This window comes from Crocodylus siamensis, chromosome 2, assembly GCF_052110815.1.
Source record: "Crocodylus siamensis isolate JL-2025a chromosome 2, ASM5211081v1, whole genome shotgun sequence".
In the NCBI taxonomy this organism is placed as follows: domain Eukaryota; kingdom Metazoa; phylum Chordata; order Crocodylia; family Crocodylidae; genus Crocodylus; species Crocodylus siamensis.
Genome location: NC_143396.1, coordinates 233245692 through 233387735, shown reverse-complemented (window position 1 = coordinate 233387735; position 142044 = coordinate 233245692). Strand labels below are relative to the sequence as shown.

The following is a 142044-nucleotide window of genomic DNA, read 5'->3' as shown; positions in this document are numbered from 1 at the left end:
TTTAAGTAAACTAGTCTTCAGTCTATTTAGTATCCTATAGCATTCTTCAGCATCCTGAAACATACTAGAGTCAGATTTGCTTCTTATTTAGATGTCATTTGCATTTTATATTGTTCTACTCACAATATATCTATTACATTAATTTTCCCTTTCCTAGGTCTTTGTTGGGGTGCGATTCAAGTAGCTTAGATTGTAACATGTATAGCTCCTGGTGTTATATTTTCTTTCTCCTGTGTGGATTTTTTTGTACAATTGTGGGTTCTGAAATGACTTGCTGGGTGTTTTTGGAAATTTTTAAGTTTAAGCTCTGGTGGTTTTGTCAGTTTCACAAAAAATATTTTTAGCATGCATATGCAAGTGTGTATGGGATTCTTCTATTAATCCATAGTGTCTAGCTAAAAAACCCTCCAATTTGTGTGTATTACTGTATACATACATGTACATTTTAGGTGTAACACACACACATTTTTTTTTTTTATTATTTCAATTTTCCTTATTTTATATATCACTGGTATTTGGCTATCCAACTTTAAATTGTAATTTGTGAGGCAATCCCCTTTATTCTTGTTTGTTCTCAAGATAGTAAGTCAGCTCTGTCCATCAGCTACATACATCTCAATCAGGTTAAACCAAGCACTGGCAACCTGTAGCCTGCAGGCCAAAGCCAGTCCCTAAAGCCCCAATATCAGCAGCATTTTAGCAGCTGGGCAATTTGGCAAGGTTGGTGGGTAAGGGAATTCTGCAGTGCTCAGCAGCAAACAGATCACATACACTTTGGCAGCAATTTAGTGGTGGAAAGCAGTGGTGACAGGAAGCAGCGGCAACAGCTCACCTCCAACCTAGTTGTGTTATTTCAACCCACTGCTCCTAAAAGTTTCCTGACCCCTGAGTTGTACACAATAATAATCCTGAGCTAGAGGCATTGGATCTACACTTTCCCAAGTCTGTGTAGGCAGAGTGCAAGTCAGATTTCCAAGTAAGAGCAATTCTCTAGAGCTTAATTCTTAATAAATCTAAATCTCTGAACTTTTATGACATTTTGTAGGGGCTTTAGAGCCCACATACCTATTTGCCATCACTTCACAGTCATAATCCCTTCCTAACAATCATGAATAGGAGTTGAAGTTGTCCTACTTTTTGTCCAGTGTTACGTTTCAGCAAATGCATACAGCAGCCCTGCCTGCAAGCAGCTGAGTATCCAGAGGTGAACAAACCTGATCCTGTATACTTGGAAGCAAGTAAAACACTCTGATTGATGTTACTGGGTACAAATTTGTTGACAGAATTATTTACGTTTTATTAATATCCCCCAAGATTGCTAGCATTAGTGCTCTTCTCCCACTCCTTTAAATGGCATCTGTTAACCTTTTTGCTATTAATCCTATTTGATCCAAGTTTATTAAGGCAATCATTATTGTAAGGCCATAAGTTCAGTTATTCAGGGCACCAGTGCATATTCACCATTTGGCAACGAATTAGATCTCCAGTTGCAAGCTGGAAAAATGAGTGTTTTGCACTTGCAAAAGAATAGCAATTTTTAGCAACCCCTTCCATATTGATCAGATATTCTCAGCACAACAGGCTACAGAAAAAATGGCCAAGAAGACTGTCTACTACTTTGGATAAATCCAAGTACACGTCCCATTCCCTCTTCTAGTTCTTAAGTTAAAAATACAGATAGTGCTCACTAGGCAAAGGCACTATAGGTCCACAGTTTATTAGGAAGCAGAAATTCACTAAACAGCAGACAGTGCAGTCATGATGAATGGGAAAGTCACATTACTGATGTCAGGGCAATGTGAAGTACGGGGCTGCTCAAAGTTCTTGCCCCCTGGCCCTCTTTTTCACTGAAGTTCTATACAGTGCTTTCAACAGAAAAGTCAGAAAAAATTAAAGATTGATCTCTCCAAAAAAAAGTTAATTTATATTTTCATTTCCATTTTAGTTTATTACTCATAGATAAATATAACTCACCAAGACTAGTTTATTTCTGTTTGATATTATCCAATATATTATGTTTGTGGGCCCACATTTGACTGGGAGTTGCACAGTTGGTTTGAGATTCTACATGTGCATGATTCCCTTAACAGCAGCTTCAAAAGGGAAAAATACAGTACAACATGAAATATCTTACCACCATTTCCAATTAGGAAGAAATAGAAATTAGTAGCTTTTTTCTCCTTACACTTATCAAAGAGTAAGTCATTCTCATTAGTTTGGTAATGTCGTTTCAGTTGCAGAATACACACCTCATTATCCAGATGTGTAATAAGGCAGGACACTTTCAATTTAACTTAACATTCTATTATTTTTAAGTGTAGGGGAATTAAATTAGTGAAATTTTAAACAGAAACTAACAGAATTCAGTCTCTTGTCACTGGCATTGTTTCAAAGGATGCATTCCCCCAAAATCTCAAAACTAAGAGCTTGTCTAAATAGGGAAATTTACTGACTGATGTATACCATAACCCTTCATGTGACCACTTATTCTGGAGAAAAGTGTTGCCAGTATAATTATAGTAATATGGTTCTGCTAGTAGATTTCCCTGTGTAGACAAGCCATGAGTGATCAGAATAGAATTTCTGCTCGGCTAAAGCAATAAAACAGTAACTGTCTCTAAAAAGGATAATAGCACCAGTCACACTTATACATGTAACATGAGAACTGTGGCAGGTATTTCAAAAAACTGTTTCAAAAATGCAATTTCACACAGTTCTATCGTATTCCAAATGCAGATCCAGCTCTATAAAGCATAAGAAATAATTGCTACAGTTTTCCTTTAAGAACTGTCCTCAGCAGCAGGTGCAGGCTGCTATTCTCTGCTTGTTTTTAATGCCAAAATCACAGAAGAGAAATTGCAGCTACACAGTAAGAGTCAAGACTCATTCCAAGGTAAGAATTACAGGGACAATTCTGCATAGGCAACAAAGGATCAAAAGACAAAGTAAATTTATGTAAAAAGAACAGGCTTAAAAGGTAACCTCATATGGAACTATTTAACACAAAAGCAGTAAGCTGCTTACTCATAACCCCCAATGTTACATTTGCTTTCCTGATTTTGATCACGTCTGTCCCTTTCCGTGGTTACAAGAGTAGGAATGGAGGGACAGACACACAGAGCAGAGCATACAGTAATTCTTTCCAGATCAGATTGTCCGATAAACATGATAGTCCAGCATGTTACGTTACAAGAAGAGGGAATGTTAAATACATTTCTGTAACAATTGTTTGACAGTAGGGTCTCCTTCAGTCTGCCCCCAACCTGGGCATGACTTACATTTCTTACCTCTCCAGGACATAGTTCAGAGCCAACTCAGACACAAATTGTGCAGTTTTACATCACAGTGCAACTTGCTGAAAAGGATCAATGCCTGAATAAAGCCCATGAAGCTAGCAGCCAAAGGGTAATTCTGGGAAATATATAACTACAGAAAGAGGTCCAATAAAGGTAGAAATGACTGTTGTTAAGATTTCAATCTGCTCCATTGTATAGCATCAGATTTTCTGACACTTCCGAACAGCCATTTTAAGCTCTGTACTCCTCTTGGTAAATTACAAATAACTGCCTTTAAATCTGGAATGGCTAGATTGCTACAAGATGGGAGATAAAGATAAAAAGTAAGATCTAGGTCCAGCATGCACTGAGTTGCAGAGCACTTCGCCCCTGCCCATACCAACCACTAGTCACAAAGTTTGTTCTCCGAAGGCCAATAGCTTACTGACCAATAACTGGCACTTTTCCTCTCCCAATCTGTTGTTACTGCTACTGAATGAACTCTATTGGTCCTTGGACAGGAGGCACTGCTTGACATGTCTGGAGTGCATTTCACTGTTCTGCTGCTGGAGGTTCTTCCTCATTTTCTTGCTTGTCCGGATGAGATTCTGGAGGAATTAGGCACTGGACTTCTTCAGTGCTGATTGCCACTTTGTCAGGTTGGAGCCACCGCTTTAAATATTCCAGAGTGCTGAAGGAAAACAAGGGAGAGAACCTAAATATAAGGCAGCAGCAAAGCCAGTATTGAGTTAAAAGCGGGGTGGGGGATAGGGAAGGGGCAGAGTATCTCTCCATAGGGATTTCCTCTAGCCCAAGGCAGAGAAGACAAAATTTGGTCCCTACCATCCTAATAGTTTTAAGTCATGAATCAGGACACCAACCCCCCGGGACTACAGTTCAACATGCAGGGGGCAACATCTTGAAACAAAACTAGAAATCTGTACTACTTAAGACAACGTACAACTCAACCCAGAAAAAATTCTTTTCTCTTTACTTCATGTATCTGAGGACATTACCTAGCACAGAGGTGGGCAAGTATTTGGGAACATGGGCCACACAGGGAGCTTAGGTGACCTACTGCAGGCCAGGGCAGCAGGCCAGAGCAGCATCCCCCCGCTCCCTGACAGCTCACCAAATCTCCTTATGTGGGAGGGGCTGTGAATGGAGCTGAGGCAGCAGCTTCAGCCTGCCCTTCTACCCCAAGGAGGGACTTGGGCAGATACCCTGATCCCCATGGGGAAGCTAGTGCCTGCACTTGCAGCTGATATTGGTGCCCACCTGGCACTGCTTTCAGTACACAGGCCAGGAGCTGGTGCAAGCTGTGGGGCCAAGCTGTAGATGTCCATGTTTTGCCCCTCCCCAGCCATCCTACAAGGGGGAGATAAAGAGGTGGCCCTGCCTATGATGGGGGTCAACAGCCAGTACCGGGTGCTGGGCAAAAGCAGGACCCAGCAGCAGGCACACTCGCCACTTTCAGGGCCCTCCTGGGTATGGTTCCTCTCCACTGCTGCTACTGCAACACTGCAGGCCCAGGGTGCCCTGAAGGTGGCGCAGGACAACAGCAACAGGGAGGAGCCACAGGACAGTCCTGGCAGGGTCTCTGGGCAGCTGCAGTCAGAAGGGCCCCGGAAGCAGCAAGTGAGTCAACTGCCAGATCCTGCTTTTGCCTGGCATCCAATACTGGCTGCTGCGGCTCATCAAGGGCAGGGCTGCCTCTGTCTCTCCTTTTCACTCTTACCCCAACTGTCCTGCACCTAGAGCATGGCCCCACCGCTCACACCAATGCACCAGAAATGGCACCAGGCAGGCACTGGCATCAGCTGCAGATGCAGGCAGCAGCTTCCCCCTGGTGATGGGACATTCTCCTGGGTCCACAGGTGACACTGCTGCATCAGCTGCAGTCCCCAGCAGTTGCCCTGATCCCTGGCAGGAACCTGCAGGCAGCATCCACAGCTGCTGCCACGTGCAACTGGCACTCCTTCTGGTGCACAGGGCAGAAGCTGGTGTAAGCTATGGATGGGTCTGGGATGTACCTGCCTACCAAGCATAATGCAGCAGGCAGAACCACTGGCTCCCTATGGGCCAGATCCTATGACTTTGCACCCAACAACTTGCAGGCCACCAGGTATAATCAGTTGGCAGGCTGGATCCGGCCCATAGGCTGTATATTGCCCACCCCGATTTAGCACTATGGGAAATTTAACATTTCTGGGAGATACTTTACATACATTGTAAACAAACGTTACCGTTACGGAGGGGTGCACTGATAGGGGCTTTTACAGCTGATACCGATAACTGATTTTTAAGGAGGCATATCAGCTGATACCGATCTGATTTCCGATACCAGCCCAGCAGTGTGGAGAGCTGCCTCCAGATGGTAAATCTAGTGTGGTGGAAGGGAAGGGGTGTGTGGGGGAAGATCAAGGCCCATGTGGTGAGGGAAGAGAAGGGTGGCGCTGAGGCAAGCAGGGCCCAGCCCAGGGTGGGCGTTAGACAGTGCCATGGCTTGTCCGGGGTGCATGTGGCTCCCACCGCTTGCACACCACTCAGCCGGGAGCCACTGGTCCCACGCCCACCCTGACTGGGCGGGGGCCTTGATCTGCGCCCCCACACCAGCCTCAGCCCTCCCTCACCGCAGGGGCCTTGATCTGCCCCCCCCACATCCCTTCCACCACAACAGACATACCAGCTGGAAGCAGCTCTCCACGATGCCGGGCTATGCTCCTTTCCACCTGTGCTGTGTTGCGCTGTGCACATGCATGGGCCATTTATCAGCCAGATATGGCCGATTTCCAATATAGTCAATTTTCCTTATATCAGTGCACCTCTACTATTAGGTTTATTTGCTAGGTAAAAGCTGATCTCTGAAGAATTTGTGTAATTCTCCCCAACTAAGGAGATCTAGTAAGGAAATAACCCTAGGACAGTGTTTCCCAACCTTTTCCAGCCCAAGGCACACTTACATTAATAAAAAAATTCTGTGGCACACCTGCAAAGGCATTCCCCATCCTCATCCCTATTGTAGCTCATTGCCATGGCAAAATTCTGCAGCACATCTTTTCATTTCTGATGGCACACACCTGTGCCACAGCATACTGGTTGGGAAACACTGCTCTAGGAAACCCATATGAAGCTTTGTGACTTAGCCTCTCCAATTTAAGAGACCATCATGCTGTGCAAAAACCTGCTGGCACATCTAGCCCATCCCTTTGTCAGGTCAGGAGAAATTTATTTGGAGAAGGTTGCTTAAAATATTAACATGCTACTGCATCTATCCTTGAACATTTTATAGTGCTATTATGCTAACATAGCATATTAGGCAGATCTCTTCCCTTATTTACATGCGTACTTTAACTCTAATGTAGAATGCTACTATTCTAAAAAGATCCACGGTCCAGTTTCTGTTCAACTGTATGCTTAAATTCTCAGACGTTAATACCAGCAATATTGCCATACCCAATTTCAGTGGATCAAACACTGAAGTTTTCACAGTGCAATGCCTACTGAAGTCAACTGGGAGAAGAGATGGGACAATATTTTCTTAATGTTTTTTCAACCTTAAAAAAGTTTCCACAATGAGCAGTTGGGTCTTCATTACTTAGCTGTTTTTCACTTAAAATAAAGTTAACAGACTGAAGAAAAAGCAAGAAAATTATATGGGGTACAAATTATTTCTCACATTTATGCTCTAAAATGAGTTTTAATGGGTCTTCTTTCCAAAGGTCTCAAGGAAAAGCAATCTTCTTTGAAATGGAAGCAATCATGGTAAATTGCAGCTCAAAAAGGAGTGATTTTTCAGAAAAATATAATAAGTCACTAAAAATATGAAATTGCAGCAGAAAAGTCCTCTCATCTTTACTCATCATTTATGTGAGAAAGTGCGCAAACACTATAGGCTGAACACAGCACTGGAAACCACAGTTTTGGGACTTTGTATTTCAACTCTGGCAGCAACTTCCCCACTGGACCTAAACATGTAAGGAGCTCCATAGACAGGTGTGTCCCACACTTTCACCTGCTTGAAGCTACATGCACTTAGTAGAGTTATGCACAGATGCAAACACTGGCCTGCCTGGAGCTTCTGATGTTAGGCTTATGGCTAACTATTTGTAATCACCAAACTTGATAAATTTTCAGCCTCTGAGCATCCAAAATGTAGCAATGAAAGGTAATAAATGGCCTCAACTGTTTCATGTTGGATCCCTAAAATTTGAAGCACTCAAAAATTTAGCGACCACCTTTGAAAATTCAGGTCTTGTCCTCCTTTGCTTTTATATTTAAGATGGAGATATGGCTACTTACTTGTCACACAGCTGCTATGGTAATGTTAGCAAACTAGAAGATGCAAAACGATAAGTACTATTTTTACTACAATACTCATGCACATACCAACTGTTTCCCTTTTTAAAACAAATAAACAAAAGGGAAGGTTGGAACAAAGAAAGCTCTAGCCTAGCTGCTAACAAGGATGGTAGTTCTTGAACTGCTTTTCCTCATCAATGTGCTTATTACCTCTCATCAGATTCGTGTTCTTCGATATAAAATTCAGACTCAAATTTCTCTTGCAGAAACCTATTCCAGCATTCTTTCTTTGCTTGGGCAAGAGTATGCAGCATGTCCTTGGAGGTCACTTCCTGAGACAAACCCTTAATTCTCATCAGTCTTCTTTCTATGAGAGGGAAAACAATATAATTGTTGTTGCGGGGCAGTTTACAAGAAAAGAAAACGCAGGAGATTGTTTTATGGACTGAGGGTTTAAATCCAAACGGTTTTAACACTTCATGACCAAATCATACTACCATCTTGCTACTACCTGAAATCTGAATAGGTATATTCTTTTATATTTAAATGACACTGAAACGTACAATAAAATCTCTATTCAGCATATGTGAGGAATGACGGGTGCTGGTAATCTAAAAATACCGGAGCAGGGGGTGGGGCTGCTTGCACGTGGTAGTGGGTGTGGGGTGGTAGATGGCGGCGGCAGTGCAAGGTGGTTGCATATGGCAGCAGTGGTGCAGAGTGGTGGATGGTGGCGGTGGCGGCACCACGGCAGTGGTGGGGTGCCGGCTAATGTCGGCTAGTAGAATGCTGGAAAACAGGGATTTTACTGTATTTCTTTTTGAATTTGCATATGTAGTTTTGACAATGAGCAGTGTCATGCAAGGGAATCTAACTAGGCCAGCTTACTGTGGCACAGTAAGTAGGCATTTACTTTGGAAGCTGTCCTCTTATATTCCAGAATTTAAATAGTTATTTAAAAGCAAGTTAAGCCTCTAGCCCAGTGCTTCCCAAATTCTTCCTCAGCATGGCCCCTGACTCCCAACCCCTCACCCCCACAACCCCATCCACTGATGCTGCAACCCTATTTGGAGATATGACCCAGTTTGGGAACAGCTGCTCCAGCCTTCATGAAAGCAAAGGCTGTGCACCCTGCAGTGATGTCTGCCCGAGTGTGCAGGCAGTCTGAAGCAGTAATAACATGGGAGTTTCTATATTTTCAAATTCAGAGAGGAGCAAATTGATCCTATTGGTTGCAAAAGGGAATGGATTTTGAAACCTAGTGACAATAGCAACAAATTTTAACTAATTAACAACTGATCAAACAGGAAGGCAGACTGACTGCCAGCTGAAGTTACTACAGAGTGCGAGGGAAAGAGGATGGATTCTTATGATTTGCACACTCTTCTGTGACTGGCATCTTTGTTTAGATGTCTCTCGTGGACAGGGCTTGTGAAAGTATTGCTGCTGGGTTTTTCCCCAGGTCATGGAAAATGGAGGGCACCCCATGTTGGATTCAGGGCAGGCTTCAAAACAGGCCAGGCCTCAGCTTTCATAGGATCATAGAAAATGAGGGTGGAAAGGGGCCCCAGGAGGTCTCTAATTCAATCCCCTGCCCTCTCAAAACAGGACCATCCCCAACTACATCATCCCAGCCAAGGCTCTGTCTAGCTGGGTCCTAAAAGCCTCTGAGGATGGAGAGTCCACAACCTGTCTGAGTAACCCGTTCCAGTGTTTTACTACCTCCCTAGTGAGAAAGCTCTTCCTAATATCTAACCTAAAGTTCCCTTGCTGCAAGGTGAGGCGGTTGCTCCTTGTCTACCACCACTGAGAACAGTCTAGTTTCTTCTTCTTCTTTGGAGCTGCCCTTTAGGTAGCTGAAGGCTGCTATTAAATCCCCTGGGCCGCCTTTTCGGCAGATGAAGCCGCGAGAGCTGCCACTTGAGGGTCAGCGCCGAGCGGGGCAGGGGAAGCAGCGGGTGCAGGCAGGCACTTCGGGACGGGTGGAGACGCGCACTCACCCAGCGACGCCAGATACACGGCGGAGTCCTGCAGCGGCGCCCACGGCTTCGGCGGGGCTCGGGCGGGGCCGCCGGGCGCCTCCGCAGGGCTCCCGCTGCTGTCGTCCGCGCCCGCGAAGGAGTCGGCAAAGGCCTCGCGGGCGTCCTCCACCTGATCTGCGCCGGGCAGCGCCGCGCAGATATCAGCCCAGAGCTCGCGGCTGGAGCGGGCCACCACGCTCTCCACCGTCCTCATGGCGGCGCAGCACCCCCGAAGAGAAGCAGGCCTGGAAGCCACTGACGCCGAGCCCGCCCAATCGGCGCGCTGGCTGGGCGGACGTCCCGCCCCGCCAATCCGCTGGCGGGCCGCGGGGGAGGGGAAAAAGGCGCGACGACACCTGCACTAACTGCGGCTCGCCGCCATCTTGGAAGCGGGCAGAAGCGGCTTAAGAGGATTTCGCCCTGCGCCTGGGAAAGAAAGCAGCCGCCGTTGCCAACAGCCACTGGAGCCCGTCGGGGGGTGGGTTGCAGCGCAGCTGCGCAGGTGAGTTGGGGGCCGGGGCTCCGGGCTGCGATCGACCCTGTGCTCCCCACCCCAGGCGGGGCGGGGCCGGCTTGGCTGTGAGGCAGCTCCCTGCAGCACGGGAGGGAGGGGCTCCCCGTCCCTCCAGGTGTCTGGGCCGCGGGCCGGCCCCAGGCTGCGCAGGCGCACTGCAACCCTCAGCCCCTTCGCTGGTGGCGGCTGCCGTGGCTGCGGCGCACGCTGCATGTTACGCACATTGCGCAGTCAACTGTGCCACTCACGCAGCCCAGCTAGACGTGCAGTAATTATCACACCACAACAATGACCGTGCAGCTGTCAAATGAGCCAGCCAGCTACAGTTAGTGCTTGAATGCGTGTAACAACTCTTCAGTTGGTTTCCAGCCGCTTTCATTTGAGGGCATGGCAGGGCCCTCCAAGCCGGCAGTGCTGTCTCTGGGCTCAAAGGCGCTTGTTATGGGAGGGCTTCACCTGCGGGCTGAGGTCCCCGTGGCGAACATGTCTCCTTCTTCCCCAGCCATGCCCTCGTGGCCTTTAAAATGAGCACTTGTAGTTAGTCCTGAAGGTTTTTTCCTCCCCTCTGTAATGAGATTAAAGAAGATTTTACAGTATTAGATGGGCTAACCTCTCTGTCCCCATAGGAGACCCACTGCAGTCCCTTGCTTCTCAGCTCTACTCCCACAGCATTTGTAGGCTGGGAAGCTAAAATAAAGTGAAGGTAATTCAGTCATCTTCAATTCATAGAATCAGATCAGTCGGCCTGGAAAGGACCTGCAGAGCTCATTTAGTCAAACCCCCGCCCCAGACAGGATTGTCCCTACCCAACATAAGCCAATCCCCTGGTGGGATAAAGCGTATAGGAGAGTAGGGTTGGAAAGTACAGCCCTCTCAAGGCAGGATTGTCCCTGACTAAACCGTCTCAGCCAAGTGGCATCCTTTTCCCTGGAAGTGTTCAAGAGCAGATTTGGACAGACATGACGTCTCTAGGTGCCTGTTCTAGTGTGTGACAGCCACTAGAGTCAAGTTCCTCCTCATCCTCTCCAACCTAAATTTCTTCTACTGGAGCCCAAGGCCATTGTTTCTAGTCCTGTCACCTACGCCCACAGAGAAAAGCCCATCTCTTTATAATAGTCCTTTGGATACTTGCAGCCAGGTATCAAATCTTCTCTTCTCCAAATGAAATAATCCTAGTTCTTTCAGCGTTTCCTCATAAAATGCACTTCTTTCCCTGTTTCTAGCATTGCATAGCTGACTGAGTATATTTGGAGGTCTTTGGCTTGTTTTTAAGCAGTCGGTTTTAGCCACTAGTGGTGATACCAGACGAAGTCAAAAGAGTAGTCTGATTGTGTTTATATTTGGGGAGTCATTGCTCTTCAACATTGACTTTCAAGATAATTATATTTTATAAGAAGTGAGGTTTATTCTAATGTGCATTACTGCCCTAGATCTTCCTTCCAAACTTTACTGCATTTGATTTTCTTAAACCTCCTCTCTATAAGTTCATTAAAACCAATCAAGTGTGGTGAAAACTAAATAAATGCTAGGCAGCTTTCTGCAAGTGACATTCTGAAATGGAAAACAAACACCCTGCCTCATGCTCATAATATTAATTCTTTCTAGATCTCCATTCTGCCACCCAGAGATTTGTACTTGTATTGCTTGGCACTCATGTAATATTTCCTGATTAATTTCGACTATCCCTGCTCAGTGTTGAGTTGACCATTATGCAGTTTTTTAATAATTGTTAATGTAATTTCTGGTTCACATGCTTAAGCATCTATGACGAAAAAGTGAAAAACCTTTCAAACAAAAAGAATTTGCTTTAGCACAACCCTAAAAGCACGTTTTTGCTTTAGTGCAACCCTAAAAGAGTATGTTGGTACAGTAGGCTGTAAGTCAAACCTTTCCATAGTCAGTGTTTGGCATATAAAGATTATTCATCTTTGATAAATATGTGGGTAGTAAAGGGATCAGAGGCTTGAATGTCCACCCTTGCTAAAGATGCCACATCTACCTAGCAGTTGCATATAAAAAAATATGGCTGCACAAGGCTGCCATTTTCAAACCTGTCTTCTATGGCCTGGCTTCCAGCTTGCCTGTATGCTAATAGTAGTGTATTAACTCCATTTAAAAGCAGGGCATTTGCTATTTTGTAAACTGTTGCAGCATGTAAGAGTAATAAAACCTTTACCATTACAAGAAATTACAGTAACTTTGATTTAATTCCAGCATCCTGGACAAACTCCTGTTTAGCCTAAATTATAGAGTTTTTTTCTATGTAGGATTTCTTGTGTACATTCAGTTGGATTCATTTCCTGTGTCCTGTTCCAGTGTCTTGGATGGCATTACTCTGTACTGCTAAGCAGGGTGATAGGAGACTTGATGTGTAGCTCTGCTTTCAGAAGTTACTGAAATAGCATTATGAGTTTTGTGTTTGTTCCTCACTGGCTTTGCATCAAATGTATTTGATCACAAGTAATTGTTTCTTCCAACTCCCAGCTTTGCAGGTTCAGCCTGGCCTCTTAGAGGAAATATAGCACATTTTGCACATCATCACTAGTAATAATGATGCAGCAAGCCAGATTAAGATGTCTGACACCTATCTCGAAGGTAGCCACAGGCATTGCAAGATTGGAATCTAAAAACACTTGGGTTGCCTTGGGATCCCTGGATGACTAGAAGTTGAAGCACAATGTGGGACAAAACAAAGGCTGTGCTACTTCCTTGGGGCTAACGGAATTAAAACCTATTAAAACTTCTCAATATAGTCAGCAGTTCCGACCAAATGCACATAAGCAATAAGAGAATGACATTTTATTTTTCATGGCAGAACCATACTTCAGGTTGCTTCCTGGTAACCTGAGAAATGTCATAAGGCACTTAAATGATTGGGCTTTTCTTCCCTGCCTTGGCTTCTTAAATGAGGAGCAATTTTCTGTTTCTGGGAATAAAAGAAAAGAAAATCTTCATGTATGTGCCGTAATAACAGCCTATATAATTATGATTGATGTAGCAGTAAGCTTTGAGGCTATGTTGCCCACATTGCTTAAACTTGGTTAACTTGTCAATAATGGAAAAATAAACTGTGGAGCTTATTACAGTAGCTTGTCAGGTGTTACTGGGAACAGTTAAACATGCTAAAAACATGATTCACTAATGGTTGGGAAGTGCAGAAAATGAGTAGCTAGATATAGAACCTTTTACTTTTGAGTTGTTGGTTAAAATCCAGGCCAAGGCAATGGTGATAGAAAGCCACTGTGATGCATGTTTGGTCATGTCATTTCATTTCCCTAGGAAATGGTGTTTCCATCACAGCTAGCAGCATAAGGACTATAATTCCTCATAGTAGCTGTGGCTACTTCATGGTTAGAGGTCTAGATTCTTCAGGACTATAATAGGAGAGTACATGTCTAAACTTGTGTAATGGCTGCAAGAGTTGTATGTACAAGACTTACATGACAGTTAGGATTGGGAAGCGGGGGTGGTTTGTTTATTTGTGCTGGGTGTCCTAGCTCACTTGTATGTCTCTCTCTTTCACTGTGACTGTCAGACCAGGGCTGGGACACCACTGTAAGTTTCTCTGTAATGAGCTCTGTGCTGCAATTTGCTGTATTTACTGCGCTTATGGGACTGTTTCTGGCCAGAACCATGGCCTGGACTTCAAGTGGGAAAACACATGCTGAGCTTATCAACAATCTTTACAGTGAGTATCAACAGCAGCTCTGTTCAGTGCTCATATTTAAAGCTGCTGATTAAACTTGTTGGCACTTTATAATAGCGGCATATTTTATTAATTGTTCTAAAATTTCATGCTTGAGTTTTGGCAGCTTTATATGCCTAAACTTCAGAGTCTGACGAACTTAAACGTGCTCTGGTTAGTGTTAGAAGTGGGTCATGATGCTAGATGTACTGGGGAAAGCTTATGCATATCAGTGTCCACCTTGGTTATCTCTGATTTGAGTTTCTCTTGCACTTGCTAAAACAGTATGACCATCTCTTTAAGATGCTCTAGAAGATTATATCATTCTAACCACAGGGAAACTCTGTCTGATAAAAGCGAGCTCTTGCAGTCAGTTCTTCAGGCTGTTACCACTAAGGACTGGAAATTTTGGGCATTTCCCCTCCATTTTGGACAATGAGTCAGGCTGTAATTGTAACGGCTTGGAACTGTCTTACTAGAGCAGGGGTAGCGTATCCGTAGCACACATCGTGCACAGAATGGGCAGCCTCTATGTGTGGCACAATGGGTAGAGAACAGAAAGCAGAACAGCAGATAGGGAAAGGGATCGGAGTGGCATTGAAGGAACATGTGGGGCTTAGTTTGTGCTGTGCCTACCAAAAAAGGTTGGCCACCACTGCTAGTGTCACACTACTATTTGTCACAGGAGGGACTGCTACAGGAAAAGTAGGAATGAAGAAACTACATAATTCCATGTTTCTTATCCTGCCAGCGTGCCTTGAAACCAAGTCTGAAGGAACCACTGCCAGAAGGGAGAGTGTAATTCAATCTCTGCCTAATTAATCCTTGGCCTATTTACTGAGACTGCCAAATGTAGTGTTATGTAAACACCTTCCTGCTGGGAACTGGACTAAAACCATCAACCCTTTCCACACCAGGCATCCAACAACTACTGCAAGCAGAGACAATCCGAGCAGCGTGCAGGACCCAGGGCAAATCAGCCTGTGCAGGGCCCCGCCTCTGAATGCAAGAAAGCTGGTGGCAGATTCAGCAGTGGTGCTGAGTGGCTGGACATGAAGCTGGCAGCAGCATGACATTGCCACGCCACTCCACCCGACTCTGGGGGGGGCCCCCCCAAAGCACAGGGCCTGGGGCAGTTGCCCTGATTGCCACCCCCTCCTGGGACGGCCCTTTCTGCAGGATAGCTGCTTTTACCCTTTACTGGTTTGAATTAATTGCAGGTCAGTAATGTGGGCACAGGTAGCACTGTTATCAAGCCCTACCACCTTCCTCCCCAGGCCTAGCCATCCACCTGTCTTTCTTTAAACCTGTACACTTTGCATTACTAAATGTTTAATGTTCTCTCCATATCTTTTTGCAGAAAATGGTGTGATTAAATCTGAGAGAGTCTTTGACGTGCTACTGGCAACAGACAGAGCACACTACATCAAGTACTACCCATACATGGATTCACCGCAGTCAATAGGTAAGAAACTTGTGGCAGTTTTCTAGTGTTGTGGTGTACAGTAGAACCCAGATTTCTTTGTATCAGGGTGGGTCTAACCCACTTAATTTTCAGTGGTATGCCAAATTAAGAATGAACTGTTCTGCTGATTGCTATTGCTTTTAACTTCAAAGGGTGCCACTTTTCCACTTGGAAAATCATCAGCAGGTCCTGCACAGTTGAGTAGAGAAGCAGCACCCTTTATAATAAAAGCAACAGCAAACAGCTGTTGGAGCACCTCAGGGGTCGTGTACAGTTGTTTGCTGCGGCTGAATACACCCAGCTAATTCACCAACCCTCACCTTCCCAGTAGCCTAATGGACCTAACCCTACATAAAACCCTCGTTCTTGTGTTCAATGGTTACAATGATCTACAAGGGTGTGGACGAGTTGTCGGGTCCTGGTTCATTATGTTAGCAAGCCTTTCTTTCAAATAGTGGCTGAGTGCTAGAAAAGGGGATGAGGGCAATCTATCTGTGCTTACGCTACTTGATACATCAATAGTCAATCATCTTGAGCCACCTTGAGAATTACACTAAGAAAAACTGAGAATTTGCCCTTTGGAAGTTGAGAGTGCCAAGACATGACAAGAGGGACACTGACAAGAGGATACTGACTTTCTGAAAAGTAAACTGCTTATTACGTAGACTGGACTAGTGGTTTAAAGATCAGCCCAGAACATGGGCAGCTGATTCTTTATCGGTTTAAATTTTACAAATACTAGGAACCCACAAGTCCAGTTGACTTCAGTAGAAGCTGTGGATACTTGGTATCTCTGACAGTGAACCAGAAAAAGGTAAAACCAAGGCAATCATCCCCCTGTAGATTCACAAATTAATCAGATAAATTCAAACAGTAGAAACCCAGAGGAAAATGGCATTCCCATATGCCTTGTGTAAGGCACCGGGCACTCTCAGGACAACTTCCTTTAAATAACTTCCCTGCTCCTTGCAAATCAGAAAGCAAAGGGATCTTTTTTTAAAGGCAGTAAATACTGGAGAGAAAAAAAAATCTTTCTTCTTCACAATCACCCCATTCATCTGGCATGGCTGAGACAAGTTTGAACACTATGTGGGAGATCACTCAACATATTGACCTACTATTGTTTAAGTAGAAGCTGTAGGAACCCTTATGTTCAAGGAATGGAGCCATTTTGGCTTTTTCCCATTCACAGAGATTTGCATTTGCTCTAAATTTCATTGCAACTTATTTTATAAAATGCGCAGATAACAAGCATGACCACAACAGAGTAGCATTCACATTTCTTGGAATCAGATAAACCATTCTACAATACAGCATTTTCCTGAAGTTATAAGGTGTAATGACCTAACTGCATATGCATATTATATATTTTTCTGCTGCTACTGATACTTCTAAAGGAGGAAGCTTTCAGTTTCGTACCTCCAAGAAATGAGAAATAAAAATAAGCTTTCAATATTGGAAGGGGGAAAAATTGCTCTTCAGAAAATATCTCAGTAATTATTCCTCTCATCTTAATTTATTACAAATTGTTAACTTTGTCAATGTTTTCCTTTCAGGATACAAGGCTACAATCAGTGCACCCCACATGGTGAGACAAAATTTTCCAGTCTAGCAAAACTGGGAATAGCTTTTATCTTAAGTTGTAATATCAAGGTGATGTGGGTCCAATACTCATGACTCCTTATTGCTTTGGCTGCTGATGTGTGAAAAGCTTGTTAGGAGTTTTAAAGAAGGATGGGGCAAATTTGAAAAAACAAACCACTCCAAATAGCAAGCTCAAGCTAACAGTTGTTATCAAACTATTACAGGATTAAAGATTTGCTTTTGCATGAGATTCTCTTTCTCCACAAGCCTTCTTTTTCCTGCTCCACATTTCACAAGTGAAATCTATTTTCCTATTAACTTCCAAAGACACTGTTAACAAAAATTGTACCAAAAATTCAATACTGCAACTTTAATTCACCCCAAAAAACACAATCTTGCTTGCCCAATAATAACTTATTTTAAAAAAGGAAAGTATGGGAGAGTAATATGAGAAATTAATAAACCTGTGAAAGTGTGTAAGAGCATGTTGTTGATATCTCCACAGCATGCCCATGCTCTGGAATTACTGAAGGATCAGCTAGTGGAAGGAGCAAAGGCACTGGATGTGGGATCAGGAAGTGGATATCTTACAGCTTGCTTTGCAAGAATGGTGAGTAAAGTACAAAATTGCTTCCTTACTAGTGGCAGACGAGGTTCTTTGGGTGAATCTGCTATCTTTTATTAGACCAACTGAAATAATTGGAAAGCAATTATTAAGCAAGCTTTCAGGTTCAAAAACCCTTCGTCAGGCTAAGGAAGTTTCTGCAGCTGGTGTGTGCTCTTCCTGGATGGAATGAAAAGACTGGTCTAATAAGATATCAGATTCACCCAAAGAACCGTGTCTGCCTATGTCCTTAGACCAACACGGCTACAACCTACACCCCTGCTTCCTTACTAGTGACAGATATGGGAAGACGCAACCTGCTTCTTAAAAAGGACAAGTCCATTGTAGGTTTTTTTTCTTCCTCAGAACAGTTTAAAATGAGATAAATATGATTGTTTCAGCCAGTTCTGGAAGCTAAACTAGTGCTGTATCTGGCAAGAGTAGCATCATCGTAGTGGCCAAATCAACCAAAAAAACTGAAGGGAGTGAATTAATCTACTTCTGTGCATGCCATTCTGACACTTCTTAATTGCTTCCTAAATTGGAGAAAAAAGGCCCTTCCAAAAATAATTTCTCAGAGCTCTAGAAGCCCAGACAAGGTACACCCCTGCCACAGAGCTGGGTATCTCATTACGAACACATCCTGCCAAGAAAGCCTACTATTTATTTTTTACAACCTTACTATGGTAGATAAAGCTTTCCTAGGGAAGACTTACTAGGGATTTCCATGGGGGATAGTGCTTTTGCTAGTAACTAACATAGCTAGGTCTTCACATCACTCTCTAAGTACAACATTTACAACTAAATACAACCTCTTATTCAAAGGTTTATAAGAAACAATTTCTTTAATTCTCTATCATGTCTCTACTGGAATGGTAAGGCACTCTGTAAAATATAGTCAACCTATGCATGAGTTAGCGTATCCATGTTTGTCTTTCCAGGTGGGTCCCACAGGGAAGGCAGTGGGCATAGAGCACATTGAAAAGCTGATCCATGAATCCAGAAGAAATGTTGAAGAAGATGATGCAACCCTGCTCACCTCTGGCCGTATGAAACTTGTAGGTGAGTTGTGTAGCCTGTGACCTCAGTATTTCATTCCCTTACAAGAACATACTCTAAACTGGCAGCACTTGGCACTTGCTGCTTATTGAGATCTGTTTTTCTAAGTGGCTAATGTGATTTAGTAATTATACTGATGCATGCATCTGTCACAATGATATCTGAGTGCTGCTATGGGCCATTGTTGCTGGGTGTAAATTACTGTCTTTATTTTTCTGCCAAGGAACTTGGTTTCTCTATGCTAAGTATGAATTAAAGCTAGATGATGTATAGCATTGATTAGAACCATATGAAGCAGGCAAGTGCCAGTCAATCTATGCATTTCTGAAATTTTTTTTCACTACTCCGTGTAAGAGTGTAATAACACTTTTCTTTCAGTCCTGAGCCTCTTCAGTAAAGACCAGATAATCATACTGAAAAACTTGGTTTGTTTCTCTGAGCAGATCTCCAGCATAAACTACAAAACTTTATTTTTGTTGTGACCCAACTATACACACTAACCTGTGTCACCCAGGACCCCTCCCAATTCTGATTTTTTTTTTCTTTCTATACAGTGCAAGTAATGCCAGTTTACAGAATCTCTTCCCTTTCTCTTTTTTAAAAAGTAACTTTAAATAGTAGCCTCCCTTTCTAAGAGATTTGTGGTACAATTCAATTTTCTGTTGGCAGTCTGAAGTTCTTGAACATAACTTGTCCACAAAAGCTTTTCTCGTCTAGGTGTCACATGCAAGAAAAGATTGGGTTTCTCTTTATGTCGAGTTGCCCTCTGAACAAGTATCTTCACTCTCCATTTTTTCTCTCCACAGTTGGAGATGGTAGAAAGGGATACCCTGAAGAAGCCCCTTATGATGCCATCCATGTTGGAGCAGCAGCACCCACTGTACCAGAGGAGGTAAAAATGAACAGATATTGTTTCACATCAGTGGTTGTAATGGAATTCAAATAGCTAGAAGAAAGACACTTAATTGTCACTTCCATTCTATTTTTCCTGAAGCAGCAATCTTGTATTTCTGCAGAAAATAATCATGTAGCTCATCTAGCTTTTGTCTTTTCTTTATTCATCTGATTTTGGCCCTTACTAAAACTGATTCTTCTCTTTGCCAGTTGCTGAATGAATTGAAGCCAGGAGGTCGGTTGATCTTGCCAGTGGGTCCTGAAGGTGGAAGCCAGGTTCTAATGCAGTATGACAAAACTAATGATGGGCAAATTGTAGAAACAAAACTGATGGGTGTGATCTATGTTCCTCTGACAGATAAGGAGAAGCAGTGGCCTCGGTAAAAACTTTGTTCCCTCTGTAATGATTTTTCTCTTGCTTACCTATCTCGCTGGCCAGACATTGTGGGACAAGTTTACTCCTTCAGAGTCCCTTGACACTACTGGAGAAAGATTCCTTAGACTCCTAGCTGATGCTGCCTGCAAAAAGCAGAAGGAAGGGACTTAACATGCTCGCACACAGTAATAGGAGATGCACACTGCTATGTTACATAAAGATTAATGGAGCTTGCTAGCTTTCACAGCCTGTTCCTTCATGTAATAAATATTGTATTCATATTGATACTTGCATTGAACTGAAGGAAGATGCTGAATCTATACAAAGTAGTAACTTGGTTGCCTTTTCCCCTCCCTTTAGGGATGAAATCTGAGAGATTGATATCGCTTACAAAATAACCTTGGAAAACAGATGAACCAGTATCTGAGAAAAGAACTGTAGGTGTGTATGGCTTTGCTTTTTAAATGGAAGTTCTGCTTAGTGGACACATTGCAAAAGCAAGCGTTCCTTATAAGAATTCAGTTTGGAAGGATGAGGGAGGAAGGTTCCTCCAGATCAACTAGTGGCCAGATTACCAAGCACTGGAGCCCTTGTCTGATCTCTTACTGGATACCTATGTCAAACCAGAGAAGTACAGCTGTTTGTTTGCTCAGCCATGAATAAAATATCCATGTAAATTAAGAAGAGGTGAGTGTACAAATAGGTAGATATGAATTCTCAAATCTGTGTTAAACTTGATTATGGACTGTATTGCATTCTTGACTTCATCTAACGCTTGAAGAATTACAAAACTTTTTGATACTTCAGAGGTTATAAATGTACCCAGTGCAACAAGCAAGCTCTTATTTGTCATTTTAATCTCCTAGATTAAATGTGGTTTGCTTCTGAGGATACCACCAATTCATCTGCTATAGCAATGCCAGGTCTTTCCAAAACTAGGACTTGGTGTGAACAACCCTATATGTTTATTTAGAGTTGACAAGGCATCCTAAGCTTTGTGAATTAATTACTTTGCACCTCTGTTTTGTGCCTTGCTTTATTTCACAAAGGTTTTATGTTCCCAGGAACCACAATGTGTGATATGACAAGCAGGAGGCAGGGTTGTGATTTTCCTTTAACTTGCTGCTGTTTGAAGTTTCTTTGTAACACGGGGATATTTTTGGAATCGCTAATTTAATAAACCAGTATTAATTATGAATATGTGAGTTGATGGGGAATGGGTGGCACTTTTATTTTCTCCTGTTTTAAAGATCAGGCTCTTTAACCACCACAGCTGCAGCTGGATGTTGTGGTATGATGCAGTGCCTCCTGTCACGTGGTGCTCAGTGATGCTGCTGTCATGTAGAACTAGCCCCGGGGGCCTTTAGATGGGGGTGGGGACTGTCATATATGATTACCCTAAGCCAGCAGTGCTGCTGCAAGCAGAGGCAGAGTGGCATAGTGTACCAGGCAGGCTGGCAGCAGTGGTAAAAAATAAAATGTAACTAATTGCATTTTTTTTATTTTGAATTGAACTACTGGTACTGGCACAGCCATGCAAAGCCTAGCGCACACACTGGCAGCTCTGCATATGCTTGCCAAGCTGTGCACACTTGTGAGGGGACTCAAACCTGTGGCAGTGGGGAGCCAGCATCATTGCTGTACCGGCGGCATGGAGCTGATATCTCCCTTCCTGGGAAGAGCCCCAGAGAGCTGGCAGGGGGCAGCGTTGCCTCTGCCCACCCACCTGGCTGCCGGTGGCTGCAAGTAGTGCATGCCTGCTCAGGCTGAGAGGACCACGCTCCTCAGGGCAGCCCTCACCGCAGCCCAGTCCTCGCCCCGTGTACTGCCGGGGCAGAGCGGAGAGGTGCAACGCTCGGGGCTCCCCCCGGGGGCGGAGCTGCCCGCAGGTCATAAGGTGACTGAGCTGGGGGCCTGGGTAGGGATGGGGTGAGGCGCAGCACCAGCTCCCGCAGCGCCCTGCCTGAGGCCGAGCCGACCCGCGCTCCTGCCAGGGCAGAGGTCCGAGCCGCGTCCCCCGTGGGCTCCAGGCGGGGCGGCCGCTCCCTGCTCCGACACCCCTGAACTGCACGTGAGGCGGGCTCCAGCCCACTCGGGGCTTTGCGTCAACTTCCTCCAACGGCGGGGCCGGCATCACACTCGCCGCCGGGCCCAGGGGACCTGCGACCCTAGCGTCGCCGGGCGACGCACAATCCGAGCGCCGAGAGAGGCGACTGGTCCGCGTCACAGCTCGGCGTCGGGCGGGGCCACGTGGGCGCTTGCTACTGATGTTGCGGCTGGGGCGGCTGTGCCTGGTGTCGGTCCAGAGCAGCAGGGCAATGGCGGAGGCGACAGCGAGCGAGCTGGGCCGGGAGGGCGGCGAGCGTGAGGATGCGCCGCCCGCGGCCAAGAGGCGGCGGCTGCAGGCGAGCGGGGTGGAGCGCTTCGTGCCGCCGCCGCGGAAGCGGAACCCAGGCGTCAGCTTCAGCGAGGCGCACTTCGCCGAGACTAGCTACTACTTCGAGGGCGGCCTGCGCAAGGTGCGGCCCTACTACTTCGACTTCCAGACCTACTGCAAGGGCCGCTGGGTGGGCAAGAGCCTGCTGCACGTCTTCGCCTCCGAGTTCCGCTCCCACCCGCTCGCCTACTACCGCGTCGCCGCCCGCGCCGGCCGCCTCCGCCTCAACGAGGAGCCCGTGCGGGACCTCGACATCGTGCTCAAGGTGCGCCGCCTGCTGCACCCTGCCAGGCTTTCGGGCCGAGCGGCAACAGGTCCTTGAATCAAAGAAAAGCCGCCGGTCCGGGCCCCAGGGTCAGCAGAGGAGCTGGAAGAGCTCATGGGGGGTAGCTCATCTTGGCAGCGAGGGGAGGTGGGCATGGCAGCACTCTGAGGAGTGTGGCAGGGAGCTTGGGAGTCTGCATGTCAGTGCCCTTCTGCCCAGTGATAAGCTTCCCCAGCTGTTTGCCACACAAGAACAGGCGTGCTGTGTTTTCCACACTTGAAAAGCAAATGACAGCCGAGAGCTGCCATGTTCCAGTTTGCCCATGAACATTGCCAACGGCAGCCTTCAATCCAGCCTGGTGTGGAGGTGGGGCATCTGCCTTTCAGATTTTCAGCTAGGGCCAAACAGCCCAGAATAAGTCTTGAAATTAGCTGAATGTCAAGCGATAAAGTTGCTCGCTAGCTCCTGGCTATAGCTGCTGTAGTAGGCAGAGTGCATGTCCCAGAGAAACGGAGCTGATGTGTGATGTCAGCTCATCACCGTTCCTGTGCTGTTTTTTTTCAGTTGCATTCAGGAGCTGCTGAGGTGGTCTGTCTGTGTAGGGAAGACTTAACTTGTGATGATGACATCACGCAAGATGGGGTTTTGTTTCTTCCTGGCTTGATAAAATGGGACAGATCACACACAAGAGTACAAGGGTGCAAGTCTGGGCTGTGCAGAGAGAGCCCCACTAGATCTGTGCACTTGTTCTGGAAATGTTAGCCTGTGCCTATTACCATACTAATGCAGTTGCATAGCTTCCAAGCTATAATCTAATCATACTTGGGTACAGATGCTTATTCTGCTTGTTCTAGAGCTAACTTGAATATCTTATCATGGTGCAGGGTGTCTTGGGGTGCTGTGTGAAAATGCAGTAGCCTCTGTAAATGCCATAATTGGAAAGTAAGGAGTCTGTTGGTGTTAGGAGCAGATAAACTTAAGCAAGAAACCTGTCAGCAGAATTCACTGCTGCAGGAGTTTAAAAGTAACATTTTATCTTTTTAGAAAGTGCTGTGAAACTTCAAGTACAGCTTCAAAACTAAAGGTAAAAGGAAATAGTTTTCCAGAACCTACAGCATCAAACCTGCAGCAAATAAGATAAAATTTACTCTGAGGAGAAAAAAAGGGTAGTTTTGCATACCAGCAGTGGGTTGTGTTGAGTTTTCCCTTTTTCTAAGAAACATTAACCACAATATCATTGCTTGAAGCAGGTAATTGAATTGGATGGCCCAATATGCTGAGTCATTGCAGTATATCCTATTTTCCAGTATATTTTCGGTTTGTTTCTTAGCCACTATTGAATCCCCACTTGTGCTGGAATGGAGGATACATATGTTCCCTATTTCTAATGAAAAGGACACTTCGGAAGATTCTCTCTTCCAGTAACTTTTGTTTCGCTTGTAGAATAATGACTTCCTGAGGAACACCGCGCATCGCCATGAGCCTCCAGTCACCGCTCAGCCTATCCAGGTTTTGGCAGAGAATGATGAGATGGTTGTTGTGGACAAACCTTCTTCTTTGCCAGTACACCCATGTGGCCGATTTCGACACAACACCGTCATCTTCATCTTGGGCAAAGAGCATAACCTCAAAGAGTTGCACACTATTCACCGGCTTGACCGCATGACTTCTGGTGTGCTCATGTTTGCCAAGACTCTAGAAGTGTCCAAGAGGATTGATGAGCAAGTTCGACAGCGGCAGGTAAGGTTGAGGTCTTAAGCAGCATGTTTAGTTAAAGTAAAGCCTGTTGGCCAAAGTTTTGAGTACAGCCTGTGCCTAAGGGCATTTCAGTTTAGGGTCTGTTACTTCAAAAGGTCATGTGCTAGTATTAAAGGTGAAGGCATTTGTATGCATTGCATTTCCCACAAGCTGCAGTTGGGAGACCATTAGGCTCTGCCTAGGTGCCACAGTCATTGGTACAGTAGGATTAAGAGAAATTAAATTTTCTACATATGATCTCTTGGTCAGGATATGAGAGAGATTCTGTCTTGTCTCAGACCTGTTCTGCTTCATTTTATCAGCTCATATAATACTTTAACATTTATTCTAGTTTAATCTTGTCAAAAATCTCCCTTTCCAAACCTGGAGTTCCACATATTGGTGATTTGAATTCCCCAGAGAACAGAAGATTTATTGATATTTTTATTAATAACGTATTTCAGAGGTGCTCAACCTCTGGCTTGTTAGCAAATAAAAACCTAGGATTCCGGACCAGCCCAAGGATTGACATAACACCTCATTCAATATGTGACAGACAGACTTTATTTACTACAGGTATTCAAAATCAAGTCAAATGAACCCAAACCAAATCAAAGTCCCAGTAATTAGCTATAAGGTGGTGATTTGTCACCAAACAGGCAACAAAGAGGCAGTCTGTTTCTCTTCAACTTCTTGAATAAGTTGGGCACATCAGCAACTGGTGTTAGAGAGATTTCTCACTCTTGAAGCACACACGCTGTTTGCTGTTTTACTGCCTTTTTATACCCTTAGCTCGGCATCTTCAAAGTATTCTTTTAGTTGTGTAAATCAAGAGAGAGTCCCAAGTAGTAATTGATGGGGAAAATCCTGTTAATGAACCTGCTCATTACTGGTTATCAGAAATTTCTAATTTGAATGAGTTACCTTCTTCAGTAACAAGAGGTTATCCAGTTTGGAACATGTCAAGAAACTGATTAACAGCCAGGAAAAACATACGTGTCCTTGGACTAAATCAGGAGGAGATATCTATCACATATGGAGAATGTCTCTTCCTCCACATCAACATGAGTTAATTGCAAAATAAATATTTACCATGCTAATTAATCAAGGATAGACATTTTATTTGGTTACACACCAGACAACTAGGAACAGGAGCCTGCCTGAAATCACACAGGGAGAGGGGAGTTCAAGAAAAGTGGTTCCCCCTCAAGGGAGCGATCCTCAATGCACAAGCTAAGTCTATTCCATCTCAAAGGAAAGGCAGCAAGAGGACATAGCAGCCCCCCTGGCTCTCCAGGGACCTAGCAGACCTAAGACTAAAAAGAAAGGCCTACAAAGGATGGAGGATGGGATTCGCCTCCAAGGAGGATTATGCTGCACTGGTCTGGTCCTGCAGGGAGCAAACCAGGAAAGCCAAGGCTCCGACTCAACTCCAACTAGCTTTCAGCATCAAGGACAATAAAAAGTCCTTTTTCAGATATGTGGGGAGCCGGAGGAAAAGCAAGGGCAACATTGGACCCCTGCTGAACCAGATGGGGCAACTGACGCCCATGAAAAAGCCAACCTATTAAATGGGTACTTTGCATCAGTCTTTCATCAGTCCCATGGGACACCCATGCCCGCTACAGGACAGGGAGGTCCGGGTGATCCTCTGCCCTCCATTAATGCTGACCTTGTGAAGGAACACCTTGAAAAGCTGGATACCTTCAAGTCAGCTGGCCCCAACAATCTACACCCCAGGGTACTCAAGGAGCTGGCAAGCATCATAGCCTCTGGCACGGATCTTTGAAAATTCCTGGCTCTCTTGTATAGTGCCCGAAGACTGGAAGAAGGCCGATGTGGCGCCTATCTTCAAGAAAGGGAGGAAAGTGGATCCGGCTAACTATAGGCCCATCGCCCTGACTTCTATCCTGGGGAAGATCTTAGAAAAGTTTATTAAAGAGGTCATCCTTAATGGACTGGCCAACACCAACATCCTAAGGGATAGCCAGCACGGGTTTGTTGTGGGTAGGTCTTGCCTGACCAATCTCATTTCCTTCTATGACCAGGTGACCTATCACCTGGACAAGGGAGAAGAGATTGATGTCATATATCTTGACTTCAAAAAAGCTTTTGATTTGGTGTCCCATGATCACCTCTTGGTGAAACTGGCCAGTTGTGGCCTTGGGTCCACCATGATCCGCTGGCTAGAAAATTGGGTCTGTGGTCGGACCCAGAGGGTTGTAATTGATGAAAGTCACTCATCATGGTCTCCTGTGACCAGTGGGGTCCCCCAAGGCTCTGTCCTTGGACCCATATTGTTCAACATCTTCATTAATGATGTGGACATTGGAGTCAGAAGCAGACTGGCCAAGTTCACCGATGACACCAAACTTTGGGGCAAAGCATCCACACCAGAAGACAGGCAGGTGATCCAGGCTGACTTGGACAGGCTCACCAAATGGGCAGACGAGAACCTGATGGTGTTTAACACTGAAAAATGCAAGGTTCTCCACCTTGGGAAGAAAAACCTGCAGCATCCTTATAGGCTTGGCAGTGCTGCGCTGGCTAGCACTACAGAAGAAAGAGGCTTGGGGGTCATCATTAACCACAAGATGAACATGAGCCTGCAATATGATGCTGCGGCTACCAGAGCGACCAAAATGCTGGCTTGCATCCATAGATGTTTCTCAAGCAAATCCCAGGACATTATTCTCCCCTTGTACTCGGCCTTGGTGAGGCCGCAGCTGGAGTACTGCGTCCAGTTTTGGGCTCCACAATTCAAAAAGGATGTGGAGAAGCTTGAGAGAGTCCAGAGAAGAGCCACGCGCATGATCAGACATCAGGAAAACAGACCTTACGACGACAGGCTGAGAGCCATGGGGCTCTTTAGCCTGGAAAAGCGCAGGCTCAGGGGTGATCTGATGGCCACCTATAAGTTTATCAAGGGTGACCACCAGGATCTGGGGGCACAGTTGTTCACCAGAGCGCCCCCAAGGGATGACAAGGTCGAATGGTCATAAACTACAAGACCGTTTCAGGCTGGACATAAGGAAGAATTTCTTTACTGTCCGAGCCCCCAAGGTCTGGAACAGCCTGCCATCGGAGATGGTTCAAGCACCTACATTGAACACCTTCAAGAGTAAATTGGATGCTTACCTTGCTGGGATCCTATGACCCCAGCTGACTCCCTGCCCTTTGGGCAGGGGGCTGGACTTGATGATCTCCCGAGGTCCCTTCCAGCCCTAATGTCTATGAAATCTATGAAAATCCTGAATATAGCAAGATAAGCTGGAAGAGAGTCCTCATTTTTTATTTTTTTTTCTCAGATAGCCTAGCCATGAACTCGCATCCTCTTGCATTATGCAGCTAGCATCAGTATTCTGTAATTTAAATTTTGTGAGTAGGCCCGAGCTTAGCGTGAATTTTAGAGTCAGGGCTCACAGGCCAAATATGGGTTGTGGAGCCACTGCATCTGCCTGTTGGTCAGGAAAATTGGCAGCAAGGGAACACAGTGGCCATTAATACCACCAGCCTTCTCTGCCAAATTCCCCCTACCCTGCTGTGCAGCTGGATTCATAGATTGGGATTCATAGATTTATGAATTAGGGCAGGACTGACTGGGTACTGTCCATCCATCCCCCCCTTTCATTTTGAAAGGTATAAAATTTGCCTGTAAATGTTTTGTATGGTGGCTTTCAATCTAGCGTAGTGTAGATGCAGGACATCTGCATTTATGATTTTCACTTAGGGCAGGAAACCAAGATCACAATAAAAAGCTAAGAATGACTAAAAACCTCTAAAAAAATTGCTCACTATATCTGCAGACCAGGAGTCAACGTTTTAATTGTCAAAGAACTAATTAGTAGACAGAGCTGATCCAAGCAGGGTGTAGGGCTCAGGGCAAATCAGCCCACGCAGGGCCCTGTCGCGCCCTGATGACTGACGCACCTTTTGACCTGCGGGCCTGGGTCGGTACGACCGGCTTGGTGCGGGTGGAATCGGTGGTTGGACAGGTGAGTAGTAGAGGCGAGTAGGAGTCAGGAGATTTAAAGCATATTGGTTACACAGAAAGTTTATTTTACTTACGCTACAGGTGGTCGCAGCATAGGAAGGGAACTTGTGGTCGCGGCGTAGGAAAAGAACTTGTGGTCACGGTGTAGGAAGAGAAGTTGATTTATTCAGCACAGCGTGCAGATGTTTTGCTGCTCAGATTACAAACTGCTTGGTGCAGATTTTAAGCAAAGCATACAGGTCACTTTGGTCCGTAGACTTCCGAGAGCTCCTGACGAGAAGGACGAACGAGCCGGCAGAATGAATATGCCTAATTAAGGGTCCGAGGCGGGGAGATGTTAGCAAATGGCTGGTTCGCTAACTATGTCTCCTGGGCGTGTACAGAGGTCTCCGCCGAAGGTGGAAATCTTTCCAAAGTTATAGTCTGCAAGGTGGCCTATCACTGCACGCCAGGCATGAATAAATGAATAATTAAAGGATCGTCTATCCTTGTCTGCTCAGGTTTCATGCCAGTTCGGCTGTATAAGACTGCGCGTGTGTTTTACATTTAAGCTATGGGGGGGGTTGTAATGATGTGGAACTGTAATTACAAAGTACGTTGCGTTAGCCTTTGACCTTTTGCCATTGGCATCTGAGATCAAAGATTTTTCTTTGACAGGCCCCACCTCCACTCTGCTCCCCCATGCCCCGGACCCAAAGAAGCTGCCACCACCATCAGCAGTGGCAGCATTGGTGACGGAGGTAGCAAGTGGCTGGACACGAAGCCAGTGGTAGCACAGAGTCGCCGTGGCCGCAGCCGCTCCACCCAGCTCCATAGGGCCCCCCAAAGCATGGGCCCCAGGGCAGTTGCCCTGATTTGCGCACCCCTAGGGGACAGCTTTGTAAGTTGAAAAATAAATTTTAGTGGGGCAAAGGCCAGGTTTCCCATTCCAATGTATTTTTTGGTCTCTTGTATTTAACTGCAATTCTACAGCTGAATAGGCGTAGTTAGGGTGAAGCTTAAGCTAGTCGGAACAAAAAGAAGCTTTATGTTGAAAATATATTTCTGAAATTTGTTTTGTTTCTCTTGTAGTTGGAAAAGGAGTATGTCTGCCGTGTTCTTGGGGAATTTCCAGAAAATGAAGTGATCTGCGAGGAACCCATCCTGGTTGTTTCTTACAAGGTGGGAGTGTGTCGGGTAGACCCCAAAGGGAAATCCTGTAAAACCGTGTTCCAAAGGCTCAGTTATAATGGCAAGACCAGCGTGGTGAAATGTTTCCCACACACAGGCCGCACCCACCAAATTCGAGTCCATTTGCAGTTCTTGGGACATCCTATTGTCAATGACCCCATCTACAACATGGAAGCCTGGGGTCCTGCCAAGGGCAAGGGTGGTAAAATTGATAAAACGGATGAGGAGCTCCTCAAGGCTTTAGTGGAAGAACATAATGCAAAACTGAGCTTTGATATGTTGGATATTTCAGAGGAAGGCCTGAAGCTCAGCACAGGAAGTAAAGACCAAGATAGCTCAGGTAGCTCTACTCAGGCTGTGGAAGTTACTGCCGTTACTGAAAACTCTTGTGGAACTGAGGATTCAAAGAGTCAAGAAGATAGTTCCCAGAACTCTTACAGCAAGCCAGGAACTAGTGAAACTGGCTGTGAAGAAGCCAGTCCAAGCGGGACTCTTGATGGAGATATGGAAGAGAAAGACCCTTTGTGTGCAGAATGTAAAATAATTAGGCAAGACCCATCTCCTAAGGAACTGGTGATGTACCTACATGCCTTGCGCTACAAAGGAGCAGAGTTTGAATACTGCTCCAAGATGCCAGACTGGGCGCTGGAGGACTGGGAGGAATGCCAAGAATTAATGCTGTGAGAACTGCAACTTTTTTTTTTAGCTTGTCAGGAAGAAAGTGTCTGCAACGACCTGCATCTATGTGGCTAAAATTTCCCTGGAGTTGCTGCTTTTATTTATCGGTTTTTATTGGGAATTGCAAACAGGTTGTTTGTGAATTAAGAGGAAGTGGCAATGAATCTGTTGATAGCTATTGAAGGGAGAAGTGGTTATTTCCAAATAATTGTGTGTCTCTTTAGTTAGAATAAAACATTACCAAGATGTATGAAATGGGGATCATTCTTTTCCCTTCTACCTCCTCTTTATCACACTTCATTGTTGTTTGCAAATTGAGTGTGCTTGTTTACTAAATGCATACAACTTAGACAATCAGCATGTACATTTTTCTGTATATTAGTTATCTATTGTCCTTGTTTATCTGGATAAAACTTTGTGGAATGTTATTTTATGTACTGTACATGTGTCACACTGCAAATCCCATATTACATTTTAGGTGCTACTTTGCTTTTATTGCCAGATCAATTTTAGCTGTATCATATCTTCATCTTCATTTTTTTCCAAACCAAGTCACTGTGCAGGTTAGGTCTATTCCTGTCAGTTACTCTTCTTTGTTGTATTTGGAGTTGTGTTGCATTGTGCATTTCTTGTCTATAGAGGTTTCTGTTCTCTTGTTGGTGTACATTTTCCTTTCATAAGTTTATTCTTGCTAATGTAGGGACACAGTCTGCCCTTAAATCAGCCTTGAAAAATTCCTGGACAAACCATAGTCTAACCAAAAATTTGGTGCCCCCAGGGAAGTAACTTATTTTTCTGTCACCTGTGCCTACACGTATCAGTGTTCCTACCTGGAATAATCTCCATAACCCTCTAAACATTCCTGTTCTCTGCGTGATACCTCCCATATCGTCTCTGTCCTTACTTTACTGCAAATCTTTTTGACCTATTCCATTAAATTATTTTAGTCCATCTACCAATCCACAAAACTTGAAAAATTTACCAGACACACAGTAGCCAGAAAACTAGCCCTGTCAGCCATGACCTGATGTGAAAGACACATGGGCAACTTTACTCAATGCTGTTTTGGGTTCTGGCTGTAGTCAGAGGAGTTTCTATTACTTACACAAGCCCTTGTTTTCAGCTTCCTGCTGAAATGAAGAGAGACGCCCCATCATATCTATCTGCTGTTGTTGAAAGCTGCTTGATTTATGGCAGAATGATGCTTCTTTTCAGTATTGCTGCTTTTGGGATTTTGTTATATGGCAATGAAACAGGTTTAATTTTTGCTGTGCTGCAGTTTTTTTGTAGAAGATCTAGGCCACTTCAAAGATTTGAAATAGGAGAACAGCACTACCTCTGCATTTGAAAGACTTTCTTCAATGTAACCCTGCCTTCCACAGTTCAAAGGCGATGTGCTTGTGAGAGAAGTTTGTTTGCCATGGGGAAGGGGGTATTCCATCCCACCATTAGAAAGTGATGATACTTACACCAGTGGTGGATATGTGCCTGTTTCTTTGTATTTGCTGTGCATTGATCAGTAAATCCAAATATCCAAAGTCCACTAGGTTGCTGGCAAGTTTTCTGCCTGATTTTGCTTTGTTTTGTTTTGGGTTTTTTTGTTTCAAAGAAGTATAGGATGTCGTCAGCTTACTGTAAAATAGCAATACACAATAATGTACACAATAATGGAAACAACAGCTTTTCCCAGAAATAATTTAAAAACTTAACTGGTTGCTTTCTCTCATTTCCACCCCCAAAAACAGGGAGTAGCACTTCAAAGAGTACAGCATCTGTGTTCATTACTGATCTGTACACACTAACCAAAGTGGTGTGGTTTGGTTTTTCATTTCCTGATCTTTGGGATACAGTTAGCACGTCACACTGCATATTCTGCAGAATGAAATAACCTTATTGCGGCATCCATCACAGTAAGTGAGGAAGTTTTTCTTTAACTGATTTATCTCCAGCAATAAATTATTAACAAAGCCATTTTTCAAAATGTGAATCCTCCTGCTCCACACTACATATATCTGCTAGATAGAGCCTCTAGGAAGACTAGAATCACCACTGGAGGTTTTTCAGCAACAACAAAAATGAATTTCAGGGTAACTTTCTATCAGCTGGTTTCTATTCTGCAAGAAGACTAGTGTTTCACAGGGATTTCAGAACCCTGGAGAAGGGAAGGCTTGAAAGCCTTAGTTTTGAAATAGTATTGGGGAAAGTAGTGGGAATGAGTACCATTTATTTTTTGTCTTAATAATTACTATTAAGACCTTAATATACAGTGCTAGCTGTCTAATCCCATTGCTTTTAAGGAAGCAGACTGAATGCTGATAACTTGAACAAAAATTTTTTAAAAGGTATTATGTAAGTGTTCTGCCTGTGGCTGCATCATAATTCATCGTTTTATTCATGTTCAAAGCTCAGGTTTTTATCCAGTGGATCTATTCTAATTTGTGCAGGTGCTCATAAGACTTCTGCAGAGTCCAGTCTGTTTATAGAGGCACCACAGTATACCAAACGCAAATAAAAGTAGTTGTTCTTCACAAGATGCTGTAATTAAAGATGTTTTATTACAAAACCTACTCTGACTGCTTCAAACTAAAAAAAAAAAAAAGCTGAGTGTATAGCATGGAAGATTCTTACAAGGCAATTCTCTGTTTATTGCATATGAATATAATGTTTGGAGAAAGTGCAGAGTCTGGAAAATGAATTTGTCTTTAGTCACAAGAAGACAAGGTTCTCTGGGTAAATCTGAAATCTTTTATCAGAACAACTTAAATAGTTGGAAAAAATGATTTGCAAGCTTTCAGGTACAAATACCCTTTGTCAGGTTGAAGAAGCATCTGCAGTTGGTGTGTGCTCTTTTCAACTATATGAGTTGGTCTAATAAAGTATATCAGATTTACCCTAAGAACCTTGTCTGCCTGTGTCCTTAGACCAACATGGCTACAACCTATACATACCTCTTCAGTCACAGAACATACTTAGTTGTTGCCATTTTGGTACTGGCTTTTTTCACATTTTAACTAGCTCATCTTGACTGTAATCTGAAGGGGCCACCAGTAAGTCACTCTTGTGAGAAATAAGCAGTGCTATCCTGGGTCAGATCAGTGACCATCTAGCCTAATATCTTGTCTCTGACAGTAGATGCTTTAGAGGTAAATGCTGATCCATTCATCTGTTGGCCTTTCCACAAAGTTGATATGCATGCCCAACTGTGGCAATGTGAGTACTGCAGACTGATCATATTATGGATAAGGCACTCTGGCCATTTTTTATTTGTAGAAAACAGACTAAGTATGAGTTTGGTCAACATACTAACTTGAGCTCATGCAGTGTCAGGGAGAATTTTGTGCTTGGATGCTGCCAAAGGAAACCCCTTTGCTTTTGGAGACCAATAAGGAAAGACGTAACAGAGAGCACTTAGTGGTATGTGTAAGTTACATGTGTCCATGCCTTCAGCAATAATCCTTGCTTACAGTATGTTGAGGTCCACTGAGAGCTTTCTTTATTAGACATTGCTGAAGGAGTAAATCAGAGGCCTGGGGCATAGAAAGCTAATGAAGATTGAATCCCTGAAGCGCAATCAACGCACACTTATAAACTTCAGTAAAGTCAAATTTTGCTAGTGTTGCTCACATATCTGTTGTCCAGGGGCCTGCTTGAATGGAGAAAATACCTTGGTTTGGTTTATTATTCTGTATGTATACGTTTAAATCTGCAAATTTCCATAAGGATTTTAGTATAGCTAAATCTGCTATTACAATATGTGCCTGAAGGGCTCTGCAGAACTATTCTGGTAAACTACCTGTGCAAGGCTGCTTTAAATAGTTGTAATTATGTGTTTAACTTGTAAAGCAGAAACACCTCATGGGAGCCCTTCTATTCCATTAATTTCAGGTTTCATTTTTTAAAAAGCTTCTTAACGATGGATTAAATGGACAGAGATGTTCTGGTCTCCTGGACGCAATCATTTGTGTTACAATTTTTGCAATTTCAGGACAGGTTGGATGGGTTCCTATAAATATTTGGTTGGAAAAAAAAAGCCTGTATCATTTTCATTTAACTGGTTGGGATCTATCTTCCTGGAGCTTCCTGATCCTGACCCTGCAAAGTTGACTTACCTAAATAGTTCCGTTAAGGTCAGGGGACTTCTATATAGATTGATTCATAGATTGTTAGGGGCTGGAAGGGACCTTGCAGATCATCAGGTCCAGTCCCCCTGCACAAGGCAGAAAAAGACAACTGGGGTCAGGTGACCCAGCAAGGTGACTGTCCAGTCTCCTTTTGAACATTTCCAGGGTAAGTGACTGCACCACCATTGGAGGGAGTTTATTCCACAGTCTGGACACCCTAGAGCTGCTAGAAGTAGCAGACCCAGAAAGGACTTGCTCTAGGAAGTTGCAATAACTGTAACTTGAGAAAGGTCCCTAAGAGGCAGTTAGTTCCCTAACTTCATTTTTATAACTTGATTCCCCGGGTCTCTGACTGTTCCACTGTTTTTAGGGAACCTTCTGAACTTGAGTTAACCAAGATGCTCCAACAATGAATAAGTATTGCTTTTTGTTTTGACAATACAAATTCAGAACAAAAAGTGAACATCTTAAATTATATTAAGAATATCAACCCCAAGTTGTGAACTCTAGTGTTAAAGCTAGCAGAATAACACTGATTTTTTTTTTCTTCTTGTGATTGTATGTACTGCTTTTCTGCCCATGCATGTGTTGTTTTTGACACTTGGCTTAAAAGCCTCCCTGCAGCTAAGTGAGATAAAATCACTGAAAGTGTTAACTCCTAGCTATTTTTTTGGATTTCATTAAATGTTTTCACCTTGTCATAGCATCTGATAGAGAGGCCTCTTGCATACAAAAGGTTATGCATCTCTGATTCAGATAGTTTATAACTTGCACCTCTACTATGCCTTCTGCCTGATTTCAAATTAACATGGCTACCTACCTCTCTTTGCCTTTAACTAATCCCTGTGACTCCCCCTTGGGATGGGAGGACTAAGCAGCAAACAGCAGACTGAATCTGTACAATCCAGATCCTAATTACAGTGGAGTGATCCTTGCTGGTTCTTCACTTTCCATCCTTCAACTCAATATTGAGGGGTTTTCACCTGCAAAAATTACATAGCAATGAGAACCCTGTGGCTTGTCATAAAGTCTTCAAAGAACATGTAGTCTTCCTTGCCAATGGGCTTACAATCAGAAGCTACAACATTGTTAGTTATAACCTTAATGAAAAATATAACAGAGCTGCTCTGGGATTGATGAGGAAGCCCTACTAACTACCATTGTGTGCTTCCCTGTAGCATTACAAGCCAGTTAACATTTATAAACCTCCTTGAAGCCTGAGATGCCCCATGTTACTGATACAGCATCTGTCCAGTTAAATGGGGGATTGAACAGTCATTACCCCAAGGGGGTATAGGAAATCTTACAAAATGGCATTGGATTTCATAGACTGAAATGATATATTTCTTTTATGACCCTGAGCACCCAGTTACTTTTTTTCCCCTGTGCATAGCAGATGCACAGTTTTGACTTCAGCTAGGGAACCTCCACAGGGAGCCACTCATTATCAGCCTCTTACAAAGTTCTTGGAAACTTCCATGTTTCAGGGGTATACTTGGTAGCCATGTTGGTCTGAGACACGAAAACATACAAAAAACTAGAAGTCTTGGTTCCAAAATGATACCTTTTATTGGAGCAACTGGAAAATGGCAAGAAAATTGTCCTTTTCTGTAGGCTTTTGGGATCAAAGTCCCTTTGTCAGGCTCTGGGGAAAGTGTAGATGGTACAAGATAGTAAAAAAGTCTCCATAGGTAGGAAATAAACTTCATTTTTGCACACAGGGAGCTGAAGATAGAAGTCTGTCCCTCTGGGTCCTTGAGAGTGCAAAAATGAAGTTCTTGTTCTTGCCACTTACATAAAAGACCGTCCATTAGAAGAAGAGTTGTATTTCTTGACTGGATACCATGCTAGCCAAGATGATAAAGCTGCTACCTTGAAAGCTTGTTATAGTTATGAAAAGGATACTTTGAGACAGACACACGCAACTGATGCTAGATAATGGGTTGAGCACACTGTGGATCCAGAACAATGAATAGTACCATCATCTATTCTTATCCCAACATTTTTTTAATGTATTTTATAGGATTATAGGAAAGTGGTGCTGAAAGGGATCTTACCAGGTCACCTAGCCTGGCCCTCTGTTCAAGGGAGGATCATCCTTGATTAAACCATCCCACTCAAGTGTCTGTGTAACCTGCTGTTAAAAACTTCCCAGGATTTGAGAATGATTTGCCTCCAGCAATCAAGGCTATACAAATAACTTCTGCTTGGCTTCAAGAGACAGATTTCAAAATGAATGCTGCATCTCTGCCCAGGCAAGAAATGATAACTATTGGTGACTCTTGCAAGATGTGGAGACAGAAGCCCAGTGTGTCAAAGGTAGTGTTGTCATGCTCACATCTCAATCATGCCAAGTCTTCATGAGAACACAACCTTTTCTTAAATGGAGAATGTCTGGCATGTGCCCCAAAGCCAATATATGCAGGTATAACTCCAGATTGTGCAGCTACCACCAAGAACAACCTCACCAAGATAATTCAGAAGTTTACAAGGACTGGCTTTCTAAGTATCGTACATTTGGGGGCTCACCTTGAGGAGCTAAGGTGCACACTGTGATCAGATGGTGAACACGAATACCATCAGCAACAATGGGGAGGGAAGGAGCTCAGGCTGAGGAGGGAAGGAACATGTTAAGAAATGGCTTAGAAAAGTTTCTGTGAGCTGGATCTGATTAACTTGATGTTAGAGACCTGTTGGATGAAGTTGCTGGTGGGAATAACCACAAGGATGATGGGCCCAGCAAGCTCTGAGACTGGACACCTGCCTCTTGCCTCTTACTGTGATCCATCACAGTGCAGCAAAGGACTTCCCAGGTCACAGTCATGAGATGCAACAACTGGTTTTTTTTTCAAAGCTGCCTAGGAGGTGCCTCACCGCTAACTCCCCAGAAAAAGGCCAACCTGGCTTGTGTCGTTACCTGGCATAGGCAGAGCACTGAGGGTGCTATTTCACAACCTGTCCCAGTGGCTCAGGATGGGCTGTGGCCCACACTGGGCATGTTGGTGCCAGGGGGAGGAGGGCATCGGGCCTCTCTTTTATCTCCCTTGGTGCCTGAGGTTGCACAGGCCCTGAGGGGCAGCCAGGCGGAGACTGAGTTCAGGGAACCCGATATGATTTTTTTTCCTCTGTCACCACTGAATTAAGGCCCGGCTGGTACCTCATTGTTTCTCATTGTCTTTCCTGAGGACGGTCACAAATGGGGGAAAAAAAGCAGCACCGACGAGGATGGGATTCGAACCCACGCGTGCAGAGCACAATGGATTAGCAGTCCATCGCCTTAACCACTCGGCCACCTCGTCACAGAAGCCTTCCTCTTTTCCCCACCTATAAGAAGCTTAGCAGATGGCCCTTGTATCATCCTTTCTTGCCATTGTTTGTTTGGGGGGGCAGCAGCGAAGGCTCGCTCAGGACATCTTGAACATTTAAAGCTCCCGCAGGATGCCCTGACACCCTCCTTACAACCGCCTCTGACTCTCGAGCCTCTGCTCGCAGCCCGGCCTGGCACACATGGGGGCGGTCTCGTTTATGCGGGGGGAGGGGCGCGGCTGTGCACGGAGGCTGCCATGCTGTACGATCGCCGAAGGGCGTCGTGTTGTCTGGACCGCTGGCGGGCGCCATGCTGTACGGCGGAGAACTGGCGCCACTATAGCGTAGTTCCGGCGGCTGGGGCGCATGCGCAAGCGCTGGCGGTTAGATTTGAATAGCGAAGCGGCGGCCCCAGCCGAGCCTATGATCGCTCCGGGGTGAGGCGGCGGCGGGGGGAAGGAGTTGGAGCGGCTGCCCTTGCCTGGAGAGGGTCGCGGAGCGGCAGGTGAGCGGACTGGCGGGGCCGTGAGGCGAAGTGACGTGAGGTGAGGTGAGGCGAGGTGAGGAGGGGGCCGGGCCGGGCGGTTCTCCCCCCGCCGTTCTCAGCAGTGCGCATGCGCTGCCCCCCACCCCTCAGGGTGCGGCTTCTCGCGGGGGGAGCGCGGGGCCGGGGCGCTGGTGGCGCCGGCGGGGGGAGGAGGGTTGGGGAGTGGTGGAGCCCGGTCCATCTTCGCCCTCCTGTGGCGGCCCCTGGGCCTCGGCCCCTCCGTGGACGGGCCACTCGACCGCGCTGCCGGTGCGGGGGAGGGAGCCGCACGGCTCCTGGCGGCGGCAGGTGACAGACCGAACCAGGACCGCAAGTTGCAGCAGGAGAAGTTGAGGTTAGATATTAGGAAAAGCTCTGACGGGGCGGGCAGCGAAGCCCTGGGACGGGCTGCTCAGAGAGGTGGTGGTATCTCCATACTTGGAGGCTTTTAAGACCTGGCTTGACAAAGCCTTGCCCAGGATGATGTAGTCGGGGCTGGTCCTGCTTGGAGCCGGGGTTGGACTGGAGACCTCCCGCGGGCCCCTCCACCCTCGTGTCCCCCAAGTCTCTGGTTTACTGTGGTTGCTCAACTTCTTCCAATCCCAGACCAGGCGCTGCAGCCCCTCACCCCCTTTTGTATTTCTTGGGAAGATTTGTGGGCTGAGAGATCTTGAGGAAGCTCCTGTCTCAACCCTGCTGCTTCCAGCAGCTGAGAGGCTCCAGGCTGGCCCCTCTCTTGTCCTGATGTTGCTAGCCCAAGGGGAAAGGGAAATGGAAGCCATGCAGGAAGGAATGGAAAGGATTTGCTGTCCAGTTGGATTTTGAAGGTGGAAGCTTCATCTGTGCTCCCCAAATCTCCTTGGTACCATTTTTTGTCTTTGAAGTATGCCTCATAGTGCTGACACTGGGTAAAGAGCTGTGACTTGGCAAGCTTAATTGTATAGAAAACAGTCATGGAACACTGAGATGGCACAGGGAACTGAGAATGGTCATACCCTGTCCACAGCCCTGGCCAACAAACAGCTAAAACAAAGGTGGGGTAAGAAAACACAAACAATGATGAATGGGGCAGTTCACATTTCTGAGTTCTAGTTTCAGGCTGTATTCATCTCTCCAGGTGTTTTCAAATAATTAAGAACATATCACTGAGATTAAAGTTCTCTTACACTTCTGAGGCTCCTATTATTTAGAGCTTGTCTTGTTATGGACCTCCTACAGAACTCCCACTGGGGACCTAGCTCTTCTGGTAGAAAACAACTTTGGCCCTTCAGGAGAACTGGTGCAATACTGATGGCAAAAAATGTCTTCTGCTAGTAGAATTTCATTTCTGCTGGGGGGCTTCTGCTGCTGTAGTTCAGGAACCAGCAGCCTCATGCTGTTAGCTGACAGAAACCTCCTTCTGTCTTATAAATGTTTCGAGCCCAGGGACTTGCTAATGTAGCTATGCCAGCCAAACTTGGTAATATATACCAGACCTGAGAATCAGTTGCAACTGCGGACCCAGGGATATATTAGAAATGGAAGAGGAGAGGGCAGCCTAGAAATGACTGGGGTTGAGAAGAAATGTTACACATTAATCTCTTTGTATGCATTAAAACAGGGGTGTCAAACTCAGCCCAGGTTGGATCTAGACTGCGGGGGTTCCTCCTAGGCTAGATCTGTGGGGCCAACTGTGGTAAGAGTCTGTTGGGGTAAAAGGGACTGTCATATCCTTTGCTTGCCCCTCTATCATCAACAGCCATATCCAGCAAGGCAGCAAGCAAGGCCCCAATTTCCGATAGCCTGGTACGCTGGATGGAGTAGCTCTGCAGGTCAGATCCAGCCCATTAGCCATATGTTTGACACTGCTAATTTAACCTGATTGTCACCTGAGAATAAGGAATAAAACTATATCTCATGTCTGCATTTCTCTGTCCCTGCTCTGAATATCTCTGCACTGATGTTTCTATCATATGACTATTGTCACAGTTAGACCATAACAGCAAGTACAGATGGAGGAAGATCATTTATGAGCCACCTAATGTCCCTTGTATGTTCTAAGGAACCATCCCAGAAATCACATTTCTATTCTGCAGTAATTTCCAGACTCTTATTTTTGCCTTGTGAAGAATTTTCACAGAACTGAAATCTTGCAGTTTCATTTTGGAAACATCTACAATGAGTTCTTGAAAACATGGCTCCCAGGATTCCTGGTGGTTATTAAATGAAATTGGCTTTTTCCTTGTTAGTTTAATTTCTGCACACTATTGGGTCTATCACTTTTTGTCAATGGTGGGCAGTGTGAGACTGACAGGAATCATGCCAGTTCAACTTAATTGCTGCCAGAGTTTCTAGTCTCCAGAGCTCAGGAACAGACAGGGACTATGAGGATTGCTGGAGACCTTCACCACTGAGCAATCAATGTGGTGAAGTTTCATTACAGCCATAGACCCTGCTGTTCAAAGTGACTTGCCTTGTAGGTAGGAAGGCCAGAAGTCCTAAGAATTCCAGCTGGAGTCAGGATTCTCAGGATTTCCAGGCTGTCTGGTTGGGGAACTCTATCTAGCCTCAGGGTAGTTTGTATGACATTTTCCCCCTAGAGATGTCCCCCCTGAAAGCCAGAGCTCTTCAGCCAGTCAACTGATAGGAAACCAGGCAGGCAAAGGAAGCCTCCTTTTGCTTCATTAGAACATTTTGGTTTTAAGGTATTGGCATTTTCTAATAAGTTTTGTTGGGAACTGTCTGACCAACTCTAATAACTACACAGGCTTAACTCTCTCACGCTGTCTTCTACAATTAGTACCTTTTTCCATGAAAAAACAAAACCAAATTAAAAACACAACTCCCTCCCCACAATTCAGTAACAAAAATGGAACCAATACTGAGTGAAGGTTACCAGTGGTCCCTTGTTGCTCTTCTGGAACATTGTGCTAACCTGAATTTGTACCAGGAAACAAAATGAAGGAACAGTCCATCCCTCTGAGTCAATTCATACTCGGTCCTCTCTGAGCTATGCCCCATCTGCCAGTAACATGCTTTAGCTTTCTACTGTAACAAATGTTGTAGAGGACTCTGGGAACAGAACATGTGGATGCTGGACAGAATCTAACACCTTTTATTTGCTGGGGTAATATTTATATTTAGCTCAGGTGCAGGAAACAGAAATGCCTAATGCCTTGCTGATATGCAGACATAGAACCTACTTTGCACAGACCACCCTGACTTGCAATCTGTTTCACTCCCTTTCACCTTTGTAGATTCATAGACATTAGACATTAGGGCTGGAAGGGACCCTGCAGATCATCAAGTCCAGCCCCCAGGAAATCAACTAGGGTCAAAGGATCCCAGCAAGATAAGCATCCAAACATTTCTTGAATGAGTCCAGAGTAGGTGCCTGCACCACTTCTGGAAAGAGTCTATTCCAGGCCTTAGGCCCTCGGACAGTAAGGAAGTTTTTCCTTATGCCCCGCCTAAAACGGTCATGGAGGAGTTTATGACTGTTGGTCCTTGTTATCCCTTGGGGCACTCTGGTGAACAGACATTTCCCCAGATCCTCATCCACACCCCTTATGTACTTATAGGCAGCCACCAGGTCCCCCCCTGAGCCTGTGCTTTTCTAGGCTGAAGAGTCCCATGGCTCTCAGCCTCTAATCATAAAGCCTATTCTGTTGCCCTCTGATCATGCACATGGCTCTCCTCTGGACTCTGTCAAGTTTCTCAACAACCTTCTTGAATTGTGGAGCCCAGAGTTGAATGCAGTACTCCAGCTGTGGCCTCACCAAGGCTGAGAACAGTAGGAGGATGACATCCTGAGATTTACTTGAGAAGCATCTATGGATGCAAGCCAGAGTTTTATTTGCTTTACCAGCTGCAACATCCCATTGGTGGCTCATGTTCATCTTGTGGTCAATCAGGACCCCCCAAGTATCTTTCAGCCGTGGTGCACTGCTGAGCCTGTAAGCGTGCTGCAGGGTTTTTTCCCCCCCGAGGTGGAGTACCTTGCATTTTTTGGTATTGAACGTCATCAGGTTTATATCCGCCCACTTACTGAGCTTATCCAAGTCAGCCTGGATCACTAGCCTGTCCTCAGGTGTGGACACTATGCCAGAAAGTTTATCATCGGCAAACTTGGCCAGTCTGCTTCTGACACCAGTGTCCACACGGTTGATAAAGATGTTAAAGAGAACCATTCCAAGGACAGAGCCTTGGGGGACACCACTGGTCACAGAGCACCATAATGATTCACTTCCATTGACTACTACTCTCTGGATCTGACCTCGAAGCCAATTCCCCAGCCATCAGACTGTGGTGTAGCTGAGGCCACAGTTGTCCAATTTTTCCATGAGGAGATCATAGGACACCAGATCAAAGGCTTTTTTAAAGTCCAGATATATGAAGTCAATCTCTTCTCCCTGGTCCAGGTGATAAGTCACCTGGTCATAGAAGGAGGTGAGATTAGTCAGGCAAGACCTGCCTGTGACAAACCTGTGCTGGCTGTCCCTCAGGATGTTACCATCAACCAGCTTATCAAGAAGGGTCTCTTTGAAAATTTTCTCTAGAATCTTACTGGGGATTGAGGTCAAGATGATTGGCCTGTAATTCCAGGGATCTACTTTCCACCCTTTCTTGAAGATGGGTGCCACATTGGCCTTCTAGTCTTCAGGTACTTCACCTGAGCACCAAGAGTTTTCGAATATTTTTGCCAATGGTTGGGCTATGACACCTGCCAGCTCCTTGAGTAATCTAGGGTGTAATCTGTCGGGACCAGCTGACTTGAAGATGTCCAGCCTCTTAAGGTGTTCCTTTACAAGGTCTACACTGATGCTGGGTATAAATATGCCCTCACCCTGGCTTTCCCACACCATGCAAGGTAGGGTGGTCCCTTTGGGCTGATGAAAGACTGACATGAAGTACCCATTAAGCAGGTTGGCTTTTTCCTGGGTGTCAGTTATCAGTTGTCCCATTGGTTCAGCAGGGGTCCAACGTTACTCTTGCTTTTTTCCCGACTCCCTACGTATCTGAAAAAGGACTTTTTATTATCTTTGATATGTGAAGCCAGATGGAGTTTGGTTGCAGCCTTGGCTTTCCTGGTCTGCTCACAGCAGGCATGGACCAGTGAGCAGGGGTGGTGGCTAACCTGTGGTGTGGGCAGCCTTATGGCACAGCAGACTGGAGAGCGGGGACAAGCAGTACAATGGCTAATTATCCATTTGCTAGTGAGACTATCTAAATACAGAGGAACAATATCCATTGTGCACCTATCATAGTAGATCTCCAGAAATGCAATTCTGGTTTACAAACTAACTTTCAGGCTTTCTCAGTCTTTAAATCCTGAAAATTTACAACTGGTCAGTTGATGAGCCAAATAATGCTAGCCAGCAACCTATTATTTGATCAGGGTCTCAAATATTGGTCAACATTCCATGACACCAAGAATGCCCTGGTATAGGTGGCAACCTACCCCTATTGCAGGTGGCAGCTGGCTAGGAGTGACAGCTGCTTGCTCCCAATCCTGCAGGAGTCAGGATCCAAACAAACCCACATACACTGTCCTGCTCCAGTTATGAGCAAGTACTCCCTTCCCTGCTGCTTAGTTCTTCCAGGCTCCTTTCCCTTCCCAGCCCCCTGTTGAGCCACATGGGGCTGCAGGAGCTACTCTGTGCCACGAAAGGAACCAAAGCCAACAGCATAAAAGTCTAACATATCATTTATAGTTGCTATGTGTATTTTATTTGTGTTTTAATTTTATTTTGTAGCTAGTCAGGCTGACTTTGGCATTCTGGAATAAAAGCCAGGGAGAAGAGCTGTTCAGTTTTGAATATTATTTACATCTATGCTTACTTAACATTGTTATAGTAATTCATTACATTTTTTAGAATTTAATTTCATTGTTTTGCAATAATAGTTAACTTTTTTTTGTAATTAGAAAAACTATAACTTGTTGAAGATTAAAGTTCCTCTCTTTACTGTTCTAATATTTTAACAATTAAAATACTTGCTCAGCATTTGCCAATATCTTTCCTGTCAGCTGACCAGGGTTTTTTTTTTTGACAAGTCAAATATCCAACACTACTTGGAACTGGTGGATCAACCACCTAAGAATTTAACTGTTTAGTACAGAGAGAAAATGCAACTCTTTAAAACTCCGGCAGGTTTGCATCCTTTCCTGTGACTAAAAAAAAAAAAAAAATGCCTGTTATACTATAATAGTAGTGATTTGATTTCACAGCTCAATGTGATTTAACTATTGTTTTGACTCTTAGGTATTGTTGGGGTCTAATGCAGTATATTTTTTACAGGAAGAGTACATCTTTCAGAAATGGACAAGATTTTTTCAGAGCCAAATGAGGAAAAGTAAGTTGATGAGTCCACGAAGAATTTTAGTGGCAAAAGCTGCTTTCTTTAATAGTAAAGCTTCCTCGTGCACCAAATGTAGCATTTGGCTCCAAAGATGTTGAAGCCTGTCTCGATCCCAGAAGACACCGAGAGCTTTCCTACTATAAAGGAAGGTTCCCACAAATGTCACAGTAGTATGCTGTTTAATGTCTCAGTAAGAAAAAAGTGTAAGGTTTTCCAGAATTGTTCTGTTGACTAGTATTAAGAAAAACTCTGCCAAAAAGTCTTAGACTAAATTGTTTTAAATTAAAAGTAGGGGTGCAATGATAAAGAGTTTCTTCACCGATACCAGTAGCCAGTTATTCACTAGGCATATTGGTCAATACCAATCCAATAAGTGATTGAAATTTATTCTGGCACACATCCACAAGGGGCCAGCTGGGGACTGCATGCTTAGGGGCAACCAACACGGGTTCATTAGTGGCAGGTCCTGTCAGACCAACCTGGTGGCCTTTTACGATCAGATCACCAAATCATTAGATGCAGGGGTAGCAGTGGACATAGTCTTCCTGGACTTCTGGAAGGCTTTTGACACTGTCTCTCAACCTGTTCTCATCAAGAAACTGGGGGGCTGTGGTGTAGACACCCACACAGTCAAATGGGTCGCCAACTGGCTGGAGGGCTGCACCCAGAGGGTGGTAGTGGATGGGTCCTTCTCAGCCTGGAAGGACGTGGGCAGTGGGGTTCCGCAGGGCTCGGTCCTCGGGCTTGCACTGTTCAACATCTTCATCACTGATTTGGACGAGGGGGTGAAAAGCACCCTGTTCAAATTTGCTGATGACACTAAGATGTGGGGGGATATGGGCACGCTAGAAGGAAGCAACAGACTACAATCTGACTACAACAGACTACAATCTACAATCTAGACAGGTTACAAGGGTAGGCGGACGAGACTAGGATTCAACACAGACAAGTGCAAAGTGATGCACCTCAGGAGGAACAACCGGCACCATACCTACAGGTTGGGGAACTCCCCTCTCGTCAGCACAGAGGCGGAAAAGGATCTTGGAGTCATAATTGACTCCAAGATGAACATGGGCCGGCAGTGTGGGGAGACAGTCAGGAAGGCCAGCCATACCTTGTCATGCATCCACAGATGCGTCTCGAGCAGGTCCAAAGAAGTGATCCTCCCCCTCTATGCGGCACTGGTGAGGCCGCAGCTGGAGTACTGCGTTTGGTTCTGGGCGCCACACTTCAAGAGGGATGTGGACAGCATGGAGAGGGTCCAGAGGAAGGCCACTCGCATGATCAGGGGACAGCAGGGCAGGCCCTATGAGGAGAGGCTACGGGACCTGAACCTGTTCAGCCTCCAAAAGAGAAGGCTGAGGGGGGATCTAGTGGCCTGTTATAAACTAGTCAGGGGGGACCAGCGGGCACTGGGGGAGTCCCTGTTCCCCCAAGCACTGCCAGGAGCGACCAGGAATAATGGTCACAAGCTGGCGGAGGGTAGATTCAGGCTGGATATCGGGAGGTGCTACTTCACGGTCAGGGCGGCTAGGATCTGGAACCAACTTCCAAGAGAAGTGGTACAGGCTCCTACCCTGGGGGTTTTTAAGAGGAGGCTAGATGAACACCTTGCTGGGGTTGTTTGACCCCAGTACTCTTTCCTGCCATGGCAGGGGGTCGGACTAAATCTACTCAGGTCCCTTCCAACCCTAGAAACTATGAAACTATTTATAGGAGTGCAGCCAGGCAGTGTGGAGAGCAGCGCCTCGCAGGTAAATCTGTGGAGCAGAAGGGGCATGAGGGAGGGAAAGGGTATGGGGGGAGCAAATCAAGACCCCCCACAGTGAGGGAGGGAGTAGGCAGGGGTTGGGAGTGCTGCCCAGCTAGAGCGGTGAATGGGATCCTGGGGCCAGGGTGGGGAGCAGGATGAAGCCACAGGCAGCTCATCCAGGGTATCGGTGTCCTGGCACTTAAAAATGGCAGCAGGGTCACTTGAATAGTAAAGCTTGAGCTTTACTTCAAGCACAGGGATGCTTCTAACAGGAGCGGAGCTGAGCGCTGCAAAGGCGGATGCAGGCTGCCTGCTGTGAGCTTGGGGTTCTCTGCCTTGCTGCCTTTGCCCCAGGAGGCACGTGCTGGCTGCACATCCCCTGCCCACCCAGCAGCAGGAGGTACAACTCACCTCCTCCCACAGCTGTGGGGCAGGCAGGGGATGCACAGCCAGCACATAGCTCCCAAGGCAAAGGCAGCAGGGTGGAGAGCCCTGAGCCCACAGCAGGCAGCCCACCTCTGCCCTTACCTCATATATAAACCTGGGGGGAACATTCTCCCTATGCATCCCTCTGGGGGTGGTGCAGCAGCAGGAAGCCACCCCACTTCCTCCCTCCTTCCCCCCCCCCCATGCCCCTTGGGTGAGCTGCCTACAGCTCCATCCTGCTCCCTGCCCCTGCCCCTTCCCCTCCACAGACTTACTTGCAGGGTGCTGCTCTCCACGCTGCCCAGCTGCACTCCTGGCCACATGCATGCGTGTAGCTGTGCACATGCACACTGCTCTGCCCAGAAGGTGTATTATATTTATCAGCACATTACCAGTTACACCAGCCAAAAAAACCAATAGCTGCTAATGTTAATTTTCCTTTTATCAGTGCCAATCCGATATGGCACCAATATATCAGTGTACCTCTAATTAAAACAAAATTGTCCATTTTAGAAATTTGTTTTTGCAGATGGCAGTTATCTTGAATAGCTTAAATCTCTGATGTGGACTTATGCACTAATGTCTCTCTCTTCCCCCCTCCCCCCCAAGTGATTGTACAGAACATGTCAGAAAGAAAAGGCTTTCCTCGGTGAGTTTGACTTCAATTACATTTTCTAGGATAAAATATTTTATTACTAGAAGCTACTAAAAGTGTTCTTGCTTTTCTCATTAGCATAAAGAAAATCCACAGAATAAAAGAAAATGAGGTGCCAGTGCCCACCTATGTTTCTATTTCTAATTATAGTTCTTGTTGCTTTTATAATTCACTCAGGCTATTTAATTGTTTTTCTCCATATCCCATTGAAATAGCTATTTGCTAGATATACTGGTCAACTGACCAACTATTTTTTTAATTCTCTTAATGTTGCATCATGGAAAGAGGATGGAAATATGCAACAAAATCTGACATAATTTCCATAGAAAGATTTATAATTAAAAAGAATATACCTGGCCTCTCAGCAGGTAGCTCTTTGACAAAAAAGGGAATTATGTCTATTTAAAGGGGCAACTTATGTACTTTATTATCTACCAGAATTGGAAGTTTTTAAAACAGTAAAGGAGGCGATTCAGAAATGCAGAGTGACTTATAGACATGAATCTTGCTTTCTTATCCCTTTTCTAATATCTGAATCCTATACACTGCTGTTGCCAGATAGAATTCTGAATGGCCTTGCCATGCAGAAATCTACATATCAGGCTGTTGTGGTATTTGAAGTCCTAGTGGTTGGGAAGCAGCCATAAGGAAAGGGAGAACTGCTGCTTGTGACAGCACAATAACTGTTGCTCTATAGCTGTCATGTGTGCTTGATCCTGTAGGGACACAAGTGTGCTAAATCGCCACAGCTTTGAACCTGGTTGAAGCAAGGTTAACAGTTGCAGCGATTTTGTTACACTTGTATAGATTCACAGGCACCTAAGGGGTTACAGCTTAACAGCTGCTGTATAGGCCAACCCAAGAAGTGGCTGCTTCTCCCCTTCTGAAACCACTACAAATGTCCATCCTCTAAGGCATGTGCTTTGAGCACCCTGCTTATAACAGGAAATAGTGACTACATTGCACGTATTACTAACGCTACCTCCACTTTTTATGAAGTGGCCAGTTGTTGGACCCCAAGTTAGTATCTTCTCAGCTATTTTAAATATTTATTTTTAGATTTTAAAGGTTCCACGCAGTCCCCTTCAAGACCTTGGAAGTGGAAATGAATTCACTCAGGTAGACTGATATTTTATTTAAGTTAAAATATTTGCTCTGCTTAGTTCTTTACTTTTTGTATGGGCTACTTGACAAAACAAGTTTCCTTGTTTTGAGAGGTAGGAGAGACCTGATTAGCAATTATTTCAAGTATTTCAAGGAAAAGTTTTGCTGTGCTGCCACACAAGTCTTTTATAAACTACCCTAATTAAGCAATTCTAGTCTTGAATCAGAAGTCCTTGATCAATAAATGGGACCAAAGAGAGCCATATAGCTGTGAATCAATGTCTTAACATTCCATTATTCTGTTTACATTGATTTTTGCATCAACATGGCAATGTCATTATAGTGACACAATATAGTTACTGTAAAAGTAAGATCTTATGCCAATGGTTCTTGGCTAGGGAATCATAGCATGCAAGAGTGTTGCAAGAACCTTGGGGAGTTCCATGGTACGGTTCTGCTGCCACGACACCCAGCTGGAACTGCCCCATGCATCTTGTGCACAACCAGATTTGGTAAGGACTGTGGGAGGAGCATGGTGGACCTGACCAGGAAGTACTGTGGCAGGACTGCATACTCCTGCCTACTTTAGGTTTATCACGGCTCTAATGCAGGCGGAGTGTGCACTTGTGTTGCAACCCTTCCTGGTCTGGCTGCGCATGAGACATATGGGACAGTTCCACTTGGTGGTGGCGGTAGCAGCACCTCAGTGGAGAATCACTGAGGTAAGCTGAAGCCCTATAACTGTGGTTCTTGATCAGAATGCTGCCAAATTTTAAAAAAAGTTACGGAATGATGCCCTGAATCTAAAAAGTTTGAGAAACACTGTACTCTATTCTGATTTTGTAGTGGGGCTAGGAGGTTGCTTTTTACTTCCTTTTCTACTACATCCATACTGAAATTGATGCATCCTTTTTCATCCCATCCTTCCTGACTAGCTGCAGGGATTGAGAGAAATTCTGTGAAATCTTGCTGAGCATCATTTATATTTTTTTAATATGTCAAGTAATGAGAGAAACATATCATTAGTGTTTTGCTTGCTGTGCTGAATACAAGATTGATTCCTGAAAGAGCAGTTCCACAAGAGCTACTTGCTGCGAAGGTGGGATGTAGAAATCCAGAAAAGGGAAGAAAGGGAAAAAAATAGAGATTGCAGGCTATTTTGTTCTTGATAAATTAGATGTGGTTATAGCAAAATTTGCAGCAATTGTGGTTTAGAAAGCGCAAATGTCAGGCACATCTTAATATTAGTATCAGGTAGTGTTTCCCAACTTTTTCCAGCCAAAGGCACACTTAGTAAAAATTTTCCGTGGCACACCTGGTAAAGCAACCCCCATCCTCATACCTATTGTAGCTCATTGCCGTGGCAAAATTCCGTGGCGGACCTGTTCATTTCTGACAGCAGACTTTTGTGCCATGGCACACTGGTTGGGAAACGCTAGTATAAGGAACAGCCAGTGTAAAAAGAAATCCTTTAAGGGCTGCAGAATTACCATTTGCATATGATTTCCAGGCTTGTTGCTCTAATTAGCTGTTAAAATATGTCAACATATGTATAAGTGTGTCACATATATTGTATGCCCAAGCTTTCCCATGAAATGTTGTACTGATTGCATTTATATGGAATAAGAACTGCTACCTGTTTTCCAATCAAATGGTTATGCCCTTTACATTCTTAGGATTACCAGGCTGAGAAACGTCGGAAGAGCTCTCGCCGTGTCAGCTTTGCAGACACCATTAAGTAAGTTCAGCTGGGAGACTGATTGTATGTCACAGGCAATATGCTGGTAGCCACCAAAAACAAGACGTGTTCATAGGTTTGTAGGAAAGTAGGGCTGGACGGGATCTTACCAGGTCATCAGGTTCAATTCCTTGGTCAAAGTAGGATCATCCCTTACTAAATCAACCCAACTAAGTGTATGTCTGACCTGCTCTTGAAACCTTCCAAAGATAGACATTCTACAATTTATCTAGGTAGCTTGTTCCAGTGCTTTACCATGCTTACAGGCAAAAAGCTCTTCCTAAACTCCAGCCAAATTTCTCCTGCTGAAGCTTGAGGCTATGGCTTTTAATCCTTTCCCCTACTGCCATAGGTAAGCCCATCTCCATTCTCTCTGTACTAGCCTTTCAGGAATTTGAAGTCTTTTATCAAATCAACCCTGAGTCTTCTCTAAATTAAATAACCCTATTAGGGGTGCACCAATAAAGATTTTTTTTGGCCGATACTGATTAATAGTCTATATCAGCCGATACTGATCTGATTGGTGATATACAGCCCAGCAGCTTGGAGAGCAGCGTTTGGCTGGTAAGTCGGCTGGGGGGAAAAGGGGCATGGGGGGACTGATTGAGGCCCCTGCACTGAAAGAGTGTGCATGGGGTGGGGCACGGGCAGGCACTGGTCAGCCAGGGCGGGGCAGAGCACAGGACAGAGCCACATAGGTTGTCTAGGTGGAAGGAGGGCAGATCCCATTGCTATGTGCACCCCTAGGGGAGCCATGGAGGTCGTGCGCCCCCCAGATCCGTGCACAGGGCGAGGGCCAGGGGTGGTGCTTGGCTCTTCCCGGTGCGGGGTTGGGTTGGGGCTGCGCTTGGGGTGGGCAGCAGTAGCAGTGGGGGTGGGGGCTATGGGGTGGGCTACAGCCACCCCACAGTTTTTTGTAGCCACCCTGTAACCTCCCATCCCAGTGCTGCCACTGCCACCTGGCCCAAGCGCAGCCCTGGCACAGCACCCTCTGCCAGGAAGAGCCCGTCGCCACCCTCAGCCCATGCCCTGTGCACAGATCTGGGTGCGCATGTCCCCCATGACTCCCCTGGGGGTGCACATAGCAACAGGATCTGCCCTCCCCCCCCCCGATGATCTGTGTGGCTCCATCCTGGCTGACGAGTGCCTGCCCCACCTCAATCTCACCCTCACTGCAGGGGCCTTGATCTGCCCCCCCCCCCCCAACATACTTAGAAGCCAGATGCTGCTTTCTAAGCTGGTGAGCTGGCTGCAGGCATGCATATAGCATTTATCAGCAGCATTACTGGCTACATCAGCCAAAAAAAGCTGATTGCCAATAATGTCAATTTTCTGTTTGTTGGTGCCGATACAACATGGACCAGTGTATTGGTGTACCTCTGTTTTAGTCTTTCCTCATAATAACTCATGCCTCCCAGTCCTCTAATCATTTTTGTTGTTCTGTACCAGACGCTTTCCAAACTGCATATACTTCTTGGAGCGTGGGGCCCAAAACTAGACAGTACTCCACGTGAGGCTTCATTTATGACATTAAAGAATACTAGATCCAGGACAGAGCCCTGAGGAACCCCATTTGGTAGCTCTTCCCAAGCCATTGAGGACTACTCACTGGGCCCATCTACACATGTCCAGTTGCGCCTCTGTTACTGTACCATCTTTTAGTACTTCCTTTTGGAAGTACTAAACAACAGTGCAGTAACAGCCGTGCATGCTGCGCATGGTTGTTTTTAACTGCTATGTTGCTGTAGCAATGCACTATAAGGAGGGAGCGTGTTGCTATAGCAACGTAGCTGTAGAGTCAGTTTGTGACCTCCAACACTACATCTCTGTAGTGCACTGCTATGGTGACGTAGCGTCCTGTGTAGATGTGCCCACTGAGTATGATGATCCAACCAGTTGTATATCCTGACAGTTTTTTGCTGAGTCTGTATTTCTTTAGCTTGTTAATGACGATGTTGTGGGAGATGGTGTCCAAGGCCTCACCAAAGTTGCACTATATCACATCTACTCCCTCTGCCACCTCCCCCCCTACACACACACTAATCCACAGAACCTGTTACTTAATCATAGAAGGAAATCAGGTTAGTCAGGTATGACTTGCTCTTGGTGAATCCATTCTGGCTGTTCCTGATCATCTTCTTCTCTAGATACTTCACAATGGATTCCTAGTGCACCTGCTCCTGCTTTCTGGATATCGCAGTCAGGCTGACTGGTCCATAGTTCCCCAGATACTCCCTTCTGCCCTTTCTTAAAGATGGACATTATATTTACCCATGTCTAGTCGTCTGGGATGTCACCTGACCTCCATGAGTTCTCAAAGAGGATGACCAATGGCTCTGAAATTACCTCAGTCAGTATCTTTGGTACCCTAGGATGCATTCCATGTGGCACTGCTGACTTGACAAGCACCCAGCATCTCAGAGCAGTCCCTAATCTGTTCTGCTGTTACTCCAGGCTACCTGTTTCCTTCCTTTTTTGCTGCCAACTGCACTCGTCATCTGGAGTATCTGGGGAACTATGGACCAGTCAGCCTGACTGCGATATCCAGAAAGCTGCCTCTTTGTGAAGACTTACTTTGGCCTTCTCTGCATCATCCATAATTAGATTGCCTTCTGAATTCCATAAGTCAGCTGTGGTTTCTCTACTCTTCTGACATTGGACATAGTTGTAGAACCCCTTTTTATTGATTTTTGTGTGTGTGTGTGTGTGTGTCTGTCTCCCTTGCTAGCTGCACCTCAAATTGTGCCTTGTCTTTCCTAATCGTCTGCCTGTATCCCTATGTGATACTCTTATAGTCTTCCCAAATACTATGATCCAGTTTCCAGTATTTATAAGGTTCCTTTCTTGAGTTTCAGCTCACTGAAGAGATAGCTGTCTACCCAGGCTGGTCTTCTCTTGCATTTCCCATTCTTCTGTTGCAGTGGAATAGCTTGCTTCTGTTCCATTAATATGTTCTCCTTCAAGTATAACTAGCTCTCTTGTACTCCTTTTCCCCTCAGACTTTCCTTCTAGGTGATCCTGCCCACCAGTTCCCTGAGTCTATTAAAGTCTGCTTTTCTTAATCTGCTACTCTCCTTTCTTCCTCCCTTTATGGTCTTGAACTCTGTTCTTATATGGTCAGTCACCCAAATTACCTTCTTCTTTCACATTCCCAACCAAATCCTCCCTGCTTGTGAGCAGTAAGTTAAAAAGAGCTTCCCCCGGCTGGCTTCTCTACCTGCTGTACCAAAAAGTTATCCCCAACACACTCTAGGAATTTGCTGGAAGTTGCTGCTTATAAGTTTAAATGAGTGTGTAAGAATTCAATTGCAGAGATTAAATATTGGTATATTGAGATTCATATATTTCACAAATTTGAAAGAATTCTTAACCTCTTTTTATTTTGAAAAGAAGGCTGGAGGGGAAAGATTTTGCAACTTAAAAAATGATAGTTGTCATTAATTAACTTTTGCAGTTTTCACCTTAAATTCAGTCAAGGTAATTTCTTATTGGAAGTTATAGGGAAATTCAATATGTTCTCTTTCTTCCAAGTACTTTTTAGGTATTCTTTAGAGCGTACAAAAGGAAGAAGAGCTGAAATCAAAACTTTTTTTGTCTTGGTTCTAAATAGAATTTTCTTTGTTCCAGGGTAATAAGTATTCTATATTTAGTTTCAGGGTCTTCAAGACGGATGTGAAGGTTAATATGGCAGAGCCTGGAAATGCAGGTAAGAAATCCTTTCTTTTGTATGTAGCATTCACACAACTTTTAAGCCAGCAGCCTCCCAGCCTGCTTGCAGCTACACTGCCAGAATCTCAGTTGTCAGTCACTGATAGCTGACCACATCCTCTCCTATGAGGCACTGAAAGGCCTTGTAGACCTTGTAGCTAAATGAGAAGAAATTATTTGTAAGTCAAACTAAACTTGTCAGTTCTACTTTTTGGGCCATTTCTGTTCAATTTGCACAGACATAGCAGAATATCCTGCACCCAGCTACCAGAACTCTCTGAAGGAGGTAATGGAACTTCAGGTTATTCTGTTTCTGGCTTTTTGAGTGTACGAAGAAACATCATCGTCTAGGAAGGGTAGCACAGATTTTTTCCATGCAGTTTATTCCCATCTCCAAATAGCTGGATACAGTCTCTCAAATTGTTGCTTAACGTTTGTATTTTGCTTTTATTTTTAGAAACAGCAACAGATGTAAGGAATCAAGTCCTGCTTAACCAGTAAGTTTGGACAATCCTATTTGCATACATTTAAGAGTTATGGCTTGCTAGACATTTTCTTATGACACAACTATTAAAATGTTTCTGTAAACCAAGACTATAATAAAATGACAATACCAGCAACATGACCTTCTCATGTAGGCTGTTACCTATGCAAATTTCTGCCTCTTTGAATCAGTTATTTTTTAAGGTGCTATCCTGCCCTGCCTTCATATTAAAAGTAATTAAGTATTAGGTTTGATTAGAATGGTGGTAATGTTCTTCGAGAAGGTCTGTGTCCAAGTCAGCCAGTCATATTAACTTAAAACTAACCTGGGCTTGCATTCTTCTATGTTCTTGTACCTGAAGAGTCAGGAGTGACCTGGGATACATGTAAAACTTATGTATGTGCACACCTTTTCAAGCTGCCTGTTTTAATCCTTTACCATTCTGAACTTTGTTCTTACTTGTCCTTTTTAAGACAGTTATTGCTGATCAGAGCTGTCATGGGGAAGCGCCAAAAATGCAGGAGCCTGATCAGAAGGGAGCCTGGTTTTATCTGTTACCCCCCCCCAAATTCTCTGATTTAATGCCCCCCGTCCCAATTCTCTGATTTAAAAAAAACCAAACCCAAATTGCACTTTTCCACAATTCAAATAAAATGCCACAGTATATATAGGTTATCAGCTGAACATTTTTTTTTTGTTGATATATTTACAGTTTTAAAGCAATTTGGAAGCCTACCAGTGCTTCAGTCGTTATAATAAAACTAGCAAATTGCCTGTCAAGAATGGTGGATGAATTTTGAAAAACAAAAACAAAAAAAGGCTGCTGGCCTCGCCCCGCTGTCTCCTTCATGATGGTGCTCCACCGCACCATTGCCTCCAGCCTGTAACACTCTTGAAGTGCTCTGATTGATTGTTTCAGTAATCAATTAGAGTGCACCAAGTATATTATGGACAGACAGACAGGCAAACTAATCGCTTTATTATATTAGGCTAAATTCTAAATACCTGTATATTTTGATGTTTGATTTTTTGGGGGGTTTTTATCACGGAAAATCAGAGCTTCCCCTGCCCCCTTTGCTCACCAACTGCTCCAGCTGCAACTGTCCCCCTCTGCTGCTTTGTAGCTCTGAGCAGCTCTGTGCCAATGCCCTGCCCGTGCCATTGCCCTTTGCTCCTGACCCATAGCCCCTCACCCCAACTCCCCAGTGTGTGGGGCAGGGGGTGTGTGGGCATAGTTGATGCCATAGGCAATGCATTGAGGGGAGTGGTGGGGCACATGCCCCGCCAGATTTCTGTGCCCACAGTGGGGCACGGGGCTGCAGCCTGGCTGGACCAGCACTGCCATCAGCCAGTGGGCAGGACCTGATGTGGGAGAGCAGAGCAGGGCGGAGAGGCTGCCACTGCCACCAGGAACATTGTGCCATCATGGCTGCTAATGTGAGGCACCCCATGCCTGCCACCACAGCCGAGGGGCACAGCTCTGCAGCAGCAGGTCACCTTGGTAGCCATGCATGGCAGTGCAGTGCTCCTGGTGGCAATGACAGCATCAAGCCTCCCCACCCCACTCCATCCTCCCATGCCAGCTCCCGCCCCCTGGACTGCAGAAGCGGTTCCTGCTCCATGTCAGTCCAGCCAGGGCCCCATGCCCCCTTGATGTATCGCCTATGGGCCCAAATCTTCTGCGCGATTGCACTCAGTAGCAAGGAGCCCCCCTGCCCCCAGGACAAGCCACCCATGGCTCCATTCTGCTCCCTGCCCAGGCCCTGTGGCAACATGTTCCAGCCAGCCCCAGGCACCATGCACCATTCCAGCTGGGCTTCGCCCATGACCCCAGCTGCCAATCTCCAACCCTGCCTCCCTCACCATACAGGTTTGGCACAAGCCACCACCTTAGTCTCCCCACTAGTTGTGCCCCCTCTATGCATTGCCTGTCTCCCTCTGCCCCCACCCACATGTGCGCATGTTGCTGAACAAGACTCTTCCCTGCCCCCCAAGGAGACTTACCTGGAATGAGCAGCAGGAGTTGCTCTCCACCACTGCCTGGCTGTATTGCTGGCCACGTACATGTGTATGTGTGCACATGCACATAGCACCCCCTGCCTCTGATCACTCTCCTCCCACTCTCCCCAGCCCCAAGCAGCTCCCTAGCCTGCAAGGGGAAACCTGTGGTTTCCCAGGTTTTTTTCCTTTGAAAGAGAAAAGCTGTGTTTTACCACAGGAAACAGAAAACCTAGATCCCTGCTGATCTGGCTTGCTGAGTAAGCATCATTACCATATCAGGGTGAGGGAATATAATCTAATACCCCAGGTTTGAATAGAAGAATTGTGCCATTCTTTTTTTGGAGTTAGATGTTATAAGTGTGACATCTCAGAGCAAGAGAGGCACTCTAGTCCTGAGCTGTGGCATTCAGTTTATAGTGAAGGAAGTGACAGTATGCTCAACTAGGGGAGAATCATTTGTAGTCTCAGTTGCAGGTTTGAGGATGTGAATCTTCTTGTATTCAAGTAAGCAGTAATGCAGAAAATGTATTCCTTATAACAGATATTCTACTTGCTTTCCTAACTTAGCACAACCCAAAGAAGCATAAAGTGACTCTAGAATATGTGCGTATCATCTGCTGTTTCACTGATAGAATGTGTATATCTACCATAGTAGTGTCCAGAGACCTGGACAATCACCAGTGGGACAAAATGGTTACTTGGACTATGTGTACGTAAAATATATATTTTAATATGTTATGTTGAGGTAAACCCAAGGGCTTAAGTACTTAAAATGTAACTTTTTTTCTAATGAAGACAAGAATATTGAGTCTGAGCTCTAAGGCCCCCCTTATAGATGAGAGAGAATGTTAGTGATATTTTTATGAAGTGCTGTTTAAAAACATGTTGGGATCAGGTAGTGTAGAGAGACTCAGATGCCTTTAAAATACCTTAACAAGTGAAAGAGGATATTATAATTAGTTGTGATCAACTAATACTTTTAAATGTATCAGGCCTGGTTCTTTTATCTAGCTAAGAACTGACCGTATCAAAAGAAGCCAAGGATAGTGAAAGGAAAAGGCATCAGGAGTTGGGCTGAGAGCAGCCCAAGGCTTCACTTCAGATGGAACAATGAGGCATTTTATTTTACAGAATACTGAGTTTAAACTTCCTTAAAGATCATTGGAAACAGAAAGGATAACTAAAGGCAAGAGGCCTAGAATGAGAAGTTTATATTAATTTCTTTTCCCTCTCTTGAACTGGCAAACAAAAACCACTATGTAGAGTGCTATATAGGATAGCAGCTATCATCCTAACTTGTAAAGATGCCAGAATTTAATGGTTTCAAAGCTTTCTTCAACCGAGCAGATAGCAGATTTCATAAGAGTATCTTGCAGATCTGGGTCTCCTTACAGTCTTTGCTATCTGTTGCTCAGTACCTGAAGCCTGATTCATCTCTAATGCTTGCTGTTTGCTAAGCTGCTGAAATGAAAACCATCTATTTGGAAATCTTTTAGTAAATTGTTCATGTAAAACTGTTTTTTAGAAATGAAGGATCTGAAACTGCTCAGTGTGAGATAACCGGTAAGTTTAATAGATTTCATTATCAGATTAAATTTGTTTTATTTAAAATTATTTAGCGGGATTAAAATGTGTAACAATGTTGTATAAATGGGACCTTGTCTCATAAAGCTGTTTTGCAAGCTGTTAAACTTTAGATACTCATACTCATGCACATACTCCAAAGGATTATTGAAAACTTTTTGTGATATCTTGGGTGTGTTTTTGTTCTGTCAAAATTTACTCAAAGTAATGAATGTAGAGCAAGTTCACAGATCCTCAGTTCAGTTGATGCAACCTTTATCTTTTCTCTTCACAGGGATGGACACTTTGCTTCATGCCCCAATTCAGACTTCTGTGCAACAGACAGAGGTATATGAATAGTTATACTTTTTTAATACTGAAAATGTTAGTGTCCAAAACCCATTGCATTAACCTACTTATGTTAATGTAACAGCACAGCCCAGTGATGCTGAAAATGTAACTTGGAATATAATTAACTAAACAAAACAGGATGTTAATTCATAAATCTCTTGATAGGAAAAACTTCAAACACCTTCCATACTCATCAGGCTCAGGGAAAATACTTGTACTGTGATATTACAGTAGCTTCCTAATTTCAATAGCTGAGCTTCAGCAGCTGAACCCCCTCGCTGCCCCCACGCCCCACACATACACACTGCTACAGCAAGGAAAGCAGTGGCTAGGGCAAGGGGTCAAGTGGTCTCCTTGTCCTCTGCACTTCTCATTTCTTTCCCCTGCAGCGTTCCTGGCCCCCTACCACCTGAAACCCCCAGCCCCTCCCCCCCCTTTACTGTCTAACACTGCTCAGGCTGCCTGGCCATGCAACAGTGTTGATTCTGCCCATTAGCTGGGCAGGCAATGCAACAGTGTTGGTGCTGCTGATTGACTGGGCAGAAGAAGCAGTTTCCTTGTGCTCAGTGCACAGGAGAGCCCCAGCCAGAACCAATCTGTGCCTAAAAAATAAGTTGGGGAGGGAAGGGAGCAAGTGGAGGAAGAGGGGCAAAAGCTGCAGAGGGAAAGTAGGGAGCGCAGGAGGCTGCTGTGGGCCTGACTCTGGCCCAAACCCAGGTTCAGGACCACAATAGTCTCCTGCTTCCTGCTCTGTTTTACATGCGAATATAAGACCAAAGGGCTTTTTTCCTATACTTATTAGGGTGGGTCATCTTATATTTGGGTAAATGCAGTAAATTCTGAAGTAAAATTGCTGTGCGATTTTCTGTTTCTTTCTAATATATGCACTTTAATTATGGAGCTTTGCCTCTTCCTTTTGAAGGCATGTGAGCTTATTGCTGGTTTAAAAGGACAAATATATAAATGGTAGTCTGCCTTAAAAAATGCAATGCTGGCCTGAAGGCTACATTAATTGACTGCAGTATTAAAATAAAATAAGCACTATGGCACTGTTTATATATGTCAGTAACTGTAATTTCTTGTCTTTCTTTAGCAGTGTAATGTAGACCATACCAGTGAAGAAATGAATAGGCATGACAGAACGCTTATCTTTTCAGATGAAAATGAAATGGATATGACAGCCAGTTGTACTGCAGTAATCATGCGCAGTAACCTCAAAAGGAATCAAGAAACTGACCAACCCAGAAAAATAGATTTCACATCGTTTATGGCTGAGTTAGCATCTAGAAGTGAAGAAATGGCCAAAGAATTTCGGTTTTTCTCTGATCCTACAAACGATGCATGTTCATCTCTTCAACAGAAGCCAGATAACACAGTGAAGAAAATAAATTTCAATGAATTTTTGATGAGTGTGAAGTCAAGTGAAGAAGTTGCCAATCCCACTTTTGCAATGCCTGACAAAAAGAACCTGTTTTTTGTCTCTCCACAAGGTTTGGAAGGCAATGTATTTTCTCCCATGGAGGATGCATATAACTATGCACAAGAGAGAACCTGTAATGTGACTAAAATTTTCAGAGGACAGGATGATGGAATGGATGTTACAAAGTGTCATTCATCTGACATGAAGACTTTCTTCCCTGCAACTTCCGAAGCCTCATCAAAGCAATTGGGGCATGAGGATATTACTGTGGCTTTTAGAAATGATGGTATGGACATGACTGCTAGTCACACTGTAAAATTGTCCTTCACCAGAAATGGTCCATCCAACACTGAAAATCAAAATCAGAACATCAGCATGGACTTCTCATCTAATTTTGTATCTGGAAATTCCAGATTAGAAGGACCACCTAATTATCAATTTGGTGTTCAAAAGGGCCCCCAAACGTGTGTTGGGACGAAAACTGTAAATGCTAAAGATGAGGTAGATTTTACCAGAAGCCATACTATTTGCGTAGACGAGCATGAAGTAACGCAGATCTCTAAACAAGGTGCCAGAGCAATGGTTATGATGCCTGGATCAGTTTCTTCTGGGGCTGTCTTCCTTGATAATAAAACTATCTTTTCCACCTGCAATGATATGGATGTTACTGGGAAATGCACAGAGGTAATCTGTAAGGAAACTTGCAGGGAAACCTGTGGTTTTTATGCAGCCTCTCAAAAACCAGAAAATGCCACCCCTTTGCTAATGGAAAATACCATTTCAGGACAAAATGATGACATGGACATTAAAAAAAGGCACATAACTTTAGATAATCAAGTTTTGGGGCAATGTAAAATCAGAGAACCTGTAATATCTTCTGTCCTAGAGAACAGAAGTAAAAAGGCAATTCAGAATCACAGGACTGTGGCTTTGTATGTTGGGGTAAATTCACATGCAAATTCTAGCTTTTGGCCTTCTAAGTGTGGATTTCAAGATAACCTGGCAAATTCTCATATTGTTTCAGGAGAAGAGATGGACCTGACTAAAAGTTACATTGCCAATGGTATTGAAAAGAGCATTGAAAATGAATTTCCTTCTGATATATCTACTTCTATAACAAACAAACCTCAAAGTTTTGGTGGTATACCAACTGCTTGCAATTTAAATGAGCAGGAGGAAATGGAAATAACAAAAAGACATGCTGTAGTCACTGGCAATCAAACCACTAGAATAACTGCAGGACTAGAACGAATGCAACCTAAAATTACATGCAAAAGCTGGAAAAAAACCATAAGTGAAGCTGTAAGTCCTCTTGATTCTAATAAGGAAAATTTACTTTTGGTAAGGGGTAATAATATAAATGTTGAAATAATCCATACCCTAGGCACAAATGTTAGAGATCTCAAGGGACAAGTGGACTTTGAGAAAGCTGGAGAAAAAAATGCTTATGTGGGGGGTCTGCATTCCATTACAAAAAACATTTTTTCACTCCAAGAACCAGATAAAGAAGTCCCCCAAAGACAAACCACTGCCACCAACAGACATGCACAAACAAATTTCCAAAAGCAAGCCTCTGAAATATCTCAGCCATTAAACAAAAGTATTTTTGACCGTTCACTTGCCTTTGCTAATGATGAAAGGGGTATTTTTTCAGATGATCAGGATATGGATATAACTAGAAATCATACTGTTGCTCTTGCTTTTGCTTCTACTTCTGGGCAACAAAAATGTGAAACTACATATTCCCAAAATAATACAGTATCTAAAACACAGCAACTGCAAAATAATACCCTCCTGTTTTCTGGTGATTTCAGTACAGATATTACAAGAAGTCAAACTGTAGCAGTAGCCTGTGGGAATTTCAAAATGAGCTCAAAACAGGAGCATCCAATGGCTGGCAGTGATCAGACTCCAGAACCAGTTGCTCCAAGTGTTTCTTTCATTTCCAGTAATGAGACTGTTCCCTGTGGAATTAAAGGGTATATGCAGTGTGGAAAAACAGCAGGAATATACCTCAGCGACAAAGAATCTGAATTGCAAGGTCAAAGCCATACCATGGAGCCATTAAGTGAGGGAATGCCAGACATTGCAAATTCTGAGAAACTTTTGTCAACTAGTAAAAGGGTTTCTTCAGAAGAGGATGTCAGTAAAAGTCATATTGCTGCAAATAATGACATGTATTTGAGGTGTGCAGAAGAGTCATTGTTAACTAGAACATCTAGGCCATATTCAAAAAATCCACAGTTGTCTCCTTGTCCAGAAAAGTCAGTTGTGTTCTCCTCTAAAGAAAATATGGATCTAACTGGAAGTTATTCATTAAATGTTCAGGCTAAAAGCCCAGACAAAGTTTTAAAAGAAGAAAAGGTAGTGGCTAAATATGTGAATCGAGTTGAAGATAACATTTTATTTCCTAAAGAAAAGGACGTTATTACTACAGATAGCCTGAGGCCTATGATATCTGACAAGAACATGCTAAATTTAACTGACTTAAAGCCCATGTCTCTCTTGAATGAGAAGACAGTTCAGTTTTCAGAAGATAATGATATGGAAATCACCAAAAATCACACAGTAGCAGCAGACAAAATGTATGCACAAAAGAAAAGTTCAAACAGGGCACTACTGTGTTTTCCTGCAGACAAAACTTGTGTATTTACATGCAGTGATGACATGGAGATCACTACACTCAATACTGTGGTAACTGACAAACCTGTAGAAATGGCTGCATCTCAAGTTGTGCCAAAACCAGATAAAGGAGCTGGAAGGAAAAGCCAGATTGGGTCAACTGGAGAAAAGACTACTCTCTTTTCATATGGTGTTGAGACTGACATGGAGGTCACGGAGAGCTGTACAGCAGCAATAGACCATCAGATAAGCTCAAAAAGTCAGAGGGCGCCTTGTGAGCCAACTTTACGTCATGTGGACAAAAGTCATGTTTCTATGTGCAATGATGACATGGAGATCACTGCACTTAACACTGTGGTAATTGACAAACCTATTGAAAAGGCTGCATCTCAAGTTGTGCCAAAAGTAGGTAAAGAAGCTGGAAGGAAAAGCCAGATTGAGTTAACTGGAGAAAAGACTAGGTTGTTTTCATTTGGCGTTGAGAATGACATGGAGATCACGGAGAGCTGTACAGCGGCAATAGACCGTCAGATAAGCTCAAAAGGTCAGAAGATGCCTTGTGAACCAACTTTACATTATGTGGACAGAACTCATGTTTCTACGTGCAATGATGACATGGAGATCACTGCACTTAACACTGTGGTAATTGACAGACCTATAGAAAAGGCTGCATCTCAAGTTGTGCCAAAAGTAGGTAAAGGAGCTGGAAGGAAAAGCCAGATCGAGTTAACTGGAGAAAAGACTAGGTTGTTTTCATTTGGCGTTGAGAATGACATGGAGGTCACGGAGAGCTGTACAGCAGCAATAGACCATCAGATAAGCTCAAAAAGTCAGAGAGCGCCTTGTGAGCCAACTTTACGTCATGTGGACAAAAGTCATGTTTCTATATGCAATGATGACATGGAGATCACTGCACTTAACACTGTGGTAATTGACAGACCTATAGAAAAGGCTGCATCTCAAGTTGTGCCAAAAGTAGGTAAAGGAGCTGGAAGGAAAAGCCAGATCGAGTTAACTGGAGAAAAGACTAGGTTGTTTTCATTTGGCGTTGAGAATGACATGGAGGTCACGGAGAGCTGTACAGCGGCAATAAACCGTCAGATAAGCTCAAAAGGTCAGAAGATGCCTTGTGAACCAACTTTACATTATGTGGACAAAACTCATGTTTTTACGTGCAATGATGACATGGAGATCACTGCACTTAACACTGGGATAATTGACAAACCTATAGAAAAGGCTGCATCTCAAGTTGTGCCAAAAGTAGGTAAAGAAGCTGGAAGAAAAAGCCAGATGGGGTTAACTGGAGAAAAGACTAGGTTGTTTTCATTTGGCGTTGAGAATGACATGGAGATCACGGAGAGCTGTACAGCAGGAATAGACCGTCAGATAAGCTCAAAAGATCAAGAGCCGCCTTTACTTCACCTGGACAAGAATATTGAATTTGCATTTAATCAGGATGATATGCAAATAACTGAATCTCGTGCTGTTCCTAGAATTGTGCAAAGAGTAATGTCTAAGGACCAGCTAAAATTGGATGCACAGGTTGGACAGGAAGCCCTTTCAAATAACAAAACAGTAATTTTTCCTATGGGTGAGAATATGGAGATCATTAAAATCCCTGAAGTAGCAGTGGATTATAATGAAATTGCCCTGCGGGGTGGACAACCCAACCAAACTGTTCCTATAGCTCCGGTTGATAAAACTATTGTGTTTACAGGTAATCAGGTTAATATGGAGATTACTGCATCTCACACTACTGCTGTTAATAATACCCTTAAAGGATATGAGAATCAAGACGTATCAGATGAGGGCGGCCAGCAGCAGAGTTTACATAGAAAACCTTCCTCCACTTGTAGAGAGAAAATATATTCCAAGCACACAGGAGACTTCAGAAGTGATTGCCAGTTAGAATTGAAGGACAAATATGGAACAAATTTTCCTGTTTCATCAGAAACCAATATTATCAAAATCCATAATGGTGCAACAGAAGAGTTCATTCATCCTGAAGATGCATTAGATATCATTCAGAAGCCACAAAACTGTACTGACTTTCCCAAAGCTAATTCTACTTCTGTTTACAGTGAGGATCTGGTTAAACTAGTAAGACCCAAAGACACAAAGAGGGTGTCTTTCAAGCTTCTAGAAAATCGATTGGAAACTTCTAAGGTAGAAAGTGAAAATGAAGTCACAAAGAACAGTCCTGTGGTGTGCAGTGAAGAAAATGGAGATGCTGTGTTGCATGTTCAAAGTCCTGTCCAACAACCTCACTTACATAAGGACACTTCTGAATGTTTGAGGAAGAATGCACATAGTGTCCCAAATATAGACTCCAAAAATGATTCTGGGAAGCTTACTTCATCCAAGCAAGAATGTAGACTCACAGATTTAGTCACTGATGGAGCAGACGCTGTTACAATTTCTTACAAAGAGATGGAGGAAAATGGAAAAATGCCTTTTGAAAAGAAAACACTTCCAAAAGATTTCCAAACAACTTCAGGACAGACTGAACAACTTTCCTTGGTCACTGTTGTTCCTACAGATCAGATAGATCCCAACTGTGTACCTGCATTGTCTGGTATTGTAAATGTTTGTTCCAGATTAAGACATATTAGAAGAAAGTCTGAGTTTGCTACCATTTCTGAAATTGATCCTGTCTCTAACTTTGCTGAGCAGTTGCCTAAATTCACGACACAGCCAGGAGATTCTTTCAGAGTAGGAAAAGATACTGAAAGCAAGTCCAGTAATGCAGTCAGAATTCAGGAGCCAGCAAACGTGTATTTTGAAAGTGGAGGTGCTTCTGTGGATACTCTTTTAGACACAGTACATAAGGGTGCTTGTCAAGGGAGGAAGATACGTCTTGGTATCTTCCTACCTAAATTGCCCAACAACAGAAATTGCAACACTTCTAATGCACAGGACCTAAACAAAAAAGCAGAAGGAAAAGAAAAAACTGCAGTTCCAGAAGTAAATTTGGTCACTAGAGAAACCCCAGAAAATACATGTCTTAAGCATAACTTGAGCCCTTCTCAGTTTATAGCTGAGGAATTGCTTCCTGTGTTTCCAGAAGAAATGGACTCAAATGATTCTTTAAGTTGTGACCCCCCAGATGGGGCTCTTAGTGTAATGGATAAAAAAGAGATCTTCCCTAATAAAAGGAATTCACATGAAGAACAAGAAATTTGCAGCAACCAGAAAAGAGCTATAGAGCAAGAGGAAACAGAACTCCAGAATGGGAAGAAGCTCAAGAGGGGTGATGGATGGGATGACAATGCTCCAAACCAACAGCAGGTGGGCTTAATTACTTACATTTAGAACATAGTTAACTGTCACAGGGCTTTAAATTCACCCTGCCTGAATTTTAGGAGTGAATTAAAGTTGTTTAGTGGAAGGTTCTACTGTAAGAATTTCTTGCGTGTGCCAGTCCATAACTTTCCCTTTCCCTAGGCAACTCTTGTCTTGTCCTAACAAAGGAATAGTAAGAAATTGTTTCGTGGAACTCCTGTGTGTGAGGAAACTGGACCTTATTATACAGGTTCACCTCAATTTATGCAAGTTCTTTATATGTGAATTCACTCTTATGCGATGAGCATATTTAGACCAGTAATTTGTTATATGCAGGGTAAATTCACTCTTATGCAATCAGCATAGATGCCCCCCTGCCCAAGCAGGTAAGTCTGTGGGTTTAGGGAAAAGGGCCATTGCCCCACTCACCCCAGCCCCGGCTGCAGCAGCCCTGGGAGTGGCCAGCGCCAGCTGCCTGCAGCTGCCAGGCTGCACCATACTCCACCTGGGCTCACCTCAGCTCTTGAACTGTACTGTGCCATGATGTAGGCAGCTGGTGTTGGCTGTTCCCAGGGCTGTCGTGAGTGCAGACAACCAGAGCCCTGGGTGGTGGAAGGCACAGCACTCGCCCTAGCCCTGGTTGCAGCTGCCTGCACCAGGGCATGGCGCAGCCCAAGAGCAGAGCTGAGTGGGAACAGGCAGAGCACGGTACCGTCCAGCAACTGCAAACAGCTGGTGCTGGTTGCTCCCAGGGCCGCTGCAGCCAGGGCTGGAGTGACAGCCGCTCTGCTCCCTCTGCTTTGCTACCTTGTGCAGTCCTGGGAGCAACAGCTCTTCCCCTGCCCCTTTCCTAGTCCCAGCCTGCCTCCCTCCCTCCCTCACCACCATGGGAACCTATCCCTATTTATTACATTGTAAAGTGGGTTCGCTTTATGCGAATTCAATTTATGCGCCATTCTCCAGGAATGCATGTACAATATAAATCAAAAGAAACTTGTATAGGGGGAACTGATGTTTGCTCATTTTTTAACTCACTGACTCAATAGTTTAAAGTTCATTCTTCCTTTGATAAATGTTTATGGTCCATTGAACTGTTTGGCAGAATCATGCTGCTTTGTTTGGTATCCTGTATAGACCCATATTTAATAACACTTGGATATTAGTAAAGTGAAGAAGGGTCTTGTTAGTTACTAGATTCATGATGCGTTTAAAAGACTGCTTTTCTGTTCTTCCTAGTGAGAGTGTAATAGAATTATTCTGGCTATTATCTATTGTAAATCCCATCAGCATGGGAAATGTTATAGTTGCAAAACCTTATGTGGACAGGCAAATGAATTTCAGTCGGATTTATAGATGAATGTATTGAATTTCAACTGATAGGGGTGGATCCAGAGATGGATCAGTCAACTGTATGGCAAAAAAGGACTTTGATTCCCTAAAGAAAGTAAGAATTCCATCCCCCCTCCCTTCCCCTCTGTGCTCAGATGTAAATCTCCTCCTCTCCCATTATCCCCCACCACCCCTGGCTGCCACTGGTGCTGGGTTCCCAGTTTTCCAAGGTTAAAGGAAGCTCCTCTCTCACTCCAGCCAGGTTGTGCGAAGTCTGGGTTCAGCCTGGGGCAGTGGTTGCAGTGAGTGGGTTCCCCCTTCTTGCCTGGTCCATTCCATTTGCCCCTCTCCTCCCCCCACCCACATGTTCCATGCCAGCCTGGGAGCAGGCAAAGCAAGGGAGAACTCACCTGCCTCCTGCTGTTCCAAGCTGAGCCCAGCCCCAGTACGGCCCAGCTAGAGCAGCAGGTAGGGAATGGAAGGGGAGTATGTTCCTCTGAACTGGGAGGTGAAGTTGCGAAGGGGGGAACTTCTTACCTGTTTTGGGGACCTGAACAATAGTCAAGGACTTTGTTCTGTGGTATGGTCTGCCTGCTCTGGCTGGGGCACAGAGGAGGCTGGGCATGGGGTGCAGCCACTTACCATGTTCTGATTTTTCTCACAATTGCCAATATTTAACCACCCTGGTTGAATTTTTCTGTAATTGTATTCGTTGGGCTGATGTATAGAAAAAAATTTGGCTGAAAAACTTCAGTCACTTCTGAAAATTAGGCTAATTTAAAAAGTACATTTTAACCCATAATAAGAGACTTTGGTAACCTGTTCTTTGAGAAACTAGCACTCCAATCCTTTGGTTGCAGTGGCTTGTAGTCTGGCAGAGAGTGACTTTTATGTAGTGCTCACTTTACCATGTCTGATTATCTGTCCAAATTGTTAAGAACCTATAAAGAAAATCTGTATCTACGTGCTTAGTAGAAACTTGGTAGAGTTTAAACAACAACTTCTTTTAAGATCCCTGGGGTTGAGCAAGACTTGCCTATAGTTGCAGTTCTGCACTGTGTTGGCTTTAGGTACCTGAACAAGAAGTAAAGCACCTGTCTCTTCTCCCCCACAGTACAGGAAATTACTGACAGAAAAGCAGCATTATTCAAAAGTGGAGAATATAAAGAATATTTGGGGCATGGGACAAAGAGCCTGGAGATTTGGACTAGAGAGACTTGGCAGAGGGGAAGAAAACTCAGATTGTAAATTAGGGTGGGGTGGACTGGAACTGGCCAAGCAAGGAGACGGGGAAGACTGAGCCTGATTGATTGAGCCAAGGACATTTAGACTTGGAATTGGGTAGGAATGGATTGGGGCTAGCTAAGCAAGCAGTCCAACTGGAAACTCAGGTGAATGTTAAGTACAATGCAAAAAGGTAAAATGTGTAGTTTTAATAGTTTTTTTTTTTTTAAACCTGAGCATTTATATGTATACTCAGCCATCCATTTAAAGAATATTGATTGTAAAATTATGCTCTCAGAAATATAAAATTCACAAAACTAAGGTAGTCTATACAACTTCAATTTGGTTCTGCTATGGCACGTGCATTTTGATACACAGGATACTCCAGTTTTATGCACGGTGAGTAAACACACAATTTTGTTTAACTGCATAATCCAGTGCAAGTCTCAATTTGTTATCCCTTGTTACAAACATTACTTTTTTGCAGATCAAGTTAAGTGCAGAAACTGCTATGCATATAAACACTAGGGCTGTGTGAAATTTCAGCAACTGTTTCATTTTAGAGGTGTTTCAGCCCATTTCAGCACCTGAAACACCAAATCCAAAATGAAACAGAAGGCTCTGAAACATCTACAAAATGAAACAAAACCATCCAAAATGTTTCAGAGCCAGGCTTGCAGGGAAACAAACTAAGAGGAGGGAGGGGGAAGAGGGCAGAAGGACTGCTCTGATATTGGTATCTGTTGCTGGCTGGCGTCTGTGAGCTGTCCCTGAGTTCCCCTCCAATCCCAGTGCTCTGAGGGAGGGATGGCAGCCTGCTGTCATCCCATGCACAGATCCAGGTGCCTGACCCCCCACAAGAGGAGTCTGGCACAGCCCTGCAGCCCTCTCAGGGGGTGCAGGACCCCAAATCTGCATGTGGAATGTCAGCATGCTGCCGCAGCCATCTGTGGCCACTGGCAGCACCTGAGTCTTCTCAGCACAGCCCATGTTTAAAAAAATTAAATGCACTCACCAGCTGTAGCAGGGGCTATGGGGCCTCCTGGGATAGCTTTCCCGCTACCCCCACACATCCCCTGCTCCCCGATCACCCCTCCCTGCCTGGCCCTGGTGTCCTAGCACTTAAGGGGGGGAAAAAAAGCCCTGCATTCACCAGTTGCAGGAGCGGCAATTAGAGCCTCTGGGCACTCATGGCATAGCCTCCCCCATAGCACAGGGCACTGGGGGGAGCAATGGGGATTGCCCTCTTTGCTTGCCCCATGGCGCGGGTCCAGAGCACCTCAGTAGGGCACCTTGCACTGCCTGGGAGCAGGGACCTCGGGCTGAGCACAGCTGGGCTCCCAGACAGTTTGCAGTGCCCTGCCAAGCCATGCTACACTTCCACCATGGGGCAGCCGCCATGATCCCCACTGTCCTGTACTACATGGGAGGGCTCTGCCACAAGTGCCCAGAGGCCCCGTTGCTGCCCCTGCAGCCGGTGTGCAGGGCTTTTTTTAAAGTGCTGGGACTAGGCTGGAGCCAGCCTTGCAGGGCAGCCATGGGAGCTTCTCCCATGGCTCCCCCAGCCCGGGGAGAGGCAGACACAGCCAGAAGAACCACGGGAGACCCTGCAGCCGCCCAGCTGTGCCTGCCTTTCCTTGGCCAATCCAAATCTCCCAAACAGCATCAAAACTACACAACATGTTCAGTCAAATCGAAGCAGAGCAGTGATCCAAAATACCAAAATGAATCACTGTGTGCCAAAACGGCCAAATCTGAAATCAAAATGAGAAATAGCCATTTCCCGCAACCCTAATTAACATGTTTCAACTTTCCTGTAAACTTTAGTAGCAGGAGTGAAAGGTTGTGAGTAAAAGCCTTGAAACTGAAAGGAGTTAGTCACTTTTGGGCCTGCTATTAAAAACCTTCAAAATGATTGGAGCTTGTTGGTTTTGCAGCTGCTATCTTGCTTCATTTCAAGACGCTTAACAACTGTGAACTTAACTAGGTCCTGTTGTTTTAAAGACTTCCAGTAGGAGCCCTGGAACTAATTGAAATGAGGGGAGCTGGTCAGTTTGACAATAGCTAATACTGGAGTGATGAAAGCTTCTGTTGATACAGAAAGCTACTGTGCATTGCATACAATGGTTTGGATAAGTGAACACTCATGTAATTGAGTAGTCTTCCCCCCCCCCCAAAGCTATGCACTTTAATAGCATATGCTGTGCTCTTTAAATGCATGATCATATGCTAGTGTTAGTCTACCTTATTTGGTATATAAGATGGCCCTGCTTTGAGAATTAGTGAATTGTTTGGTGAAAGAGGTTGTTGACTTTGGGGGCCCCCTGCTTCAGTTGCTAAATAAATTAAAATCCATAGGTAAGAGGTAGAAGGTTGCAGGAAAATAAAGGAAGGGCTCATGTCTTAAGGCAGTTAAATTCTGGCCTGGTGACCTGGGCTCTGTACCTGCCAGTGCCAAATAATTTTGATGTGATCCTAGACTTTTCACTGGTGACTGAATTGTGTTTTCCTTATCTGTAATATTCTGAACAACGAGGAGAAAAGAAAATACTGTATATCTGCTCGTTAAGTGAGCCCCATTCACTGTACACTGGAGTGCCGTGTTTGTTTAGTACATATAAATGTGCAGAAACTAAAAATGATTTGCAATTGAAAGCCATAATATGGCAGTTGTACAGAAGTCCAGTAAATGAAGTATTATTTATAAACAACTGAATGCAGTTCTCTTAATATCTGCTTTTCAATATTGTTTAATTTCAGCCTACCTGTAACACATCTCATACTCAAGCAGAAACTCCTGAATGCGAAGAGCCTCCAAATCTGTCAACTAAAAGCCCAGACAGGACCCACTCCAGCAGCAGCAGTTCTTTGGATTCCATTAAGGCTGATGCAGACTTTAGTAGTAGTAAGGCCTTTTTGACAATAATCACCTAAAATTTATTTTGGTTCTAATCAACCAGCAGCATTATTTAGCAACACTTATTTCCTCTAGAGACTGTTGCACATCCATAATTCCTATGGTCTTCCTTTTTCCAGATAAGTATTATTAGCCTTTCTCTGGTCCCTTGGGTTCCTCCCTTTTCCTCCATGAGTTCTCAAAGAAAGGTTTGTTTAATGGTTCAAAGATTACTTTGGATAGTTACTTAAGTACTCTAGGATTAATTTTGTCTTGTCATGCTGGCTTGCTTTGTCTGTTTTATCCAAATCTTCTTAATTTGTTTTTTCTGTATTCGTATCTCCTTGTTAGGATGTTTTTTGTTAGGTATTTAATCGCAGTTAATACTTTTTGTAGAGACTAAAGCAAAAAAGACACCGTCTTATGTGCATCATTCAATTTTTGTTCTCCTTGTCTCCTGCTTAGATGTAGCAGATGTAGATTTTTCCATTATTTTTCTCTTAATTCTAATATATTTATAGAAACATTTTTGTTGCCTTATGTATGCTTTGCTACTTGTGATTCATTTGTGCCTTATCATAGAAGTAGGGTCGGAAGTGACCTTGTAGATCTTCAAGTCCGACCCCCTGCCTGGGCAGGAGAAAAACTGGGCTCAAATGACTCCAGCAAGGTAGGCATCAAGCCTCTTCTTAAAGAACCCCCAAGTTAGGAGTCAGCACCACTTCCCTTGGAAGTTGGTTCCAGATCCTAGCTGCTGTAACTGTGAAGTAGTTCTTACGGATGTCTAATCTAAACCTCCTCTCCAACAACTTGTGGCCATTATTCCTTGTTATGCCAGGGGTCGCTAGGGGAAACAAGGTCTCTCTCAAACCCTTCTGGTCCCCCTAGTGAGTTTACAGACAGTCACCAGGTCCCCCCTCAGCCTTCTCTTGTGAAGGCTGAATAGATTCAGATCCCACAGTCTCTCATTGTAGGGTCTGCCCTGTTGTCCCGGGATCATGCGGGTGGCCCTCCTCTGGACCCTCTCAATGTTGTCCACATTCCTCCTGAAGTGGGGTGTACAGAACTGGACACAGTACTCCAGCTGTGGCCTGACCGGTGTTGCATAGCCGGGGAGGATCACCTCCTTGTCCCTGCTAGAGATGCACCTGTGGATGCACGACAAGTCCGGTTAGCTCTGCCAACTGTGACCTCACATTGTCGGCCCATGGTCATCTTGGAGTCAATAATGACTCCAAGATCCCTTTCTGCCTCCATGCTCTTAAGAAGGGAGATTCCCAGCTTATAAGTGTGCTGCTGGTTACTACTGCCCAAGTGCAGTACTCTGTACCTGTCAGTATTGAAACGCACCCTGTTTTTGTTAGCCCACCCCTGTAACCTATCCAGGTCTTGCTGCAGTCTTTCCCTCCCTACTAGCGTGTTTACCTCACCCCAAATTTTATTATCATCAGCAAATTTAAACAGGTTGCTTTTCACCCCATTGTCCAAATCGCTTAGTTTTTCTGCTTTTGTCCCCACAGACTGGTGCTGTTCTTTTTTCTTTTTTGTCCTTGGTCATGTGCCCTTGTTTCCAGTCTTTGTAATGATACCTTTTGATTTTTAGGTAATTAAGAATTCCTGATGCAGTCATAATTTCTCCCTTAATTCCTTTCTCCCTATCCCTTGCTTCCTGTCTTTCCTCTGTGTTGGGCAGTTTGTTACTGTGTTTTTAATATAGCTCTAAAGTAACTGTCAGAACTCCTGTACTCATTCGTTCTTGAGATTTGTCTATGCAATGAACCCTGTGAACCAATTTCCATAAGTTTGTTGAACTTTTTTTTAAGCCAGTTACTTTTAATTTATTTACTCCTCCTTTTTGCAGTCTATCATTCCTTAACCACTTTAACCGAGATTGTGTTCTTCCCCTTTATCCTTCATCAAGGGTCATTCTGCAAACCCACTCTTGCCTCTTATGAACTTCCAGGCAAATGTCTATATTGTTCATACATGAAACAGCTCCTCCTTGTTTCTCAGTCTGCCCATTTTGAGTAAACTGTACACTTCTGTATCAATATATTGGCTATATGCCAATGCTTGTTAGTAGGAACATGTTGCTATCCAGATGCTGCGTTTCTCCTAAGTGGTCACTGCTGTTAAAAGGAGTGTCATCTGAACACCTGGAATGGGGAACTTGCTGGTAAGAAACAGTTGCTTTGGAGAATCTGGAGAATCTTGAAAGAGTTCAGAGAAGGGTCACAAGAATAATTAAGGACCTGGAGGACAAACCTTATGAGGAAAGACTAAGGGATTTGAGCCTGTTCAGCCTGGGGAAGAGAAGGCTGAGAGGGGGACTTGGTGGCCATATGTAAGTACATAAGGGATGAATATCGGGAGCTGGGAGACAAACTGTTCACTAGGACGCCCCGGGGAGGAGAAGCAGCAATGGCCATGAACTGTTAGAGGATGGTTTCAGGTTGGATGTAAGGAAAAACTTTACAGTAAGGGTTGCCAGAATCTGGAATAGACTTCCCAAGGAGGTGGTACAATCCCCAACCTTGGAAGTCTTCAGGAGGAAACTAGATAGACACCTTGTTGGGATCATTTGATCTCAGCAGCATTCCTGTCCAGAGCAAGGGGGTTGGACTCAATGATCTTTCAAGGTCGCTTTCAGCCCTTAATTTCTATGATTCTTACTCTTATCTCTGAAATTGCAGTTTTCCATTTTCTCCATATTCCAGTCCTATGCTTAGGTTACTTTAAAACAAACAAAAAATTACCTGTGGACTTTTGCTACCGGCCCCCTAGAGATCCAATATAAAGTCCTCTTTTCTTAAATTGGCAAGCCAGTGTCTCTAGATGGGGTGGTTGTTCTTCACCAAATAGAGCCATTTCTTTCCACAATTCTACAGAACACCATCTTGTAATTTAGGGAATCCAAGTTCTCTTCTGAATGTCATCTGTACAGCCTAAGTTTTTTTTTTTTTATTATTATTATTATTATTATTATTCATCTGCTCCTCTTTATTTTTAATAGGCTTGGGTGCCATAGCTAAATTGAGATGGCACAACTGAGAGTAATAGAATACTATATAGTGAAAATTGGCTCTTCAGTATTGACATCTTGTTAGAAAGTTGTAATTAAGATTCAGAACAACTTAATTCTGATCATTTGTCATTTCTCACCCCTGTAAAGTATATGCTAGACAGACATCAACTTTACAAACAAAATTGAGTTGATTATTAAGGAACTATTCAGTTACCCTCTAACTTTCCCAAAATAGTCTTTGGCTCGGAGTTAAGTATGAAATCTTAGATTGTTGTTCTAATGAAGATCAAACTCTGCATTAAAGTTGCTAGTGAATTAGTGTGGACCTAAAGTCATGTCTCTCATGCCCTGAGTGCTGTTTGCAATTCCTAGACTTCTTCCTCTCTCCCTTTCCAACACCCTTTCCTTTCCATCACCACCACTTTTAAAAGAGGTAGAAAAGATACAGAGAAAGGCAACTAGGATGACCAGGGCCGTGGAGAGACTACGAAGTTAAGACTTCTTATCTTAAAGAAAAAAAGACTGAGGAATGACACTGGAGGTCTATAAAATCATGATTTGGCATGGAGAAAGTACGTAGAAGATTTACTGTTTACTATCTGTCACAGTACCTGAATTGGGGAACATGCAATGAAAGTATTAAGAAGCAGCCTTAAAACAAACTAAAGAAAATACATTCCCATGTAGCATATAATTAATTTGTAGATCTTATTGACCCAAGATGATGTAGTGACATATAATTTAACCAGATTCATAAAACGTTTGGACAACTTAGTGGAGGTTAGGCCAATCCATCAGCCAGTATTAAACATGGCATTTAGAGGTGTGGTCTCTAAATTAGGACTTTCTAGGTCTCTAAATGCTGGAAGCTATAAGGGAAGAGAGGATGCAGGGGAGAAATCAGTGTGGATAGGCCATGCTGAGGTGCTAGGCTAAATGACCCATTATATGCCCTCTCTTACTTTGCTTTATTTAAAAAAAAAAAAAAAAAATCTCCGTCTTTCTCTCTAGTGCAGCCAAACAGTCAGATGGAGTCTCAGCTTCTCACGGATAGTATTTGCGAACAGAATTTATTGGAGGTAAGTAAGCAGCTGAGAGGCTTTAATTTCATTTTCCTAAGATGAAATGTATTGGCTCTGTCCCCTTTAAATGAACCTTTTTGCATGCACTGGTGTTAATGATCATAATTTAATTATTGTTATGCACACTCTATTCACATTGCAGAAATTTCAGGATGGGCTTATCACAGTAGGGGAGTTCTTTACACTTCTTCAGGTCCATATTGTGATTCAGAAGCCCCGGCAGAGCCATCTTCCAGCAAATGTGAGTAGCTAAATTTTCAAACACATGTTCCCCATTGCCATTTAAAATGTATTCTTTTGTCTTGATTTTCACTGAAGTAGACTGCAGGTTAAACAAGTAGAGCTGCAAGGACTACTTTGTCTCATCAAAACCACAAACAAACCATTCTCTTCTTTATTTTCCCCCACATGTCAATACAGGTGTAATTAAATCTGGATGGGGTCCTGTTGTTTTTAGGGGGGTTTTTTCAATTCTGAGAAACAAACTCCCTAGGAATTACTGTACACAGTTTCATTTTTTTTGTATCACGTACTTTATTAAAAATGTACTTTATTAAAATGTATAAATATCTACTGAGACAAAATAGTTCTTGAAATAGAAATTTTCATAATACTCCTGCAGTCATCTTGTCACTAACACTTGCACTCTGCCTAGCCTAGTCCCACTCTGAGAATGTAACGTAAGATTGAGATTCGGGCTATTAATGAAGCAGTAATTTTGAGTTCTCCACATTACAATATAACAGCATGATGGCAACAGAGATGGAAAAGTTTAATAAGGCTGTAGCTATTCTAGCACTTTCTTCCTCACAGGAGCCTGAAGAATATTTTTGTACTGCTGGATGAAACTTTTATAATAAAGTACGGAGACCATAATACATCCATTTTTTTTTTCCATTGGAGATCTGGAATGTTTCATGCGTGTACTCTCTTAGATATTTTTAAAACAACTTTCATCTCCATTTTAGTTTTATTCCCTGCCAGTAAAGCTAAGGAAAGTCCTATTTTTCAGCTGCTAGAGAAAATAAAATCCTCATCTGCACAGCATTATTGCACTTGAATTCAAGGCACATTCATTCTAATGTTTCCACTTGAAGCTGAAAATAAAACGGAGGCAAAAAGACAGTTTTTTTTTTTGTTTGTTTGTTTGTTTTTTTAAATGACACCTAGACTGCTGTTGCACTGTGGAAAGAGTCTATTTGGCTGTGTACAGGTACAGGAAAAATAGAAGTAAACATTTTTGTATTGAATAAATAACCACAAGCCTGTCTTACACCTTCTGCCTTAGGCCTCGGGGTGAGCATCATAAATATTTAAAAAATGGAAATCTTCAAGAGCATTCAAAGTTCAGAATTTTTGCCTGGCTTCGTTCTGCTTTGCAAGTGTTCTTTCTTTTAAACAAAATAGTTCTAGTATAATTTTCATATAGTTGGTTTTACAATACTGATCTTGATGAGTATCCCAGTTTTGGTACCTGAACTGAGACGTTTCCATGCCAGCACAACCTTCAGGCAACAGAGGATTTATTTTCAGTTTTCTGCATAGCCAATTGCATTTGCACCTGAAATATTGAAATTGAGGAACTGGTCTCTAGCTTGCCTTTTTGGCTTTCTCTTTTTTAAAAGCATCAGATAGCATTCTTTTAACCAGATTTTCCTATAGAAGTGCAACCTAGTTGTCCAAACACATAGGATCAGGGCTGTTCCTGGGGTGGGGGAAGTGGGGGGGAGGTGAACTGGGACAACTGCCCCGGGGCCCCATGCTTTGGGGGACCCTGCAAAGTCAGACGGAGTGGCCACGTCGACTCTGTGCTGCCACTGGCTTCATGTCCGGCTGCTCGGCGCACCCTCTTCCCCCTTGCCCCGCTGCTGAATCCATCACTGGTTTCCTTACATCTAGGGGCGGGACCCCGCACAGGTTGATTTGCCCCAGGTCCCGCACCCTGTTCAGGTCATCTCTGCATAGGATCATAGGAAAGTAGGGCTCAGATAATCTAATCCAGTCCCCTGCTCAAAACAGGATCATCACAGACAAAACCATCCCAATCAAATATCTGTCTAACCTCCCCTTGAAAATTTTCAGGGACGGAGATTCCACAGCTTCTCTAGGGAGACTTTTTTCCAGTGCTTGACCAGCCTCAGTCAGAAAGGCCTTTTGAATCTTTGACCTGAGTTTCTTCTGCTGCTGTTTGAGGCCGCTGCTGCTAGCTCTGTGGCTACAGAGAAAAGACTCTCTCCATCCTCTCTTTAATTGTCCTGTAGGTATTTGAAGACCTGTTATCAAATCTCTCTTTATCTTCTCTTTCCAAACTAAATAGTACTAATTCTTTCAGCCTTTCCTCATAAATTGTGTTTAATAGGCCTCTAATTGTTTTTGTCCCTCTACACTGGACTCTTTCCGATCTGTTCACATCATTCTTGAAGTGTGGGTCCCAAAATTGGACACAGTATTCCAAGTGAATTCCTCATCAGTGCTAAGTAGAGCAGAAGAATCGCTTCCCTTTTTTTCAAAAGATACCTCTGTTAATACAACTCAGTAAGATGTTTGCTTTTTTGCAATGTTGGTTCATGTTCTGCTTATGTTCCACTGTAATGGAACAAGTCTGGTTCCATTACAGTGAAACATTCCCCAATCTGTATTTGAGCATACAGTTATGCTGTCTCAAGTGTAGGACTTTGCACTTGTCCTTGTTGGATTTCTTCTGAACTGATTTTTGGTCCATTTCTCCAGTGTATCCAGGTTATTTTGGATCTTAGCCCTGCCCTCCAGAAAGTCAACAACTCCACCCTACAATTGGTGTCATCCACAAATTTAACTGTGCACTCAATCCAGTTGTCTAGATCATTAATGAAGATGTTAAAGAATTCCAGGCCAGATCCCTGGGAAACCACACTTGATAACACCTTCTGACTAGAAACTGAGCCACTGATGACTGCTTGTTAAGTATGGTGATCCAGCCAATTGTATATCCACATTACAGTACTTTCATCTAATCTGTATTTCCTTAGTTTATTGATAAGACTTCTGTGGGAAATAATGTGGATGAAACTTGCTAAAGTCACAGTACATTGCATCCATTGTCCCTCTCCCCAACCCCACACCCACAGAGCCTGTCACCTTATTTTAGGTGGAAGTTGGATTGCTGAGGCATGACTTGCTCTTGGTGAATCCATGCTGGCTGTTCCTGATCACTGTGTTCTCTTCTGGAAACTTCACTGTAGCTTCACATTAGGGGACCTGCCCTATGTTGTTTCCAGGTATCAAAGTCAGATTAACTGGTTTGTAATTCCCCAGATTTTCCTTTTTTTTTAAAGATGGGCTATCTGTTTGGCCTCTTCACAGAATCATAGAAAAGTAGGTATAGAAGAGACCTCCAGAGATCTAGTTCAGCCCCCTTCATGAGGCAGGATTATCCCTGTCCAAGCCATCCTATACAAGTATGTTGACTAACCTATTAGCAAAACTACACAGCCACCTGTAACACAAGACATAACGCTCCTAATCTACCACAAGTAAAGTAGGGGGACCACAGTGGCCAACTTCCTGCTGTTGCAAAGTTTTTTCCAATCGCTTGACCTTGAGTTCTCAAAGAGGATAGACAATGGCTCTGAAATTACCTCATTCAGTACCTAAGGTACATCCCACCTGGCCCTGCTGGCTTGAAAATCTAGCTTTTCTAATCCCTAACTTGTTCTGCCATTACCCTAAGATGTTTGTGTCCTTCCTGTCTTTGCTGCCAACTGTTCATCCCCTAGTAGCTGTCTTTATGTGAAAGACTAAAAGTGAAAAAGGGATTAAATGCTTAAGCTTTCTCTGCATCATCTGTAACTAGATTGCCTTATGCATTCAGTAAGGGACCTACAGTTTTTTTCATCTTCCTCTTTCTTCTGACATACTTGTAGAATCCTTTTTATTGTCTTTTATATCCCTTGTCCTTTACATCTCAAAACATACCTTGGCCTTCCTAATTTTCTTCCTGCATATTCATGTGAGACTCTTATTTACATATAAGCATTAAGCTGCTGCTGCAAAATGTCATTATGAATACAGAGCTATCCTATAAAGAAGAGTTTGATTTGTAAAATGGCAGTGCCTTGACACTTATAAAATAAAATACATTGGTATCAGTCTACTAGTCCAATTTCTGTTCCTAGTAGGGGCGCACTGATCAAGATTGTCTTGGCTGATACAGATAGCCAGTTATTCACCAGGCATATTGGCCAATATCAATCGGATAATAGATTTACAGGAGCACAGCCAGGCAATATGGAGGGCAGCGCCCTGCAGGTAAGTCTGTGGAGGGAAAGTGGCATGAGGGAGAGGGCAGATTGAGGTCCCCAAGGTAAGGGAGGGAGTGGGGCTGGGGGTGCTGCCCAGCCAGGATGCTGAATGGGACCCTGGGGCCAGGGTGGGGGGAGCAGGATGGAGATACAGGTGGCTTGTCCAGAGAATCAGCATCTCTGTGCTTAAAAATGGTGGTGGGGGTGCTTGAACTAAAGCTCATCAAATGAGCTTTAGTTCAAGTGCCGCCACCACCACTTTTAAGCACCGGGACACTTTTAGGAGAGGGGCAAGGGTGGACACGGGCTACCTGCTGTGGACTCAGGACTCTTTGCTCTGCTGCCTTTGCCCCGGGAGCCACATGCTGGCCGTGCCATGTCCCCTGCCTGCACAACTCGCCACTGCCACTGACAGGCAGGGGATGCACAGCCACCTTGCAACTCCCAGGGCAAAGGCAGCAGAGCAGAGAGCCCCAAGCCCACATTGGGCAGCCTGCCTCTGCCCTGTGCACAAATGGCCCTCCCCCATGCCTTCCCCTGGGGTGCACGTAGCTCCATCCCACTCCCTGACCCAGCCCCCTGGATGTGCAACGCCCCCTGCCCCTGCTCCACTCCCTCCTTCACTGGGGGTCTCAATCTGCCCCCCACACCTCCCCACGCCCATTTCCCTCCACATACTTATACTTACCTTCACCATACTACTCTCCTTGCTGCTCAACTGCATTCCTAGCCACGTGCATGCTGCAGCTGCTTGTGTGCACATGGCGTCCAGGGACCCTGGCAAGAAGGCATATTATATTTATCTGTGACATTATCAGCTACACTGGCCAAAAAAAGACAATAGCTGGTTACTTTAATTTTCTTTTTATCAGTGCCTGTCCAACATGCAATCAATATATCAGTGCACCTCTAGTTCCTGGATTCTTATTGCCTGTGCTAGTAGGAAATGCTCTTGTGCCAAGGGCAGTGAACAGAATTCCTATAAAATGAAAATATTATCCACAACAGCAATATCTATGTATTTAGAGTTTTTTTTTCTCATAGTGCATTAAACATCAGAACTCTTATAATAGTGTATTAAGCAATGTGACTAACATATTCTGGGTTGGTTGTTCCCTCACTCTACCAAGTATGCATGATATGACCTATTCATGTTAAAGAATATAAGGTCAGGAGACACACCTTGCACTTGGAGCAGAACCTGGTGACACGTAAACTATCATTAGTTACCTGGGGAATTCATTCCGCAGTCTCAAACCAGCCCCAGGAAAGTTCTGTCTTCTGCAAAGATGAACATTACTTCTGTAGAGAGTTGCATGATGTCATAGAAGCAAAGCTTTCAATCCTTGTCTGTATCCTGGAGCTTTAGGTGATCTATTGGATATCCTGGGCCCAGGAGCACATCTTGAAAATAAAAATTGATTCCACAGCTAATGGGAAATAAGTGAAGAGGGAAGATCAGTTTGATAGAAACCCTCAGGGTCCACAGAGACTGATTTTTAGTAAAATATCTGTTAATACCAGTGTTTAGTTGTTTTTAAAGCTCTTCTGGATTTCTGCACTGATTAGAAAAAGAAGGGTGGTAGCTCTTTCCTGGCTCTTGCTCAAGCTTCTTGTTTGCCCATTAACGGGACACAGCTTGTGTTTATGAAATCTGTCTCTTAAAGTGGTTGCAAATGTTATGTCTCTTGAAGCCTTTACTGCACTTCACTTACAGTAAAGGTCAAACAAGACTTTGTTATAGTTTAATTCTTCATACTTGAAGCTGTATTCTCTAAATAGTGAGTTGTGGGCCTAATGGCTAATGTAGTCATTTCACTATAGAATCATCACTGTCATTAAAACTGAAAGCCTCCTCTGTCATTTCCATCCATTCTTCAACTTGGAACAGCCCAAATTCTTTACCAATAAAATCTTCCAAAACTTTGAGGTCCCATTTTTAAAAATGTCAAAGTTTCATTGACTTTGAATTCTAAGTTGCATAGGTTTGTTTGAAAATGTTATCCTTTATGTTTCTCTAGCGCAGTTATTCTCAGCTAGGGTGAGGCAAGATTCTTTGAAGGGTGTAACACAATATCAGCGCTACTAAATGTGCAAATATCTGCATAATTGAGAAGACAAACCCAGAGGTATCAAAAACATTCTGACCTGTTGTGGTCTAGAGGTTCCATAAACCTATATCCTGTCCAGGTGCTTTTCTTGTCTCCATTTAAAGGGCCGACTTATTAAAGAAAGATAATACTTTGAACTTCATATAGCAAGCTTATCCCTAGAGTACACGATGCTTTCTTAAAGGTGAGCCTGTATCCCTTATTGGAAAGATGAGGAAATTCAGGCAACAGAAGTGAAATGACTTAGCTATTATTATATAGAAAAGTCTGTGAAATATAAAATGCAATTAGAGCTTGGGGTTTTTTTTACTTTATTTAGTGGATGCTGCTTCTGCCCACCCCTCACAGATATTTTCTCCTGCAGTAACATCTGCGAAACTATTACCCATGAATTTGACTTAAGGTTAGTACTTCTGAAGCGTTGCATGCCTTAGTGGAGTCTTCAGCTTCCTTCTTCATGTCCTTTCTAGTATGCCATGAACCCAACTTCTACTCCAGAGGACCAGTTTTTCAGCCAGTACATTTATCGCCCCAAGCTAAAGATTTATGAAGAAGATTGCCAGCTTCTTTCTCAAATGATCAATGAGTAAGTTTGTTTTTTCATTTGAACATTTATATTAGTATTTTAGCTTTTAACCCTTAACCTTGCTTTTAGCTGCATGCAGGATGGCCTGAAAAGAGTAATTCCACTATTTTCCAAAAACACATAGGAAAATTATTCAAGATAATAGCTGGTCTGCTTAAGCAAGCAATCATTTAAATGTATGGGAAGGTCTTGGTAGGAAACTTGTGGTTAGAGATGAATTGACCAAAACAACTTGCTTCATTTTCCATTATGTATCAGATGAGTAGGGGCTGATATCATACAGTTTTATGTATCAGATTTTGGGGGCATGAGACGGAGCCATGGTAGGGGGGCCCCCATTGTTGTGTGCACCCTGGGAGGACACACGGGAGGGTGGAAGGTCTGTGCCCCCGGATCTGCATGGGGCATGGGCGTGGTGGGCTGGAGCGGTGGGCTAGGGCTAGGGCTGCACCGTGCTGCACTTGGGGTGGGCAGTGGTGCTGGGAAGGGGCTACAGGGGGGCTTCAGCCCCTCCAAAGTTGCTGTAGCCCCCTCCCAGTGCCACCACCACCTGCCCTGAATGCAGCCTGACCAAACCCCCTCCCTCCCCCACCAACCTCCATGCGCCAGAAAGAACCTGGCACAGTCTCAGCCCCAACCTATAGCTGCAGCTCACCCTGCCTGTGTCTTGCACGGATCTGGGGGCACACGTGCCCCCATGTCCTCCCAAGGTGCACGTAGCACTGGGAGTGACCTCCCTTCCCCGTGTGGGCCCCACCCCCCTGGACGAGCTATGACTGTCCTGCACCCCAGATGGGCAGTGCTTGCCCCAGTCCTACTCCTCCCTCACTGCAGGGGCCTTGATCTGCCCCACAGTGCCCTTTCCCTCTCCCCTACCCTTCCACCACACTAGACTTACCAGCTACACACAGCTCTCCTTGCTGCCTATGTGCTGCACTGCAGTTGCGCGCACACACAGACATTTATCAGCCTCATCAGGCCAACTTCCATAGTTTCGTAGTTTCTAGGTTCGGAAGGAACCTGAGCAGATCATCGAGTCTGACCCCCTGCCATGGCAGGAAAGAGGACTGGGGTCAAACAACTCCAGCAAGGCGTACATCTAGCCTCCTCTTAAAGACCCCCAGGGTAGGAGCCAGCACCACTTCTCTTGGAAGTTGGTTCCAGATCCTAGCCGCCCTGACCATGAAGTAGCGCCTCATGATATCTAACCTAAATCTACCCTCTGCCAGCTTGTGACTGTTATTCCTGGTCACTCCTGGTAGTGCACGGGGGAACAGGGACTTCCCCAGTGCCTGCTGGTTCCCCCTGACTAGTTTGTAACAGGCCACTAGATCCCTCTTCAGCCTCCACAAGAGAAGGCTGAGCAGGTTCAGGTCCCGTAGCCTGTCCTCGTAAGGCCTTCCCTGCTGCCCCCTGATCATGCGAGTGGCCCTCTGGACCCTCTCCATGTTGTCCATATTCCTCTTGAAGTGCGGCGCCCAGAACTGGACACAGTACTCCAGCTGCGGCCTGACCAGTACCGCATAGACGGGGAGGATCACCTCCTTGGACCTGCTTGAGATGCATCTCTGGATGCATGACAAGGTGCGGTTGGCCTTGCTGACTGCATCCCCACACTGCTGGCCCATGTTCATCTTGGCATCAATGATGACTCCAAGATTCTTTTCTGCCTCTGTACTGATGAGAAGGGAGTTCCCCAGCCTGTAGGTATGGTGCCGGTGTGTCCTCCCCAGGTGTATCACTTTGCACTTGTCAGTGTTGAATCCCATCCTATTCTCATCCGCCCACCCCTGTAACCTGTCTAGCTCCGACTGCAGCCTATTCCTCCCTTCTAGCGTGCCCACATCCCCCCACATCTTAGTGTCATCAGCAAATTTGAACAGGGTGCTTTTTACCCCCTTGTCCAAGTCACTGATGAAGATGTTGAACGGTGCGGGCCCGAGGACCAAGCCGTGGGGGACCCCACTGCCCACATCCCTCCAAGTTGAAAATGACCCATCCACCACCACTCTGTGTGCGGCCCTCCAGCCAGTTGGCGACCCATTTGACTGTGTGGGTGTCGACACCACAGTCCCGATGCACTTAATTTTCTTTATATCAGTGCTGATGCCAATATCGGACCGATGTATCTACAGATAAGCTAAAAAAATGATTGTTAACTAACGTAACCTTTTTGGAGCCTTTTTAACAAAGGTTATCAAATATAACAAGTAGAACAGGACATAAATGTTTCTTCCTATCTTTCCTAATTATTCAGAATGTGTCTAGTTAATCTACATGTGGCAATGCATCCTAAGGACTTAAGTTTTCATATTTACAAGATATTTCCAGTACCTGCTTCTTCAGTCATACAGTAATTAGATGGCTAAAGTGTATAAGTCCTCCTAACAATTTCCCAGCCATAACACAATGCCATCTTCTTTCCTCAACTCTCTACCCAGAACATTCAGCCCTCTCTCAAAAAAAAAAAAAAAAAAAAAAGCTGTAAAAATAATGCATTTTTACATCACATTTTATGATTGAACAATTCTAAGCCTTATCAGATTAAGGGTTTTAAGGGTTGCTCACTCAGACTTCTGATGAGAAAGTGTTTGTATCTCTGTATGTGCTTAAAGTAAGAGTGTAGCTTGCATAAAATAGCTTCTACTATGCTTGTTTGTATATACTGTGTGACTGCAAAAGTCCCTTCTCAGGTTGTTGTTTTTTTTCTTTCATGTTTTAGGCTGAAATTACGTGCATCTGACCAAGATAAACTTCTGGTGGATGTGAATAGGAGCCTTTGGGAAGTTATGAGGACCTGCTCTGATGAAGAGGTAATGCCAGCTCTTCCATTCTAAATGTATACTTAGGAAAACTGGAGTGGGCACTGCACATCCTTAAAGAGCCGTGGAGTGACAGGCAAAGTGTTTTTGGGTTAAAACTGGCTAAGAGATGGGAAACAAACCTGGAATATACCATATTTGCTCAACTTCAAGATAAGGTGTTTTTCCTCATTTAGTGTAAGAGATTAAGCCCCTTGCCTTAGAATCAAGTAAGAGACGGGAGGGGAGACAGGCATCTGTTGCCTGCCTTAAGCCCCCTGCCTCTCTTCCCCCATGTTTTGCCCCACAACCTGCAGGCTCTGCTACTTACCCTTGCACCAGTGCCACAGACCCTGTTCCTGCTCCAGCCTGGGGTTCAGACCATGTGCTTGCTCCAACCTTGTACAAGTGGTGACAACACAACAGCTCCAACTCCAGGGCCCAGCCAGAATTACTGCTGCTACCTGGCTGGGCTGTGGCCAGAGCAAGCATGTGCTCTGTGTCCCAGGTTGGTGCAGGGATGGAGCCGGTGGCACTGGAGCCAAGGGTGAACAATGGTGGTGGGAAAGAGGGGCAGGGGGGTAGAGGCAGCATGGGTGGAAAGGTGTAGGGGGACATGGGCCAGTGTCAAGCTGCTTGACCCTACCCTCCCTAATCTAGAAAAGGAAATAGTGGCAAAATATCAAAATTCGAAGGTGATGAAGTTGTTATTGTATTTACTCAAATGTAAGGTGATCCTGAATTTAAGAATACTGTCCAGTAATTAGATTCTATATATGGAAAATGTATACATTTGTTATAATTTTTCAGGTATAGAATCTAATTATTGGAAGTTTGTCTTGAATTTGCCCCCTCCCCCTGCTACAGCAAGGAAAATTGTGGCTGGGGAAGGTCAGGAGGTCCCCTTGCCTTCTGCCCTCCCAACTTCTTTCCCCTGCAGCTGCTCACTACGAGTCCGTTCCCCTGCTCTCCTTACTGTCAGACCCAGCTCAGACTTTGCTCTGTCTGAGCCTGTGGAAGTAAGGGGCAAATTTGAAACAAGGAACCAGCAAACCCTGACTTGAAATAAATGTACCTGTATTAATTTTTGTATATAGAAAAATTACTATGGGTAACTATAGACTTAGTTAATCCAGAATTGATGCATTTTACTTTTTTTTGCAAACTGCTGCAAGTTTTTCAGTACAGATATTCAATAAACATGCTTTTTTGGAGGCAGTACTTTTGTACCTACTTAGTGCAAGCCATACATGATGATAATCCAAAGCCAAACAGTTCATAATTTATGATATAGTTCATTGGGCTGAACCCCAACAGAGTCAACAGCATTTTAAGCCATGGTGACTCCACAGCCCAGAACTGTTTGGTATGCGTGTGTACTCCAGATACCCTCAACAAGGGGTCCATATGCTAGTTAGCCCTCCTTTTTATAACTAAAACCAGGTGTTCTCGTCACAAGTCCTGGGATCCTCCAAAAATATACATGCAGATGAAGTGCAAGGTCTGGCTCCTCTCAAGCAGGGTGGGATCACATGAGTCACATGTGAGGAGCAGCGGTGGGCGACAGACTCTCATTTACACAGACATTGGGTGATGTTTGCTTGACATTTATGGCTGGTGAACAAACTAGAATAACTGGAAATGGGAAAGAAAGGCACTGCTCAGCTGGGGCAGTAATGAAGTTGAAATGCATTCAGTGTACTGGTTCACCATGAGTTGAAAAAGACTTGGCAATAAAGGGGACTGAGCATAATGGGCACTATAATTTATTCAGATGGGCTGCACTGTACCTCCAGGAACAACTGCCCCCTTTTTTTTTTAAGGACCACACACTCAGGCACACATGCGGAAAAAAAAAAGTTCCTAACAGCAATGTTTGTCCACTATAGATCATGTGTTTTATAGAAATGCTCAGTGTGGGCTTCATTCAATCAACTTTACAGTTGGTTTCTACTAGCGAGCACTTGCTAACGATAGCGTGGAAGAAATCAAACTTTGCGTTGTGGTTGAATCAGAACTGACAGAGCCAGCTTTTCTTTATTTAGGGCTATACTGTCTCGAACTCTATAAGTTTACAAACATATTTATATGGAAGACAGAGAAAGAGAAAAAAAATACAGCCTTGGAGAAACAAAACAGTGGCAAATCACACACAGGCATACAGATAGTTTACTTAAAGAAAACATCTGTGGACAGGGTAATATATCAAGACAAAACAAGGCATGCAGGATTCCTTATCTCAGAACATATAACTGAAATAAGCAGTATCAGCACTTCTGATCTCTGTCTTCCTAGTCAAGAAGGCCAGAAGCCCGACCAAATCCCCTACCACAATAGGCAACATATTTAGTGAGGTTTTCTTGTATGTGAACATAGGAGGAGGGGCTCTTCTCCCATGCTGATTGGAGGAAATACAGTAAATTAGTTGCGTTCTAGAAAAGATTACAAAAAGATTTTTCTATAAAAGGATGAAAACATTTGGATTGAGAGAGGGACAAGACCAAAGTGTTTAAAATAGAAACTGGTATTGAGTTGGTAGATCAGGATATTCAATGTGATTTGAAGTGACATTCAAAATTAATAAAAGGCAATACTTTTTCACACAAGAGCTCTTTGTGATAGAAGGTTGTTAATGTGAAGGTCTTTATCAGGATTCAGAGAGACAAAATATTTTAATGGACAAAAACTTTCCAGAGCGACCAGTTAAAGCTAACTTTTTTGGATTGAGATTAATCCAAATTTGAATTATAAGGGATTTAAAATGAGGCTTCTTGTGGACACCAACTATCTTGCATCCATCTATGAAAGGGGGGGTTGCTTTCCTTGAGCTTTTTGGTTTTGATCATGTCATACAGATCCAATATGAAAATTTCTGTTTCTTTTACATGGCCCAGGTAATATAAATCAGAGGTTCCCTTCGTACCAGGCTGTGAAGGGTTGGCTTCAAGGTTATGGCCCAAGCCCCCTGCTCGGACCCCTGTCTGTCCACCTGGGTGAGCAGCTTCTGCTGCCAGCTGTCACATGTGGGGTTAAAGCTGGGCAGCAGGCCAGCCCTGAGAGAGAAGCAGCATGCTCCGTGCACCCCATCCTGGTTCCATGCTGGTCCGCAGGTTGGGAACCACTGATATAAATAACCAGGGTTTTGTGAGCATTAAGTGTGACCTCATATGTGGCGATCAATATTGTTCTAAGCAGCTCAAATAACAAGTGCAAGCAACTCTCAAAATAAATGAATAAATAAATTGCTCCTTTTGTGTGCTGGAAGTATCTCTTACTCTGACTGAGACATGAGTGCAGGCAGTCCTTGCACTTACGGCAGGTTACATTTCTGGAAAAGGCATTGCAAGTCTAAATTGATTTTCCCATAGAAACAATGTTATAGTAGGGGGTTAAAGTTCCTGACCAAGGGCCTGATGCCCACCTTTTTATAGAAATGACCATAAACACCATATTTAAATCAACTATTTAATCAATTATAAATGATATACACTGTACAGTAAAAAGCCTTCTAAAGTGTACTATATATAAATCGATTAAACAGGGCAACACAGTAACTAATCACATAAAATTGTATTTAATCAGAAGGTGAAGGAACATCTTCATCAGAGTCATGGAATTCAGAAGGGCTTCTTTGGGGAGACTTAGGGCCACTTGATGGCTTTTTGAGAAACTGATCCAGGGATGTTTGTTTTGCTGCCCTCTCTTTCTCTTTGTAAATTTCCCTGTAGTGCCTTAAGTGCAAGGATCCAGCGCCATAAGTAATAACATGGGTGTAAATGGCAGAGTGCCGCAAGTGCGAATCGCCTTAAATCGAAACGACTTAGTCAAGGACTGCCTGCATAGGTTTTTTTTTAATGTTACTCCATATTTGAATAAATGATTTATAATTTTTGAATCTGTGCAGGTGTACAATGACAATTTTGTTTGGTAAGTAATCTAGCTTGATTTTTTTTTTCTTTTTTTTTAATGGAAACTTTGAATGCAGTTTTGATTCCCTTTGTAACTGTAATATAGGTTGCTACTATACCACTGAATTTGCCCAATGAGCTATTTTACCTTTTCCTTCATCTTGCCTATTCTTCCTATCCATTGCAGCTAAAAAACTTTGGAGCAGAGTTGAACAAAATGAAATCCTATTTTACCAAGAAGAGCAAAGTTTTGGCGCACAATGGGAAAGTGCAATTGTATGGCAAACTGTTGCAGGATATACAGGTAATTTGGTAGTAAAGGGAAAAATACTGTAAGCAATCAGTAGGGATTCCTGGTTTATTTTATTTGTATTTTAAATGTGTATATGAATGTGCAAGTTCTGCATGTACCTATTTTAATGTAAGTGTTCATTTTGTTACTGTAACTTTTGGGGTCAGAAGTTGTCCTTCCGTGTTCTTACACAGCAAAAGTCTGATCTTGGTTTGGACTTTTAGATGCTTCTGGAGTACAAATTGTAAGAAAAAAAATTATATTTACTTGAATCCTAGACAGGTTTTTTTTTTCTCCTCAAACAACATGGTGGGGGGCGAAGTCTTGTCTTGGATCTGAGTACCTGCTTGGGGTGGGTGGTAGCTCAGCTCCAACTTTGGCCCTAGGCTTGGAGCTGAGCTGCCACCTGCCCTGGGCTGGGGTGGCCTGTGGAGTGGGTTAAGGGGTATGTGCCTGAGGGAGTGAAGGTAGACCATGCAGTGTGGGGTGAGATCCATGTGTGTATGGCTTCAGGAGAGACCGTACAATCTGCCCTCCCCCTGCTGCTTACTTTCTGCTCAAGCTCCTCTGACCTGGCCCAGCCAGAGCTGCTGTTGCTGCTTCTCCCTGGCCAAGGCAGCCACCACTGACTGCCCCATAGCCAAAGCAGAGCAGCAGAAGGTAAACAGTGGGATTACACAGGTTATGGGGTAGAAGCATCAGGATGGTGATGGGGGGGACAGGTGGCAGGGAGGGCAAGAGGGGTTCTGGCCCCTTGCCCCCCCCCTCCCAAATTGAATTTTAAGATGACAAATTATAATAAACTTATAATTTTCCATGCATAGAATTTAATTATTGGGAAGACCATATTAAATTTGAAGTTGTCTTAAATTTAAGTGAATGCAGTAGCAATGACAGGCACTGCCATAGAAAGCTTTTAAAGGAGTACGCTGGTGTAAGCCACCAATGAGAGAGATGAAGCATTTATTCCCTTCTGAAGGGCATCCCAGAAAACTGTATATGCCTTAAGGGTCGAAAGGTTATCATTTGCTTGAGAAAACTATCTTGCTAATGAATTTCTCTCTCAATTTTTCAATCACTTTGCCCAAGAAGAGAAGATGACAGAGGCTGTGTTGTCTGCCATCCTTTGCTTGCCTTGCTATCTGTCATTCTAGATCCAAATATGACAGATTGCACTGGCTTTGGTCGAGCTCCTAGCAAACAAAGATCAGTTCAAGGTTCTAGTAAACTGAGATGTATTTTTTAAATATACCTGTTTTGTGAAAACGCAGTACAGAATATAAATATCCAGTTTTTCCCCTTAGGTCCAATGGGAAAATCTGCATTCAAGAATGGCAAAAGTAGATGAATTTCTTAAGGAGGTGGATAACTGTCGTCTTGCTCTGGAAACAAGTAAGCATTTCAGATCCTGTCTCAAGAATTTTCATTTACCAGTTTGTGGACAGCTCTAATCTGTTGTGAAGGGGTGCAGGTGGAAGGGGGTACAAATAGCAGAAAGACCAGGCAGTAGGAGGGGCTTGTAGCGTGCTTGCCAGCTTGAGCCCCACATGCCATATGCAGTATGTACCCACCCTGACCCCATATGTTGCATGTAGGGTTTGTCTGGGGAGCACACTGCACACTGTTTGGAGGGGCTGGTAAAGAGCACACACTGCATGGTGCACCTATGCCAGATTGACCCAGTGTGCTAGTTCTGGCATGCAGGGCCAGTCTGTGGGCCCAATCTAGACTGGCCCCAAATCCAGTGTACTGCAGGAGCTGCATGCAAGCACTTGCCCCAGACAGGCCCCCCACCATATGCAGTCCTCACCAGATGGGCCCTATATGTGCATGCAGGGCTGGGGCCATCATGTGCTACATGCAGCAGACAGCACTGCGGGTTGGATGATACAACTCTACAGACTGCGTCCAGCCCACTGATCATATCATTGATGCCCCTGCTGTGCATGGAAACTTAGAAGAAATGTATATGTTTTCTATATATAGAATCCAGTTATTGGCAGATCATCTTAAATGAAAAGGTGTCTTGGATTCAGGTAAATCCAGTGCCCTCTTCAGCTGGGCCAGGAAATGTGACAGGAAAGCACCTGTCAATGCGCTGCTATTAGAAGCCCTGAAAAACGACAGGAGCTAGTCATTTTCATGGCTCTCAACACTGCAGGAGGACAGTGCTGTGTATTTAATGAACATTGCTTACCTTAAAATTAAGTAAATGCATACTTCAGGTATGCGCATAGCCTTTTTTCAGCCTTCAGGCAATACAGTGTACATAACCTTACTTCCAAGTAACTAGCTTTGGTTCTGGGAAGTGTAATCAGTAGCAAATGATTCAGCACTAGTAGCAAAAACTGCCTAGGAGCCTGGCAGAACATTTGGACAAGAAGACTAAGCTGAGCACTGTGCTGACAAAATGACCCTGTTATCAGTGCTTAGGGTAGTTTAAGTACATCTAGAGAAGTCTCACCCTTTGAATGGCAATGTAAACGTAACCTAATTAACCAGTTTTGATTTTAATTTTAGAATTGATTTTTATTTGGTGTGCCAAGAAAAAATTGGACTGAGTTTCAAAATTGCTGAAATGGGATACATCACAAACAAGACTTTACCCATAAACTTAATACTATCTAAAATTCTGTGTGCTTAATATGTAGCTGCTGGTTTCTTGTCTCATTTGCTCAATTGTCATTTTTACAAAATTGAAGTTCTGTTTTAATACTTGAAAACAATTGAAACCAAAATGTTGAGGGTGACTGATTCAGGCATAGTTTGCATTCTCAAAAGGGGCCCTGCAGTGCCTTAGAGCAGGGGTGGCCAGCCTGCAGCACACATGCTATAAGTAGCCTGGGCAGCTTCTGTGTGTGGCACATGATGGACCAGGGCGGGGATGGGCAGATAGGGCAGGAAGTAGAAAGCAGAGCAGCCAATCGGGCAGGGGAAGGGGGCCAGAAGGACATTTGTGAGGGGATGGGACTAATTTGTTGGACACCTGTCAAAAAGGTTGGCCCCCACTGCCTTAGAAGTGTGTTTTAGATTACTTGTCTAATTCCATCCCAACTATGCAGTTAGTTCAATAAAAGAAATGCTTGCCTTGTGATAGAAGTGTTAGATGACATTCTTTGTCCCCTAGGTACTAACTTGGAAGATTATGGCACAGAGAATGATGATCAATTGTCAGAGTGGAAATCCAGAATCAGAAATTCTGAGAATGGTAATAGGACCAGTTGTATTTGTTATTAGTTCTGGGGTCAGGAACTGTTTAGTTTAGTGTTTTTGGTTGTTATCTCCTGCATCTACTCCCTAAAGGAATGTAATCACTAGGCTGGTTCAAAAATGACTCTTTCTATTGGGCTGGGAATAGCTATTCACATAAACCATTCCTTTTACATTTTCCTGCCTTTTTGCTGGAAAATAAAAACTCTGATGCAGAGCGAAACACAATACTTACAGGCTACAGTATATTGTTTTCTAAGTGTTGGATAATTATCAACTTCTTGTTGACCATGTAGGAGGGGCAATTACCCTCAGTGGAATTTTTAATTTTAAGAACCACAGCTTCATAACCAAACTGGCTTTTTCATACTGTTTTTTATTCTCTTTCTCATATCTTTTTATTTTTGTTTTTATTTAGAGCTGGTAGATCTCAAAGCCCAAGAAGAGGTGCTTCAAAGGTAGACCATCAAATAGTGTTTTTTTTTTAGCTCTTCAAATCCTGTGCACGCAGTCAGGTTCTAGCATTTGTATCGGAGTTATTTGCCTTTCCAGGAACATCTAATCTTGTTGCTGTATTTCCACAGGGATCTGTCAAACCTGGAGGCTGAGAAGCAGCAGGTGCTTGCTGAGATAAAACACCTAAAAAAGAAAACAAACGACTGTCAGGAACTCTTGGAAAGATACAAGTAAGGAAAGGAAAAAGGGTCTTCAGCTTTTGATTTTTTTTTTTAATTGTTTTTAAAGTTGCAGATCAACTAATTTCCTCCCCCAATGATGGTAGTACTAATGTATTAATTTTTGTTATATTTAGATGCCTATCTCCTAGCAATATAGGATTAGCAATAAAACTGCAGTGAATGTAGTGTGCTTTGTAATGGGCTGATTTTAATAATGGCTAACGGGTCACTGCAAAATCTTCACTTTTCCTCTAATAGATTCATCATTCCCAGCCTTCCAAAATGATTTAGTACTATTCCTTAACAAGACAGACATTTCAAGGTTTCCTGTGGAGCTATATTTATTTTCCAATTAACACAATATTCCATTAGGAAGTGAAATATCCAGTTGCCATTTAAGTGTTTCTATGTTGGTAGATGGTATACATGCACCTTGTGCTCTGATCCTTTTTGTTTTAGAGAATTAGCTCCTTATTTTGGTTATAACTAAGGTTTTTCTTCTTTAGCTTCACTGAGTGGGAGATCAGTGAATGGAGTGACCACCAGGCAGTTTTCACCTTCCTTTATGATTCTATAGAACTCACTCTCAGGTTTGGACCACCAATAGGTAAATGAAATGAGGAAAAGGTTTTTTCCTTGGCTTTCAAATTTAGCTACATGACAGAAACTCATTGGATCTGGTTTACATCTTTTGGGTTGAATGGTAGTAGTTACTCCCGCAGGAGAAAAAGAAAACCTAATGAGGAGTAAGAACTTAGACTGTGAGAAGTTAAATGTAATTATGGGTTGAAGGGTTGGTGCATGTACTTTTTAATCAAATGACTGAAACATGTTGGGGAGGGTGACTATTTTAGATGTGAAGAAACATGAGGTGTTTGGTAGTTAAATGGGTGACTCTCAGGGCCATCCCGGGGGGGCAGGCAAATTGGGGTGACTGCCCCAGGCCCCACACTTTGGGGGGACCCCGTGGAGCTGGACAGAGCAGTGGCTCCATGTCTAGCTGCTGGCTACCACCCCACCCCCCAACCGCTGATGCCACCATTACCGATGTCGGCGGCAGCTTCTTCAGGTCCAGGGCTCGTGGGATCGGAGCAGGGTCAGGGCCCTGCATGGGCTGATTTGTCCCGGCCCTGCACCCTGCTCAGGTCGTTTCTGGTGACTGTATTAAGTCTAGCACAGAACAATTATGCATTTGTGTATTTTGTCTCTTTCAGATGGTACTCTTTTCAATGAAAAGCCCTGCAAAAAGATTGTTGATGTGAGCTTTGAATCTTTGTTGGATGGTAAGGTTCTCAAATGGTGCTCTGTGCCTTGGTTTTGCCTGTTTCTGGGATGAATCTGCATACTCATCTGCAATTAAATTCCCAGACAGTCCAGAAAGATATCCGCTAATGGTGTAAACTGTTTCCCTCTCTTTCTCTTACAGAAGAGAGAGCTCCACTTTCATCATGTCTAGTCAAAAGGCTGATCTTCCAGTTTATTGAAAGCCAGAAATCCTGGCAGGAAAAATGCCCAACATTAAACCATGTACCCCAGGTAATGAAGCTGCTAAATTATAAAGCTGTGAGAAGAGCATGAAATCCCTTCTGCCTAATGCATAGAAACTGACAATTAGAAAAGTAGCTTATTAGGTTTTATTTGTTAATGATCTTACTGTTTAAGCCTTTTCCATAAGGAAAGCAGTCCTAAAGGTTATAGTTCCACTAAATCATTATAAAACATGCAGTAACATGTTTGCTTCTCATCTGAATGGTGACTCTAAAATTGTACTTTCCTCAGTCTTTTCCTTCATGGATTGATCTTTTTTGCTTTCCTGACTAAAGTAAGTTTTTAGTTCTTTCTACTGTTATCAGTCAACAAAATCACATAAAAATTGAGCTTGCATTCCTTTCTGGTTCCTACAAAAGAATTGATGATTTCAATCCCAACACTTACTATAGCCTTCATTTAACACCTGTGAATCCCACTGGCAACAGAAAGGTTATACCACCATAATGTAGGGCAAACTTTGGACCGTAGATGCTGTATTAACACTTGAACAATTTTATTTTCAGATCCTACAGTTTAGATCTAGCAGTTGCATGTATTTTTTCAAAGTAAAACAGCAGTTTAAAATGTCCCACGGTTCACAAGTAAGCTCTAGTGCAATCACTTTTTGTTTGTCCGCTTAGATGCTGCGTGAGGTCTCTCTGGTGGTGTGTCGCTGTCGACTCCTAGGAGAAGAGATTGAGTTTCTGATGAAATGGGGAGGAAAATTTAATCTGTTGAAGACAGAAGTGGATGATACAAAGTGAGTGATTTAAAAATTTAAGCTTCTTTGTAGGTGTTTTGTGATGGAACAGGGAATGTTCACAAAGTATTTTATTCCAGTTGTCTTTATGGAAGCCAGCTGAGACTCTGAACTTCACTTTTCTTACAAAATTGTAACACCTTTAAAATAAATAAATACACCCCTACTATCAGCATAGCTGGAAATAAACAGCTTGAGGATACAGCCCATTTTTCATTATCAGATGATAATCTTTCATCATTCACTACTTTCTCCACTTGGCTTATGCATGCTATTTGGATGCCTATCTCCATACAGAACATTGGCCCAGGGTGAAGCATTATACAGTGACTCAAAAACAGGAGTTCAAGCTTGGTATGAAAAGAAAGTAAATCAGCAAACTAAGGATAATCTTAAAATGGCTTCAGTCAGGTGGGGAAAAAAACTACAGTTAAAGCTTATTTTGAGCAAGATAATTCTTCGTATTCCTAGTTCCTGCTTTGTCCATAGTGCATGACTGGACCAAGCAGGGCAAGGACTTCTTCCTTTCCAGATTCCCTTTTTTCAAATGTCAGCTGCTGCCTCTGTATCCCCAAATTAGCTCTCATCTCAGCATACCTTATTGGGAAAACCAGAGAGAAATCAGGCTGTAATTATTTCTGTAATTTCCTTCACAAACATCTTCCCTCATGTCAAAAGCAAACTGAATGGTAGTTCTGTTCCTGAGATATATAAAAAACCTTAGAATTACAGATGTATAGAGAAATTTTATACAGATGTATAAAGAAATAATTTTTAAAAAATTGACGGAAACAAATATAATTTCTGGATCTTTTCCTACCTCATCCTCTCCCATCTCGGGGCAGAATTTTTCTGGTATGAATTTTGACATGTTAAATTTTTAAGCACATTGGTTTATTCTGTGGGGAAAACTTGGGGGTTATAATTAGACTTGTAATGGAAGTAATTCTTCAACTTTACTTGTATAGATGAACTGTTAGTGCTTTTCAGAAATTAAAGGGAGGCTACTAGTTTCTTGAAGACAGACATTCAAAGATATAGTCCTGAGCTAACCTTTTGTTGCGTGCATTTTGTTTTCCATTCAGAGTGAAGCTTTTGTTCTCCACTTCTACAGCTTTTGCAAAGTTTGAGGTGATGCTTTCTTTGTCTGCCACTTACCCATCAGCTCCTCTGCCCTTCACTGTCCAAAAACTCATTGGGAATCTTAGGTGAGTAGAACAAGCAGGCCCATGAAGGACTTGAATAATTTTAGCTTCAAAGGTTCAGGACAGGGAGTAAAATTTATACTCTTAGAAGCTCCCCTAATATATTTTTCTTTTTTCCAGCCAAGATGAAATTTCTGCTGTTGTATCTAGTGTGCCACTGGGTACCAACTACCTTCGGAGAATGGTCAAGTTGATTCACCATAAACTGTTCACATAACCGGGGCTTCTGATGATTTACTGTCTTTACACTCACAACTCTAGTCAAACTGGATGTCCTTGCTTTCAGCTTTACAGGAATTTCCAGCTGATTAATTTCAATATTGTTAACTGTGAAACAGAATTTCAGTGTTTTATAGCTTCCTTTAGTGCTTTGAGAATCCAATTTAGCAATTGATTTTGATGTTGTCTAATATTTAAAACACTGGAATAAGATTCCAGTTGAGATGCCAAACTTCTCTTGTATGTCAAAGCATCCTGAGGAAATGGAGAAGGCTCTGGAGAGCCAGGGAGGAAGGATTTCACGTGGCTTTCATAAATCTGTCCTGCTTTTCTCCTTTTTTTTTTCCCCCTGGTTCTTCCAGTCACTGCTAACTGTGGTTCCTTTCATTACATTCTGTCACAGGCAAGCTCATGTAACCCCTTTAATTTTGCTTTGGCTCTTGTAAGGGCTTATGTACTGCAGCTGTCTGCATCTTCCAAGGTTTACAAGACGGGAAGTTACTGCCACTAATGTTAGCTTTGTTAACCCCAAGATAATACAGCTAGTTTAATCAATTAGCTGACTAGACTGCCTCCCAAGTCACAGAAATAAAACGTTCCACTGATTCATGAAATTATAACATATAAAATTAAACAACGTGCACACAGCTAGGAATTACCTTTAGAGAAGGTCCCTGTCTCTAACCATCCATTTCTGTAATGTAGCACAATCCAAAGCCACCAGGTTCAAACTGGGAACTTGCCCTTGTGGATCTCAGTATTCTAATTATTCTGTATATAAACCCTTGTAAAATGCAATGTTGTGAGGCACTTACTAAGGCTAAGTTTGGTATACCACAAAGGGACAGGAGAACTATAGATGTAAATAATATGTTTTTGTTTTGTATGTTCAGCAGGTTACCTGGTATAAGGAGATGTTGAAAAATGTTAGGTCTATCAGGCAAGGTTCTACTATTGGTCATTCTGTTGCTGCTTGCTTGAAAAACACCTTTTCCTTGGAGAGAAACTCCATGTCGTCTTTCATTAAATAGATAAATCTTCTTCTGCTTGAACAGAATCCCAAACTGAATTTGTTCTTTTTAGCTGCAATATTGGTAGAAATGGCTATAGTAGATCCAGCAAATCCAGTTAAATGTACTCCATCCCACTTAAAGTACTGTGATATGCGCTGATGTCTCTAAACCAAGCAGCTCCTTTAAATATATTTCAGTCAAATTTAATCGTGTTCTTAATTCTTTCATTAACTTCCTAATAATCCTTTTAGTAATTTTAATGAAATTCCTACCCATAGCCTTCTTGCCTTTAAGGCTACTTTATAGCAATTACTGTTTTAAAAAAAACATCATCCATTTATATTTCTTCCACGTACAGTATTGTTTACCTCCTCTTCCTTTTTTTCCAAACCTTTAGCAGAATAAAGAAATATAGCCTTTGCTTAGCAAACATGGTTGCTTCTTTTAGCTTTAATTTATCTGTTGAATGCTGTGTAGAAGTTGATACATACATTTCCAGAAATTGCTGTCTGAAATCTTTTCTGCCTCCAAAGTTCTTGTAAATGGACTAGAGCGCAGAATGAGTATTGTAGCAAACTTGTACATGGAGACTAAATTCTCCAGTGTCAAGTTAACAAATTTCTGGAATACTTTCTGTATACCCTAGAACGTTTCAATTTAATCTGACTTTGCGATGTAGCAGCCTCCAAGTTGTTGGGAGCTGTTGTGGTTATGGCCTGTTTGTATGGTGTTGAAGGATCTAGCATTTCTCAGCTCTCCACTCTAGGTGCCTGACAGTTTCTATATGTTTGTAAAATATAAGAATTTTAAAAAGTGCTTTCAGAAGTGTAAACACTGAAGTTTTTTATAAAGTTATTTGGGTTTTTCAATTTTCCTTCTATAAGGTAAAAATTAATTAAAAGTTTAATAATTGATATTTTCTCACATTTATCAAATGAAAAAAGAAAATGACTAACAGACACTCCAGGTATTGAATTTGATTTGTCTGAGAAAATACCTACTAACATTGGAATAATTGTTGGTGATCTAAAAAAATAGAGCAATAATATCTGATGACACTTTCGTTTCTCCTGCATATGTTCTAAATCACCTCTATTCCTTATAGAAGACTTTTATAGGAGAATAAATATTTGAAAAGCAGAAAAAAGACTTCAAAACCAAATTGGCAAAGGATTCAGATGTAGCACCTGGTTTCAAATTGATGTCTCCTATTTTTAACCAGCAGAGAGTGCTGTTGCAATACTTCATAAAGCATTATGTTGTATGACAGTAAACACTTGTTGGAGATGACATTAATAATCTCAGAAGACTGCCAGATCTCAGATCATGCATTCTGTATTTCTGGAGAAGAGCTGTCATTGTCTGCTGTGGATGTGTGACTTGGCGTTAGAGAAAATATGCACCTACAGAAAACTGAACGCAAGTATGGTGTAAGTAAAGCAGTACCAGTTTTTAAATGTAACTGTTCATAATGGGCACACTTACATCAACTCCTCCAGTATTTTAGGAGCTGATGTTCACAGCATTTATCATTCAAAGGTAATTTTTAGATTTCTTCAAGATTTCAGACTATACCTCTCAAGATCGCAAAGAATTAATGACGTCCACTGAGATAATATACAAGGTCTGTTCAAAAAGTATTGAGACTGAATGTGTATTTGTAGTGCAAAGTATTGGGGGGGGGGGTGGCTTTGTTGCATGTCTGGTCATGTTGGGACTCCTCTGGACCAGTTTGCAGCTCGTAGTGTTTCCCCAGTTTTCTGTGGCCAGTGGCTGAAGTAAGATCGTTTGTGTCTCGCATCCCCTTTCGTTCTGTCAGAGTATCCAGAACAATGCGTGTGCATTACATTTTGCATGAAAATCAGGAAAATGGCAAGTGAAACATCTGAATGACTTAAAATAGCATTTGGTGATGACGCTGTGAGATGTGCAAGATTTTTTGAATGGTGGTGTCCTTCTCTTGATTTTAGAGGAGGACAATCATTGGTCAAAAGTGGTAAACATTCCAGATGCCCCTCAATATCATGAAATTCTGAAATTGTGGCAGCAGTTTGCAGTTTGGTTCAAAATGATAGGTGATTGACTGTCCAAGAGATGGCAGAAGAAGTTGAAATTTTTCTTTGGTTCATGTCATTCAATTCTAACTGGCGATTTGGGAATGAAACTACCAGAAAAGTGAGTGTCTGACTCTTGGATGTTTTACCATGACAACGCACCTGCCCACTCAGCACAGCTTGTGAAGCAATTTTTAGCTAAATTTTAGCCAAACACTGTATCCCACTAGTGCTGCAGCCTGCATATTCACCTGATATGGCCCGATGTGACTTTTTTCTTCTCTTCTGTCAACTCAAGAAAACCTTGAAAGGAAGAAGATTTTGTGATATGTAAACTAGAAAAAAAATGTGACTGAACAGTTTTTAGCGATTGCACAAATTGCTTATCAAAGGTGCTTCCATCAGTGGCAGAAACGTTGGGAGAAATGTGGCTGCAGAAGGAGCATACTTTGAAGCAGATTAAGCTGAAACCCCTGTAAATAAAATATTTTATTTCCTACAACATCAGTCTTAATACTTTTTGAATAGCCCTTATACGTCCTAGAATTATGTTCATTTTCAAGGATACATTCAATTAGAACCCATTTTCCAAAGATTTTCACACACGCAGTTGCACTTCTTAGGTCCATTGTTTAGTCATGGCATTGCATGCACAATTCTACAAAATAAGGGTTAGCAACTTCCGGACCATGCCTGTGCTGGGGCTGAGTAATCAGTTGTACCAGGCCTGGGGAGCTGGAAGCTGTGCCCTTGCTGCTGCTGCTGCTTTTCTCTGCATTCCCTTGCTACCCACCCCTCTTTCCCCCCCCCCACCCCAACTAAGGCTGCAGTACAGGCACAGCTTCCAGAAGGGAGCTGTGCTGAGGCTGGAGTGCTGGAAACTATGCCCATGCCACTACTGCTCCTCCCCCTCCACAAACCTACCATGTTGAGTGCAGGTTCTAGCCAAACCATGACTGCATGGGGGTGAGAGGAGTGGGCAGTGAGGAGGAGCAGCAGCATGGAAGTAACTTCCAGCTCCCTGGCCCTGGTGCAGCTCCTCCAGCTGGAAGCTGTGCTCACACTGCAGCTCGTGAATGGAGGCTGGGAGAAGCATCAATGTGGGCCCAATTTCAAGAAGCAACGTGTGGCTGTGGCAGGGGTGCAGGGCAAGCACCCCACTGCTGAGGTGTGCAGAGCAACCCAGACTGGGACCTGGTTGGTCTGGCTTACAGCTTAAAAAAGGTTGCCAGCCCCTGCTATAAAGTATCTGAGAAAATTATAAGCCTCTGCCAGCTTGGGAGTAATTTCTTTGTATAGGTAAATGCAGAAAACATTTAACTCCTATCCATTCTGTTTCCAGTCTTTACACCCCAAGTGAATCAAATTCATACTGGATTAAATTATCTAAGTAGCACATGATTAAGGCCCTTTCATGCTCTGTTATAAATTCTCTGGCTTTCATGTCCCTACCCTTAATTGTCACTGGAAGCTTCTGAAAATCTGATCATAGGATAGAAGCACTGTAGATGCTGTCTGTTGCTGCTCCTGTGTTATGTTTTTGCCTTTGGTCATTTACATGAGTGCCAAATGAAACCCTGACATAACAGAATAGGGGTGCTTGACCTCGGGCCTGTAAGACCATGTCATCTGGCCCCTGAGTCTCCCTACAGGTCCAGAAATTATGACAGCAGGAGAGCAGTGGCAGCATTAATTGTAGGTCTCTTGCTGTGAAATTTCCAGACCCATGGGGAGCCCCACAGGTCAGATAGCATGGCCCTGTGCACTAGATAATACCAACCCACAGCCAGAGCTGGTGTGTGATGTTGGACCAGCATGTGGTGTCAGGCCAGTAAGTGCAGCTGGGCCAGAAACCTATATCATACCCATGGACTGACCCTGTATGCCATATCCAACCCATGGACTGGCCACTTACCACTTCACGTGGCCCACATGCCAGAAGGTTGAGCATGCCTGCAATAGAGCAAGCAACAAGCATACTGATCTAAATTACTGACAAAACAAAGACAACCTGCTTTGGTATTGGATATACATCTGTCCTGAATAGAAGCTAGAGCAGCACATTTTAACCAGGGCTGTGAGATCCTTAAGGAACACCACTGGTTGTGAGGAGATAAGCAAAGCTCAGTGTCATTAATAAATTGTCTGTAATAAACTAGTTTTCAAATGGGGTGCTGCTCAATTTGCAAAAGGTATGGAGGGGTGCCTCGAGTGTAAAATAGGTTGAGAACCACTGAGCTAGACTAAAAAGCCTAAACTTGCCTGTGCCTCTATTCATTTGGGTCCAGTGCCTCAGGCACTTGGTTTCTCAGCTGCTTTGTTGCTCACTACATTTTTTTCAGAACCTCATCTTCGTAAAATGCACTGTAATCTCTCTCCTTGCAGCTCCCACTTGCTTATTTTAATTTCACCTGTAGCTATGGAAGCTACTAATATTTTTCTTCAATATAAATCATTATAAATAAAATTAATAATTCATAGGAAGTGTGGAAGGAAAAAGCCTCCCCTCATAAGGGGATACTGCAGTTATCTCTGAACAAAAAACCTGCTTGAAATCAAATTCTCCAGTATATCCAATTATTTACGTTTCTGTACTTAAGGCACACAGCTCACTTAATATTCTTAAAACTGATTTATTCATATAAACTAAATTGTATGTGGCACCGTCTCAATCAAAGTCCCAAAGCCCTTAAAAGCATTTTGCAATCCCTCTATTCAGTGAATGCTACCATTTCTCAGTTGAGAGAAATGGTTAGCCATGTTAGTCTGAAGTTGGGCAGAAGGCAGGGTAAGGCAGCACCTTTAAAGACTAATTCAGAGGCATAAGCTTTTGTAAGCAACAGCATCTGATGAAGTAGGCTGTTGCCTTACAAAAGCTTATGGCACATTGTAACCAACCTGCCCCCTGCCATCTGGTAATGCCACATAATCTCTCTACACTTTACTAGCTACATTCTAACACCAGACCAGCTTCCCTCCTTTCCCTCCCCACAGCCACCTGTCTTTCACCTATTGTCTTCCATGGCCTCTGACAGTGGCGACACGCAGGGAGTGCACATACAGCCCTGAGAGCACTGGTGCACCCCCTCACAGCCAGTGTTCCTGGGTAGGGAGGTGGGGCAGGCAAGAGCGCTAGTGTTCCCTCTGAGGGCACCACTTGGGGAGTGGGGGAACCAGGAGAAGCGGTCCCCCCGCAGCCAATTGTGCTCACTTGGAAGTGCCAGCGGCACGTTGCTGCCACTTGCCAGTTGCAGGGAACTGACTAGCTGGCCCAGTCGGTCACTGGCTGCTGGGGGGACAAGTGCCCTCCCCCACAACTCAGAAGGCACTAGTTGCCCATGGCCTCTGATTCTCACTGCCATGCATTTGCATTTTTCACTGACCTGCATTTTGAATATTGCCTTCTGTCCCACCCAGAAGAACACAAAACAGTACTCCCTATGCCTGAAGAAGAATGTTTGTGCCTGAAAGTTTACAAAGAACAATTTTTCCAACTATTTAGTTGGTCAAATAAAAGAGATCACATTTACCCAAAGAACTTTTGTCTTTAAACCAGTTAACTTCCAAGGTGCTACCCTGCCCTGCCTTCCATTTCTAAACGTACTTCCAAATTCCCAACCACACTCTATCCTTGCTGGTTTAAAATAAACCAGACTCCTCCAGCATCCTGGCATGCTGCCTGGGCAGGGCAGAGCTCTCTGTTCCACAGCAGGGCTAGCCCCTCCCCTCTGCTCCCTGGCTGGAGCTCCCACAGAGACTGTAGACACAGCAGAGTCTGCCTGGCTTCCCCCTGCCCTATGCCCCCTTCCCCCACAGCTTGCTGTTCAAGCAGGGATTCTCCCCCCTCCCTCCCATTTCCCACAGCAGGGACCCCAGCCCTGCTAGATACTGCTGAGAGGTGTCTCTGTGCATCTCTCTCCAACTTCACTGGGGCAGGCAGACAGCACAGTGACTGCGTAGTCTATTTGGAGTTAATCAACAGGTCAGCCGGTAAGCTGTTTAAGAAGAGTTTGAAGTAATAGGTCAGGGACAGACATTGCATAAACCATTTGAGCCAAATCAGTTAAGTCTGATACTATATTCAACCAAGTTTATGTGCACTGAACATCTGTTCTGTTACAGGTTTAAACCAGTTTCTGATCACTTAAACCAGTTTATAGCTGTAAGCCACCTGAAGCCCTCCAGCCTGTCTAGAGTAGCTGCTTCCAGCAATAAACTGCTCTTAACCTTTCCAGCCCAGTGACAGCTGCTAGGATGAATAGCTTAGGTGTTGGGTAACCGTTGCCACAAATTTACTGTTCTCTCAGCTTCTAGCCATGGGGTCAGCAAAGTTCAATAATGAGTCTCATGCATCCATGAGACCCTTTTCTTGAATTGGGGATTGACCCTTTTCTTGGGTTAGGAATTGCTCAGATATAAAAGGAAAATGGGCTTATTTTTTGAGCAAGAAAGATAACTAGGTCCTCCTTTCTTTCCCGTCTTCCCTGCTTGCAGCCCATTTCCTCAAGCTAAAGATCTGTTTTCTGTGTTGCAGAGTTTTGTAAATAAATACGTTTGCCTCTTGCCTTACCTCCAAGCCTATACCAAGAATAGCACGAGATAGGCAAGGCCTCATGATCAAAAATTTACTGTGGAAATGGTGCTTTTGTTTATACATGTTTTAATATGGGTGGGTGACGATCAATAAGCAGGTCCTGCAAGCATCAGAACTTATGAAATCGGGCAGTTACCATTTTAAGATGACTCCTGCCAAATGCACAGCAGACAGTTATGTTAAGCAAGGTGACTTAGGCCTCAGAATTATAGTTAGTAGATCAGGTTACCTTTTCAGTGTCACATAAGTGTAGGTGCTACGTTACAAACAAGTTAAAGGTTTCTCCCTTTTGTTCGGGTGCTAAAGTGCAGTGGTATAATACAAATAAATGATGAGATGAAGGCAGGCAGGAATAGGGTAAATCTCAAGTAGAGAGCAACGTCTTTCAGTCCTAATTCAAAACCATTAGGAATTTATGAGAGGAAACCTTATGACATTTTAAAACTTGTAAAGCCTGGTTGTTAGGGTACATGAAGTGCTGTTTGAATATATTAAATTCTAGTTTGATTTCTTCAGTTTTTACTACTTAAAATGAGACTGGCCTTCCTAAAAATCTTTTAAATCCTCTATCTGTATAGCTCTTACTATAACACGTCTCCACACCTGGCAGACTGCCAGTACCAAAATAGATTAAACAAACATTTTAACAGAAAACCTAAAAGCTGTGCTGATTTTTCTAACAATCCTACCCCAATTAGGCAGTGCTTTGTCTGTGTTGAGACAACTTCCTGTTGGTATCTTGAGTAATGTGGTGCCATTATATTTTGTCCTAATATCCTGCTTAGCAGCAGCAGATGAAGAAGCAGCCACATAAATCTTGGAAGAGGCAAGGATTTTTGTGGGTGATTATGTGGGTTTTATGTGACCAACTGCATGGCTGGGATAGACTTGTAGGGTGCATCCAGATGACTGCAGTTGTGCAGTATCATAGAATCAATGAGTCAGAAGGGACCTAGACAGATCAAGTCCGACTGGCCGCCATGGGCAGGAAGGAGCACTGGGAGTGGGAGAAGTCATAAGATCCCAGCTAGGTGCCTATCCAGTCTCCTCTTGAAGATTTCCAGCAGTATACGGTGCTGAAAACGTTCTCTGTACTACAAGGGCACACTGCGCCAGTCTCTTTTTCTGTGGTTTTGGGGTTTTTTTGTTTTTGTTTTTTGGGTTTTTTTGTTTTGTTTTTTGGGGGGTTTTTTGAGCCCTGGATATCCACGGGTCACAAAAAGATGTGGCTAGAAAAAAAAAACCAAATCCAGAGCAGCACACACTTGGGCAGCAAGTGCTGCTGAAAAATGGAGACAGGCTGCCTGGAGCTGTGCTGCAGCTGCCGGACAGATCCCATGCAGCAGAATTGCTATGGCTGTAGCCCCTAGAGGTCCCCAAGACAGCAGGTAAGGCCATGCAAGGTGGGAACCAAACATACACACATGTGGATGTGCCCATGCAAACTTTAGAATGCGTTGCAGATAACCTAGTTATCTGATGGAGTTTGATCCTAGTGGCTGGCTAGATTGTCTCTCAAGTCACAGAAGATAAAGCTACTGCTTCACCAAATTATAACGTACAAAAATCGAACAACATGCTCACAGCTAGACTTCTAAAGGCATTCCTATCTCAAACCAGTGACTGCTGGGATGCACCACAATCCAAGACTACCATGATCAAGCTGGGAACTTCCCCTTGTGGAACGTTGTATTCTAATTATTGGTATTTGCCAGTCACCAGATGAAGAATACCTTGCATGTGAAAGCTTGTCTAAGTGTATCCCAAACAGGAAGCTGGTTCAATAAAAGATATCGCCACAAAAATCCTTGCCTCTCCTATAGCTCCTGGACCATTGTGACTACATTGCTCCAACACTATCACATAAATCTTGTTCATCCTAAAACATACATCAGGAAGAACTTCATGGTAAGTGCGGCCAGTATTTGGAGTGGGCTTCTAAGGGAAGTGGTGCTCTCCCCTACCTTGGGGGTCTTTAAGAGAAGGCTGGATAGGCATCTGGCTGCGTAGGCAGGGGGTCGGATTCAATGATCTGGTGAGGTCCCTTCCAACCCTAGCATCTATGAATCTATACATCAATGACGTGAGTATTCCTGTTGAACTGCACCCTGATGTGTCTGTCTTTCTTCTTTCATGAAACTTTTTATGTAGAAAGTATGAAATAGTTTGAGCATTCTACCAGATGTGGATGTGATTTGGCTACTGCAGGAGCGGTGTAGAGGACCCTTTAACTGGTTCATTTTGATGGACTTCTCTACATGCCCACAGAAGAATGAGGTTGCATGCTGTGCTCTGCAGTGCAAAGGGCAGTCACGGGGAGGAGGCTTAACCTGTCCCATCCCACGTGGATGCTTTGGTCACCCTCCAGCTCCCCTGTGCAGTATTCATTTTCATTTCCACTTGGAAGAAATGTGACAGTCTTTGCATTCTCCTCTGCCCGAGGAGGCTGCGTGAGCCTGGAAACGCGCAACTAAAGACACTTTTCTGCAACCGTCTAGGTGGTGTAATAAGAGAGATCGCCTCTACCTTGGTCAGTGGTTTTACTTGAATTCAGCGATTTCCCTGCCCCAATCCTAATGCCCTCCCTCGTCTTCACAACCTTCAGCTCTAGGTTGTTAATCACTTCCACGCTCTGGGCATCCGTAAGGCTTCCCGGCTTGCTCAAGCTGATCCCCGGGACGCTTCCCTCAGCCTCCGCCTGGTACGGCTCCCCAGCCAGAAGCGCCGCTCCAGCTCGGGCAGGAAGGGCACGTTCAGAGGCCACTGCCATCCCCCGGACTCGGCGCGCGAGCTCCAGCTCGCCGGAGGACACACAGGCGCACGGAGGAGCCACGTAGCCAGGACCCCGCCCTCCCCGCTGCGCATGCGCATGCGCAGGGCGAGGAATGAAGCCCCGGTAGCGTGAGCAGGGGTCCCGCCCACACGTGTCACGTGACGCAGTGGCGGGCTCCTGCGAACCGGGCGGTGGCCGCCAACAGGCCTGAGCGCGCGCGGGTGAGGTGAGGGGAGGTGAGGGGAGCGACCGCGGGGAGAGAGACTGGCTCGGCCCACGTGCGGAGCCCCTAGGGGAGCCGGCTGTGCGCGAACCGCCGCCGGGCCCCAGCCGGGGCTACTGGGCCTGGTTTGAACGGTGTCCACAAGCCTAATGAGGTGGCGTTACATCACGGCGGCGCTTTGATGTCAATAAGTAAACTCATGTCGCGTGCCTGGGCCTCGCTTGGGGTCCAATGGGCCGGTGCAGGCTGGGGGGGTCCAGGGAGGGGTGGAAACACCGGGAGGAGAGAGAGGGGGTCGCGCCCCCTGTGCTGGGGGGTGTCAGCTCCTCCTGCCTCCCCGCAGCCCCTGTCCTTATCCCCGAGGCCCAGGGAAGGCCTCGTCCCCACTGGGTAGGGACCTTGGTGCAGGGCAGTAGCAGAAAAGGCTGTGAGCGGGGCAGCTGCTCGATGGGTCACAGGACTGCAGGGCAGGCAGGGCCTGGGACAGACTCTTCAGTCATGCTGGATGGGCCCTCTGAAAAGGGGATGGGCCAGGTGACTGGGGAGGTCCCTGCCCACCTCCTTTGCTACAATCTTGTGGTGTCATGGCTAGGTCCCAGCTCGGAGGTAGGAGGTGGATCAGCAAGCAAGTGGTGGCAAGAGGCTCTTCCACCTTCCTCAGAAGTGCCTGTTCCTGTATCTAGTGGACATCGCCTCTGAACTAGCATGTGGTAGTTCTCACATTCCTGCAGGCACGTCTCTGACTTCAGGTGGGGTAGTCAGTGTGGAGATGCACACATAGCACCTGCACCCCCACCAAACTGTCATTCTGCCATCAGTAAGACGAACTGATGGCACTGGCCATGTCATGCATGGAGTGATCTGTTTTCCATCACAAGTCCTTGTGTCCTTACCTGCTGCAGATTTCTGTACCGTGCCTCTGCTTGATATTTAACATGTCAATCTAGATCTATGAAGCCTCAAAAGAAATGGCAGGGGGGAGGTGCAGCTAGGGGGAAATTGCCATTCTAGCTTTATAGCTTCACTGTAAAGAATGAGTATTGATACGGTGCAGTTTGGCAGTTAAGTTAGTTGCATGAAGACCACCAACGTCAAGTATGATGTTGAAGTACAGTCTTGATTCAAATCTTCAAAGTAATCTTTTACTGTGACAAGGAAACTTCATGCTACATGGAGGCTCAAGTAGTACTCTGTATTGCTAAGTAATCCTATAAAGACATTTTTGATATCATGTGGCTCGTGTAGATTTAAAAAGTACTTTAGAATTCTATGTTTAATCCCCTGTTATTTCTTATTAGAAGACCTGAATGTTTTTTGGTAAGCTGCTCTGTGGAGAGAAGAGTGCCCATAAATGAATGATTTATTCGTTCAAAGATGCAAATAATTAGTATGAGCTGTGTGGGGTGGGAGAGACCTAGCATATGGTATTATGAAGAAGCTGTTAAAGAAGTGTTTGGGTGTGGCATTGACGGAAGAGAGACTTGTTTGAAAATTTTTTTTTTAGGAAGGATTTATTGAAGACCTGGTGTAATGGCCATGCAAATGCAATATGAAGCAAATGCAGATACATCAGCAGAGGAAGAGAGCTTTGGTCCGCAGCTGATATCTAGGCTAGAGGTATGGAATGAGTTGCTATGTGAGGAACAAGCTGCCATGCAAGCAGCGAAACAATTCTTCAATGAGAATTGTATTTAGGAGTGGTCACTAGTTTTGCCTAGCTAATTTTTGTCAAAAAAAATTCCAGTCCCAAAGTGTTACAGAAAGCATCAAAGCTTAACTTGAGGTGTATTTAATGTGAAAGGTGGACGAATGCTGATCCGTGGTTTATATAAAGTACATCAGAACAAAAGTAAATCAGCAACTGTTAGCAAAGAGGTTACATTCTGTACCACACTGTGCAACTAACGTGCTGAATACCTTGTCTGATGATGGTCTCCTTTTCTTGAACTTATTTAAAACTTCATTAGTAAAAATTAAAAATCATAGTTATTTACATGGCTTTGTATTACTACTCCTTCTGTGTCTAGATAGCCAAAAAGAGAATCACGTATGCTTCCTATTATATGTTATCTTTGGTACTGATAATGACCTACACAAACAGTGCGTAGTGTAAAGGAGAATTTATAGGGGGAGAACAGTCTATTCAGCTATTTCTGGGTGTAACTGAATGAGGAATTCGGTATTCTTTTCCTCGATCCAGTCCTTACAGAAGACGGTTAGAAAGCTTCTAGGTCTTCAGTGTCTCTTTCAAAGCATTGTACCTACCATAATTGTTTTTTTATTCCTTTCAGCAATGTGGTATAAATGCAAACGATGTGAAGAAGTTAGAAGAAGCTGGATTTCACACAGTTGAGGCTGTTGCTTACGCACCGAAGAAGGAGCTACTTAATATTAAAGGCATCAGTGAAGCGAAAGCTGACAAAATCTTGGTAATTACATTTGAATGAAAGGTTTATGTACCTGTAAAGAATTTCAGAACTGTACAACTACTTACCACAATTTTATAAAGTGACTAGCGAGGTTTGAGAGGCTGTGTTTTGGATATCCAGCTTTTTCTGAAACGAGGCCCCTTTAAAACATCACTAGTTGTATATCCGTGAGTGCTAACTGCTTTTTCAAAACCTTCGATCATTTTATACCTATTTAGAAAGATGAGTGGAGGCGAGAGAAGAATTATGCAGATTTATTGATACTGAAGTAGAATCCGATTGGTTTCTCAAGTGGTGGGGAGTTAGCATTATCACTGACTACTAAGATTGTTGTCATGGAAAAATGATGAAGTCTATAACTTAGAGAATAAAAATGTACTAAAAAGGCACACTGTCAAAATGCTTTTATTGCTAAATTGAAGTCATTTTTAACAGTACTCTATAAAGTGTTTGTTTATTAAGCTAAATATTCAGGTACTTTTGCATCACTAGGATGCATTCATCTATTATAATGCCAATTTTTTAAAAAACTTATGGAAGAGTTCCTGAGCAGGCTGGGATTACTAAAACCACAAAACCTTTTTGTGGGGAGTTGGAAGAGGCAAATAATTATTTCCCCATGAAAATGATGGCAATGGCAAATAAACACCCTTAGTAGGCTATTTCTCTAGCCAGTATTGCTAAACCCATACAATGGCAGTGTTGGTCCAGCTGTAGTGAGAACATTGTTTTGTGGTTCTTTATCTTAAGATGTCTATGTTATAATGCCAAATGAGTCATGAAGCAGTCATGACAATTGAATAAAAAATGTGGGTAATCTCCTGCATACAGATGTTGTTACTTGGAAGCATTAGATCTTTGAGTTTGCCTTATTGGTTCACGTTGTGGCACTTGCGTGTCTCTCTGAATCTGTGGGCTAGGTACAATAGGCAAGAATGCAGTTTGGTGTCTGTTCTTTTGTGATTGCAAGTGAACTCTGATTTCTTATACTGCATAACATCTTGTACTGCATAACAACCTAAGAAACATCTACTTCACACTTATCAAAAACAAGCTGATAAAATATTTCAACTCAATCTTTTTTTTTCTGATTTGATCTACCTGCTAAAAAGTCCTGGCTTCATACCTGTAGAATAAGATGGTTAATGTTTTGTGAAAACTTCTATTGCTATAAAATAGGCAGAAGTGGTGCTCAGGTTATTTCTTTGAATGGCATTATATGAGGTACAAAGAAGAACATATAGTTTCTCAAGAAAATAAACTAACAAGTATTTTAATTTTAGCACATATAAATATTTCTCTTGGACATGGCGAAGAAAATTCCTGTATTAACTATAGGAGGGGTTAAAACAACTGATGAATCCTTGGTACGCATTTCTTTCACCATACCTAGCTTGGTTTCGCTATCCTTGTCTCTAGGCAGAAGCAGCTAAACTAGTTCCGATGGGTTTTACCACAGCAACAGCATTCCATCAGCGGAGGTCAGAGATCATCCAGATCACCACTGGGTCCAAAGAACTGGATAAACTGCTTCAAGGTGATAAGTCTACTTACCCACTTTTTGAATTATTCTCAGGTACCACTATGTTGTTTCCAGAAAATGTAAGCCTCCTACACCATGTGTGGTATAAGGGGCTTTCTGTTGGTTTAACTTGAATATCCTTTCATAATGCTTCCTCATGATCAGTTCCATTCAGCTGGTACCTCTTCAGAGAAAGTTACAGAAGTAGATCTAAAAGGGAAAGAAACTCCACTGCTCATATAGAGCAGTGTTTCCCAACCTTTTCCAGCCCAAGGCACACTTGCATTAATAAAAATTTTCTGCGGCACACCTGTTAAGGCATTCCCCAGCCTCATACCTATTGTAGCTCATTGCCATGGCAAAATTCCACAGCATACCTGTTTATTGCTGACGGCAAACTTTTGTGCCATGGAACATTGGTTGGAAAACACTTATATAGACTATAACGCCACTCTTAAGACATTTTAATATTCTCCTAGTATTGAATATTACTGATTTTAATGGTTTTTTTAATAATGGGAAAATTAGCTCCTATCATCTCCCTTTCTCCACCTCCTCCCAAAATAAAACCAAAACAAAAGGTCATCCCTATAATTTAGCTTACTTCCCTTCATCAGAACAGTCTTGAATGGGGCTCTATTTCACAGCATTATCAATCCTGGGTATTCAGAAGAGTGGTTGCAAGGAAGAATTCTGAAATATAGATGATCAATTCTAAAATAAAGTTTCCCAATATAGAGACCATGTGATGCCTGAGCCTCTAAAAGTCTGAAATTCTTATTTGCTTATACTCGTGACTTATTTGGAGCCTGTGACAGTGTGACTCCATTTTGTTTCTCCTCAAGGGGGAATAGAGACAGGGTCCATAACGGAGCTGTTTGGGGAATTCCGCACTGGGAAGACACAGCTGTGTCATACACTGGCAGTAACCTGTCAAGTGAGTATTTCATTTTATTAAACTATATGATGCGTCTAAACTCTACCTAATCAAGGCACACTTCCAGTCATCCACATAAACACAGCTACAAAAGTAGTCGAAAAAAAAGTGTATACCTGTAATCTGTACAGTAGTTGCCATCAAAACTGTGACCCCATGGGTTGAACTGGCAACTTTCAGCATCTCGCTGCACTTTTTTACTTTGCTTCTGGGGATAATCTGAGTAGAGCCTGAATATATTTAAATAGGAAGAAAGTAAAGTGATACATCTTGTATGGAAATAAAAAACAAAATATGTTCTGATGACAGAAATAAGAAGCATCCATCTTGCCTCATTCTAGTTCCTTGGGGGGTTTGAAGATAAACTTTTGTTTCTCTCTCAACTGCAGAGAAGTTCTCTCTTTGCCAACAACAGAGAAAAAGAGATGAAGCTGTTCATACTGCGCTCAGCTAATTTCCTTTCTAATTGTATTTTACATATCCAAGCTTACTTAACCTCCTTGGGGGGAGAGCCTCAGTTGTTCCGTATTATCTGAGACTAAATCAATATGGGTAGATACAGTAACTTCAGACGGAATAAAAAGGTTATTTAAATAGGTTGTTTGACATGTTACTTTTTAATGGCTACTCTACCATAAAATATTAAGTGCAGAATGCTCAACTTGACCACTTAAATTAGGGTTACCAAGGGTAGGATGTAATAAAAGACTTGGGTACCTACAACTTAGGTGCTTGGACCCCAGCATGGAATCCAAAACCATGCGTTTGGTGCCTAGGCAAAGAATGCAAGGACCATGGGCTCAAAGAGTGAGCACAAGAGTATTTGCCTACAATAGGAGATAATCCTAAATTTCATTCCCTGCTGCCAGGATTACTGTGGTTTTTTTTAATAATAGTTTTACATTAAACAGTTGTTGGATAAAGAAAACTGGGAGCTGGGACTACAAGGCAGGACTCCATTCTAAATGAGTGCTCTAGCATAGGCTGCAGAGTCTGGTTCTTACTTGTGCTTGCTTTCATGTAACGTGAATTTTGCATTCTTTGCGTCATGGCAGAGTTTCAACAGGAGTGGAAAGTGCCCCTAGCCACCTCTATAGCCTGGTAGTTTGGGAATGCTTCTGGAAGGAGGAAGATTTGAGTTAGTCTACCGCTTGCCTTGCTAAAGAGAAGTTACACTGACCATTAAATATAATAGTGAGTGGTGGCAGCATCACCACCTCTAGCTGCATTTAAAAAAAAAAACCAAAAAAAAAACAAAAACGGGTGCAGTTGTATTTTTGTGAAGGCTCCGATCCTATTGGTGCTTATGTTAAGTTGCTCTGAATTGGATGTCTCGGAAGATTTAGATGCCCCTCTGCCTAGAGCCTGGATTCCAGTGAGGCTCAGGTGGGAGATAATGCCCAAATTCTATTTCTCCTAGTAGGTGTGTAAGTGGGCTTTGACACTGATGTATGATTCTGTTTCTCACTGCTAGAGTCCCTGAAAAACTATTAAAGCAACACATGGGTGGGTCCTTCTTGCTGTTTTTTTTGTTACTCAGTCTTAAGAGTAAGGGGTTGTTACAAAGTAGATGTATTACAGATTTTCAGAGACACAGGCAGGGTGGTATTAGGCACATCTGTGAGATTTGATAGGTGGAGTACAATCTGGTAGTCTTCCTGCTCAGGCAGAACTATTTCTGGGCACGTGCAGAACCAGTGATGTGAGCATCTAGGGAACTTTAGGTCAAAGAGGGAGACATGCTGTCAATTCAAGGGTCTCTGGGATTATGCAGTTACTGGTTGGGTTCTTTTGAATGAGAGAGAGTTTAGGTGCCTACATCTAGAGTTAAGTTTTGCATTAGATGCTAAAGTTCATATTTTGGATCTGGCCCACATGAGCTTTTTGGTGTTTGAAGTATCAAGAAGGCTTTCAAATTTTAGGAGCTTAAATGCTTTTTTGAGCGTTCAGATGCCCTGATTTGAAAAGTATGGTTCTTTCTGTCCTTGGAAGTTTTGTACTTTCCAGTGTCATTATCTCGGCAGAAGTCTGACTTTAGAGTAATGCTAATGCATATGATCTATCAAAGTGTAGAACTGTTAAGTAATTGGGTTTCATTTTTCAAATGAAAAGGCTAAATATGGTGACATTTTTTGCTATTCCCTTTAGCTTCCCATTGACCGAGGCGGTGGTGAAGGAAAGGCTATGTACATTGACACAGAAGGCACGTTCCGTCCTGAACGTCTGCTTGCTGTGGCTGAAAGGTCTGTACTTCTCACTTAAAAATTCCCTAGGTCTTGTTAAAATAAATGCGTGACATTATTGATTTATTAGATTGTCCAGTCATCACCTTGTACATCAGCTTAACTCCTTAAATACAGTCCACTGGAATACTGCAATAAGAACTCTTCTTAAGAGATCTTCCTGTGCTCCAGCTGTCTAGCAACATACGTGCATGGTTGAAATAAGTGTAGCTGTAATTGTTTTGGGCAGACAGAACTTGTCTTTCAAATGTTAGGTTCTTTGTTTTTTTTCCATAAATAGCCCTTATAAGAGCAGTTGATGGTAATTTATTTTTTATTAGCTGTCCCCTTGTAAATCCAGTTTTTCCTTAAGTGCTGTGTGTTTGAAAAACGTTTATCTTGAGCCTTCCTCAGGGCTGCCCAACATCTGAATGATGGGAGGCCACCTGCAGCCTCCCTCATGCCCTGATGTCTTGCCTGGTGGCAGCCAGGCCCCTCTCATGTGAACAGGACACGCAGCCTAGTTCTTCCTTGTTGTGTGCACTGTTTAGGCAAAGCAGGCAGCACACTCCTCCTTCCTGGGGCACCTCCCCCTGCCCTGCCCCCAGTGAATGAGGAAGGGAGAGGGACCCCATAGACCTCTGCTACTGGGGGAGTCTGTGGACTGCATGCTAACCCCTTGCAGGCTCCCAAGACAGCCTTGGCTTACGCTGTTATCTTAGAAACATAAAGGATCCCATATACATTTTTTTTCATGGGACTCATTAGGAACAGGTCCCTGTCAAGAAAGATGGCAAAGCACTTTCTTCAGTATGCTTGAAAAACTGTTAATCCTATTCTCTTCAGGCAAGCAGTTTGATCATGCTGTTACATCCCTCTTAAAGAATTATCATGAGCTTACACACTTGTGCTATAATATCACTGCAATTACGTAGCTTTAGAGGCAACCAAAATATTTTCTGTAAAAATCCTGATTGTTTTAAAGCCTGTATAGCTGGTTCCATTGATGAGATGGACAGCAAGGAAGTTTTTCCTGTGGAACTTTAGAGCTGTTCTGAGCTAAAGCACCATTTCTGCGGTGCTTAGGACTCCGTGGGGACTTGCAGACACTTACAAAACAAAAACAACAACCCCCAAAACAGTGCTTTACTTTAAACTCATTGCATTCCTGTGCCGAGCCCTGCGCATGCCCAAAAGAGAGAGCATGTTACTTCAACCCAGCATGCCCAACAGCCGTAAAGATCAGGTGCTTTAGTGGAGCTTTTTTAGCGCTTTTATCTAATAACTGATTGATTTGAATCAGCTTTAGCTAACAGCGCTAAAAAGCCCTGCTGAAGAACCCTATCCTTACAGATGCTTCAAAGTAACTGTCTGGTTCTTCCAGTGAAAGTACAGTTTTGTTTTGTTTTTTGTTTAACATTCTGCAAGCAGCACTTGTGACTACATTTGAGGTGATGTTTAGATTGGCCCTTACATTTTAATTAACTTGGGTTTAAATATTTCAGTTTCATGGTAGCTAGGGTCAGGAGGGACCTGAACAGATCATCTAGCCTGACCCCCTGCCACAGGCAGAAATGAATGCTGGGTTCACAAGACCCCGGACAGGTGATCATCCAACCTCCTCTTTAATTTGTCCAAGGTAGGGGTGAGGACCACTTCCCTGGGAAGTTGGTTCCAGATTTTGGCCACCCTAACTGTAAAAAAAAAAAAAAAAAAAAAAAGCCTTCTGATCTCCAACATAAACCGATTCTCCATCAGCTTATTACCATTGTTCCTTGTCACCCCAGGTGGTGCTAGAGAGAAAAGGGCTCTACCTATCTGCTGATCATCTCCCCTGATGAGTTTGTAGGCAGCCACCAGGTCCCCCCTCAGCCTCCTCTTGCTGAGGCTGAACAGGTTCAGGTCCCTCAGTCTCTCCTCATAGGGCCTGTCCTGTTGCCCTCTCACCAAGCAAGTGGCCCTCCTCTGAACCCTCTCCATGCTGGCCACATCCCCCTGGAAGTGTAGCGCCCAGTACTGGACGCAGTACTCCACAACAGTGGCCTGACCAAAGTCGCATAGAGGGGGAGTATCACCTCTCTGGACTGGCTTGAGATGCATCTTTGGATGCATGACAAGGTCTGGCTGGCCTTGCTGGCTGCAGTCTGGCATTGGCAGCTCATGTTCATCTTGGAGTCGATAATGACTCCGAGATCCCGTTCCGCCTCTGTGCTTTCAAGAGGGGAACTCCCCAGCCCATATGTCTGCTGTGGATTCCTTCTCCCAAGGTGCAGCACCCTGCACTTGTCCACATTGAACCCCATTCTATTCACATCTGCCCACTTTTGTAGTCTGTCTAAATCTAGTTCCAGACGCTCTCTCCCTTCAAGTGTGTCCACCTCACTGCACATCTTAGTGTCATCAGCAAACTTGGACAGCGTGCTTTCCCACCCCCTCATCCAAGTCGCTGATGAAGATTTTAAACAATGCAGGCTTGAGGACCAAGCCCTGGGGGACCCCACTGCTCACATCTCGCCAAGTTGAGTATAACCCGTCCACCACTACTCTCTGGGTGCGTCCCATAGCCAATTTTTTACCCATCCAACTGTGTAGGCACCAATGCCACAGTCGCCTAATTTATTGATGAGGATGGGGTGAAAGACAGTGTCAAAGGCCTTCTTAAAGTCTAGAAAGACTACGTCCACGGCAACACCATCATCCAAGGATTTAGTCACCTTGTCATAAAAGGCAACCAGGTTGGTCAGGCAGGACCTGCCTTTGATGAACCCATGCTGATTGCCCCTGAGCATGATCTCCCCTTCTGGCTCCCACAGATGTGCTCCTTGATGATTCTCTCCAAAATCTTCCTGAGCACCGAGGTGAGGCTTACAGGTCTATAGCTACTTGGGTCCTCCTTCCTCCCTTTCTTGAAAATTGGGACCACGTTAGCCAGTTTCCAATCCCCCAGCACTTGGCCAGATGACCATGAATGCTCATACAGCCAGGCCAAGGGCTCCGCAATGACCCCTGCCAACTCCCTCATCACCCTTGGGTGGAGGGCATCTGGACCTGCAGATTTAAAAATGTTTAGCTCTTCCAGAAGATCCCTAACTACGTCTGTACTGACTGAAGGCTTGACAGAGCTATCCCTGAGATTGTCCCTATCTCTGGTAGGTAGGATGTCCCAGTCCCTGTTCAAGAAAACAGAGGCAAAAAAATTGTTGTCTTCTAGCATTTCACCAACTGTTGGAATGAAACGTCTTTAAAAGAGTAGAGAAACACCAGAGTTTTTAGGACAGGAAACAAAACATACCTTAGCCAACTAAAATGGCAGAGGCTTTTTCAGCCACAAAATATACTTTCTCACCTTGGAATTTGGTCATAAACCTAACCTCTAAACTTGTCATAAGTGATGTAGTCATTATTTCACCTTGTAAGTGACTGAAATCATGGCATCAGAGCAAACCAGATGCCATGCTAGCTGGAACTTCCAATAAAATGAGCACTGTTTCTGGCCTGAAGTATGTTGTATCCTGCCAAAAGGCTGATTTGATTTGAAGTCAGTGGCTAGGATGTTCTACAGAGACCCAGCATAAAACTGTTTATAGTGTTTTCTGCTGCACTTTGGCTAGTCTGATTCAAGTTTGTGGTTCATCAGAATGCTGTGTCTGCTGCTTTTTCTAGAAAACAAAACAAATTTCTATGCATCCATTTCTCTGCCTTAAAAAAGAAAAGTCCTCCTTGCTTGTCTTACAAAAAGCTACAATTTAACAATCTGCAACTAATTGTTTCCCTTTCAAGCAGCCAAAGGGCGTTTACTTCCAGAGGCCCTCCTGTCGGAGAGATTTCTTCAACCCCAGCTTTATTTTAGTCATTCCCATTCCTCAGCTAATTTCTTGTAGAGGTGGGTTCTCTGTCAAGACCCCACATGGGCTGCATTAAATGAAGTAGCTGTAGCTTCTTCCACCATGCTATAGCCAACTTCATAGTATGTTTGGTGTATAATATCACACAACAAAGCTACCAGTCTGTATGTAGCATAAACTTGTGTTCACAGGCCTTTCCATGACTGCTTGGCAAATCAAGGGTTCTTAAAGGCAGCAAACGAGTATAACTGTCTGCTTCCTGACCCACACAGTCCACTTTAAGGAAGAAGGAGGACTAGTAAGTTGGCCTCCTTGCATTCATGGAGTGAAGCAAGCATAAAAAGAACAGCACTCTGGATGTGAGGTTTTCTTGCTGAACTGTAACCACTGTTTTTTGAGTTTTTTACTTGGAGCACAGAAGACTTTTCATGTGGTAGATAGGAGTTAATTACTTTGTAGTTGGCATATCAACTAATAATCATAAAGTGGCACAGATTATTACTACTGCTCATAGCTGACTGAGAGTTAGAAATGGCAGACAGAACGGTAGCCAAAATTCTCAGTGTGCATCATCCAAAGCTATAGTTAGCTAAGGAGTCAGGTTTTTTTTGTAGGGTTTTTTTTGTGTGGTGTGTTGTTGTTGTTAATTTCTGTAAAAAAAAAAAAAAAACCCAAGGGGAAATTGAATGCATTTAGCTGTGAAAAACAGAATTATCTTAATAGGATAAGTATCTGCCTTTTCTGTAAGAGCACCAGAACTTGAGCCCAGATCATTTATTTACTCAGTGTCAGCGTGACTTGTCTGGTTAAATTCCTAGTTTTGGACCAGAGAGTGGAAAGCCACATACCTGGATTTTGAAATATGTCAGACTAAGCAAGCAGTAATAGTCCACTCTTGGAAACTGAGGCCATTCTGACATCCCTAGTGACTGTCTAGGTCAGGGCTGTCCAACTGCCCCATGCAGCCCCTGAAGGGTTAAGTTGTGGCCTCTGGGCTCCTGCCTGACTACTGCTTCCCCCCCCCCCCCAATTGCTTTGGCTGCAGCAGCATCTGGAATCTTCGGGCTCCCCCTCGCTCTGGCTTTTTCTGAGGGGCAGTGCAGCATGGTCGAAGGTGAGCCTGTAAGCATTTCATTCAACAGCTTGTCTAAATCTATCCCAACCATGCAGTTGGTCCAATAAAATAACTGCCCACAAAAATCCTCGCTTCTTGCATATTTCCTAGACCTTCATGGCTACAGCATCACTCCAAGACTACTATTTCCTCATTGCATTGTTTTCTGTTTTTTGATCTTTTTTTTTTTAATTTTAGTGACTAGCTTTTATTTATCTGCAATCTCTCTGTCTTCCGAGGCAGTTCACTCTTGCCTTCAGGTGCATCTACTTGGTAGTTCCTATCAGGAGATATGCAGTATCTGAATTTTTTTCATCTGATATCCTTCCCTAGGTATGGCTTATCTGGCAGTGATGTTCTCGATAATGTAGCATATGCTCGAGGGTTTAACACAGACCATCAGACCCAGCTCCTGTATCAGGCATCTGCTATGATGGCAGAATCAAGGTAACAGTTGACATAAGCAGAAATTATTTATACACTTTAAATGACAACACTGTAAAAGCTGTCGTAACTGCTGAAAAAAATTAAGTTAACTTTCCTAGATGCATTTGCTTTCTTAATTGCCAGACAAGGGCAGCTATTAAAGTCTAGTCATTCCACAGCAGGTGAGATCAAGCCAGTGAATACTGCATTCAGCTGTAAATGCTTCTTAATTGGTATTCTGTCTCTAGTCAAATTCTGCATGATTCTCATAAGAATCTAGCTAGAGCTTCTGGCTAAAGCAGTGGTAGCTTAGATTAGCACCTTTTCTCTGTAACTTGCTACAACCATAGAATGATTTGTAAAGACTAGTTCAGAATCATTTTTAGCACTATTTGTTAAATTCAAATGTATGGAATGGTGGGTTTTTTGCGGGGGGGGGTTGGTTTTGTTTTGTTTAAGAAAAAAGCTTGCAGTACAACCAGTGGATTGTGATGGCTTTGGTTTATAATTAAAATCATGAGTTTCAATTGGAGAGAGAGACCAATTGGAACAGGAAACTTCATTAAAGGCTTGATCCTCAAAGTTGCTGATATGATTTATTAAATCTAGGTGGATTTTTTGGAGCACTTAAGTATATGCTTATTTTCTAACCATATGAAAAATGTTTTGGACTCTCAGGGACTCCACATGTTCTTAACTGGATTGGTCAGTACTTAGCAGCTCACAGGATCATGTTTTAGTGGTACAGAATCCACAGCCTCCATCCTGCTCCATCAGTTCTTAGCCCTTAATTGTTGTTCAGGTCCTGTACTACTTCAGCTTCCTCGTATGTCACAGAATGGGAGTGGACCCCACTGACCTTAACTGTATTATGGAGATTGATCAATAAATTGGGTTAATAAGTACAGCCCCACTTGAAAATGTATTGGGCTGGTGCCAATTCTCTCCACTTGCTAGACCTGATCAGTTCACAATGCCACCCTTAAGGCAAGAACTGATCTAAGTGCCAAGTAATAGTGGCTTTTGCTAGTAGCGCTCTCACTGTTAAAATAAATTAAAGCAGTAGAGGACAGGTGGATTGTCCCTAAAACTAAAATGATGCTACCCAAGATATTTAGATTACTTTTAAAAAGACATTCCCGCAATACAAGTTATACTACTTTAGCAAGATTCCTCATAGTTGGAAGGGGGACTTGCATTGACCTATCTTTCCAGTTCTAACCATGATGTGCTGGGCACTCTACAAACCAAAGACCTGGTTCCTGCCTTGAAATGTTTGAGTCAATAATATGTATATATGATATCCTCTAGGTATGCATTGCTGATAGTGGACAGTGCCACAGCCCTTTACAGAACTGATTACTCTGGCCGGGGTGAGCTGTCAGCCAGGCAGATGCACCTGGCTAGATTTCTGCGGATGTTGCTTCGACTTGCAGATGAGGTAAACTCTCTGTGGGCTCTGTCTCTTTTCATTCTCCATGTAACTCCATTACCTCCTGACTTTTTCCATGGATTTCTTCTTACTGATCTTTCTTCATGAAAGGATTATCTATTTGTTGTTACAGCTATTTCCAGTTGCTTTGTGGTGGGGGTTGAGTAGATCTCATCAGCTCTAGGTACGCAGAGGACTGTCTAGAAAGGAGATCTGGATATTGGAGAGTATCTTTTTCTTGTATACTTGGTAGAAAAGAACTTGACTTTTGTACCTCTTTCCTGCTAGTTTGGTGTGGCAGTTGTTATCACAAACCAGGTGGTAGCACAAGTGGATGGAGCAGCCATGTTTGCTGCAGACCCTAAAAAACCTATTGGAGGGAACATCATAGCACATGCCTCAACCACCAGGTAAAAGACTACAGCACCACTTTTCCCTTGTATTACTGTGCATAGGCCTTTTGGAATTACTGACTTGACACTTGCAATTTTTTAATACAGAGCTGATATAATTTCTTGTCTGCTTTTTCAAAAGCCATGGAAATCTTTGAACACTGACAACTGGCTTTTATTTTTCTTTAATGCAAAAACATTTGTGTAGTATTGTACAGTACTCCTAAAGCTTTGCAGATCCCCCAGTAAGTTGGATCTTGTGCCATCAAAAGCTTAATGTTAACACATTTTTTTTTTTCTCTGTTAGGCTGTATCTGAGGAAAGGTCGAGGTGAAACCAGAATATGCAAGATTTATGACTCTCCTTGCCTTCCTGAGGCTGAAGCCATGTTCGCTATTAATGCTGATGGTGTTGGAGATGCTAAAGACTGAGAAACCCATTCCATTTCATTTGTAACTTAAGTCTTCTGGCCACAGGAGGCTGCATTCTCTTTATGATCCCAACTCTTAGTTGCTACCTTGCAGTTACCATGGAAAGGCTGTCTGAGGAAACTGTCACAGCTTAGCAGATACATCTGGGACGCATCAGGTGCAGCTAACTGGTTGGTGGAATATTTTCTTGGGGCTGCAGTTGTATAACACTCTAACATGGTTTCGTCAGAATATGCAGGGGACTTGTGACCTCCATAGGCATCATTCAACAATAACTGCTGCCAAGTTGGATCCTGAGGTGGATATAATGCAGTAGTGTTGTGACTGCACTTCGCAACAATTCACAATTTTGCAAGGTTCGTGGGTTTGTCAAGTGCGAAGAGTACTAACTTAAACATTTTTCCAGTTTAATGATTAATGACAAAAAAGCAAAACAGTGCTGCAGATTTAAAAGTATAATAATGGTGTTTCAGATTGATCACAATCTATATTTCTTCTACTACTCATTTGTTATCGATACTGCAAATAAGCTGTTTTTTTGTAAGTAGCTATTTTTTTCTTTTATCTCAGAACTGTATGAGAATCCTGCTTTTAATAAAGAGTTGTGAAAAATACTGATTTATATTAGTGGTCTCAGCAAGATATCAGTTAAGACCAGTGGGGTTTTCAGAATTGGCAGAACTGCTTTTGACAATGCATTTTGCCATAGAAATCTCCTAAGAACCAGCTAGTGACTCTGTTCAGCTTCTGAGACTTCATAAGCTTGCAGTTTGAATTTGGTTTGATGTGAGAGAATGTACTTCAAGAAAAGCCGACTTTATGAAGATGGGTGGTGGTGCTGGCTCTCCATTTCCCAGTAGATAACTACTTAGCTTTATTATGTAGCTTCAACTGCACCAAAACGTAAAATGTCATCTTCCCCCCCCACCCCAGTCTCGTTAAGTATTTTATTCTTTCCTCTTTATGTGTTTTTAAAATGTTTATCATCATAGAATGTCAATTATTTGGACCTCCTTGTCTGTTTGCGCTGCATGATTAAATTCACCCTAAATGCAAATCTTCCTGTTTCTAAACCTAACTTTAGATATGATGTGCTCCTGAAATTCTTACCTCCAGTGGTATGAAATTGCTGACCTGCAGACCTCTGGTTTCCTAATGGTCTGAAACAGACTTTTACATCTAGCTGTAAAACCTGTCAGTTTTAAGCACTCAGAGAGTGGAAGTAGAAAGAGGTTTTCAAAAGTACCCAAGCAAAAGTCAGGGGGATATAGGCTCCTGATTTGTAGGGGTGGGCATGTGTGTGTAATCTGTACAGCTGAGCACTTCCCCACCAAAGTCTATGTTGCTTGTTAAACAGGCTTTAACCTTTTTTTTAAATAATAATCCTCCTTAAGAGATGTTAAATACTTAAATAAGCCTGTTGTCAACCTTTCTTTCATCCTTAAAGCAAAACTGACATTCCTTCTGTGCAGCACATAGTTTCATAGTTTCTAGGGTCGGAAGGGACCTGAGCAGATCATCTAGTCCGACCCCCTGCCATGGCAGGAAATAGTACTGGGGTCAGACGACCCCAGCAAGATGTTCATCTAACCTTCTCTTAAACACCCCCAGGGTAGGAACCTGCACCGCTTCTCTTGGAAGTTGGTTCCAGACCCTAGCCGCCCTGACTGTGAAGTAGCGCCTCCTGATATCCAACCTAAACCTACCCTCTGCCAGCTTGTGACCATTATTCCTGGTCACTCCTGGCGGTGCTCGGGGGAACAGTGACTCCCCCAATGCCTGATGATCCCCCTTGACTAGTTTATAACAGGCCACAAGATCCCCCCTCAGCCTTCTCTTTTGGAGGCTGAACAGGTTCAGGTCCCGTAGCCTCTCCTCATAGGGCCTGCCCTGCTGTCCCCTGATCATACGAGTGGCCCTCCTCTGGACCCTCTCCATGCTGTCGACATCCCTCTTGAAGTGCGGCGCCCAGAACTGGACGCAGTACTCCAGCTGCAGCCTGACCAGCACCGCATAGAGGGGGAGGATCACCTCTTTGGACCTGCTCAAGATGCATCTGTGGATGCATGCCAAGGTGCGGTTGGCCTTCCTGACTGCCTCTCTACGCTGCCGGCCCGTGTTCATCTTGGAATCAGTGATGACCCCCAGATCCCTTTCTGCCTGTGCTGACAAGAGGGGAGTTCCCTAACCTGTAGGTGTGGTGCCGGTTGTTCCTCCTGAGGTGCATCACCTTGCACTTGTCTGTGTTGAAACCCATCCTATTCTCGTCCGCCCACCCCTGTAACCTGTCTAGGTCTGATTGTAGCCTGTTGCATCCTTCTAGTGTGCCCACATCCCCCCACATCTTAGTGTCATCAGCAAATTTGAACAGGGTGCTTTTTACCCCCTCGTCCAAATCACTGATGAAGATGTTGAACAGTGCGGGCCCGAGGACCGAGCCCTGCGGAACCCCATTGCCCACCTCCTTCCAGGTTGAGAAGGACCCATCCACTACCACCCTCTGGGTGCGGCGCTCCAGCCAGTTGGCGACCCATTTGACTGTGTGGGTGTCGACACCACAGCCCCCCAGTTTCTTAATGAGAATGGGGTGAGAGACAGTGTCGAAAGCCTTCCGGAAGTCCAGGAAGATTACGTCCGCTACTACCCCTGCATCTAATGATCTGGTGATCCGATCGTAAAAGGCCACCAGGTTGGTCTGACAGGACCTGCCGCTGATGAACCCATGTTGGTTGCCCCTAAGCATGCAGTCCCCTGCTGGCCCCTTCTGGATGTGTGCCAGCATAATTTTCTCAAACAGCTTGCCTAGGATCGAGGTAAGACTAACCGGCCTATAGTTTCCCGGGTCCTCCTTCCTGCCTTTTTTGAAGATGGCGGGGACCACGTTGGCCCTCTTCCAGTCCTCCGGTACCTCACCAGAGCACCACAAGTGCTCGTAAAGCCGTGCCAGGGGACTTGGAATGACTTCGGCCAGTTCCTTTAGAACTCTAGGGTGGAGATCATCCGGACCGGCTGACTTGAATATGTCCAACCCCTCCAGAAGCTCCCTAACTAAATCCTTGCTAACCCGTGGCCCAGGTGTGCCTCCCCCGGGGCCCGAGGGGGGCCCAGCAGGGAGGTGGCTGTTCTGGTCCCTACTTAGGAAGACAGAGGCAAAGAAATCTTTAAACATGTTAGCTTTGCCGTCTGGTGTGACGACCAAGTTTCCCATCACGTCCTGCAAGGGCCCCACATTACCCGGGACCTTCTTTTTACCCCCTACGTATTTAAAAAAGGACTTCTTATTGTCCTTGATCTGGGAAGCTAGTCCCAGTTCCATCTCTGCCTTGGCCTTCCTAACTACCCCCCCTACATCCCCGAGCAACTACAGAATAGTCCTCCCTGGTGATGACCCCTTCTTTCCATTGGGTGTAAGCCTCCTTTTTAGCAAGGAGACATTCCCAGATGCTTTTGGTGAGCCACGGAGGCTTGTGTGCTCTCCTGCTCCCTTGATCCTCGTTGGGATTACCTTCCTTTGGGCTTGGAGGATCATCTCCTTAAGGAGCGACCACTTTCCTTGGACACCTGGCTCCCCTCCGCTCCGGGACCTCAGCGCTTCCCCAACTATCCTCCTTAGCTTGTTGAAGTTTGCCCTCCTAAAATCTAGGGCCGCTGCCTTACTGCATGCCTTTGCCACCTTGTGCTGGATGGTGCATTCCAGCAGGCGATGATCGCTGTCGCCCAGGTGGTCGAGCACCCGCAGCCCCCTCACCAGGTCATCACCCATGGCCAGCACTAGGTCCAACAAGGCGTCTCCCCTGGTGGGGCTGTGCACCTCTTGGGTTAGATGGAGGTCCTGCACTCTGGCCAAGAACCTACGGGAGTGTTCAGACCTGGCTGACTGCTCTTCCCAGCAGATGTCCGGGAAATTCAGGTTCCCCATGACTACCACATCCTTAGACTTCACTACCTCAGTGAGCTGACCCAAGAATTCCTGGTCAAGCTCTTCTCCCTGGTTGGGAGGTCTGTAGTAGACTCCCACCGTTAAGTCCCTTTCCCCTCAACTGCCTTGTACTCTAACACAAAGCACTTCGGAGTGCCCCTCCCCTGACTCCTTGCTAATTAACGAGGATGTGTATTCCTCCTTAATATAGAGTGCCACGCCCCCACCTCTCTTTCCTGTCCTGTCCCTCCTGTACAGCCTATAGCCCTTGACATTCATGCGTTGCATCCCACCACGTTTCCGTAATCCCCACTATGTCTGGGCTGGTGTCAGCCAGCAGGAGGGTGAGTTCCTCCTGCTTGTTGCCCATACTACGAGCGTTTGTGTAGAGGCATTTGAGGCCTCCTGTGGGTGTGTGTACTGACCCCCTAAGTCCCAGCGTTACCCTGGCCCCTATCTCTTACCTGTTTATTTGCTTCACTTGTTGGGCTGGGCTGGGCTGTAGTTGTGGGTGCTGTTTGGTCTGGCAGTCTGTTGTTTCCTCCGCCCTCATCTTCCCCTTCCCCTGACGAGCCTAGTTTAAAGCCCGCCGGAGGAGGTCCGCCAACCTAGAAGAGAACACACGCTTACCTTTAGGGGAAAAGTGGAGCCCATCCCATCCCAGCATGTCTCTTGTCGTGATGTGCCGGTCATGGCTGAGGAAGCCAAAGCCTGCCTTGAAGCACCATTCCTGTAGCCGCCAGTTGGTCTCTGCAATTTGCACGTTTCATGCCGTCTGCCACGTCCACTCACTGGCAGGATAGAAAAGAAAACCACCTGTGCGCCCATCTCCTTCAGCATGCACCCCAGAGCTTGGTAGTCCTCCATCAGGCGATGGACATGATTTTCCTATGCTCTCCTTGTAGTACTTACCTTTTTGAAAGGTCAGGGAGTCCTGGAGGCACTGGGATGCGATCAGTTGACAGTGTTGGTCATAAATTCCTACGGCGACAGTATATGTGTAGGGACAGGGAGCAGTGTTCAAGACAACATTGCTTAAAAGCCTAAATTGGGCTCTAGATGTGACAATTAATTGTAAAGGATTACTATTGAACTGAAATTGCAAACCACGGAAGCTATCTTGTATACTTAAAAGTAATGGTAAGTAGCATTACTAGAGTTTGGGAGGGGAAATGATAGGTTGGAGTACCTGGACTAAGGAAAAAAGGAAAAGCTATACGTACTGGCATGGTTGTGGTTTGCTTTTCCTGTTCCTCCTTCAGGCTAGTGACAGCTGTCTGGTAAATGGTAATGTATCTTGCTGTTGTTTCAACGCTGGGTAGGTACCAGTCACAAATATCTTGCTCCCAGTCCTCTGAGGGCTGACACATCTGCTTTGCAGCCCCAGGAACATTTGGCAACACCATCAGTTTTGCAATTTACATTTTGTACACAAATTAAAAAGCCTCATGCTACAAATGTGGAATACAAAACCCACAAGGCCCAAGGAACTGAATTTGACTTGCAGCTGGAAGAACATAGGCATGGTGTCATGTTGTTGAGAAACAGTTGCATGTTCTTTCCTAGAAAAAATAGCTTTGCCTCACAACATTTTGCTTTCTGGGCCTACAGCCAACCAGGTTTATGCCATTGTGTGTGGTCAGCAAAGTTTTCCTAAGCACCCAGCTTCAGAAGCATACGCTAAACTTTTCCAGATGCAGACCTGCTAGTGCAAGTGTGGAGAAAGCTCTACTCAAGGACTCCAGTGATCCCCATTTGTTATTTCTGCAAATACACAAACCCACTGTGAGACACCAGAGCTTGCCCTTGGGTGTGTTTTCAATTATGACTAGGAATCTTTGTTAGAGGTCAGAATTTAGATTGAAAACACTAGGATTGCTGCATCAGTTGGTGTTACCTCATTCCAATACTACCAGGGCTTAGGTTCCCTTACCAGAACCTCAGCTTGAAAGAGCTTTAACAATGAAGCCTTAACAATGAAGGAAAGGAGGAACAAATGACCTGGCATGACCTGTGCTACTTTAGGTTTAGAGGTCAGTAATGATTTACATTAAAGGATCCGGGGTTAAATCTAACTTGCTGGTTCATTTTTACTATCTAGCTTTAGCTAACTGAATTACAAATGTGTATAGTTCAGTTTTAATGCCCCTGACTAATCAAAATCAGAGCAGCATAACAACAGCCATGGCTGTGGTGGTTCCAGTGTTAAAACTACTGTCTGTCTGTTCCTCTGCACACTGATCTGAACAGTGCTGGCAGGTAGAGTCCATTGCTGAGCACTCTGGGGCTGGAACAAGACTCAGGCGACTGTGGACACTACCAGCAGCCAAGAAGATTGTGTATTACATTACTAACTACAACTTTGCTGGAGTCCTCTTTGTTTATTGAAGAAAGAAAAGTTGTTTCCTGTTTACAGTGACCTTTGGGTTTCAAAGCCCCCAAAGTAGCCACCACACTTGGCCTTTTTTAAGGTAATGAAGTAGGTATCACTTGCATAAGAAAGAGTGTGTAGCAAGATGAGCCAAATCAAACCTAAGTTGCTGGATTTCACTATCCAATGCAGGGTGTCAAGGGCTTATAGCAAGACTAAAGCCCTTGACTTCAGAAGGGCCAACTTCACTGAGCTTAGGAGATTAGTGGGGGAGGCACTGAGGGCCCAGAAGGCAGAGGAGATGGGAGTCCACAGGGGATGGTTGTATGTTAAGGGGACGATGCTCTAGGCCCAAAGGATAACATTCCCTGAGAGAAGCAAGAGGGGTAAGAGTGCTCAGAAACCCCCTTGGCTCAGCAAGGGCATTCAGCAATGCCTGAGGACTAAAAGTGGGGTGTACAACCAGTGGAAGGGAGGAGCTATCACCAAGGAGTAGTCCTCGGCCCGTGAGTGTAGGAGGGCTGTTAGGAAGGCCAAGGCAGAGATGGAATTCAGGCTAGCGTCCAGGATTAAGGACAGCAAAAAGTCCTTTTTTGAGTACATTGGGAGCAAGAAGAGGGCACCAGGCAATGTAGGGCCCCTGCAAGACGCAAACAGTGTTCTTGTGGCTACACCAGACAAGAAAGCTGATATTTGTAACAGTTTCTTAGCCTGTTTTCTTGAACCGGAACCGGGACATCCCACCTACCAGAGGTAGGGACAGTCTCAGGGATAGCTCTGTCAGGCCTCGGGTCAGCGCAGATACAGTTAGGGATCTTCTGGAAAAGCTAGACATTTTTAAATCTGCAGGTCATTAACTGACTCCAAGATGAACATGAGCCGCCAATGCCAGACCACAGCCAGCAAGGCCAGCCAGAGCTTGTCATGCATCCAAAGGTGCATCTCAAACCAGTCCAGAGAGGTGATACTCCCCCTCTATGCGACATTGGTCAGGCCGCAATTGGAGTACTGCATCCAGTACTGGGTGCCGCACTTTAAAAAGGATGTGGCCAGCCTGGAGAGGGTTCAGAGGAGTCCTGCCCACTTGGTGAGAGGGCAGCAGGACAGGCCCTATGAGGAGAGACTGAGGGACCTGAACCTGTTCAGCCTCGGCAAGAGGAGGCTGAGGGGGGACCTGGTGGCTGCCTACAAACTCATCAGGGGAGATCATCAGCAAACAGGAAGAGCCCTTTTCTCCCCAGCACCACCTGGGGTGACGAGGAACAGTGGTAATAAGCTGCTGGAGAATAGGTTTAGGTTAGAGATCAGAAGGCAATATTTTACAGTTAGGGTGGCCAGAATCTGGAACCAGCTTCCCAGGGAAGTGGTCCTACCTTGGACAAATTCAAGAGGAGGCTGGATGATCACCTGTCTGGGCTCTTGTGAACCAGAATTCATTCCTGCCTCTGGCAGGGGCTCAGGCTAGATCAGGCTTGCCCAACATAGGGCCAGTGGGGCGCCATGCGGCCCACAGGCATTTTCTGCGGCCTGCGGTGCTGCAATGGGAAACAAAAGTAAACACGGTTTACTTCCATTCCCACCCCTTGTCCTAATGGCTTCCTAATGGCTGCTGAAGAGCTGGGGAAGGAACAAGGTTCCCACGGGCACCACATCAGCGCGGCCCGGCCCGGCCGGGTCCCTCGCGGGGTTGGGCTCCTCCCCGCCTGCGCGCGGCGCTGGCCGCGGCTGACGAACGGCCCTGCCGCCTGCCTGCTCTGAGGAGCCAGTGCCGCAGGCGCAGGACGGAGCTCTCATGTGAGAACTTTGCCGCCAGGTGGCGGAGGAGCGGCTCCACTTGTGCGCCCGGGACACACGGGTCGCTGGGGGGGATGCACGTCCGGGAGTGCCCGTGCGCCTGCCCCCATCTCCCTGCCCCAACGCGAGCCTGGGCCTGTGCCCTGCGCTGCCGGAGCGGCCCTGCGCGGGAGCCCAAGCAGCAGCTGCTGGCATTGCTGGCCTGCACCTGCTTCAAGCCAGCTCCGCTGCCCTGCCCTGCCCTGCCACACGGCAAGGCAGCACCTGCTCCCCCCGCCAGTCTCCCCCCGGGCGCTGCCCACACGCGAGGCCCCGAGGGGGCCGCTTCCCTTGTGCTGCTGGGGGACGGGAGGAGCCCGGCCGGGTCTGCACCGGCCAGAAGCGGCGGCAGAGCCGTGTGCCACTCGGGACAGGACGAGCCTGCGCTGGTCAGTCCCGAGCGGCGCACAGCTCTGCCGCCGCTTCTGCTGGCCGGTGCAGACCCGGCCGGGCTCCTCCCGTGCCCAGCAGCACGTGGGAAGCCGGCTTCAGCTGCATGCTGCTTTCCTTGGCTGGTGCCAACCTGGTTCTGCCCAGGTGGGTCCTGCAGCACCATGTCAAGTGAATCTTCTTGAAGATTATTCTCAGAAATGCCCATATTTTGTTGCTTTGATTAGTTCCCACTCTGGCTGATATCTTTTCCACATTTGATCTTGATTTGACTTGCATTATGCTTTTTTCATTCATTGAGAAGTGAGAGAAGGGAAAGTGTTTATTTTGGTCAAGTGTTTATTTCATCCTTTCTTTTATATTTGTTTTTATTTTGGATTTTAAACCATATTTCCAGACCCATTTCATTGTCACTTCCTGCAACTTCATTGGTGTCAATGGTCACATGACATCACTTTCTTATGTGATACCACTTCCTGTGAGGTCTTTGAATATGGCTCGCCAGCCCACTGGGTGATAAAAAGTTTGTGATCCGGCCCCACATTGAGAAAGGTTGGACAGCCCTGGCCTAGATGATCTGTTCAGGTTCCTCCTGACCCTAGCAACTATGAAACTAAGCTTCCTCATATGGCTAACTGGATACCTTGTTTTCTTCCCCCTCCCACCACACTGTTATATAATGTTGCTATCTTCATGTGGGTCCATGTTTATTCCTACACACTGCCTGCAGCTGTCAGGAAGGTCAAGGTGTTCCTACGTACCCTACTTGGGACGTGAGATTTTAATGCTTAATCCTTGGAGCACTCTTCTGGATCCTCAAACGTGGAATGTAAACTGTAATACCAAGTAGCTACTATCTAATGCCCCTCCAGGCTGTGCTTTATTCAAAACCTCTTTTCAGATGGTACAAAAAAACTCAAGGAAGGAGCCAAGTTGTTGAAATAACACTTAAACTGAAGTTAATCTCAAATTTGTATTTTGAAAGCAAACAAAAATATCAACAGTTGAAATGGCTGCAAAGAAAAGGCAACTGGTTTGACGTCTTAATTTATAACAAACTATGGCAAAACTAGTTTATCTGGGTTTATGCTATTGCCAAGAATATTCTCTGCCTTGACCTATACTCCTCAGATAGTACTGTTAAAAAGATGAGCCTTTTGGAGTTTTTATTTACATATCATCTTAAGCATTCATTTGGCTGACAGCCCAGTGTTGACATTATGGATGTTATTCTCTTTAGCATTATGTTTTCTGCTACCCAGACAAGCGCTTACTTGCCTCATACAAGGTCCAGGCTTCTTCTGTAATGATCGTATGTCTATGATCATGCTGGAAACTGCTGCACTACTTGAGGAGTTTTGGAACGCCATGATTCCAATTGCATTTTGCCATCAATACTGAAATTCCTGTTTATCGTCCTCGCTGCCTGCCACTGTCTGATGATGACCAGATCTACTTCCCTTATTTCACAGTGAGGTAATGGCTAAGATTTCTCATATAACTATAGATAACACCTTTTTGGGTTGGAGATCTGTTTGGCCTCAACTGGCATTAAAGGGACCATCTTCAGGAAATAAAGAGACTATAGCATAATGGATGTAAGTGCAAGTTAATGTTGGATAGACAGGAATTAGCTAGTGTTACACAGACACAGCTCCCACTTATTTCCAAAGAAGCTGCTGCTTTTGCTTGGTATCTCAAAAAATCAGATCACTTTATCTCAAATTTGCACTTGAATCTTGGAAACTTGATGGTTGCGAAGGTTAACAAGGTGAAACATTTTTTCATATCTACTACAAGTTCCCATCAATTCCATTTTGTGAACACTCAAGTTTTGTCATTACCGAGAGTCCTCTGGACTACATTGAAGATTCTCCTGTAAGTGGTAATTATAAGGCTCTCTAGGTATAATCTAATCTGAAAAACGGAAGTAAAATTACTATTATTTGAAAGATAGCAGGTTGTTGAAGGCTGTTATTGCCTTGCTCCACTCCATCCTTCATGTAGATTGGCAGTTGACACAAGGCAAGCCCCCAGCCACCCTTCAGTTGATTCATAGGTTGTAAGGCCAGAAGGGACCTCAGAAGATCATCAGGTCCAGCCCCCTGCACCAAGAGGGGATAGCACCTTCTGGTTGCTGCCACTCTGTCTGCATGTTGCATTGGTCCTTGGCTTTTAGAAGTCAGGTGATGTTTTCTGCAGGACTGTTTATCTGCTGGGAATGTATTACTTCCCCCCTTTGATTGAAAAGGAAAACACCCACTTATGCCAGTAGCTATTTTCTTATACTAGGTGAACCAAATATAGTTGATAGCCTTACCCACAGAAGTCACTGTCACCTTGCTTCAGGAAAAAGCTACTACTCCCTACAGCTGGCTGTGGTGGAAGGGGGAAGTCCGAGGATCACTGCACAGAAATGCTTGAGTCAGTGGCACCAGTGGGCTCAGGATGGGTCAAGAATATGCTGGGATTTGCAAGCAGATGGCCTTAGCAAAGCCATAAGCAGCAGTAGGGCATATCTTGTGTGGTGGTTCTGCATTTATGGTAACAATTAATAAAAGTTTGAGCATCAAGTTCCTGCCATAAGCAGTGCATTTGTTCATGCAGTTATCTGTAGAAAAGTGACTGCTGGGAGCTCTGCCTGAGTGGTGTGCACACATGGAGAATTCAAGTCTAGGGCCTTTAAGTTCCTAATGAACTTTGTGCAATGTGCTCAGGGCAGTGCTGACATACCAGACTGCTCTGGCAAAAGGAATTTGCCTCCAAACAAAGCAGGGCTGGGCATTGTGTTCTGCTTCTGAACTCTGTGCCAGGCTTCCTCGTCCTGCCCCGTGACTCTTCCTGTCTGCATGCATGCACACCCTCCAACAGATGGAAAGGAAGGAGTTAAGGAGCCTGTCACAAGGTGAAAGCTGGCTGGAGGAAAGAAGGAAAGCAGTCACGCAATGAAAACAGTGCTAGCTTGAAAGGGGCAGGGTTCTCACGCATTGCCGTGTAACCCTGTCATCTATCTTGTCACGGTCCAGCCCTCCTGTCAGCATTAATCCACAATGACAGTGGATTAATCTCCCCCCCACGCACTTACACACTTCTCTCCCAAGAGTGCGATAGCAACAGGGCGAGCTGGAGTCTGTTCTTTTGCCAAGCAGCCTGCACTCCTCTGGCTCACACTCGTACAAAAACAACAGCTAGTTATAGAGAGCAGTGATTATTTCTCAATTACACATGCCAGAAGGAACTTTTTCATTTCAATCCCTTCTTTTCACTGGCAGGACACACTGACAGCTCCCTTTCCCTGCCAGCACACAGACACCCCACTGATGGGCTTTAATTACTGGAAAAGAAAGCCCATCAGCCGACAGGCAGTATCCCTGGGTGCACTAGCCTGTCTATATTACTCCAGACCATTTCGGACCAGTGATTCAGGATCACAGAGGTAAATTCATTCCCATGAAACTCCAGAGAGTCTGGAAATAGGAGGAAGTTCACAATCTCTGGGAGGGGGCTGGGGCATTCTGTTTTACAGATGAAACACGGGCCCTGTAAACCAAGGCTATAATCTGGGTCTGGAAATTTTATTTCAAGATTGTTCTGGCTAGACTGGTTTACAGTGTGGCCTGGTGGGTTCATGTGGGTCTCACAGAACCTAGACCATTATACTGGTGCCCTAAGAGCTAATAAGTCTGACTATTATAAGAGTGCTCTCAGAGCTTACCCCCATTTCTATGCCAAGCCTGTGGTCTTTCACTTTGCAAGAGGGAACATTGCACCACTCCAAAAGCAGTCCCTGCATCCTTCCCTGCTGTTTCACAGCACAGCTCTTTCCATAAATCCAAAGAACTTGACCTCCTCTTAGACACTGGGCTAAACACATAGTAGAGGGAGGGGTAAAAGTCTGGATTCTGAACTTTCCCCTTCAGGTGCCTAGAGTCAGAGAAGTTTAGGGCTGGAAGGGACCTCTTGAGATAATCGGGTCCACCCCCCTGCTCTAGGAAGGAAAGACTGCTGGAGTCAAATAATCATAGCAAGCTGTGTGCCCAATCTCCTTTTGAAGATCTCCAAGATAGGTGCCTGCATCACCCCCGCTGGGAGTCTATTCTACAGTCTGGTCACATGAACCATGAAGACGTTTTTCCTTGTATCCAGCTGAACCCTTCTAGGAGTTTCTGACTTGCTCCTGGTTTTACCCTGGTGTGCTCTGGTGAATAGTTGTTCACCTAGCCCCTGATGCCCTGATACATTTGTAAACTGCTACCAGAACCCCCCAAAGTCTTCTTTTTTCTAAGCTGAACAGTCCTGTATCAGTCAGCCTTTCCTCATATGGCTTGCTCTAATCATACAAGTAGCTCTTCTCTGGACTCTCTCAAGCTTCTCCACATCCTTGAAGTGTGGCACCCAGAACTGGACGCAGTGCTCCAGCTGCAGCCTCACCAGGGCCGAGCAGAGCAGGAGAATAACTTCCTTACCTTGCTTGAGATGCACTGGTTGATGCATGTCAGCATATTGTTTGCTCTGCTAACTGTAGCATCACACTGGTGGCTCATATTAATTTTGAATATCATCAATTATGACCTCCAGGTCTCTGGTGGACATGGTGCTAGCTAGAGTAGCACCACCAAGCCTGTAAGTTTGTTGCGGAGCATTTGAGCACCAACAGCATTCTAAAAACCCTGTAAGTACCTGGGTTCTGCTGGTAATGTCTCTTGAATGCTTAAATCTTTGCTTTGAGATTGGCCAAAGTCTCCATGCTCTTCACACTGAGCCAATCTTATGCCCTAATCCTGACAAGATTCACCAGCTATCATTACTCCCACACCCATCTCACCTCTGAGATCCATTCCATTAGATGTAGGCACTGACTTTGTTTTTTGCTAATGGGTGCTTTTTTTTTTCTTTTTTTTTTTTTTTTTAATCGTGTGTTCCCATACCAAGCCCCACACATGCCCAGAAGAAGCAGTGCATTACTTCAACCCAGCTTGCCCAATGTGGCTTGTGGATGCTGAGCACCCACTAATATTTTTAGCTAATTTTTTTACTTGATCCCTTGAGCAGCCATAGAGTCAGTGCCTATGCCATTAGATGTGCTGAAAGCATGCCCAACCCTACACAGACCACTCCCATAAAGAACCCTTAGCCACCAGCTCAGTGATCTGCGGCACCCACATTCAACTCCCACCTTCAATTCCTGTGAACTAATGTTTTAACTATGAAGCCCTAAATACATACCTAAGGGACCACCTTCCCTCTTACTATCTTCCATCTCAATTCATAAGGTCAGTCAAGAGCAACCTCCTGCAAGTACACTAAAAACACGTGGGAGGTTGTTCTCAGTAGTGCCTCTGCTCTGGAATTTCTTCCCCCTTGTAGACCACAAGAGCCAAAACCTAGACATCTTCTAGAAGTGCTGCAGGACCTTTTGAATTGGGGCAGTTATTTAGCAAGCCATGTTAAGTTGGAGGACTATTTGGGGATTTTTTATTCTATTTCCTTTTATCTGCTTTTGCTTTTAAAGTTATTTTGTCTTTTATTGTAATGCACCCTGAGCCTTTTTTTTAGAAGAACAGCAGATAAATTTAATACATCAATGAATAAAAGAAATGCCTGATTTCTAGTATTTTTCACAGACAGAATTAGTACCTGATCCATGAGGATCTTGCTGGGGAAACCCACCCAGCTTAAAGTTCTCACCAAGGAATCTGCCATGGGGCTTCTTCAGTAAGTACAGAGCCACAGACTCACAGTATTTACCACTGCACATAGACAGAGTCTCTCTAACAAGGTTGTCTCATGGAGGAGTTGCAGGAGTTCACAGCTGTCTTCTGAAAGGGTTCCTGTATGAGAAGCAGCATTCTCAGGCTGCTCTGTGCTTGGCCCAAGCTTTTCTCACCTTCTGGCAGGGATCACAAGTTTTGCAGTATAAATGAATTGCCTCCAAATTTCAGGCCAGTAAAAATTCTGCAAAAATCTCTGCGTTGTGTGCCGGATCCTGTCATGTATGAAGAAAGGGACATTTTGGGGTTGATGCTTGTAGGAGACTACCTGCTGCCTCCTGATCTCCTACTATTCAATTTCCTTGTAATTCCCTACATTTTCCACAGTGAATGGGGCAAAATATTTGGATCATCATGATTTTAAAACCTGGTCTAAGGGGTTAAGACCTGTTAGAAAGTGGGTCTTGCCAGAACCATCTATTCTACCTGTACAACCTAGTCTAGAGATCTGGTTATGGCATATCTGGTTGTGATACCCCAATTGCTATCCAAGTCCTTAGCCAGTTATAGGGACAGGGTGGCAATTTGGACAGACTGTAACTTTTAACAGGGTTTCCTTTAACACCTTCCTTCACTGACCATGTCTCCTCTCTTCTTTATTGGGCTTAAAATCGAGTGCTCAAACAGTTTCCAAACCTGGCCCGAGTCTCTGCTTTCTTGCCCCAGTGTAAGTGGGGAATAACTCCAAATCAGTGGTGACAGCCACATGCAAAATCAGTGTGAAAGGTGAACTTGGCTATATCTATGATCCTTTTGTATGGCCAGGGGTCAAAGAACTCATTCCACCCAAAGGGGAGAGATTCCTCAATAATGACAATACTTCTTATCAACCAAGCCAACCTTGCAGGACACGGGCATAATGTACCCAAGAAAAAGCTTGAGGACACTGAATCTTCTAAATAATAATAAACCAGCAGTTCCCCACGCTCATCACAAAGTTGAACCAGCACACCTATCTGCACTATAACTAAAGCAACAGCAAGCAGCAGTATTCAACAGCTACAGGCTAAACACAAGGAAGCAGGACAGGGGAGTTAGTAATCAGTCAAGAGTATGGGTTTGAATTATACTAATGGATTTCAACCATGGTTGATATTAAGAAAACAAACCCCCTGGCCATGCATTGGGAAGTGCTCCTGCCACAAAGCCACTAGGGCAGCCAAGGAGCTTTTGGTTGCACCAGGGTCAGAGAAAAGTCTTAGCAATGATGTTTCAAACAGGAGGCTGGTGCTTACAGTACACCAACCAGTTGCCACATTTTATGGTTCCTTCTCAGGGCTCACCAACTTGCTCATGTCTTTTTGCATTACACTATAAGTTAAATTTTAGGTGTCTCAGCAGGACTGAGGAACGGTTTTTTCCCCTTGCTTTTCCAATGGGTGAAAAAACATTTTGTAATGGATGTGTCAGACCAAAGTGCCTGATTCCAGGAAGAGGGGAACATGACTGGGAGCCCTTGATTCATTATCGAGAGCAACTTTGCATGAACCCCAGTGGCTAGAAAGCACCAGTGAGATTCTACAGTTTAAATATTCATTCTGATTAATCTCAGATATATTTAGGCTCCTAGTAGGACAGAAAGACTTGGAACCAGGGACTTTCTAGTTATAACATGCAGCTCAATTGATAAGGCCATCCGCTCGCAAATCCCAGCATATTCATGACCTTCCCTGTAAAATCCTAGCATGGACCTTTTCCCATAGGAGCCATAACATTTTCCATAGGAGCAAGAAGAATTGTCTCAGACAGTGGTTATCAATCTGTGGTCTGCTGACCCCTGGGGGTCTGGAGACTATGTCTAAGGGGTCCACAAAAGATTACTATGATCAATCAAAAGTATGTGAATACCCATACTTACAATTCAAAGGGTTCTGCGCCTCCATTTGAAATTTCCAAAGGGTTCTGCAAATGAAAAAAGGTTGATAACCACTGATCTAAAGGGTGGTAGCTGGGAGTTAATGGGGTGCAATTAAGAAAAGATAAATTTAGACTGGAAATCATGAAAGCCTGGGGATGAGATGATAAAGTTAGGGATTAGCCTCCTAAAGGAAACTGGCAGCCACACCTTTTTGAGTACTCAATCTTGCACAGGAACAAGCACCAGAAAATGCATAGTAGGAACTAGCCAGGCCTGCTGGGGGAAAAACTAGGACCCAACAGCTGTTTCTCTTACGATGCTTTTCTCTAATGCTCAGCTGGTTCCTCACTTTATCTTTCCAGATCTGCTCAGCAATGCCATCTCAGGAAGCCCCCAAAAAACTTGTTAATCCTCCAATTTTCTGCTTTCCATCCTTTCTACTCACCGGCATGCATGCTGACCTCTCCTTAAAATGGCTTAAAATGGATTCATATAAATTCATCAAATCCATCTCTGTGGGCTGCAGCACTTGGGAGCAGTGACCAGTTCTCCTTTTCGTTTAGACTCTACATGTATCACATAACCAAAATAAATTCCCAACTACCCCACCAGTGACTTTCTCTCCTGAGGTAATCTGCCTACTTTCACTGCCTAGGCTTACACTGGCAATGAATTTGACCCAAGGTATCCAAGTAAGTGAGAGAAGCAAACAAAACTGAGGAAAGGGGGGGAAAGAGCAGGATGAGAGAAGACTTCAGTTGAACAACCGGTTAAAAGGAAGGGACACAGAAGGTAATGTTTTTGGTTAACAAATGGCTGGAGGGGAGAGGGTCCTCATTGCCACCCTTACTTTCTGCTTACTTGCAGAAAGGGATGCCTGCCTCACTCAGCACTGCTGCATACACTGACAGCAAAGAGGTAAAAAAAACCCCAAACTCTACCTGAACAGTCTGTGTTTCTCAACTTAAATGTCAGCTGCTCTTTGCGTCTTTGATGAAGCAGAAAATCTGTACATGTGGGGGAGGAAGGACTCACAGAAAGAATATCCATTCAATTACACAGTTCAGTTATGATCCTGGCTGGATGACAGACCACTTGATGCAACAGGAAGGTAGAAAGAGAGACCTGAGGGGAGAGAACAACAGAAAGCCAGCTAGACACACACCCAAGTGCACTGCCAGAACTCCCAAGAGCTTCAATACTCTCTCTTGCACTGACTCCTAATGGCAGGACCATGGAGCCTACAGACAGCAAACTACTAGTAGGTCAGTCAATGCACTGAAAGTACAATAGCAAGTACAGTACAGTAACCCAAGTAAGCAACACAGAAATTATTAGACACCTGACTCATGAACAACTTATACCACCCAACCTCAACATTTATTTAACCACTCCCATCTCTAACAATGAGTTTGACACAGCTATTAAAGCTATCAAGACTGACAACCCTACTGGACCAGATAATATGTTTCTAGAATCTGTTACCAGGCTCAGAACCATAATGAACAGGCGGCTTCAGAAATTCATGTATAAATGGCTAGAAAGTAACAGACTTCCAAAAAACTGGAGAAAAGCTAATGTCATTGCTGTCCTGAAATGCAACAAACCACTAGAGTATCCAAAAGAAGCTACCAACCCATCTCACTACTCTGCATTTCATACAAACTCATGGAGCACACAATTCTGAATAGAACAAAGAACACCATTGATTCCCAGCTCCCAAAAGAATAAGCTGGCTTTTGGAAAAAGAGGTGTACCACTGACCAATGTACATTATTTACATCTGACATAGAAAATGGATTTGAAATGAAGCAGAAAACAGACGTGATCTTTTTCAACCTTACAGCCATCTATGATACTGTATAGCACCAAGGCCTCAAATATAAATTGCACTCTATGATACCTGACTGCAATCTATGCACTTTCATCATGAACATGATCTTTAACAGACCATCTAAGCTTGCTGCTAGCCAATAATAAAAAAGCAGAGTATGAACTGTGAAGAATAGAGTCCCCCAAGGGTCAGTGCTAGCACCAATACTTTTCAGTGTATATATCTCAGACTTCCCATATACAACATCTAAGCAATGCATGACCACTGACAATGTCACCACAGTAGCCCAAGGAACTGACATGACAGAACTGGAAAAGATACTGAGTATTCACATGGAACCCACTGCTGACGCTCTCCACAAGTGGTGCTTAAAGTTGAGCATCAATAAATCAGTATCACTGCTCTTCCACTTGGACAATCGTCAAGCCAAGAGCATGCTGAATATCAGAATAGGCAACCACATCCTTCCCCATGAGCATACCCCAACCTATCCCAGAGTCACACTAGACCATTCTCCCACCTATCAACATCACATTCAGAAGGGCAGCAGTAAAGTCTCTACACAGGTCACTGCTTTAAGATGTTCAGTCAGCATGGTATGGTGTGCCAATTTCAAAGTGCTCAGAACCACCACATTTGCAATGGTACATGTCACAGCAGCATATTGTGCTCCAATATAGTCTAGAAGTTGTCATGATAAAAAGCTCAAAACTGTACTTTACAGTGTGCTGAGATTCATAACAGGCTGTACAACTTATACACAGAGGTACTTCCTGTATTTTTGTACAGGCATACCTCGGAGATATTGCGGGTTCGGTTCCAGACCACCGCAATAAAGCGAATATCGCAATAAAGTGAGTCACACAAATTTTTTGGTTTTCCAGTGCATATAAAAGTTATGCTTACACTATACTGTAGTCTATTAAGTATGCAATAGCATTATGTCTAAAAAAACAATGTACGTACCTTAATTAAAAAATACTTTATTGCTAAAAAATGCTAACCGATGGAAAAATGGCGCCGATAGACTTGCTTGACGCAGGGTTTCCACAAACCTCCAATTTGTAAAAAACGCAATATCTGCGAAGCACAATAAAGCGAAGCGCAATAAAGCGAGGTATGCCTGTACATTAGACCAAGTGACATAAGAAGACAAACCCTAACATCATTACTGGCAATACAGTAGATACTGTTAACTGAAAACCCAAATAGATGGAGGCTTAAGAGGCTTAAAAGTTGTAAACTATTTGCATATGAAGTCCACAAGCTCCTAGAAGAGATTGGGAATATTGAACCAAACCTATGGACAACAATATTGTAGGCTGACCACTGGGAAAGGTCAAATATATCCCTACAGTGTTTTATACCAAAACTGAAAGAGTCCCCCCCACCCCCCACTGGGCACGACAGAGGAGTATGGGTCAAGCTGAACAGACAGATCTGGATATGGATGCTTCAGAACAACACAAGATGAACATCTTGGACAGCCTCTTGTGTGAATGGGGTGTCCAAAAAACAGCACAGTACTTAATCAAAAGCTACAATCCTTAAAATGCCCAGATGGGGCAGATGGAATCCACACACTGAGTGACAATACCAGACAGTGGCTTACAGATTTGGAAGTTGGCATCTGACGCCATACAAAAGAGAGAGAGAGCCAGTGCATCTCCCGCCTAGTGCAGGAGTGCTTCACATTGTACTTTTACCAACATTTTAATCAATCTAGTGATAAACACCACAAGCAACAGGGCTTCCACCGCTTGCCATCTGGAGGTGCTCTGACATTATAGATCACTCACATTTCAGATTTCTCAGGATGCAATACATTTAGAATAATCAGTGTTACTTACTCAGTCAATTAAGAAAGCCTCCATAATAGCCCTCTAAGGTGCACGGATGTTGTCCAGAGCAAAAGTCTTGAAGGTTGGCATCTACCTAAAGCACACAGAGATTTACTCAGGTGCAGCCTGGAGCACAAAGGTAGCTGTAAGTGGACTCCTGGGTCATAAGAATAGGGCACAAAGAGCCTGGTGTTCTTCTACATATTCTTGATCTTCTGAAGAACAC

General features: G+C 44.1%; 5 protein-coding genes and 1 non-coding gene across 17 annotated transcripts; 4 read left to right on the top strand and 2 right to left on the bottom strand.

The window, feature by feature from the left end:
• Positions 1–1701: 1701 nt before the first annotated feature.
• On the bottom strand, positions 1702–9834 carry CCDC32 (coiled-coil domain containing 32). The gene is made up of 3 exons (XM_090033441.1): positions 9578–9834; positions 7788–7944; positions 1702–3966 (listed from the first exon to the last, which is right to left on the bottom strand). The coding sequence occupies exons 1-3, from the start codon at positions 9810–9812 to the stop codon at positions 3828–3830; spliced, it is 531 nt and encodes a 176-aa protein (XP_089889567.1). The 5' UTR covers positions 9813–9834; the 3' UTR covers positions 1702–3827.
• Positions 9835–9961: 127 nt separating this feature from the next.
• Positions 9962–20977, top strand: LOC149871894 (protein-L-isoaspartate(D-aspartate) O-methyltransferase-like). 2 transcript variants are annotated; one of them, XM_090033439.1, is made up of 9 exons: positions 9962–10100; positions 13648–13800; positions 15158–15262; positions 16819–16850; positions 17352–17456; positions 18392–18512; positions 19316–19401; positions 19614–19783; positions 20140–20977. In XM_090033439.1, the coding sequence occupies exons 2-9, from the start codon at positions 13683–13685 to the stop codon at positions 20150–20152; spliced, it is 750 nt and encodes a 249-aa protein (XP_089889565.1). In that variant the 5' UTR covers positions 9962–10100; positions 13648–13682; the 3' UTR covers positions 20153–20977. The 2 variants fall into 2 exon arrangements, with proteins under 2 accessions (XP_089889565.1, XP_089889566.1); XM_090033440.1 differs by having other exon boundaries at positions 19614–20977.
• A 352-nt stretch (positions 20978–21329) lies between these two features.
• Positions 21330–30306, top strand: RPUSD2 (RNA pseudouridine synthase domain containing 2). Its single transcript, XM_090033438.1, has 3 exons — positions 21330–22481; positions 23925–24221; positions 29284–30306. Exons 1-3 carry the CDS (start codon positions 22047–22049, stop codon positions 30064–30066), a joined length of 1515 nt encoding a protein of 504 aa, XP_089889564.1. The 5' UTR covers positions 21330–22046; the 3' UTR covers positions 30067–30306.
• Positions 30307–37398: 7092 nt separating this feature from the next.
• Positions 37399–37480, bottom strand: TRNAS-GCU (transfer RNA serine (anticodon GCU)). Its single transcript has one exon. It is a non-coding gene; the product is annotated as a tRNA-Ser (tRNA).
• Positions 37481–37856: 376 nt separating this feature from the next.
• On the top strand, positions 37857–98527 carry KNL1 (kinetochore scaffold 1). 4 transcript variants are annotated; one of them, XM_090033436.1, is made up of 26 exons: positions 37857–37992; positions 44292–44346; positions 47141–47180; positions 48246–48305; positions 49967–50028; positions 53679–53734; positions 54194–54233; positions 57747–57784; positions 58080–58132; positions 59232–65465; positions 70773–70917; positions 74945–75012; positions 75158–75256; positions 81877–81992; positions 84715–84805; positions 88889–89005; positions 90298–90385; positions 92121–92201; positions 92622–92661; positions 92788–92889; positions 93387–93487; positions 94095–94163; positions 94307–94416; positions 95052–95170; positions 96256–96378; positions 96496–98527. In XM_090033436.1, exons 2-26 carry the CDS (start codon positions 44312–44314, stop codon positions 96590–96592), a joined length of 8184 nt encoding a protein of 2727 aa, XP_089889562.1. In that variant the 5' UTR covers positions 37857–37992; positions 44292–44311; the 3' UTR covers positions 96593–98527. The 4 variants fall into 4 exon arrangements, with proteins under 4 accessions (XP_089889562.1, XP_089889559.1, XP_089889560.1 ...); XM_090033433.1 differs by having other exon boundaries at positions 59229–65465; XM_090033434.1 differs by having other exon boundaries at positions 37873–38032; positions 59229–65465.
• An 8615-nt stretch (positions 98528–107142) lies between these two features.
• On the top strand, positions 107143–122619 carry RAD51 (RAD51 recombinase). 8 transcript variants are annotated; one of them, XM_090033425.1, is made up of 11 exons: positions 107156–107254; positions 107844–108000; positions 108756–108868; positions 109543–109680; positions 111100–111217; positions 112048–112139; positions 114288–114382; positions 119654–119767; positions 121058–121187; positions 121467–121588; positions 121878–122619. In XM_090033425.1, exons 3-11 carry the CDS (start codon positions 108782–108784, stop codon positions 121999–122001), a joined length of 1020 nt encoding a protein of 339 aa, XP_089889551.1. In that variant the 5' UTR covers positions 107156–107254; positions 107844–108000; positions 108756–108781; the 3' UTR covers positions 122002–122619. The 8 variants fall into 8 exon arrangements, with proteins under 8 accessions (XP_089889552.1, XP_089889551.1, XP_089889556.1 ...); XM_090033429.1 differs by lacking the exon at positions 107156–107254 and adding an exon at positions 107277–107442 and having other exon boundaries at positions 107844–107982; XM_090033424.1 differs by lacking the exon at positions 107156–107254 and adding an exon at positions 107277–107442.
• Positions 122620–142044: the final 19425 nt, after the last annotated feature.

Bases quoted from the DNA above. Each gene is read 5' to 3' on its own strand.
- CCDC32 (XM_090033441.1), bottom strand. From the start codon at position 9,812: ATGAGGACGGTGGAGAGCGTGGTGGCCCGCTCCAGCCGCGAGCTCTGG. The intron at 7,945-9,577 runs GTGAGTGCGCGT...TCCCTCTCATAG, and splicing joins CGTGTATCTGGCGTCGCTGG to AAAGAAGACTGATGAGAATT. The intron at 3,967-7,787 runs GTAATAAGCACA...GTTTTCCTTCAG, and splicing joins GAACACGAATCTGATGAGAG to CACTCTGGAATATTTAAAGC.
- LOC149871894 (XM_090033439.1), top strand. From the start codon at position 13,683: ATGAGCTCTGTGCTGCAATTTGCTGTATTTACTGCGCTTATGGGACTG. The intron at 15,263-16,818 runs GTAAGAAACTTG...TTTTCCTTTCAG, and splicing joins GGATTCACCGCAGTCAATAG to GATACAAGGCTACAATCAGT. The intron at 18,513-19,315 runs GTGAGTTGTGTA...TTCTCTCCACAG, and splicing joins TGGCCGTATGAAACTTGTAG to TTGGAGATGGTAGAAAGGGA.
- RPUSD2 (XM_090033438.1), top strand. From the start codon at position 22,047: ATGTTGCGGCTGGGGCGGCTGTGCCTGGTGTCGGTCCAGAGCAGCAGG. The intron at 22,482-23,924 runs GTGCGCCGCCTG...TTTCGCTTGTAG, and splicing joins ACCTCGACATCGTGCTCAAG to AATAATGACTTCCTGAGGAA. The intron at 24,222-29,283 runs GTAAGGTTGAGG...TTTCTCTTGTAG, and splicing joins AGCAAGTTCGACAGCGGCAG to TTGGAAAAGGAGTATGTCTG.
- KNL1 (XM_090033433.1), top strand. From the start codon at position 44,312: ATGGACAAGATTTTTTCAGAGCCAAATGAGGAAAA. The intron at 84,806-88,888 runs GTAATGCCAGCT...TATCCATTGCAG, and splicing joins GGACCTGCTCTGATGAAGAG to CTAAAAAACTTTGGAGCAGA. The intron at 96,379-96,495 runs GTGAGTAGAACA...TCTTTTTTCCAG, and splicing joins AAACTCATTGGGAATCTTAG to CCAAGATGAAATTTCTGCTG.
- RAD51 (XM_090033426.1), top strand. From the start codon at position 108,782: ATGGCCATGCAAATGCAATATGAAGCAAATGCAGATACATCAGCAGAG. The intron at 108,869-109,542 runs GTATGGAATGAG...TATTCCTTTCAG, and splicing joins AGCTGATATCTAGGCTAGAG to CAATGTGGTATAAATGCAAA. The intron at 121,589-121,877 runs GTAAAAGACTAC...TTTCTCTGTTAG, and splicing joins GCACATGCCTCAACCACCAG to GCTGTATCTGAGGAAAGGTC.